This window comes from Xenopus laevis, chromosome 3S (genome assembly GCF_017654675.1).
Source record: "Xenopus laevis strain J_2021 chromosome 3S, Xenopus_laevis_v10.1, whole genome shotgun sequence".
NCBI classification, from domain to species: Eukaryota; Metazoa; Chordata; class Amphibia; order Anura; family Pipidae; genus Xenopus; species Xenopus laevis.
In genome coordinates, this window is record NC_054376.1 from 38,923,707 (window position 1) to 39,067,885 (window position 144,179).

The 144,179-nt window shown below is 39.9% G+C and overlaps 1 protein-coding gene across 10 annotated transcripts; it reads right to left on the reverse strand.

The window, feature by feature from the left end:
- Positions 1-529: 529 nt before the first annotated feature.
- On the reverse strand, positions 530-90,903 carry mef2a.S (myocyte enhancer factor 2A S homeolog). Of its 10 annotated transcripts, none has more exons than XM_018255280.2 (12): positions 90,402-90,903; positions 51,283-51,472; positions 45,221-45,424; positions 25,860-25,976; positions 25,655-25,792; positions 23,320-23,542; positions 20,471-20,530; positions 11,677-11,861; positions 10,779-10,802; positions 7,072-7,198; positions 4,582-4,708; positions 530-2,299 (listed from the first exon to the last, which is right to left on the reverse strand). In XM_018255280.2, exons 2-12 carry the CDS (start codon positions 51,334-51,336, stop codon positions 1,969-1,971), a joined length of 1,590 nt encoding a protein of 529 aa, XP_018110769.1. In that variant the 5' UTR covers positions 51,337-51,472; positions 90,402-90,903; the 3' UTR covers positions 530-1,968. The 10 variants fall into 10 exon arrangements, with proteins under 10 accessions (XP_018110769.1, XP_041444149.1, XP_018110773.1 ...); XM_041588215.1 differs by lacking the exon at positions 90,402-90,903 and adding an exon at positions 66,396-66,532; XM_018255284.2 differs by lacking the exon at positions 25,860-25,976.
- Between the last annotated feature and the right edge of the window lie 53,276 nt (positions 90,904-144,179).

Below are 144,179 nucleotides of genomic sequence, written 5' to 3' on the forward strand. Positions count from 1 at the left end.
AAGGCCGCTGGGGCTAAGCCTTATGCCCTGGCAACTGTGAATTTGATGGTGTTTTAATTTGGAGAATGACAGGGGTTTTTCTTATGGTGAAGGGGGGGGGGGGGGAAACATCTGTCTGAACATAATGCCTTCATACCATATTATTTGTAAGAAGCTAAATAAGTGGATAAAACAATAAATGGATATTGGAGGTTTTTCGTTCCCCAGCGGGAACCAAATCTGAATATGTGAACCATTCTAAAAAAAATGATGGATTTGTACATCCCTAATAACAAAGTAAGTCAGCCCTTAAGGGATACTGCACATTTCTATCCAGATTCCAGATCCAAATAGAATTAAGGATTCCTTTGCACACGGATGAATGGAAGAAAATACAGTAGACCGGTATGGAATCCAAATAAGCATGCAGAAATGATTTAAACAGAAAGATATGGGGGACAGAATTGCTTGGTTTCAGGACATTCCGGATAGTCGATTTCTGAAGAACACATACCTGGTTTTTTTCCCCCATAAAGTTATACTTAGTGGGTAACAGCAGATATATATTTATTTACGTTTTGCTTTTCAGGCTATTACAGATCACCTTGCGTCACTGTGTCCAGTTACATGTCCAAGAAGAGGAACTTGTAAAGAGATCAATATATTACTTTTTGCCACTTTTCTGTGTACAGAACATAACAACAGATTAAAACATGTTACTGTCATTACAGAACCCAAACAATTTCTATAGTTCGCCCAAAGGGGTAAAAAAAAAAGTAGTACAGCATATCTGACTGAATCGCACATATTACTCACACAATACTCTTCTACTCTTTAAGGACATCACCTTTAACATTTCAAGTCCTGGTGACTTATTTATGATGCTATGTACAGAAAGTTTGGCTCAAGGTTCAAATTACAGATACATCAGAATAAGCGTATCATGGCTTTTATCTTTCTGAAGTTGTTGCATTTGAGTTTTTTTTTGTACATTTTCTATTTATTTTACTCTCAAAGCAAGAAAAAAAAAACTATAAAAAAAAGAATAAATCTATAGTCTACAAAAAAGCTCAAACATACAACTTTGGTTTATATAAATAATTAATAGCAGAATGTGTTCAAAAGTATATAACTTTTTATATATATATATATATATATATATATTTATAGTCAATAAGGGCATTGTTTTCCCATAATATAAAATATACACAAGCTAAAATCAGTTCTCTGTCTTTAAGGTATGAAGGTAAAAAGAAACTTTAACATATCCCCAATTATAACTTAATATATTAATTTATATGCCTTTTGTCCAAGACTTATAGATCTTTTTTTTTTTTAAATTCTCCCTTCTAATAACACCCCCCCCAAACAACACCCTACGACTCCCTAGGTTCGAAACATAAAACTTTCTGACCTGATATCATTGATGGTTTGTGTCGCACGTGCAAAAATAGTTCTTGCAGCTTCAGCCCTTCACCTGCTCCCTTTTAAAGAGGGATCTGTAGGTATGATTATTTTGGATAAAACATTGTTTTACATATACAGTATTGCTTTCTTTGTTTCCTGCATTCATTGTCCTGTTTGTTCTATCAAGTGTGAAACCCATGTGCTTCCAGATGGGCTAATACAGTGCGCTGAATGCCCTTTTGTCAGCAAAGAGGTTAAAGCACTCTGAGGATATGGATGAGGGGGGATAGGACCCTCTTCCCAAGTGCAGAAAGGTCTTAATGCTCCAAATTTCCCTTTAAAAAGGGTCATTTACTTTGTAGTTTCTATGATAGGATTACACTGATGCCTAATGCATTGCTTCCCCCCAGAAAGTCCACATTAAGTGCCACATCACTGCAGAAAGTTGTAGGTCTTTCCAGTCATTGCAGCAGGTACCTGATGGATGTGTGTAGGACACAAATGCGCATACACAATAGATGTGACATATGGTTTTAGATATGCTCAAGGGCTCTTTGCCACAAAAGGTGTCCAGAGAAATATTTATGTCACCCAAGCATCCATCCTCATGCGTTTCATCGAGGGGCTGTCCCTGTCCTCGTTATTGGTGGGTCTCCCCAAGCCAATTTGTGAATGAAAGTCATTTCTGACATCTTCTCGGTCGCTGCCATCATAGGAACTGCTGGAGCTGCTCAGGCTGCCGACGGGCGACCGGCCCATTTCCGGGCGAGGTTGGTGTTGGTGGTGCTGATGGGGTTGAAATCCAGAAGGAGTCACCCGATCACGGGGAGGTGATATGGGCTCAGACTTTATATTGATGTGTTGGTTTGTGTTGATAGTCAGATTAGAACCCTGAGATAACTGTCCAGTAGCTCTGGGAAACCAAACAGAGCACATTATGTTATAACACAAAAGCCATTGGGGGTATGTAGCTCAACATGTTCACATCATTCAGCAAGTTATAAAAACAGAGCAGAGCATAAGGTATCCTTGCTCTTCCCTTTACAGGAACAGTACTATCAAAAAATAAGTGTTTTAAAGTAATAAAAAATATAATGCACTGTTACCCTGCACTGGTAAAACTGCTGTGTTTGCTTCAAAAACAATACTATTGTTTATATAAATAAGCTTCAGTTTTACCAGTGCAGGGCAACAGTACATGATATTTTCATTAATTTAAAACACACATTTTTTCGATGTTGCTGTTCCTTTAAGGACAGGGCTTAAAGGAGAACTAAACCCTAAAGTTAAAAAAACCCTACCCCCCTACCCTCCATAGACCCCTCTCCCTCCCCCCCCCAGCCTAGCTGCTACCCCGGGCAAATGCCCCTAAATTGCTGAAGCACCGATCTATTTCCGAAGATTACCGAAGCGGCTTAAGATGGCGCCGCTGAAGAAAGAAGAAGACGGAAGAAGATCGCTCTGTGGTGCTCACTGGTATAATCCCGAGCATTTGGCACCCCCAAATGCACCAAGCCTTTCCTTCTCCTTTAAGGACACTGCAAAAGACTGACCAAATTAACCAAAGTCTGACTATAGATTTGCCTCAAAAGGAGCAGATTTTTAATTGCCATCAAATGGACTCCAATCACATTGGTAGTTCCCCTGGGATAAAACAAGAGGTTTGCAGGTCCTTATACAAGGGAATAATTAGAGCCCCCACTATTCCATCAGAAAACAATATCACCCTGACATTAAGCCCTGAAGTCCTTTTTGGCCCCTGCACTACTTTATTGGTCATACAGTGGATATTTCTGAGTGGGCCAAGTAATGGAGAACTGAACTATTAAATCATTTGAGCAACTGAAACTAGAATATAATCTCCATGATCATTACCGGTTATGCTACCTACAATTGCACCACCTTCTGTCTACACAATAGTCCAATGGGTACCATTCCCTTAAATCCAGTCCCTACATTCTTTAAATCTAAAGGCCTGTTATCCAGGCTCTACAGTACTTTAAAGGACAAGCAAAGTTAAACTAAATAAGTAGACTAATAATGTTGTACATTATGTTTTGGGCTTCTGTACCAGCCCAAGGCAACTACAGTCCTTTAGCAGTAAAGATATGTGTCTCCAAAGATGACATTTTTAGCCCTATTAATTTTTAGGGTTTAGTTCTCCTTTAAGACCCAAGTCCATCACACATACTGAACACTCTAGGACAGCATGGCGGAACAATACTGGACAGACAGACCAGGATTAAGCCCTCAAATTCTCTAAACACACTTGCCCAAATGTAAGGGAACAAACCAATTACTGGGGTAGGTCCCCTTTAAGTTTACTATTAGTATATTATAGAATGGCCAATACTATGCAACTTTTTTGGTCTTCATTGTTTTTTTTATAGTTGCATTATTTGCCTTCCTCTTCTGACTCTTTCCAGCTTTCAAATGGGGGATCGGTGACCCCTTTCTAAAAACAAATGCTCTGTAAGGCTGCACATTTATTGTTATTGCAACTTTTTATTACCCCTGTTTCTATATACTCCCTCTCTTATTCATAATTCTAGTCTTTATTTAAATCAGTGCATGGTTTCTAGTATAATTTGGACCCTAGCAACCAGACTGCAGAAACCCGCAAACTGGAGCGCTCTTGAATAAAAAGCTAAATAATTCAAAATGCACAAATAATAAAAAATGAAAACCAGTTGCATTTTTTTTTTAGAATACCACTCTCCACTTTATATTAAAATTTAAAGGTGAACAACCCCTTCAAACCTATATCTTACAGCCTCACCTTTTTGACTCTTCACTAAAATGTGGAAGCTACCTGTCCAAGATGTCACTCTGAATGTCCTAGCTTATCATTTAATGTGGACTTGCCTGGTCCTTATCAACTACTGGGAACAAGTAACCAAATTAATACACTACACGATGGGCTCCCCAGTTCCACTGGACCCCAAGGTGTCCCGACTGGCAATTGTAGATGATCTGTACCCCAACACATACCTGCAAACAGGTTTTGGCATTGGGTGCCCAAACATTTGCATTCAGCTTTATGTCCTTATGTTTTTCTCTCTGATGTGACAAGGCACCAACTATAATAATATATTTCACTGTGTTTAAGAATGAAATGGAAGAAGAAGGGAAGCCTGACAAAGCGAGGGCACTGATGAGGAAAGATGCAATAATACTTAAGCAATTGATACTCACACAAGAGAGCTGAGGGTTGTTTGTCCCAAGTGATGCTGCTGCCAAGCTGAAACCTGTCCTAGAGGCAGCATTCCTGGGGAGTTAAACCCCTGCAGCACTGACAGATCTGCACTGGTCAAAGGATAGTCTGTGGAGCAACCAAAAGCAAACAGCATTGTTACTTACTAAACATTCAAGTTCCTTTAACAACTTTTAAGTATTTGCATGAAGAGACAAGACATGTCATAGTTACAAATCCACTTACAAGGAAGTATACCGTATATACTCGAGTATAAGCCGACCCGAGTATAAGCCGAGGTACCTAATTTTACCTACGAAAACTGGGAAAACTTATTGACTCTAGTATAAGCCTAGACACAGCTACAGCCCTGTCTCCCAGTAGCGCATATTCTGCCAAAGCGACCCCCCCCCAGCGATCAACCGGACTTCTTTGCAAAGTTGATGGTGACAGAGAATTGCCAAAAGGATTACTGTGTGCATTGTCCCACTGTCCCACTACCATGTGCAGAGGGTGCTGTTTGATATTGCCATCACTGTTAATCTTTCGTATAACCAATAGAGGGTGCTGTGTGATATTGCAGTCACTGTTATTCTTTCATACAACCAACAGATGGCGCTGTGTGATATTGCAGTCACTGTTATTCTTTCATACAACCAACAGATGGCGCTGTGTGATATTGCAGTCACTGTTATTCTTTCATACAACCAACAGATGGCGCTGTGTGATATTGCAGTCACTGTTAATCTTTCATATAACCAACAGAGGGCGCTGTGATATTGCAGTCACTGTTATTCTTTCATACAACCAACAGATGGCGCTGTGTGATATTGCAGTCACTGTTATTCTTTCATACAACCAACAGATGGTGCTGTGTGATATTGCAGTCACTGTTATTCTTTCATACAACCAACAGATGGCGCTGTGTGATATTGCAGTCACTGTTATTCTTTCATATAACCAACAGATGGCGCTGTGTGATATTGCAGTCACTGTTATTCTTTCATATAACCAACAGGTGGCGCTGTGTGATATTGCAGTCACTGTTATTCTTTCATATAACCAACAGATGGCGCTGTGTGATATTGCAGTCACTGTTATTCTTTCATATAACCAACAGGTGGCGCTGTGTGATATTGCAGTCACTGTTATTCTTTCATACAACCAACAGATGGCGCTGTGTGATATTGCAGTCACTGTTATTCTTTCATACAACCAACAGAGGGCGCACGGTTATTCTTTCATATAACCAACAGAGGGCATTGTGGGATATTGCAGTCTCTCCCCAAGTGTACTGTTGGTATAGGAATGATTAAAAGTGACTGCAATCTCAGCTACTCGGGTCCGAGGTAGACTTTTTCAGCACATTTTGGATGCTGAAAAACTCGGCTTATACTCGGGTATATACGGTACCTTACTAGAACCAATTCATACTGCCCAAAAGAGCTGAAATACCTGCTTGACCCTAGCCTGTGCCGCTACTTAGCCTTCCATTTCTAGCACAAATCACACATTCTCTATAAAAGTACAATGATTATCTAGGAACAAGTGTAGACGCGCTGTTTTCTGCAGCTGGAACAAAAACGCCCTGTGTGCTAGAAGGAAGCAAAGCAAAGCGTCTGCATTGAAGGCTTGTGTCCTTTAGCATGCTTCAAAGCACTGCTTTATTTTTTACCATGTAGCTAGTATAGCTATACATATTATGGATATAGTAAACCTATATACCCCTGTATTAGTCATACATCCGGATGATACATGTTGTGTGTGCATACCTGACTGTGTTTAATAGTTAATGCTATGATAAGGGTGTATCGTGAATTTCTTGTGGACTATGTTCTGTTCTTTTTTCTTTTCTTAATGCTACGTATAATAAATGTTGTCACTTTAATACATAAACCGCCATCTGTTAGAGTCCTGCAGCGGGTTACCCGCAAAAACCTGCGGTACCTTGCAGGTTGAGGGGAGAAGTTCTGGGTGCAGGTAAAGACGCCGGTCGGCGGTTCTGCGGGTTACGGGCCGGGCCTTCTCAGTAGCAATATTTACTCCTTTTTTCTGGTCACGGCTACTTTTGATGAGGTCACTCCTGGTTTACAATGACAGCACTTCCTAATTCTTGATGGTCAGCGGGTCGTGGGTCCGTGTTGCGGAGAAGGTACTTGCGGGTAGATGTCGGGTAGCGTTTCCAAGCGGGTAAGAATGCGGGTTGCGGATTGCAGGTTGCGGGTAAGGGTCCCAAAAAATTGACCCTTGCAGGACTCTACCAAATGTAATAAAAGGCACAGGAGCAGTAACCCATATCAACCAATAAGATGTTTGCTTTTAAACAGGTGACCAGTAAATGCTACCTGCTAATTGGTTGCTATGGGTTACTGCTCCTGGGCAAACTTAGTGCCCTTTTTTACATAAACCCCACAATGTGTTTTCTGGTTAGGTATAAGGGCCAGTGCTACCCTAACCAGCAATTACAATCATCAATTACAACCATCAATTACCTGTATTGTAGGCAGTAGGCATTGCAGAATAGATCAGCCCCTGAGGGGCCAAACTGGGAGTAGCTACTGAAACAACTGGGGTGGCAAGTGGCTGAGTAGCTTGGGAACTGGTTACTCTTTGGGCGTTCTGTAAAAAAAACACAGTGGCACAGTTATGGATCTCATATATGCAAAGGAAATAATTCTCACAAAACACTTATATTGTGAGTGTGTGTATATAGGCATTGTACAACACAGGTTAGGTATAAGAGGTCCTACACCTTTAACCTATTTTTTGTATATTGCAATTCCAGTCTAATTTTTAATATGTCCTTCTGATTGTTTATATTCTCTCCATTACTAGTGGCTGAATAACAGACCCGACCTGGAGGAGAAATTACTTATTACGTTGTTAATGAATCAGAACCTGAAAACAGTACGGAAAAATGCAAATTCAAAGGGCTAGATGTAATTTAATTTATGTCTTGGGTCAATAGAACCTTGAACACCAATTTACTTAAAGGAGAAATAATGATTAAATGTACACATGATTAAGCATTTGCTTTGAAGCAATCACTCCTGCTGACTCTTTCAAACTAAAACAACTGTTATTCTTTAGCCACATGGGGGCAGACTCGGTCTGTGTATTAATCAACTAAGTCAAGAGCAGGTAAAAGGGCTCATGTACGTCTGCATATGCAGTGAGCAAAGTGCAAGTTTGATAGCAATTGCAATTTTTTTTGCAGGTAAAGTATGCTGTACCGTGGTAGCCAGTAAAAATGTTACAGGGCAACCCTTTTGAAATAAAAAAAAATAACAAAGTGGTATAAAGGTGATACCTTTATTGGCTAACTAATATAATCATAGCAAGCTTTCAGAACATTTTAGTTCCCTTTTCAAGCGGATTACAATGAAGCTGTGGTGTTTTATATAAACAACATTCAGCTCATAGGTCAAATAACCAACATAAAGGAATATCAATCTATGTGTAAGATGTCAAGTCACTTACGAGGGGATCTGCAAGAGATAAGTAGATAAGGTACACAGGGCCGGAACTAGGGGTAGGCAGAGTAGGCTCGTGCCTAGGGCGCAAAGCTGGGGGGGCGCCAGGCACCTACCTGCTCTGTCGCCCACCCCATTGTCCGGCCCTGTCTCTCCCTGACTGCCGTGGATATTTTTTCTTAATTGCGCTTTTGCGCATACGTAGTTTTGTGCATGCGCACCATATTGCAGTTTCGCGCATGCGCGCCATAGCGCAGTTTCGCACATGCGCGCTATAGCGCCGTAACGCGCATGCGCAGCACGGACTCAGCACGCACTCAGCCGACACCATGGCCAGACAGGTTGCCTAGGGCGTCTGGCTGGGTTGGCCCGGCTCTGAAGGTACAAGATAATGTGGGTCAAAGAGGTCGAGTATAAATTAGGGCTGAATTATTGGAGTGTAGAATCAAAGGAATTCCATATGATCTCTTAGTCCATATCCAGACATGTTGGTATTTCTGACCCGGTGCAGTCCAAAAAATGTTTTTTTGCCGACAATGTGTTTTTTTTCCTGAATTCCTGCATCACTGCCCCCATGTTGTGGGTGATGTAAATTACCGCAACTGCACAAGCCTCGTGTCACAAATGAACTGTGGCAACTGATACCGGTTGCTGAGGGAACCCTGGAGCTGCACCAGATACATAGCTTTGGTTTGGGTGAAGGCAGACACAGCATATTTTGGCATAGAAACATGAGAGTTTGCATAAATCGACTGCATTTGCCTGCACCCAAGCCAAGGCAATGTATCCGGGTGCAGACACATCAAGCAGCAGAGTAGCAGCGGATTCTTGTCCTCAGTTTCTCTGCTACATTTTAAAATTTTAAAATACACTCTACTCCTCTTTGATGAGCAAAACACACATTAAAGGGATGGAATGAGAGGCTATAGTTACCAAACTTTAAGAGATAAGATAGGGATGCAGAAAAGTGACGTCACTAACTGAATCACCTGTAGTCTCAGTACTAAAATCATAGAACACATACATTTACCTCATTCCAACATATAAAGTGGCCCAGATATTGAGAAAGTAAAAACACTCACAGCACAACATGCAACACATCACACTAACTATGAAACTGAATGCCATGCTGCATGCACATTTAACCACCTTAGGGTGCTGTGCCAGGTTAATGCCTATAGTAAGGCTGGATTCTACTTTAGATTTAAAGCAAATTTTGTTATTGCTTATCTTTGAAACAAATGCATCAAACTACATACTTAAAGGGGAACTAGCGCTAAAATGAAAATGTAATATAATCTTTATCATATTGAAACAAGAAACTTTGTCAATACAATCAATTAAATACTTTGCATCGTTTCTGAAATTATCAAGTTTATGTTCACTATCCCTCTCTCACTATCCGTTTCTGTCTTCTTGCAGCAGTTGGGTGTCAGATAACCAATGACAGTTAGATCCAATACATCTTAAAGGGGAGGGGCTTCCTTTCCTAGCAGATGTATTAAAGCTCACTCAAGTAACTGATTCCAGTACAAACAAAATAACTGTATTTTGCACAAATTCTGCATGTAGAGAGAAAGGATTTCTGGTGAATTTAATAGAGTGAGCTCTAATACATCTTCTAGGCAAGAGGAGCCCCCCTATAAGATATATTGGATCTAACTGTCAATAAATATCTGACACCCAACTGCTGCATGAAGACAGAATGAAGAGAAATAGACACTGAGAGAGGGATAGTGAATATAAACTTGATTATTTCAGAAACCGTACATAACTTTAATTGATGGTATTTATAATTTTTTTTATTTCATGTGGAAGCTGATATTAAATTTTCATTTTTGCAATAGTTCCCCTTTAAATGAGGTACAGTGTAATTTATAGTTGACTTGTGAAGGCCTATAGAAAATAAGCAGAGACCTGTTCATAGGTATGCAGTGATCTTCCTATTAGGGGCAGGACTCCATGGACGATTCCACAGCGATCAGACGCGCAAAAACGCAGGTGTCATGTCGGATGCTATTGTCGGATCGTGTCGCATTGTTGATACGACACGACTGTAGGATGCAGTGTCTGCATCTGACAGTGGTGCCGCACCAACGCTGTGACACGGTCTGACAATAGAATTGCTTACCTTATTTCCGTTACATCCGACGTGACGCCTGCGTTTTTGTGCAGCTCGTTGGATCGAGGGAGAATTGTCCGTGGAGTCCGGCACTTAAAGGCACAAAAGAAGTCAGTGCTCTAGTAAAGCTACAGATGCTGTTGAAAATGAATAATGCAGTACAACAGGCAGTATATATATCTATATATGGGGCTTGGCACTGTGTGTGTGTGTGTAGTGCAGACGGGAGTTGTAGCTCTCCTGTGAAAGATGAGATGATCCCACTACTAGCAAGGAATGACCTCACCAGGGATGATGCAACTTCGATGGAGGAGGACACAATGCTCCAACTCTCATTGCTAAGCTACGGGGAATTCACCTGAGCGACAACAGCAGATGGTGGCACGGCTGTCTGACGGATTTGTATTGTTTCAAGAAAAGAGGAGCTGGCACCCCAATGCAAATGTTCCCTTTAAAAGCCACAAATACATAAACGACTTGTTTTACTTTTCTTTTTACTTTTACATTTTGGAATGGATTATTTGTAAGATTTAATTTTTAGGTTAATCTGCTTTAAAGGGAACATTCAGTCTATGTTGGTTGTAGCCATGCATACATAACTCACCAAATCTAATTCGTCTTCTTCCGTCTGTATGTAACAAAAAAACCACAATTATATAGACAATTGCATTGCAATCCATGTAAATGCTATGCTTGCATCTATTAGAACAGTTTTGCATCTGCTGCAAACCTCTGAACTGCTGAACCCTCGCCTGGACAGGACCACCATCAGAAATATACATGGCCCCCCGGAAGCCCAGCATAAATGCAAGTCTGCTCTGTGGAGGACCCTCCATTACCCCGAGTCAGATATACACAGGAACAAAAGGGGGTTGATACCCTGGCAAAGCAGTGGAAAGCAGGCCCATCGTTGAGGCCAGTGAAATTGAAGGTGTTCATAGATATCCCTAGCTAAAATGATAGTAACGCTCATGACAATGTGTTTATATATTGGAAATTTTGTTATCAACTACGGTAGGGCCTAAACAATTGTCATGCAAAGGGAGGTATGAACCCAAAAATTATGAAGACTTCTCCACAACAGTTAGTGGGGGTCATTTATAAACACTGGGCAAATTTGCACCCGGGCAGTAACCCATGGCAACTCATCAGATGATTGGTTTGAGTGCTCACCCTGCAGCTGACTTAAAGAAGCTATTGAATCATTGATTGGTTGCTACGGGTTACTGCCCAGGTGCAAATTTGCCCAGTGTTTATAAATGACCCCCATTATGTTCAAAGATGACCTTTTTGGGTAACTGTTCCCACCCATAATTTGTCTATGTTTTGAAATCAGAGACACGGAGATACCACGTATATGTTAGCCGACATCAGCTCTCACAGAAAGAAAGAATATGGCAGAAGAATCTAAAGTTTGTGGTCACGATCTCAAACATCACTATACAAAATGTCCATTAAAATGCAGCATCTCTATCAGACACGACTGCCAAATGACTACTTACCAAAGGAGGCATCATGCCTTTACTGGAAGGAGGAATAACCACACGTAGGTCAGGTTTTCGGCTATTCATAACAAGGTTCCCTCCAGGGGGTGGGGGAGATTTGGTAGGCATCACCTTCCCCAGCACGTTCCCTCCCATTGCTCCTAAGAGACTCGGAGAAGCACGAGGGTTTACAAAGCCATTACCTGTAGAAGGAAAAGACAGACATGAATGGCGGCTAACAGACTGACAGGTGAAAGGACTAAGCAAGCAGCAAAGATAAAGAATTCAGTTGTGTGTGGACATTTCAGTAGCTTTAAAGGAACAGCAACACAAAAAAATGAAAGTCTTTTAAAGTAATGAAAATATAATGTACTGTTGTGCTGCACAGTTAAAACTGGTGTATTTGCGTCAGAAACTCTACTATAGTTTATATAAACAAGCTGCTGTGTAGCCGTGGGGGCAGCCATTCACAGCTGAAAAAGAAGAAAGTCACAGGATAAACAGCAGATAACAGATAAGCTCTGTAGTATATAATGGGATTCTCCAGAACTTATCAGTTATCCATTGTATATCCTGCTCTTGAATGGCTGAATAGAAGCTTGTTTATACAAATGATAATTGTGTTTCTAAAGCAAACACACCATTTTTACCAGTGCATGGAAACATTAGATTGTAGTGTCATTCCTTTAAGACACTTTCAGCTTTCAGTATTAATGTTCCTTTAATTTTGTTATCCAAATTTCCTTCAGGATGTCAGTTTTGTCTGTGTAACAACATAGCATGTTCAACAAACACATCTATTATATTCACCATTGCATTTTCTCTCTACAATTTAAAGCTCATCCTTTTGTCCACACCCTTGACAGACATTTTCTGATAGTGTCAGCAGTGTGGTCACCAGCAAGGCACTTTCTATGCTCGTAAAGGAACAATAACACCAGAAAGTGTTTTAAAGGCGAAGGAAAGCTATGGAGGCATATCATTGCCAATAGATTAGCTGCAATAGTGCAAGCTAGAATGCTATATTTATTCTGTAGTATGTTTTACCATACCCCAGTAAAACGCTCTAGAAGCTCTCTGTTTGTTTAGGATAGCAGCTGCAGTATTAGCTTGGTGTGACATCACTTCCTGCTAGAGTCTCTCCCTGCTCACTCATAGCTCTGGGCTCAGATTACAGCACATCACAAATAAACATCATATTTAAATAACAACCCAAATATACATTACTGTTAAAAACAAGATATAAAGTAGTATTGTTTCAAAATTTGTTTCAATATACCCCTATTTACAATGTTACTAATTGCTACCATATCAATAGGCTTGAGCTGTATGTTAAAATTGCCCTGGTAATCACACCTTCACGGTCATTGTTTTAACCCAGTCATTAGATAATGCAGGCCATATTGGCTTTCTGTAATATCAATAGTAAACCCTATCAGTATGACAATCCAGCTGGTCCGTGTAATACCTCTGTCACTGATTGCACCGATGCTATGAGACCAACTAATTCCTTTATATGTTGTATCCTCTCTGTATATTGGATCATAATCACCAAAAAACTTAACACCTCAAAATATTTTCATTTGCATATCCCCTTCACTGTACTTTGATTCCCGTGGTATCTCTGTTGTGCTCTCCCCATAAAAATATTCTGCCAGGGTACCCTTGAGTTATTATTTCAATAACGAAATTATTACAACACCAGCGTGCTAGTGATGAAAGATTGATCAAAAACCCTAAGTGCCCCTTTCAATCTAGTGTACGGTCTTGTTATTAATAAGCCACGTGTCCGGATAAATTTAATAATACACAAACCCATCAGTGTGAAATCTTTAAACCCTCTGCGTGTTTATTCAACACGTTATTGCTGTTTTGATCCTTCTGGGGTTCAAATAAAATGAAAATTATAAATGTATCCTAATACCTCTCGTTATGTGCAAAGTGAAAAATAAAAATTTGCAAGGAAAGATAAAGAATAAATAAATACATATCAAAACCACAAAATTCAAAAACTTTTAAGATTTTCCACATATCAGTTAGTCCCAAGGTCCAATGGCTGATTGAAATCCAAATTTATTAAACTCCCCTTGATAAAGTTCCACTTGAGTATAACGTGCTCACCCACTATTCTAAACCATTACTCCTGGGTTGCTGTTGCTACGATATCTCCCCCTAGTTACAGCGTTCATACCACCCAGCAAAAGGAAGCAGATTTTTCGACATCAGGGTTAATTGTTCTGTGTGAAGGGAGTCATCGCGGATGTGTGGGAGGGGGAGGGGAGATGGAAGATCCAATTCAAATGAGTAAAAGAGTCACGGTTAAATGAGGTAAATATTTGATGGACCATAAAACAGATAGATTCACATGTGTCTTTGTTATAACTTGCCATATCGCGCATATTCCATCTTTTCATTCATATATATATATATATATATATATATATATATATATATATATATATATATATATATATATATAAAGAATGACTGGTCACTATAGTTAACTGCACTACAGCAAATCCTTAGGTTACTGTAAAGCTATAAGTATCCCACAAACACACAAACATTCTCAATAAAGAATTCTATAATATTACAGTTCACAAACGAAAAAATAATATTCCCGCGTGCTGTTCAGATGGCACAAGCCAAAGGGTTTGCCTGGAGACTGAGAATATTCAGCAAGAGAAGGACTGATCAGCTTGAGGAAAGAATTAGTGTCAGAAAATCTTTACAAAATAATGTATGTGTGTTTCATTGTCAGTATTTGACTGTACTAATTCAGCAAGTGCTTGTGATGGGGAGTGTTGAAAGAAAGCTGCACTGGATCCTTTCTAGAAACCACATTCCAAACTGACACAGGCACATATGAGGGATACAGTTTCGTGACCAATGAGACATACAGGATGACTCCTATACAGATTGAGTCACACAGTTCAACACAATCTTATAGGGGGTTAAAAATGTTGGCTATCATCCCACATAAATACACACACAATGTACATTATTATTTAGCTTTTGTTTTAGGATATGTAATATCTGGGCTAAAAGGTTGGGGCATTCTAAATGCTTGTTCACCTTTGAGAACTTTTAGTATGATGTAGAGTGTGATATTCTGAGACAATTTGCAATTTGTTTTCATTTTTTATTATTTGTGGATTTTGAGTTATTTCGCTTTTTATTCAGCAGCCCTTCAATCTGCATCTTAAGCAATCTGGTAACTAGGGTCCAAATTACCTTAGCAACCATGCATTGATTTGAATAAGAGACTGGAATATGAATAGGAGAGGGCCTCAATAGAAGGATCAGTAATAAAAAGTAACAATACATGTGTAGCCTTAAGGCCCCCATACACAGGCTGATAAAATCTGCCGACAGACCAAGTCGGCAGTTTATGTGTAGAGCCCCCCGATGGGCTTTCCCGATCGATATCTGGCCGTGCCAATCAGGCAGGGTAGAAAATCCCATTGAATCGCGGCCGCATCTTTTCGTTGATGCGGTCCCGTGATCTGACTGCCTGTTTGGCCTCCATTCTGATCCGATCATTAGGCCCTAGGGCCCACCATTGGATCAGCCCGATATCGCCCACTTCAATGTGGGCATATCGGTAAGAGAATTGCTCGTTTGGCGACATCGCCAAAGAAGTGGATCTCTACTACTATGGCAACCTTTACAGAGCATTTGTTTTTTTAGAGGGGAGTCAGCGACGTCCATTTGAAAGCTGCAAAGAGTCAGAAGAAAAAGGAAAATAACTATAAAACTATAAAAAATAAATAATGAAAACCAATTGAAAAGTTGCTTAGAACTGGCCGTTCCTTAAAGGTGAATCACCCCTTTGAACACTTGTCAGGTGTAAAGTAACGATCTTAAAGGGATACTGTCATGGGAAAAAATTTTTTTTTTTAAATGAATCAGTTAATAGTGCTGCTCCAGCAGAATTCTGTACTGAAATCCATTTCTCAAAAGAGCAAACAGATTTTTTTATATTCAATTTTGAAATCTGACATGGGGCTAGACATTTTGTCAGTTTCCCAGCTGCCCCCAGTCATGTGACTTGTGCCTGCACTTTAGGAGAGAAATGCTTTCTGGCAGGCTGCTGTTCCTGTTTTTCCAATGTAACTGAATGTGTCTCAGTGGGACATGGGTTTTTACTATTAAGTGTTGTTCTTAGATCTACCAGGCAGCTGTTATCTTGTGTTAAGGAGATGCTATCTGGTTACCTTCCCATTGTTCTTTTGTTAGGCTGCTGTGGGGGAAAAGGGAGGGGGGGTGATATCACTCCAACTTGCAGTACAGCAGTAAAGAGTGATTGAAGTTTATCAGAGCACAAGTCACATGACTTGGGGCAGCTGGGAAATATACAATATGTCTAGCCCCATGTCAGATTTCAAAATTGAATATAAAAAAATCTGTTTGCTCTTTTGAGAAATGGATTTCAGTGCAGAATTCTGCTGGAGCAGCACTATTAACTGATTCATTTTGAAAAAATTTTTTCCCCATGACAGTATCCCTTTAAGCTTGTCCTCACGTGAAAAACCTTTTACTGTATGGATTGGACCATTACATGTATTGCACATGTAGCAATCAGGGGGTAATATGCCTACAGCCAAAAATTGACCACAAGCAGAAGACCATAATTTATTGTTGTATCTATACATAAAATCTATATCTGCCCCATTTTACGCAGGTTCTGATTTTGCACATGTTATCAGTCTTCCACAGTCTTAGACTGGGCCTCCTAACATCCAGGGCCCACTCCTACAAGAATTAGATGCAGACAGTTCTAAATAGAATTTGGGTCTCTACAGACATATGGTGAGAATAAGAAAGGGTTGACGGGAACTGTCATTGGCTGGAGAGCCTCTGTTATTCTGGCAGGTCAGTCCGACCCAAGTCTTCCAGCTGTAATAAACATGTTCCTCTACTTATGGCTGCAGCAAGTTTCACTTATCTATGGGTAGGGTACATCTATAACGGTTATTAACACAACACCCGATGAAAAGTGCACACATGACCAGAAACACTATATTATTTTAGCATCTCAGACGGAATAAAATGTTGAAAGAAGGAAGGGTTTTAATCATATGCATCCTATAGGTTACATTAATCCCTTGTGGTACCAGATGGAGATACAAATCAATGTGGGTCATATTTCCTTCTAGCTATCAAGGCTTGCAGCATGACTGTTAGAAATGATGCTCCTGTTACAGCAAAAAGATTAATGCATCCTTATGCTATTAAATATTTAGCATGGTCATACTGCTGTAACAAATGGATGGAAAAGGCGTGCAAAGGCTACCCCTCTCAAAGAGATACTGCTTATAACACAATTTTATTCATATACTCTTCATATACTCGGCATCGACACTGTATTTATGTCACTTGAATGCACAGAATACATCTTTCTCTTGAGGTTCAGCTGCCTCCTAGCATTCTTTTTACAATGTGGATTAAAGCTGGCCATAGACGCAAAGATCCGATCGTACGAATCGTGGATTCGTACGATTTTCGGACCATGTGTGGAGAGTCCCGACATTTTTCGTCCGTCGGAGATCGGTCGTTTGGTCGATCAGACAGGTTAGAAAATTTCTGTCGCCTGCCGATAATATCTCTGCGTGTATTGCCGATCGTACGATTTTCAGAGGGAGACTGTCACTAGTGTTGTCAGACATAAGTATCGTACGATTGCTGTCAGGGGCAGAACATTGGGTGATCTGTTCTTATTTGATCGGAATGGTAAAGACTTTGATCTGAATGGTTAGTGGAGGGTCGGGAGATGGGAAAGTCCGATCGTACATTGATTCGTACGATCGGATCTTTGCGTCTATGGCCAGCTTTAGGCAAATCCCACTTTCCCAGAATACACTGTGCATTAGTTAATATTCTCAGGCGATGGGCATAATAAATAAGTGATATAAAAAGTGCACAAATTTCTTATCTGCCTTCTCTAAGAATTAATTGTTACAGTCTTGCAGTGAATCTACCTTATAGCATTTAAAATGCTGGTCTTGGGGGGGACTGATACACAGAAGCCTATTCCTTCCCTTTCCCACTTTGATTTTATTACGCTCCCCTTTCCCTTCTACTATTGAAACCCTTAAGCGGAGGACACATAGAGCATTGGCTCCGCTGCTCTCTGCCTCATTTCTTTCTTTTTTTTCGCGGGCTGAAAAAATCGGATCCTCAGCCCTTTTGACCTTATCTGAAAAGTACAGCTTCTGCTTGCTTGCTGGTACATAGATCGGAAGTCATGCCAAAAATATCAGCTTTTTCATTTTTAGGCCACCCTTTGCTCGATCGAGAGCAGCGGAGCCAGTGCTCCATGTGACTTAGACCTTGCCTTTCTTCACTGTTGCATTATAACTTGCATGCCTTAAATGCACCCAAAAACCTGCAGTTTAGTCTACCAAATTAATTATAGACGTTAAGTTATTTTAAAATAGACAAACATAGACTATAATTGTCCATAAAAACATGTTATGATCATTTTGCTTTTTGTTTCATTGGTAGCTTCTTCATATGCGTCTAAGCAGCTCTGGGCAATTTTTTTCTACTAGAAATATATCCTATTTTAAAACTAATGTGGAATAACTTTGTTTGCCTTGCTAAGCTTTCTAGTCTGCTGATAAGGTGTGTAAAATGATTTATACCAAAATAAGTGTAAAATATGATTCCAGAATCTCCCATTACAAAGAGTTAAACGTGTATTTATAAAGGTGCGTCTGTTTATTTTACACTACACCAATGAGTTACTTACTCTATTGATTTTATGACACTTCACTTCTGGTATAAACCATTCAAGTCAAAGTGACAGATTCAATTGGGAAGGGAAATTTAGTTTTAAAAAAAGTGGTATGGAAATCAACCTTTTACATGCTTTACCTTGGCGTTCTAGGACAGGTATGGGATTAGTTATCTGGAAATTTCTGAATTACAGAAAGGCCGTTTCCCATAGACTCCATTACAATCAGATAATACAAATTTTTTAAAATTATTTCCTTTTTCTCTGTAATAATAAAACAGTACCTTGTACTTGATCCAAACTAAGATATAATGAATCCTACTTGGAAGCAAAACCAGTCTATTGGGGTTATTTATTGTTTAAATGATTTTCCAGTAGACTTAAGGTATGAAGATCCAAATTAAGGAAAGATCCATTATCCAGAAACCCCCACTAAAGTCTGAGGGCTCTGTTAAGAGTATACTACCCATACATGGGCCCAAAAAGCAACCAACCCTGTAACTCCAAACTGAGACCAGAGTTATTAGCTCATATAGCAGATCCTGCTATACTATCATTGGCCTGGGGATCATCCCAATTCGGCTCATGGTGTTGGTAGTCAAATTGGAAGAGTGTGGGGAAATAAAAAGGGAGGGCAAGAAAGAAGGAAGGATAGTGAAATAAATGGAAGGAAGGGTAATAAAGGAAATAAGGAAGTAGGGAAGTACAGGAAATAAAGAAGGGAGGGAAAGATATAAAGAAGAAGGGAAATAAAGGATGTAAAGAAGGAAGGAAAGAAAATGAGGAAGGAAGTGCAGTAAAGGGAAGAAGAAGAAAAGGAAAGGGAAGCAAAGAAGTGTGTAGAGTGTACTATGTCAGTCATCTGCTATTATATAACATAGGGAGACACGTTTGATGTAATTTTGGCTTGCTGATGTTCCAGTGTAATCAAACATCAGAAAGGAGAAAGTATAACTAGAAGGGAATAGTTAAGAATGATCATATATACTTTGTTAATGTGACACATTTTTTTTTTTATGATTGAGACCAGTAGCACTTTCATAATATCAGAAATTGTACTAAATGTCATGTTATATGTTAAGGGTGCCTTTGCTGCACTATACCTAAACCATGTACTTCCAGGATGATCACAGGAGCAGCTTGTATCAGCTATAGAGTGTGCGTCATTCCCAAATTCCTCCCCGCTGTGCATTTCCTTTAGCCATCACCGTCTGCTAAGTGATGGATCGCATGCACACACAGTCATATGTAAGCAATAATAGTAAAAGGCAGGGGCACATGGAAAGGGTTCTATGGGGATGCAAGCAAGAAACACTGCTCTGGCTCACAGTTTAGTGACTTGCTATCAGTGTGTAAAAGCTGCACAGAAAGTCTCTCCACTTTTGAAGTTAATACCTTCAAAAGTGAAAGGCCATGAATAGTAATAATAATTTAACACACCTTTTACTGCATACATACACAGCACTTGGTTCTATTTCATCTCAAGGCCTGCAACCCCCCCCCCCCCCCCCAAAGCCTTGGGCTGCACAAAACCACACGATCACATCCTCCCAAAAGTATAACAAATCAACAATCTTTGGAGTTGGACAAATACAAAACACTTCACACTAGATTTGGACAAATACCAGAACCTAATTTGTATATTCAGATTTTAGTAAAATTTTAAAACTTTGTAACATTCATTCAACCAGAGGTTCACCCTTAAAATAACTTGAGTCAATGGGAACTGCGCTGATCTTTTTGGGCCGCTTTAAATCAAATGAGACTTTTAGAGGTTTTCTGATTTTTTTCACTAGGAATTGTCTGAAAAACTAAAATTTTTAGAGGTTTCCAAGGAATTCATATTTTTATCGCGTTGTTCGTTTTAAAACGGCACAAATTTGCCATTGATCGCTACGCCCACTTTGCAACTCTTCGCCAGGGCGTAAATTCGCCAGGACAATGCTAATTCCATAAAATGTAAAGAAGCATCTATTCTACAATTCAGGGGCTGCTAATCCGCAGCTAACAATAGGGCTACTGTAGACACTTATATTTTATCTAAAAATGTCAGAAAGCCACAGTATCACTCACCTACTGGACTGGAACTTGCTCCATTTGGCATGGAGAGATCAGTCGTACACAACATTACACCTGCCAACATAACAAGGAGCAGACATATGGACTCAAACCATTTATCAACTAGTGTTTCACGAGCAATATAAAAATAACCATAAAACGTAAAAAATTATTTTGTCTCATTTGTGCCTTGTTTTCTAAAATTCATGGTTTAATGGGGAAAGTTATTTTAACTGGCACATTTATCGAAGTCGTTTTTAAGCTTTGTCACAATTCATGCAGTTGCTTTTGCATTTAAATTCAATTCTATGGGGTGTGCAGCACCCCAAAATAAAGAAGAGCATTGGGGTAAGTTCCAGTTTTTTCACATTGCTACAAACGCAGAAACTTGTAAATCTTAAATGTTCCCTTACATTTTTCCAAGTGGTTAGTGACTATCCAACCACTTGGGAAAATGTAAGGGAACATTGCTAAAAATGATAATAAAATCCTCAGTTGCAGCACAGTGACATCAGGCCATGCCCACATTTTTGGTGGTGTTTCTAGCGCCAAAACAAACTCTTCAGTTTGACATATCAGCAGGCATTACTCTACAAGGCTGCTACAACTAAAGCTGTGGATTCAACCCCTTCTGACCAAGTCAGCACCTTTTATACTTGGACCCTGTCCAAAACTGCTCCCCAATAGAGGGCTAAGGGCCAGGCAATCTATTAGCCCAACATGGCCTAGCACATTCCAACTTATGTAACTCCCTGAGCTGCTACTGGGGAAGATACAGCAAAATAATCCAATTATAATAATAATAATAATAATAATAAAAAAAAGTCTATATTTTTCGAGTACCGTTTAAAAAAACAAAAAGGGTCCATTATGATTTATTATAATTTTTTCAAGCAATACCAATGCATACTTAATAATCATCATTTAAATAAATAAATTTTTTCTGTAAACTTAATAGGTGAAGGCAGGTTAAATAGTATAGTAGTACCACTCGTGAAAAGTTAACTTAAAATAATGAAAATATAATGTAATGTTGCTCTGATATGGAAAAACATGTGCGTTTTGCTTCAGAAACACTACTATAGTTTATATAAACAAGCAGGGGCAGCCATTCAAGCACAGGATACATAGTAGATAACAGATAAGATCTGAAGAATCCTGTTGTGCGCTGTAGAGGTTATCAGTTATCTGCTGTGTATCCTGTGCCTTTTCTCATTTTTCAGCTTTGAATGGCTGCCCCTATAGATAAGTTCAGTATATAAAATATGGCATTTTTAGCCATATAAAAGTCTTTTTAAATATTCCTTTAATTTTTGTGAAGATTAACAATCTTTCAATATTGTAGGGCAACAGTACATTATATTTTCATTACTTTAAAGCACGTTTAAAGTTCCTTTAAAGGAACAGTAACACCAAAAAACTTAAAGTGTTTTAAAATAATGAAAATATAATATACTTTTGTGCTGCACTGGTGCAACTGGTGCGTTTGTTTCAGAGGCTCTAATATAGTTTATATAAACAGGTTGCTGTGCAGTCATCAGGGCAGCAATTCAAAGCTGAAAAAGGAGAAAAGAAAGTACAAGTCTAAACATTAAATGGATCGTTAATCTTCACAAGAATTAAAGGAATAGTTAAAAAAAGAACTAAACCCTAAACATTAATATGCCTTATTTTATATACTGAACTTATTGCACCAGCCTAAAGTTTCAGCATCTCAATAGCAGCAGTGATACAAGACTTTAAACTTGTCACAGGGGGTCACCATCTTAGAAAGTGTCTGCGACACTCAGTGGGCTCTGAGCAGCTGTTGAGAAGCTAAACTTAGGGGTTGCTGCAAATTATCAAGCAGAATATGAGGTTGGCCTGTAATATAAACTGTTACAAGGTTTATTATTAAATTCTGATGCTAATTGCAATGGTTTCTGTGCTGTCATTTAGCAATATCTGTATTAATTACTTATCAACATTATACTTTTGACAATTTTGAGTTGGTCCCTAAACTCAGGACAGCAGCACAGAGCATATGCAGTGAATCAGCAGAAAAGAAGATGGGGAGCTACTGGGGCATCTTTGGAGACCAGATCTTTACTGCTAAAGGGCTGTGGTTGCCTTGGGCTAGTACAGAAGCCCAAAACCGTATGCACAACATTTCTGCCATAATTCTTTAGTTAAGCTTTAATTCTCCTTTAAAGGTACTTGCATCAGCATACGTTCATTGCACTTGTGTACAATTCCTGTTCTGAATTTCACATACTTACACCTATTGACACACAGGAACCCTGCAGCAACCACCACCTCTGAACTAGGCCATAGCTACAGGGTTCACACATCGGCCTGCGTCGGTTGTCACAGCAACTGCACTTGTGTAAATTTTGACCAAATGTGTTAGTTCGATAATAATTCAAATATAAACTTCACCCATCTATGTATAAAAACAAAGGTACTAGTGACTTTTTAATTTGGACTTTTCAACCAAACTTAATTATCAATGCCTCAAATACTAGGGTGACGTCACAATTTATCGTCCTTCTTGTATAAAGTGCCATGATGTCATACAGATTTGCATGATAATCTCACATATATTTGGAAAAAATAGTATACTCAAGAATTTAGAGGAAATAAATATGCCTTAATGGTAAACTATAAACCTCAGGCAACAGCTCCCCTGTCTAATGCGGGCGCTTAGCCAATCCAAAGTTTCTCCTAAAGCCATTTTCACCACTTCAGTTGTATATTCTCTTGTATATGACCTACTGCTGTTGCAGGTATTTTGTATATGCTCTACTCCTTTCCTGAAACCCAACAAAGAGGATATGTATGATTACATGCACTTATGTAGATTTAAAGCATATTAATGTGCTTACCAGCATTTCCTGTACTAGGAGGCTGCTGGGGTATCCCTGGGGAAACCACATTTCGATGCAGTGTTGACGGCGTTGTGGACAGCATGCTTGCATCTGTTAATGATGTGCTGGCAGCTAATGAAGCAGAGACCATTGTGTTCCCAGGAGAACTGTACGATAAAGTGTTTGGGTTGGACACCGGTACAGCGACAGACATCGGAAAGGGTTGCTGTGGCAATCCAGGCTAAACAATATGAAGGGGGACAGAATTACATTTCAAGAAAAAGCTTAATTGACAAAATATCAATTATACAAAGCCTTGGGTGCCTGTAATACAATACGAGATATTCCCTAACACACAAAGCAGATCATTCATCTTTCTTGCCATTACTCAAGAGCTCTGATGACTTTCATACGGCCTGCAAATCTATATAAAGATTCCCTTTGAAGAAGACTTCATGGGTATCTTCTCTAAAGAGATGAATGCCCACCTCAAGGTTACCCATTTTTTGTACAAAGAGGTGATTGTGTATGCTTAGCAGCTATTTTTCAGAAAAGGAATGAAAAGTGATAGTGAAGTTAGAGTTAAAATTTATGCATTAGGGTGAGACTTTGAGAATTGCACTTCGCAAGTTCATACTCAATTTTCAAAAGCCAACTATAGGAGTGCTTTCAAAAACAGATCTTTGAACAGGCATACATTGATATATATATATTAGGTTCTGGAAGCAAGCACAGCTCGTCACATGGTCGATTTTGCCTGCAAAAAGCCCAAGAGATATAGCAACGGATAAAGCTTGCACTCAAAGGTCTTAAAATTAATTTTCAAGTGTTTATTGGATCAAAAAACAACTAACGTTTTGGCTAGCACTCTTTCTTTCTCAAAAAGTATATATATATATATATATATATAAGTATATAGTATATATATATTATTCTTTGTGGTTTATGCACTTCCTGAGGACGGCTTAAGTTGCAAGCCAAAACGTTGAAATAAACAAAAATAGTTTTCACTACAAGAAGTCCTGCAAGTGCGGTTTGTTACTGTTTTTTGAGATTTATCCATACTTTAACCAGCACCCAGGCATTGAGCATTGTTATTTTGAGTGCACCGGCACATTGTGGTGAAGCTACCTGTACCTGCACACTTTAAGATGACCCGACATTCGGCTGCATCTCTCAGGTTTCTTGTCATAGAGTCTGTTGCCCCCCCCACGTCGGGGGGGGGGCAACAGACTCTTACAACTCCAGAAAAGAGAAAAATTTTGGATACATACATTACAGACTATGCACCCGAGAGGACTCACTAAAGAGCACGACCTGTATGCTTTCACTTAATATGAACTATATGGTCAGTTATGGTGGAATTTAGAGAGATAAGGGATTGGGACACAGTTATATGGACACACAACCTTGCATTCCTTGCAGATTGTTTGGGATTTTCACATGTCAATTGTATTTGGTTAGGCCTTTTAACCTGTAACTAATCTTTATGAGGCGATGCATGCTTAGATATATACGAAATACTGTTTAACATACTAAAGTGAATTGATCTGTAACACAAGGGAACTGATTTACATAATGATGAGAGGGGTGTGTACTATCTATGCTTTAAAATAGGTTGTGATGTCATAGCAATCATTAATGCTTGAGAAAGAAGCGGGAGCTTCGAAACGTCACATGTTTGCTGTTACCTGTTGGTAAAGAATTTTTTTATTTGCACAAAGTTGTCTTGACTTTTTTGTTGGTTATATAATTTGTCCACAACGTGGACTAAGTCATGGACTAAGGGTCAGCTCCACTCCATTTTGTACGGATATATATATATATATATATATATATATATATTTATTTATTTAGCACCCTTTTTCATAGGTACAAGCCTTTAGCAAGTCATACTGGGAGATGTAGTTTTCTAACAGTTGGAGAGTTACAGACTGGGTTATTTCTATAGTTTGTCAGCTTAGCTTGCAAGTGTCTGAAAATTAACCCACAAGTATAAATATGCAAATTCCAGTCTTTAGTAAAACATTTATAACTTAAAGGTGCTTCAACTGGAAAATAAAATTCATTTTCACAACAGTGCTAAAATAATTTACATTATGTCTGCTGCAAGTTGCCAGAGCAATTTCGGGCTGCCTTTCTAAATATGGCAGTGCACAACTAGAAATACCAGAACCAGATAAACCGTCACACCGTTGCCAGTATCACTAGATATTTTCTCTGTGATGATATTTCTCTTTTTCCTAAAAAACTCATAGGATTTTTTGGCTCCAAAAAAAAAAAATGACTGTACTTTAAAGTTAAATCAGTTACAAAAATGTCATGAACCCAAATACGTTGCGCTAGTACTCACTGAGATTTTATGACTGCGCATCATATTATCAAATTCCTCGTTAATTTTTTTGTACTTTTCCTCAGTGTGGGGGGTGAGTACGTAGGAGCCATCTGGGTCCGGGCTGTCACAGCCTCTGTTTTCCTTCTTGTTCAGTGCCTAGATGGTAAAGTTAATAAAGACGATCAACACATACAAGGAAAGAATTAAGGGGAAAAATACTTACAGGGTTTCGTTTGAAAACAAAATCACTATCTTCAATTAGTTTGCTGAATGTCTCCTCCTCAAAGTATCTCTGATCATCTGGGCTTTCACAACCATCTAAGCCTTTCTTTTTGAGAGTCTGAAACACAATTGAAAATTCATATGCAAACTGCACTAACTTATTTTGGGGCCTAAAATGGACAAGACTTAGCCACTGCAATATTTAAAAGGCTAGTGGCAGTGCCAAGTCACCCGGCTAAATGGTGGATGGATATTTTTGTGCCAGAGAGAGGTCTATGAACAAGCTTTTGTGCAATCAAAAAGTGCTTTTCCTTAAAGAGAACTCTAAACATAAGGTAGAACCTACTGTAAAATAACATTTTTATTAATGTAGCAATATATAAAATTAAATATCATGGAGAAATTATATAATAATATATAAAGATAATGTAGCCTCTATTATCAGGTCATGTCACTAGTTACCACATATAAGGATAAAGTAGACCGTTGTGTTCAGAATAATAGCAGCGTGTTTAAGAAAGTGAAAAAAATCGCAAAATCCCTATAATGGCTTTTATTTCCTTACAGGCAAATGCATTGGGAACACTGCACATTCTATTACAAATCAAACCATGAAGCAACATGTATCAAATTTGTGTTATTCCTTTACAGAAAGTTAAGAAAAGGGAATATTAGGCTGTTCCAAAATAATAGCAGTGTCTGCATTCTTCTTTATAAACATTCACTGTATAACCTGAAAAATGTTTCAAGATTTTCAAGATTTTGCTTGAAACATTTTTCAGTTTATACAGTGAATGTTTATAAAGAAGAATGCAGACACTGCTATTATTTTGGAACAGCCTAATATTCCCTTTTCTTCACTTTCTGTAAAGGAATAACACAAATTTGATACATTTTCCTGACTGAACTAATATTTAGTTGTATAATCAGTGTTTCTGAGAACTGCTGCACATCTGTGTTGTATGGAGTCCACCAACTTCTGGCACCTGTTACATTCCACAATTCTTCTGCATTTCTTGCTTTTGCCTCAGAAACAGCATTTTTGATGTCACCCCCATGAGTTTTCTATTGGATTAAGGTCCAGGGATTGGGCTGGCGAATCCATTGGTTTGAAATCAAGATGTTGCTCCTTTACTGGTGTGATTGGGGTTGTTGTCTTGTTGAAACACATTTCAAGGGAATTTCCTATTTGGCATAAGGCAACATGACCTTTTCAAGTATTTTGATGGGATTGCTGCCTCCCATAGACTCCATTTTACCCAAATAATCCACATTTTTTAAAATGATTCCTTTTCTCTGTAATTATAAACAGTACATCTTGGGGGACAGCACCCAGGCACCTGTGACTACGATGATCCAAATTAAGATATAATTAATCCATATTGTAAGCAGAACCAACCTATTTGGGTTATTCAATGTTTACATGATTTTCTAGTAGGCTTAAGCTAAAAAGGAAGCAAATTGCAGAACAATCCATTACCTGGAAAGCCCCAGGTCCCGAGGATTCTGGATAACAGGTCCCATACCTGTATTGAAACTGATCCATGATCATGGTATCCGTTAAATAGGCCTAAAACCATATTATGAGAAACATACAAACCATCTGCGGCCCCTAGACCCAAAAAGAACAATCTTGCTTTCATCAATCCACATAATGTTCTCTTTAGGTCAGTCAATGTGTTCTGTGGCAAGTTGTAACCTCTTTTACTTTTATTTATTTTTTTAAACAATGGGACTTTGCGAGGGCTTCTTGGCTTCACATAGGCGTCTTCTAATTGTAACAGTATCACAGTTAACTTCAGACCTTCTTTGCTCTTCCTGGAGCTGATCGTTGGCTGAGTCTTTGCCATTTTGGATATTCTTCTATCCATTTAAATGGTAGTTTTTTCGTTTTTCTTCCTCGTCTTTCAGGTTTTGGTTGCCATTTTAAAGCATTTGAGATCATTTTATTTGAGCAGCCGATCATTTATTGCCCTTCTTTATATGTTTTCACCTCTCCAATCAACTTTTTAATCAAATTACACTGTTCTTCTGAACAATGTCTCAAACAACCCATTTGACTCCAATTTTCAGAGGGCACTATAATCAGCTTGCACAACATTTGCTGCCTTCCTTCCTTAATTAAAGGCCGTAAATGACACCTGTTTCACAGAATGAACAACCTTACTAATTTAACTCCACACTGCTATTGTTTCTAACAAGCTATTATTATTTTGAACACTGCTATTATTTTGAACAAGCCTCAATTAATGATTCATGGTATTATACAGAATCAGCAGCATGCATGTCAGGTTAGTGACGTCAGACAGTCATTATTCTTCTGAACACAACTGTATATATATATATATATATATATATATATATATATATATATATATATATATATATATATATATATATATATATATATATATATAGATATATATATATATATATCTATATATATATATATATATATCTAGGGTCTTGAGAAAGGTCTTAGACAGAGACCGAAACGTCGACCAGTTCCTTTTAATGTAACTTATAATAAAGCTGAAGTTTTAACTGTTTTTCAAATCCCAGTGTGCACCTCTACTTTTTTTGGACTATTATATATATATCTATATACAGTTGTGTTCAGAAGAAAGAAATTTAAAGTTGCAAAGACGAAGCCGCACTCTCAGGTCTTAAAGGAACAGTTCAGTGTGAAAATAAAAACTGTGTAAGTAGAAAGGCTGTGCAAAATAAAAAATGTTTCTAATATAGTTAGTTAGCCAAAAATGTAATGTATAAAGACTGGAGAGAACAGATGTCTAATAAAACAGCCAGAATCCAACTTCCTGCTTTTCAGCTCTCTAACTCTGTGTTAGTCAGCGACTTGAAGGGGGGCCACATGGGACATTTCTGTTCAGTGAGTTTGCAATTGATTCTCAGCATTCAGCTCAGATTCAAAAGCAACAGATATGACCCATGTGCCCCCCCCTCAAGTCTCTGATTGGTTACTGCCTGGTAGCCAGGGTAACCAGTCAGTGTAAACCAAGAGAGCTGAAAAGCAGGAAGTAGTGTTCTGACTGACATGTTATACATCATTCACTCAGCCTTTATACATTACATTTTTGGCTAACTAACTATATTAGAAACATTTTTTATTTTGCACAGCCTATCTATTTACCAAGTTTTTATTTTTACACTGAACAATTCCTTTAAGAAGAAGAAATCAAATTTATTTGGCACAACTGACATTTCAGCTGATAAAGATTTCATTTGATAAAGATTATTCAGGACAAGGTATTTATATGCCTTCAATATATTTTATCCAAATGAAAACTTAATATGTAATAAAAATAAAGAGTATTTAGAGTATTTAAATTGGTTGATAAAAAATTATCATATGTTCTTCAAGACCACAAACTACATTGCAACACAGCCATAGGTGGATAGCAACTCTTGCAAGAAATGATCAACTTGGAAAAGCAACTTGGAAAGCATGAAGCAATTTAGGTTGCCATGCATCTCCAAGACCAAGGGGTTAAAATAAAAGATGGGCGAAGCCATGTTTAAGGATTGCATGACTTTCCCTGGTGTAAGAGTTATGAACAATACAACCCAAGCCTCTACTTCATGGCTCGCTCACAACAATGTCTTGGCTGAAAAACTAGGGCAATATCAACCCTGCAAAGTCTCCTGAGGTAACTAGCGTCTTCCCTTCCGTTAACCTGACCCAATTCTAGCACAGAGTTTGCCTTGTTGTTGCAGCACAGCACAATACAACTGCAAAACAATTCTGCTATGGAGCACATCAAATACAATCAGCTTTTCGGGTTATGTCAAAAAGGGCAAAAAATATGAAAAGCCAAAAGCAAAAAGCACATCTCAAGCAGACACAGCATGTGAGCCAGCAATGTGACTCGGATATTTGCTACTCGGCTTCTGAACAATGTATCTGGATGTCAAGGGGTTAAAAAAAAAAAAAAAAAAAAGAGGGCTTTGAAACTGTATACTCCAATAGGGCAATCTTTGTGAGGTGATAGGTCATCATTAGCTAAGATGTCCTGTAAGTCCCTCTCGCATTACTTGGCATGTGTTGTGTGTCGGCCAAACCTCAGTGGCTCAGCACATGGAGGAACAGGTGTAGTTGTAGCACCTGTCACTACTCTCAGCTCTGCCTGGCCAATTCGGTGGACAAGATCACGGACACGGCCATACAAGGAGCTGTTGTTTTAGTCTTTGAAGGTCGGATGTTGCTCTCCTCTGAAACCTTCTCCAACTGCCAGCTACCAGGCTGCCACTTTATCTACTTGCTATTGTTAACCCCATCAAGCAGCAAACACCAAGGCCAGTGTATAACATTTGTGAAATCACTACGACTGAATGTTTAATAATCCAGGAGGCCTAAACATGTGCAATATTTTGTAGATGATCTTACACCTGAATAAAATAGTCTGTGCTATACAAAGCGTACATAAACATGGTTTTTGTGTAGTTGTAAAGTGATGTTTAATGATCAGCAACAAGAACATATATCAAATTATACAATACTGTGAGCATGGGGGCTAGCGCAGACGAGTGCAATTAGAAGCAAGTGTATTTTCAATGGCACTTCCATGGGAGCAGGTTTGAGCCCATTCTACTGTCTAGCACCTAGTAATTATAAATCGCGTTTTCTTACTGCAGGAGTCCCCAACCTTTTTTACCCCTAATCAACATTCAGATGGAAAAAGAGTTTGGGGGCAACGCAAGCATGAACAGATAATTACCTGGGTGGTGCAAAATAAGTGCTGTGATGGCCATTTGGGAGCCTTATGCAGACTGGCAGCCTACAGGAGGCTGCATTTGGTAATATGCCTGGGTTAGTGATGTGCAGGTCTTGATTTCCCCGACCCTAACCCGCCCTCCCTTAGCCCGCCCTCCCTTAGACCCGTGACGACCCACCCCCCAATGACGTCACAAAAGGGACAGGACAAGCAGGCGCAGTGTCTATAAAAGACGAACCGGGAAGTCGAAAGCCGGCATTTGACGATGGCGGACGGGGAGAGCAGGAGAAGAGCTCAACCGGCACCCGTAGAAGCGTGTGAGGTCAGCCCGATCCCGCCCGAACCGTGGGTATCGGGCTGGCCTGCACATCACTAGCCTGGGTTTAACTCAAACAAAACCTCACTTCAAGCCTGTAATTCAAAAATAAGCACCTGCTTTGAGGCCACTGTGAGCAACATCCAAAGGGTTGGTGAGCAACATGTTGCTCACGAGCCACTGGTTGAGGATCACTGTCTTACTGGATGCAAAATTTTTTTGAAAAAGTACATCAGATTAGAACTGAAAAGGCATCAAAAGAGTTATGAGCTGGAATTTCAATGTATGATCAAATATCAGTCTTGTGTTCATGGAAGACATTTGTCAAATTGATTTTTTTTCCTTGAAATTCACCTGTCAACCATAGTTACCATTAAAAAAAGGTGCACAGCGGGGTTCAAACTCAAACTGGTCTTACACAGGGCCATGAAGAGTTCTGCTTTTTTGACAATGAAATAGAATGCAAATCACAATATATGTAATATACTTGTAAAGGGTGCTGTATACACAACAAAGAGTGTAAATGCTCCATTGTGTTGTTAGGAAGAAAACATTGGGGGGGGTCTGGCTTTTGGTCACACAAACTTTTCCCAAACAAATAAAATGCAACTTTCACTAAGAAAAGTGCATTACATTACCCTCTAATTGCAAATGTGCTAGTCCACAAATCAGTGCCTGCATGTGCCAGCGAGAGTTGTTCATAAATAATAGCTGGCCTTTTGTGTCTAGGTTTTAGGCCATTGCCAGACAAAGTAAAAGGAAACTAACTGTGCACCATAAGGGTACAATTTCATATAACAAGTGTTTTGCAGGGCCATAATTGTACAATTGGAACTATGAGCCATTCATTAAACATAAAGCACAATTTTCCAAGCTGTACATAGCACAGATGCTTGGCTAGAAACCATTTATTTTCTCCTGTCACTGTTATTAGGGTATATTTAAGGTTACACGTCCAGGTACTGGAAAACGATTCTTTCCAGATTGTTTTGTAGTGGCAGTACTTATAAAAGCCTTGCAGATACAAGCTTTGTGGAATGTTGAAATCTGTTAACAAGGACAGGCGAGGTCTGTGGGAGACAGGCAGTCCCTTATTTTCTCACAGGCGGGCGAATAGTAAGACAATCTCTCAAATTTCACAGAGAGGTCATGGCTGCTGTGGATTATCACTATAATGTGTAGATTAATAAAAGAAACAAACATTGACAGAGCAAGTCCCGTGCTATTAAAGCATGCAGAAAGATGAGGAATTATAGAAACTCCTTCCAAAGAAACCAATGCATGTACAGTATGGACTACAGGCCCCCCCCCCCCCTCCATACCTGATCATAAAAGGTGCAGCAGGGTTGGCTGATGCTGTCTGGATACTTCACTTTATGCTCCTTGCTTTGGACAGTGATCACTGACCAGAAGCACATGCAATTGTCAGGAGCAGCAGTTTCAGCTGCATTATCTTCTGGTCAGCAATTTCCACAACATAGTTAGGAACAGTGAAGCAGCCATCCAGCAGGGCATATAACAGTGTTTAAAGGACAACTAAAGAAGTAGGCTAGAAATGTTGTACATTATGTTTTGGGCTTCTGTACCAGCCCAAGGCAACCACAGCCCTTTAGCAGTAAAGATATGTGCCCTAGTAGCTCCCCATCTTCTTTTCTGCCGATTCCCTGCACATGCTCTGTGCTTCTGTCACTTACTGAGCTCAGGGACCCACTAAGGCTGATTAGTAATTAATACAGATCATTACTACATGGCAACACAGAAACCAGAGCAAATAGTAATAATCAGCCCTGTAGCATCAGCTTATATTACAGACAAACCTCATTTTCTGCTTGATAATTTGCAACGACCCCTAAGCTTAGCTTCTCAACAGCTGCTCGCAGCCCAATGAGCATGTGAGTGTCGCAGACACTTTCCAAGATGGTGACCCCCTGTGACAAGTTTGAAGTCCTGGATCATTGCTGCTATTGAGAAGCTGAAACTTTACACTGGTGCAAGTTCGTTATATAAAACATGGCATTTTTAGCCATATTCATTTTTACAGTTTAGTTTTCCTTTAAAGTGTTGGGGTGTCCTGCAGAGCCGGAACTAGGAGAAGGCAAAGGAGGCACCTGCCAAGGGTCCACCGCTAGTCCATGTTCGCTCTTCCCTCTCCACTGCTCTCCCCTCCACAGCTCACCCCTGTGTCATCATGGCCCCCCATGAGAGGTAATTTTGCACACACTGGTATTGGGCGAGCAAGGTGGCCAGCTGGGTTGCTAAGGGTACCTAGTCAGCTTGGCCAGGCCCTGGTGCCCTATGATGTATATATCAATCAATTTTCCTGTCCTTAAAAGGGTAACTATAGCCCAATCAATGTTCCCTTGTCTAAGTTGTGCCTTCTTGCATGTGCACACATATTTTGAGGCCAGTGCACACAACAAAGTGTGCACAAAAAGACCTTTGCATCAATTCTGCCCCAAGCACACCGTTTTTAAAAATGTACACAAAATATTTTTTTTGTGTACATAGCCAAGAAGGCATTAGAGGAAACATTGCCCTCCCAACATCACAGGTCTCTTGTTTCTGAGGTCTCATGTCTGATCAGGGCCCATATTTGCTTATTACAAGGCTACAGACATATTGTTGCATTAGCCATTGTTCTAAGAACATTTAGGACATCAAACAAATGTCCAACTCAACTATAACCTTAACCGACCTTTCAGCCTGGTCTCCAGGATTATGAAAAAGCAGGGAGGCATTCTTTCTAAATTTCAACCTAACTAGCATTCATGTTAGCATGCACCAAGTACTAATTCAGGACTCCCTGGGGAGGACCAGCCCCAATGTTTAGGAGCCACTAATCTATAGGCTGAAATCTGGCAGTTGAATGAGGTTGTTTTGCAAAAAGCTGCCGCTTCATCTCTATTCTGGAGAGCTTCCAATAACCTTTATCATTTAGCTTCTGAGAACTAAAGGCAGCTATCTAATTTCACTAGTTTCTACAATAACGGGAAGCTACAGTCAGGCCAGCAAAAGCTGGAGCTAAGAGAATGATTGATTATATATATATAATGAATGCACCTAAAACTAGAAGTGCCAAGGTCCACCAGGCAGGAGTCAAAATTAGGCTACTTACACTTCACTGTTTAGCTGAAAGTTAAGCAATCAAGGACAAGCAGTATAGTTGTTTCCAGATATTCCGTATGAGCACTCAAGAGGATGCAGTTTAATGGACTGCTCATTATTTATGTATACTGGCATTAAAAGTCCTAATTACAATGATCAAGGAAAGACTGTCCTGTTAAAGGAAAGCTACAGAAGCAGTTTATTGCCAATAGATTGGCCAAACTATACCTCTATATTTATTCTGCAGAATGCTTTACCATACCTGAGTAAACAGGTCTAGAAGCTGTTTGTTTAGGATAGCAGCTGCCATATTAGCTTGTGGTGACATCACTGCCTGAGTCTCTCCATGCTCACTTATGGCTCTGGGCTCATATTACAGAACAGAGGGGAGGAGGTAAGGGGGAAAAGGGAGGTGGAGAGGAGCAAACTGAGCATGCTCAAGCCCTAGACCTGGAGGTCTATGCTGAAAACGGGAAGTCTGATACAGAAGCCAATGTATACAGAATAGAAGGAAAGAAATGCTTTTGACAGAGGACTCAGAGCAACATTACTTTGAGAGTTTACTTGTGTATTTATATAAACCTTTCTGATAAAGCTTACTTCATTTTAGCCTTTCATTCTCCTTTAACACCTGTGGCTCTCCAGCTATGGCCGGTTGCACATAGATATATATCTTATAGGCTTTGGACCTCACTAGTGTATGGTCATCCTAACTTCCTGCTTCTTGCAAGGTAGTTAACTAGAGATTACCAGTCAGCACATAAACCCCTGCATATGTCTTCTGTTTAGAATAATGGTGCAAGGGGCTTTTTGATTTTAATTAAGAAAAATGTTTTTGCCTTGTTATTTCTTGAGCTAAACAGGTCACAGAGAAATTAAAACTATTCCAGGTTTTAAAGGTGACCATACACTGTCAATAAAAATTGATGACCCACACACAGTATAGCCTAATTGCTAAATGAACAGATTTGTGTTTAGATTTTCAGAGATGGATAAAAGCACTGAATATAATCATTGTCCTTCCAGAACAACATTTTCTGACTTGCAAGCAGAAATCCATTCAGATTTTTATGTGGAAGGTTTTTTTTTGTTTTTTTTAATGGCCTACCCACCAAAGGAAGACACTCCAACGGAAATTAAAATAATTAAACCGACCAACAATATATGGCCCTAAAAAAGTAACCGAGTTTAACTCTTGAACCACAACCTGCATCAAAACTTTTAAAATTGTTTTAAAGGAGAAGATTGGATCCAGTGGCAAAAAGGCTTGATTGTCATGTGGGTTTAACACGGGGGTCTGACCTCGTCAGTATACATTTACTTTTTGTAAAGTTTAGTTTTGTTTACAAAAACAAAATGCATCAAAACTTTGCAAAGTACAATTTTAACTGCAAGAATGTAAATTTGTAATAGGAGGTCTATCCAGTCTTCAATACAGAAACCAAGATGCAACTTACAGCTGATATATAGTAAAGTATATAACAGTAGTGCATGGTTCCATTCTTAGTCATAATGCGCCTGCACATAAATATTTTCCTTTACAGGGGAGGGTGTTTATGTAATGAGGAAAAAGGCCATCATGTGGTATAGTTTCTTCCTGTGAGTAAAAACAGGGCTCTAATGTATTAGTGGTCATTGCTAAAATGACAAAAGTATTCTAAAGAGAACGAAAAAAAACAAAACCAAGACTATTCTACCAAAAGAAAGGGCTTCCCTATTACATACACCAATATGTTGCTAGCAGCGCAATATTCCCTATATTCATTTAGATCTGTGAAGAACAACAGATTTCTCTGTTTTTGGTCAGATACCAGTTGTTATAATGTTACCTGCACTGGTGAGCATAATGAGAATAGGGCCCTGTGCTGGATTAGAAGTTTACTTCATTAGATTAATGCCAAAAATGATTTGGATAAATGAATTAAAAAAGTAAGATTAAAGTCAATAGAAGTTGCTAAGCATTGTTTAAACCTTACTTAATTGTTCATATAAGGCAGCTGACACCTCTACACCTAAGGACAGAGACACACTCAGATTCGGGAAGATTTAGTCGCCCGACGATAAATTGACTCATCTTCGGGGCGACTGATCTCCCCACTGCCTCCCGCCGGCTAGAATCAAAATCGCCGGCGGGATGGAAGTAGGAGCAATTCGTTTTCCAAAGTTTACTCGTGAGGCAACTTCGGACGACTTTGGAAAACGAAGCGCTCTGAGTGCCATCCCGCTGGCGATTTACATTCTAGCCAGAGGGAGGCAGTTCGGGAGATTAGTCGCCCCCAAAGAAGAGGAGATTTGTCGCTGGCCGACTAATCTCGCCGGATCTGAGCATGTGTCACTTCCCTAAAGGTGATATATGCATTACACCACACAGCTCTAAAAGATTTCTAATAATGAGCAAAAAATTTTTGCCAAGCGAAAATGACACCCATAGACTCTAATGGGTGCAGAGATAAGAAGAAACTGATAGGTGGCTTTTCATACTGTGATGATGATGACTAACTTGTGTCTAGTGTTGATGCTGAAATGAATAGCAGTGATCAGTTTTCAGTTGTGACAGTTATTAAAGTCTGATTTGAAAATGTTTTAATATATTAATTTTTTTTTTTCACTTGGTGTAAGAAATAATATATCTATATACTAACCACTGAAAACCACGTACCTGATAATGAATGCCTCGGTGTTACATAAAAGATTAGAGATGTCTCTAGACATCAGGGTTGATAGCAAACAAACCATAACAAAAATCTGCAGTTTAAGGTAGAAATTTTTCAGTGTGGTACTGTGGTTATACAAGACATCATGTTACCGCTTAATTGGGCTACCTAGCCATTCTGACTACTGACGTTTAAATAAGAAAGTTGTGTCTGAGAACACATCCACTTGAATGTCTGGTAGTGAACACAACGGACGTCAAAAGACCATTTATTTGGGGTAAGTGTTCCACTTCAAGCGGTTTCTAAGTAACAAGTGGGAAATTATTCAATGAGTGGAAAAAGAGTTATTCTTGCAGAGGTACAAAATGATACTGCTCGGTCTATGCACCTCATTAAAATAAAACCCAGAATTATCAAGATCAATATAAACAATGGCAGAAAGACTGACAAGCAGATCAAACTATTACAATATTACTTTCTTCAGTTATATACTGCCTGTTTTAATCAGGTACGATTTCTGATTAATTGTCACAGATAACAAAAGGCATGCCAGCAACGGTATGGTGACAAATTCTATGACAAAATCAATAGTCTAACAATCAGTAATTATACAAATATGTATACAGGTTAAGAAACATCACAATAAAAGTTGAATGGTTTATAGCAGCCTTAAAGCATGGTGCTTAACATTAAGAAAATATAAGCATGATTAGTCAATGCTAATCAAATCTGTGATTCCAGGAATATTCTGACACAGTTATAGCAATAAAGTGTTTAATTTTGGCATTAGCTGCAGATTTTAAGGTTTCCACTTTGTGGATAAGTTTAACAGCTGTGTTAAATCCTATATCCGTAGGCATTTCAATCCAGGGAGGTGATAATTTAAAAGTGATTCACTGGTTCCAATAAATGCCTTCCGTGCCCTCCAGCTCTGCCCTTGTCCAAAGAAAGGCGTCAATAATCAAGAAATATAAGTAGAGCCAGGCACTGTGCCTGGCTCTACTTATATTTCTTGAGGTGATAATTTAGGGGTTGGGTCCTCTCCCAACAGTCCTATATAGGCACTTATGATGACTTGGTTTTTGGTCCAGGGGCCAAATAATTGTAGGAGACCAATTTGATCACCCGCATGTTGGTCCAAATCAGTTTGTTTAGTGATGTTTATACAGTTTATCACATTCTGGAATGGGGTTTCGGGAGGTATATTAAAATACAAGAAAACAACAGCAGAGGATGTCTTAAATGCTCTCCATTTAGGTTAGGCATGTACTCTCAAAGGTGAAAATTCTTTATTTGCCCAGGGGTCTCAGTTTGAGGTCAAAAAAGGACTTGGTACAAGAAAGAACTTGCAGAAAAGATTGCAATTGAATTCGACAATGCCACATCTCCCTTTAAAACCAAAGTAATTGTGAACAGTAAGAGGGTGTGTGAGAATCAACACTACTGAGAAAGTGAGTTGCATGAAACATATGCGTGGCTATGAGTAGCACAATACATTACTGTAAACAGGGCATCTATAAAATAAGCATTTGGAAACTTTGTAACCAAGTCACCACAAATGTTGTTGTTAACACATGCTTAGAGTAAATTCTGTAACTTTGCTACAAATGAAATATATCTCACGTGCTGTACATTTTACAGTGGGGGGGGGGTAAGGATCTAGTACAGTGAAACCTCGATTTTAAGTACCCTGATTTTAAGTGTTCCTGCATTTTACATTTACAGCGATTTATAATGCATTTCAATGGGTGCATTTGCCTGATTTTAAGTACTGTTTTCCCGGATTTTACATCAAAGTTTTGTCCTGATGTACCCATAAATCGGTGTCTGTCCTCTGTGTGTAGTATAAGTGAAATAAAGAGATTTAAAATACTAACCAGATGTATATTTTGCCATGGTCCTACCTGTAAATAGTCAATTCCAATTAGTCTGCACCTCTAAAGGTGGCCATACACAGTGAGATCTGCTCATTTGGCGATGTCAACAAACGAGCGGATCTCTCCCCGATATGCCCACATTGACAGGCGGTTGGATCGTGGGACCGCATCAACGAAAAGATGCAGGCGCGATCCACTGGATTTTTTTTTTTAACCTGCTCGACTTTCGGCCAGATATCGATCGGGGATGCCCAAATCACTTATTGGTTTAGGTTGTGCATGTGACTGACAAAGGTCTTGCACATAACCCCCCCCATAATGTAAAACTAATGCTGCAATGTTCAACCCTTGTTATTAACCAGTAAATATTTTATTTCAATGGTAAAATGGAGGTTCTAGCTAGAGGTATGGGACCTGTTATCCAGAATGCTTGGGACCTGGGGCTTTTGAAAATTGGATCTTCATACTTTGAGTCTACTAGAAAATCATAAAAACATTAAATAAACCCAATAGGCTGGTTTTGCTTCCACTACAGATTAATTATATCTTAGTTTGGATCAAGTACAAGGTACTGTTTTATTATTATACAGAAAAAAAAATTCTGGATTAATTGGGATTATTTGGATACAATGGAGTCTATGGGAGACAGGCTTTCCGTAATTTGGTTCTTTCTGGATAAGGGGTTTCCGGATTACGGATCCCATACCTGTACTGTAGTTATATATTAAGAAACAATATGGTTGGACTGTGAGCCTTTTCTAAGAGTCAAATATAAGGGACAGATTCTGCACATCAGTAAACTTTGGGGCTGGGCCAGATCCTTGTCACAGTAAAACTTTCTACATGTGGCCTTTAAAACAGGGAAATTGATCTGCTGCAGGTAAAATAAAAGAGGATGTAACCCTCAGAAAATTGGATGTCATTATGCACAAGGTTCACTGGTAGATCTGTGTGGAACAATTTCCCACTTAGACAGAATTGGTGCTAAATGCCATTTGTATGACATTTCTCACCGAGCATGATGGAGTGATCCTCTTTCTGCTTCTTGTTTCTTAAAGGAATTGTTCAGTGTAAACATAAAAACTGGGTAAATAGATAGGCTGTGCAAAATAAAAAATGTTTCTAATATAGTTAGTCAGGCAAAAATGTAATGTATAAAGGCTGGAGTGACTGGATGTGAACAGAACAGTACTTCCTGCTTTGTAGCGCTCTTGGTTACCCTGGTTACCAGACAGTAACCAATCAGAGACTTGAGGGAAGGCCACATGGGTCATAACTGTTGCTTTTGAATATGAGCTGAATGCTAAGGATCACCTGCAAACTCACTGAACAGTTATGGCCCATGTGGCCCCCCTAAAAGTTGCTGTTAGAGAGCTGAAAAGCAGGAAGTTGGGTTCTGTTCTGTTAGACATCGGCTCACTCCAGCCTTTATAGATTACATTTTTGACTAACTAACTATATTAGAAACATTTTTTATTTTAACCCAGTTTTTATTTTTACACTGAACTGTCCTTTAACATGGGTGTGTGCATGTGAAGTAGAGTGAAAAGCTGAACTTTAACAAAAAGCTGACCTTTCCTCTTTACTGCACACGCATTGGCCCCAGCACTTTGAAGAAAGAAGAAATTGAAGAAGAGGATCGCTCCATGGTGGTCGCTGGCAGTTTTCTGCTAACAGGAGCACTAGCCCAGGTATCAGGTAAAGTCACGAGTGTGACCTTCCTTCTCCTTTAAGGTGGTCCTGGATGTCAGGTCGTCTCTGGTGGGCCCTGCAAAGCTCAGTCAGACACTTTCTGCACTGAAAAGGATGCATACTGTACTTATGTACACTATCGGATTAGCGTAGCTTTTAATCACTGCAAAAAGTCCACCTGTACGGACTGGTCAGATCATGATCCAAACAGGGCTGAACTGCAGCCATACTGATTAGGAAGAGAAAAGTTAAAAGGAGGCAAAGAGCCCCTCCCAAATACACTGAGAGCGTTTGGCTTCTTTTAGCCCTTCTCTTCCTAACCAGTATAGTTATAGTCCAACCTCTCCAGAAGTTAGTGTTATGTGTTCACCTTTACTTTAACTTTTAGTATATTATAGAATGGCAAGTTCTAAGCAACATTTCAATTTGCCTTAATTTTTTTCTTTTTTTTTCTTTTTTTAATTATTTGCATACTATATTTTTTTTTTACTCTTTCCAGCTTTTAAATTGGGGTCCCCAACATCTAAAAAATACAGTTTTATTTGTTAACTGCATTTTTTTTTATTACTCATGTTTTTATTCAGGCCCTCTCCTATCCATATTCTAGTCTCTCATTCCAATGAGAGACTAGTAAAAGCTAAATTACTAACTCGAAAACCACAAAAAAATAAATAAAACCAGTTGCAAATCCTCTCAGAATATCACTCTCTACATCCTACAGGTATGGGATTAGTAATCCAGAAACCCGGAAAGGCCATCTCCTTTTACTTGATCCAAACGAAGATATAATTAATCCTTATTGGAAGCTAAACCAGTCTGTTGGGTTTATTTAATGTTTACATGATTTACTAGTAGACTTAAGGTATGAAGAACCAAATTACAGAAAGATCAGTTATCCGGAATACCCCATGTCCCCAGCACTCTGGATAACAGGTCCCATACCTGTACTAAAAGTTAATTTACAACAACAGATAATAAATAGTATTAAAAACCATGGCAGTGCATTGGACACTGGGTGCCATTCATTAGAAAAAGGCAGTCAAGGTCTCTAACCAAGCAAAGCCGAAAAAACGTTCTGCAATTTGTCTTGCACTTAAATCCCCTGATCTTACTTCTGCTGGCACAGAATGCTCTTGCCAAAGCCCACTGAGTAAAGTATGTGATTGTCCGATTAGGCTGCCAAACTTATTGCTTTCTTATTTATTAAACACATGTGCAAATCGAATTAAGCTCTTTGAAACACGGATGCCTTACAGTTTGCCTTTACCACTTGAATAACATTGATCTCCGTTTTGAGATTAAATAAGAGCTGCCAGATACGGAACGTGTGGATTATATTTTATTTGGCTTCCAGAATTGCCATTTTTTATTGCAACGCATTTTTACAGAAGCTTGGACACATCTGTGAAAACACTTCACAAAGGCTAGAATTCAGAGGGAGCCACATGAAGAAGTCTCTGCCCAGGTTTTATTTGAACTCAGACATAAAATGCTCATTGTGTCAGCCCAGGAGCTGCAGCGTCTCTTGTTTTTGCTACTAGATGAATAGGGGATATTTTATAAATCTTAGCTTTTAAAACCTGTCATCAGGGTCTAAATTGAGAAAAGATATCAGTTGCCATTCCACTTAACCAACGCCTATGGCTTAAAGGAAAGCACACAACCTTTCTACTTTTTTTTGATCCTGCATGGATTCCACTTGATTTTATTTTTTCTAATTAAAAAAAAAGTCCAAAGTGCAATTGCCTCAGCGCCCCCCACCCCAAGGAATGTGCAGGTGTTTCCAGTCACATCCGTGGACCTGTCAGACACCAATTGGAAACCAAAACATAAAGAGACTTATGCTTATACTGAAAGTCTTTAGCTTCATTTTTGGCTTCCAGCTCACAAAAAAGAGAACATATGGACACTGACAAAAGACAGAAACGCCTGTATTTAGTACAACTTGTAGATTTCTACAATTCAGTAAAAAACACATTTCATATAAATGAAGATTTTAATTTCAGCTGTACTGTAAACAAATATGAACTCCCTCAATCTTCTTTTCTGCTGATTCATTGCACTGGGATTCTGTTACCTGGGATTAGGGATGGACTAACAATATACAGTACGTCAATTTCTTTCAATGTTTGCTGATTTCTAACAACTACTAAACGTAGCTTCTCAGCAGCTCACAATGAGCACGTGCAGTGCCTTCGACACCTAAAATACGACCTAACGGGTTGCTGTTGTCAATAACTTTGTTCATGAATATTTTGGAGCTTCTGAATTCTGGGCTGGTACAGTTTATTATACAACATTTAACTTTAGGCTTTAGTTCTACGCAGGGTCGGACTGGGGGGCCCGGGGCCCACCGGGACTGCTGGTCCAGGGCCCCCCGCCCCCCACTGCGCCGCACCGAGTTCGGCCGCTCAACCGCCGCCATGCGCATGCGCGGGCGGCGCTTCTCATGCGCATGCGCGGGCGGCGCTTCTCATGCGCATGCGCGAGTGGCGATGCGCATCGGCGAAAACTTTTTTTCCCCAAAATTTTTATATGTAGAGGGGGTCTGGCCCGGCGGGGGCCCACGAGGGTCGGGGCCCACCGGGTTTTTTCCCGGTGTCCCGCCGGGCCAGTCCGACACTGGTTCTACGTTAGGAATGGTGTCACAGGGGATAAAAAAAAAACATTTATTTCAAATCACCTTTCAATCCATAGGACTGCTTATTATGGTGGCCATTGTGTTAAAGGAAAACGATACCCCCGAACAATGTAGGTCTCTATAAAGAGATATTGCATAAAACAGCTCATGTGTAAAACCCTGCTTCATGTAAATAAACCATTTTCATAATAATATATGTTTCTAGTAGTATGTGCCATTGTGTAATCATAAATAGAAAATTGCCATTTTAAAAAAATATGGGCCGCCCCCTGGGATTGTAGGATTCACAGATCAGACAAACAAACCAAGCAAACCATACATATTAGGTCACATGAGCCAATTAACAGACAGAATTCTGTCTTTTGCTTCCTACACTTCTTCCTGTTACAGTTAGAGTTGTAGTATTTCTGGTCAGGTGATCTCTAAGGCAGCACACAGACCATCACAAAATGGTGGTTCAAGGCAAGAGATGTAAAAGGGCGATATTTACTTAAATATATATTCCAGTTTGGTAAGATTCTTTAATATGCCACTTAATATGATGTAAACTATCTGTTGCTTAAGTATTCATTTTGGGGGTATAGTTTTCCTTTAATCATTTAGTTATAGCTGCAGTGACTTGTAGCCGGCTAACATTAAAAAGGGCAGATTTTCCTCGAAACTTACATGAAGAGAATTTGAACACACAATCCTTAAAACCAATTCAGTCAATATATATTACATACATCAAAGCTCAATTAAAATGTTTCTTTTCCAGAACAATCTCAGTACAGGTATGGGACCTGTTATCCAGAATGCTCAGGACCTGGGGCTTTCCAGATAACCGATACTTCATACCGACGTACCTAATTTTACCTCCAAAAACTGGGAAAGCTTATTGACTCGAGTATAAGCCTAGGGTGAGAAATGCAGCAGCTTCTGGTAAGTTGCAATCAAAAAATTGAGGGTTTCAGCTCCCATTGGAGGTGCCGGCGTTTCTTTTTTTTGATGCCGGCGACTATTCTTGGATGCCGGCGACTATTCTTGGATGCCGGCGACTATTGTTAGACGCTGTCGAGCGTTTTGCGCTTCACCCGAGTATAAGCCGAGGTAGAGTTTTTCAGCATATTTTGGGGGCTGAAAAACTCGACTTATACTCGAGTATATACAGTAAGTATATCTTAGTTTGGATCAAGTACAAGGTACTGTTTTGTTATTACAAAGAAAAAGGAAATCATTTTTAAAAATGTGGATTCCTTCATTATAATGGAGTCTATGAGAGCCAGCCTTTCCATAATTCAGAGCTTTCTGGATAATGGATTTATGGATAACGGATCCCATACATGTATTCCATTCTTAAAATCATCTATAACTGTGATCATGTTATTTCCTTCATAGAATTATACATTTTTTTTTATTAAACTATTTTTTTTCCATTGTGAAAGGTGTGTAATACAGTATGATACACGCAGAAAGAAAAGAGCAGGTCTATCCTTCTGCTCACAACTGTCTGGTGACTCTTCTGAGATAAATTGACAACAACAAATAAACAAAACTGGCAATTATGGCATTTTAGGAAAAATAATGACATTCATCCATAACATATGAAGCTGCAATGATTCCCTTAAACATGGGCAGAGTACAGCAGCTGCAGGTTCAAATACTGTATAAGGACGTATTTATGGTCAAACATGGAGATCTGTGTATAGCAAGGATATTGAGAGCTAATTGAGATTTCCCTTGATTTATAAATGATTTGGTTTTTGTTTTTGTTTTTTGCTATTCCGATAATTTCAAATTCAAAATGATAAATTTGAAAATCTGAGGTTTCTCACCCCTCCTGCTCAGATTTACAGAGATAATATTGAAAGCAAAGGGAATTAATGGATATTTGATTTATTATGTCTCACAAACATGATATGACTAGTCAAAAAGCTGCATGGAATTCTGGGATTTGAGAAAAAAAAGTATACTTTCTTCAACTGAACTTTATCAATACTGTTTGTAATCTTTCTTAAATAAAGTCCATCTCGAGTAATCTCCCTTGTGTGAATTTCCTTGAATCTATGTCAGATAAACATGACAACACATACATGATAAATAAAATAACTAGTTTGAGGCATATGGAATACATTCAGTGTGGTTTTCTTGAGGTTTGTTTGTGCTTGTTAACCGCAGGAACTAAAACTTTTATAGAACTTACAAAGCCTCCTTCTGTTCAATATATTGTTTTAAAAAATGAAAGTAACAATAGGAAAGGCTATTTGAAGGTTGCTACTAAAAGATCTTGAAAGCTCCCTATATCACAAAATGTATATTTATTTACTATGTTAATGTAGGATACATAAATAACGAACATGGTTACCTCCACAATGTCAGAGTTGGTTCTGCTCTCATGGGGCTCGTTGTACTCCGTGTACTTGAGAAGAACTTTGTCCATGTCCGTGCTGGCATACTGAAACAGCTTGTTAGAGCCATTGAAAATAATCAGTGCAATTTCACAGTCACAGAGTACGCTCAGTTCGTAAGCCTTCTTCATCAACCCAAACTTTCTCTTGGTAAATGTTACCTGAAGGAAAAAAACATGAAATACTACGTATGTGATAAAGATCTGCACAGTCTGTTCCCAGACACTGTTTTTATTTGGAAAGCAAAATGCTCCCCCATCCTCATACTACCTTTAAAAAGAAAAAGAAATTAAATTGTAATACATTACCTTTAAATTCAAAGTGAAATATATGGCATATATTATATTTAAAGTAGGGATGCACCGAATCCACTATTTTGGATTCGGCCCAACTCCCGAATACTTCGCAAAAGATTTGTCCGAATACCGAACCGAATCCTAATTTGCATTTGCAAATTAGGGGTGCGAAGGGGAAAACATTTTTTACTTCCTTGTGTGATAAAAAGTCACGAGATTTCCCTCCCCGCCCTTAATTTGCATATTCAAATTAGGATTCGGTTCAGCCGGGCAGAAGGAAGGGAGCTGCGAAATTATTGAGTAATAGGACTGCACTATGTTTATAGTGTGTATATACACACCTATTCTTCTATAGACAGCCTGTGATCCATTTATATTTACAGCACCTTGAGTCCACCCTGTTATTGTAGACCTGATGTGCATATGGCCAGTGGCAGAACTACCGGGGGAGCAGGGGGTGCGAGCGGGCCAGTGCCCGCACCCCCTCAGGGCCCCCCGGCAGCCCACGCGGCACTAAAATGTGAGCTGTACGGAGGGGATGGGGGCCCAGCTGCGCTTGACGTACCAGGGCCCGCCCCCCTCTAGTTACGGTACTGCATATGGCTTCCACTCTCTAAACAGTCAATGGAATGCATGACATCACTAATGTACTACCGGCTACCTGATCTATCCATGAAACAGAAGTTATATCAGGTGTCCAGATCATAGATGTCTCAGTAAAGGAAGACAGAAGCATCAGTGAAATGTTGTTTGACACTCTCTGACATCACCAACCGACAAAGAGAAGGCTACATTTCCTGTAATTAAAGTTATTATATCCTTGTATGTGTTATGTTACACCCCTTCAGACTAGAAGAAAAGAACTTTCATTTGAAGCAGTGTAACTGGTTCTTCACAGTCAGGACAGTGAGGTTGTGGGATGCACTGCCGGGTGATGTTGTGATGGCTGATTCTGTTAATGCCTTTAAAGTAGAATTCAACCCGTAGTTTAAAAAAACCCTCCCCCCTACCCTAGGTAGACCCCCTCCTTCCTCCCCCCCCAGCCTACCTGCCTCCCAGGCAAATGCCCCTAATTTTTTACTCACCCCTCCATGCAGATTCTGGCCTCAGAGTTCACGGTTCTTTGGTCTTTTTCGTGACGTCAATGCACGAAGATTACCGGAGAAGAAGAAGATGGCTGCTGTGAACTCTGAGGCCCGAATATGCACGGAGGGGTGAGTAAAAAAAATAGGGGCTTTTGCCCGGGGGGCAGGTAGGCTGGGGGGGGAGGGGGTTTTTGAACTACGGGTTGAATTCTCCTTTAAGAGTGGCTTGGATGATTTCTTGGACAGACATAATATCAAAGGCTATTGTGATACTAAATTCTACATTTAGTATAGGTATGGGTATACAGTATATAATACACAAAAGCTATGAATATCTTGTAAATTATATCCTTATAAACGGTGAGTTCTGATGTCATCAGTTATAAACGGTGAGTTCTGATGTTATTTCTGTCACATGACTCACTGAAACTTGTGTATTATAATAAATAAAGTACCCCCAGTTGTGAAATATGAGGATATTAGAAGTTAGTTCGGAGTTTCATGACCTGTATAAAAACACTCGGCCTTCGGCCTCGTGTTTTTATATGGTCATGAAACTCCTCGGTAACTTATAATATCCTTATATTTTACAAGAGGGGGTACTTTATTCACTACATAATTTATGTGAGGGTATGGAGGGATGTGTGTATGGTTCCTGGGTTTCATTTGGAGGGGTTGAACTTGAATGGACTTTGTCTTTTTTCAACCCGATTTAACTACAGTATGTAACTACCGTATATACTCGAGTATAAACCGAGTTTTTCAGCTCCCAAAATATGCTTAAAAACTCTACCTCGGTTTATACTCGGGTGAATAGTCACCGGCGTCCAAGAATAGTCACCGGCGTCCAAGAATAGTCGCCAGCATCCAAGAATAGTCTCCAAGAATATTCGCAGGCCTCCAAGAATGGTCACCGGCATCCAAAAACGAGACGCCGGCACCTCCAATGGGAGCAGAAACCCTCAATTTTTTGATTGAAACTTAAGAAGGTGCTGCATTTCTCACCCTAGGCTTATACTCGAGTGAATAAGCTTTCCCAGTTTTTGGAGGTAAAATTAGGTACCTCGGCTTATACTCGGGACGGCTTATACTCGAGTATATACGGTATGTTGTGATGGGAGAGCGTGACAAATATAATTTCACTAATGCTGCTCTCCTGCCACACAGACATATATGCACTGTGACAGCTGAACTCACCTCTCATTTCATGGATAGACCAGTCAAGAACATGCATGATGTGCACAGTGATGTCAGACATGAGAGTTATTGGCTGATGTGATGATGAGTAGGGTGTTTAGGTTTAGTTTAGGTATGCTTCCTAGTTATACAGATAGCAAACTGCTCCAGCTAGTTACAGCTCTGACTTCTTTGACTTCTTATACACGTCTATGTGTATAAAAAATACAAAGATATTTAATTCATATATTTTGTGCACTAGATTATAATCACATGCACGCAAACACATACTTGAATAGTTTCTAAAATATAAATATCATATAATAATATAAAAACATCATAAATGTTTACAGCAGCAAACTAGCAAATTTTAAGGGCGTTGTAGTTCCAGGCTTAATCCTCATAATCCTATAGTGAAAATGCTTTCTACTTCTTTTCATAACATGCTAGTGCTAACCGGCTTTCTACCTACAGTACTTTAACACAGGGATGTTAGAAGACAAACTTCCAGTATTCCTCCCTTTTGTGCAATTTCATATCCTTTTGAGTGTGACATCATGCCAAGGCACCTAGTGGATCATAGTATTTTTTTCAGGATGGCATCTCTAATAGAATCTGGCAATTGTGGGAAAACTGGAGTGAAACTTTGCAAAAGTAACCCGAGCACTCTTAGGTAATTGAATATACCACTTTAAATGCAATTTGTTCAAAAACCAAATAGACAGAGTGAGATACCCTGCACGTTATGCTTAAAGCGGAAACAATAGCAGAAATTTAATTTTAATATAAGCTTCAAAATACTGAAATAAGAAACTTTGTAAATACAATCTATTGAATAATCTGCATTGTTTCTGATATAATCAAGTTTATATCCAATATTCCTCTTCCAGCACCTGTTTCTCTTCATTCTTTCTTCATTCAGCAGTTGGGTGTCAGATATTCATCGACAGTTAGATCCAATATATCTTATAGGGGGGCTCCTGTCCTAGCAGATGAATTAAGAGCTCACTCAAATAATTGATTCCAGTACAAACAAAATCTAACAAAATAACTGCCTTTTGCACACATCCTGCATGTAGAGAGACATGATGTCTGGTGATTTTAATAGAGTGAACTCTAATACATCTTCTATGTAAAAGGAGCCCCCCATATAAGATATATTGAATCCAACTGTCAATGATTATCTGATTCCTAACTCCTGCATGAAGAGAGAATGACGAGAAAGATGCTGAGGGAGGAATAGTGAAGATGAATTTGATTATTTCAGAAACAGTACAGAATTTTTAACTGATTGCATTTAGAAAATCTCTTATTTCAGTACGCTGAAGCTTATATTCAATTTTCATTTTCGCGATATTTCCCTTAGTGCTGGGCAGGGTTGCACTGGGCCAGGGGGAACCTGGGGGAAAAAACGTCCCAGCTGCCCTCCCTTTCCGGATCACAGCAAAAGTAAGCTATGGAGCACAAGCGGGGAGGGAGGAGCGGGTGGTGCATGGGCAGATGGACGGTAGGAGTCCCAGAGAGAGTGTGGGGGTCCCCGTGGTAGCAGTCCCGGTGGGCCTCACACCACCCAGTCTGAACCTGGTGGTGGTTTACAAAGGAGACACTTGATGATTAAGCAGTGATCCTTACCAATGCTTTTATCTCGCGGCTTGTCATCAATAACATTTTGCGAGAACTCTCACTATTACAGCAACCCAAGTTTTTCTCATCCAGAAGGCCATCTACACAGTAAATTGACAAAATAAACGTAACCGGTTCTCTCTTTCAAATCCTCATGACATCCTTATGACATCAATATCATGGTCATTCACTATATTGATCAGCAGACCGTTGATTACCCACCCATCCCTCCTCAACTGTAGCTTTTCAGTGAGGGGGCTTCCTAATGATGGAGACTGATGACAGGTAAATCTGTCTAAATGGACATCCAAAGTCTCCCAAACTTGTGGGTTTCCCTAAAAAAAAGACAATCTATGATGGCAGTATGACAGAGATTATTTCAGCATTTTAGATTATTCAGGTATATAATGGAGATGGACAATGGAATTCTGTAATCTACATTTCTGTCATATATAAGAATACCTGTGATATAACTGATAATTTGCTACTTTTCTGCTAGACACACATAGACCAAACACAGTATTTTAACCACAAGGAAAATTGAGCCAACTGAAAAAATATGAATATCAAAATATTCATAGGCTGATAGGTTAGACATACTAGAAGGAAGCTATATTATGGCAATTATACACACTGTACTATACACTTTCCTTCTGTAAATCTATAATCAAGCTTGGTAAACGGGCTGCAGGCATAGCACAGAAATGTTCTCATTCATAACTAGTGGGTATAATGCTGGTAACCCATATCACTGCATCATTCTGTTGACAGATCGAACAGTCAAAAGGGATACAGGGAGCCCCCATAGCCATTTTGGTTCTCAAGGCACAAGCAATGACTAGGATGTCCAAAGCTGTAAAGTGTAGTACACTCTAAGAGGGTTATTTATCAAAGTCCGAATTTATCTCAATATGTTCTGCTACAAACTCCAACTTGCTTGGGCTTTTTACACTTATTTATTATTACATTTTCCCAAAAATTTGCTTTACGGGAAAAAACTGATTTTTGAGGGTTTTTTTCCCCAATTTTCCACCCCAAAACTGGAAACATCAAAAAATCATTGGGAGTTCTCCCATTGACTTTTATGCAACCTCGACAGGTCTGAGATGCCGGATTTTCTGATTCTGACTTTTCCATCCTCGGGGTTTAATAAATTACGAAAAATTCATTATTTTTTTAAAAGTTCGAATTTATAAAAAAAAAAAATCACAAATTTTTCGTGATTTGTGCTTTTGTGGCTTAGTGAATAACCCCCTAAATCTTTGACATTACAAATAAACATTTTATTATTATTATTATTATCACCACCACCGTGTATTTTTAAGGTGCCAACATATTTCACAACAATGTAAAATAAACGTGTTTGTACAAAGAACATACAAAATAACGTACAAAACGAGCTTACAATCCAAAAGGGTAAAAAGTTGAGACACAAGGGGGTATATTTATCAAAGAGTGATGTCTGCAATTGCTCACAGTCCACTAGAGTGAAATACCGCCACTCTCCTTTCATTTATATGGGATTTCCAAAAAAATCCCATAGAAATGGATGGAAAGTGACGGTATTTAACTCACTATTGGACTGTGGTGATCTTAGACTTCACTCTTAGATAAATATACCCCAAGATGTGGGAGTGGGCAAGATCAGAAATAAGCAAGGTGAGAGGTGTAGCATATGGTATTGCATTGGTTGCTAAAAGGAATGAGGGTAGGCTTCTCTAAATAAAGTGTGTTCTAAGAGATCCTTTGTATTTGCATTACAAGACAGTTGACATTCAAAGTATTTAGGTTGGTGTGCAGGGGGCTTGAGAGAGAGAGAGAGAATTTTGCAATCTTTACCTGTTTGTTTCGGTCATCCATTATCCTCGTAATTTGTATTTTCCTCCTTCCCATTGTTGCGTTGTTCTCTCCCCTTGCCAGCTACTGCAAAAATTCCAGTCCTCACAAATAAAATGATCCAAAATATTATTGCATGGCCAGCTGTTTTGAAGTTTTGTGCGGCTCAGGGCTTTATTTCTTTAGATAAAACCTAGAAATGCAGAGGACAGCGTGTTAATATAGAAGATAATAATACAATGAAACTGGGGTGCTATACGATGGCTCAAAACTTACGCTGCAGTTAATGCACAGGGCATGTAAATAATATTGTGCTCAGAAATTGACAATTTATGTACAAGGAGGGATACATACATACTGATAAATATGAATTAATATACACGAGTACGATTCGGTTTTATAAAATGAATTCCCTGATATATAGGTGTGTTGGAGGCTTGCAAGTACTGAGAGAGAATGAAAAGTTCATTTGCTCACATGAAGGATGTAAAAGATACTGGCCTGCCAAGGACAAGCATGGCCGTAGCAAAATAAATTTGACTTTATTATGAACACAATTATTATGAACACAATCAGAACCCTAACTTATATATAAACGCAAGTATATGAGCAGTCAACAAAACAAATTATAAACTCTACGGATCAGGGACCTCTTTCCCACTGTGTCTCTTACCCCATAGCTCTGTGTCCTGGTATGAATTCTGTGTATATTATTTGTGTGATTTGTCTTCCCCGTGTATACTTTTATAATACACAAAAGCCATGAATATCTTGTAAATGATATCCTTATATAACTGTATGAAGGTTGCATTGTACTTGTGGCCTTGTGTACTTCTTAGATTTATATCTGAGTGCAGTTAGAACAAGTAACTGCAGATAATATTGAATCCAAGGTCTTATAGGGGCACTCAAATTCCAGCAATTGACTTGTACTGAAGCCAGATGCAATTACCGATAGTAAGATTGTGTGCTTTCTCTCTCAAGCTATTGAGAGCAATTCAAAAGCTTTGTGCAGTGATGTGAGGGGAAACATCATATTCCCACTCCCAATAGTCAGTGACTATTACCAAATTCAGTACAAGTCCGTAGAACAGAGGGCTCTATGAGGAACAAACAAAAAAAACACAGAATTTTTCAGATTTTTTAAATAAAAAAAGTCCGACCAAACTATAATCCATGATTTTATCTTATTTATTATTTAAAAAGCATCAATTAAATCGGTTTTGGGGAAAAACCTGAAAAAATCCCATGAAAAATCGTATTGTGTGATTTTTAAACCCAGCGCAGACTACCATAACTTCCAATTAGGATAGGGACCGCTCTCATTGACATATACAACATATACAACCTCGGCAGGTTTGAGACTGTGGATTTTCGGATTCAGACTTTTTGCAGCCTCAGGGTATAATAAATCTAGAAAAAAAAAATTTCCACTAAAAATTCGGGTTTTATAGTTAATAAAAAAAAAACGTTTTTAGCATTCCGACTGTAATAAATAACGGCCAAAATTTTGTACAAGGATTTGGCTTGGTGTGAAGAAGATTACAGATGCTGTAAGATACACATGTGAACTGAAGGCCTTTTATTCTATGATGTATTTTTTAATATATATTTCTTCGTACACCCTCTTGATCTTGAGAAAATCGAAGCATCTTTGCTGCCAGATGCCTAAAGCTTCATTCTGTGTTACAGTAGGTTAAATGTAAAAGAATAAGCCGGAAGTGAGAAGTGGCATGCTCCATCAGTTCATTTGCATGCTGCTGCTGTCTAGAATTATTTATCATGCAAAGTGTGTGATGTTTAACAGACTGGAAGCAGATGTAAAAGCTGTGGGAGGCATGTGGACAGTTTCTGGTGAGAATTTATTCGGTGCAGCTTCTTTCTCTTAACCCTAGTTTGTTTCAAAGGGATACACAGGAAAGACAAGTATCCGCTCATCTCTAAGAAGGTAGTTCCAACATGAGCGATTACCATAAGCCTTTAATAGCGAAACAGCAACCCATGACTGCACAACATCATACCCACCAACATGTTCCATGCGACATGTTTGACCACACCCATTTTGTGGCCACACCCCTTATTACCATGTTCATTTTACAAAATTTTGCAGGTTATTTGAACACATTTCTGTGGTTTTTATGTGTTGTTACAGTTTCGCTAATGAAGGTGAATTGCCCTTTAAGCTGCAAATCAGTTTCCCCAAAAGACCTGCTTACCTTAAAGGAGAAGGAGAGGTTAAAACTAGGTAAGCCTGATCAGAAAGGTCCACCTAAATATACGAGTAAACCCTCAAAGTAGTGCTGCTCTGGGTCTTCTGTCAAAAGAAACACTGCATTTCTTTCCTTCTATTTTGTAGACATTGACTTCTGTATCAGACTTCCTGCCTTCAGCTAAACCTCCTTGCCCCGGGCATGAGCATGCTCAGTTTGCTCCTCCCCCCTCCTTCTCTGCTGTAATGTGAGTCCAGAGCTATGAGTGAGCAGGGAGAGACTCAGACAATGATGTCACACCAAGCTAATACTGTAGCTGCTATCCTAAACAAACAGGGAGCTTCCAGAACTTTTTACTCAGATATGGTAAAACATTCTACAGAATAAATATTGCATTCTAGTTTGCAATATTGCAGCTAATCTATTGGCAATAAAATGCCTCTGTAGCTTTCCTTCTCCTTTATATTGTTACAATTGCTTCTTTGCTTATCTGAAATTGTTACAAATGTATCTAAGTGCACCTGGCACATATGCTGGGCTCTCCGCCAAAAGCCCATACATTTAGAAACTTTGTATCTTTTTCTGGCTGTTCAGTGAAGGAGATCAAAGAGAAAGTAGGGACATTTCAGTGACAATCCAGGACTGCAGGTTGAGCTGTTAAAGTCGGGACAGTCCAGAAAAAACGGGACAGTTGGGAGGTATGCAACATTCAGACTTTTAGTTTGTACATAGAAAAGTAAGGATTTACTGGCTTACTGGGCTGGGCACATGGGAAAGTTTTTAGAATAAGACTGGAAGCTCTATGGGGCAGGGTCCTCCTCCCTACTGTGTCCCATACCACATGGCACTTAATCTCTATGCATTTATACTCATTTATTATGATACTTGTCCTCTCTACCATGTGGCACTTTCCTTCTGCCTCTAAGACAAACAGCAAAGTGCTTGACAATCACATACAACTAATAATTGCCAGTGTCAGACTGGGCCTCCAGAGAACCTGGAATTGAGGACCCATGCACAACAATTAGATGAGAACAGTGCTAAATGTAAGATTTCATATAAGACTATGTGGGAGTAAGAAAGGGTTGATGGGAACGGTCCTTGGCAGGGGCCCACTGTAAACTCCTCTGGTACAATAGCATGAAGCCAGTGCAACCCTGATTATTTCCCCAAAATGTGGACATATGTATTTTGATGTGTTCACTACAGCTATGCCTTTAGATGTGCATGTATAGTAACTGTGGAAAACATCATTCACTTTTCTCAGCAAAGCGTATTCACTGTGTTTTCAGGCTTTTCTCACCTAGGTTACAAGCAAAAAGATCTAAAGATGAACCTGGGCATTTGTAGCAGTGGTTGGACTTTGTAAACGTGTTATGAGCTAAGTGGGAGTTCTCCAAGGGGGTCCTGAAACAAATATACAGACAAATATTGCTTTATCTGCCATAGTTCCAAAAACGCATTGCAGAACAAATCTTTCCAAATATCATACTAAATTGACGTTCTAGCTAGGCTTTCATGCGTATCTCCTATTGTTGCTGTTCTGGTCCAAGGGTTGCCACCTGTCCGGATTTGACCCAGACAGCCTGGTTTTCAGAAGGGCTGCCCGGGTCAAGACTGTCTGCCCAGTCCAAATAAGGATCTTCCTTTATTGACATGGCGATCAGCCAATCGCTGAGTGCCACGTCATAGCCCCACCCCATGACTGCTCTTGCTCCACCTGCAACATCACTGGCCCGCCCCTCTGATGGCAGTTCTGGCCGATTTCCACAGTGTTTAAACATCAAACACATTAGTCCCTGCCCCAGTGGAGCTTACAGTCTAAGGTCCCTATTACATTCATACATTTGCTATGGGCAATTTTATTAGACACAATTAACCAGCTTGTATGGTTTTAGACTGTGGGAAGAGAACATTAAACTCCTTGCAGATAGTGGCCTGGCTGGAATCCAACTCAGAACCCCAGTGCTGCAAGAAAGCAGTGCTACCCACTGAGCCACCGTACTTACTGTAAATATGGCAAGCCACCGTTATTTTCAACAGGTGCCAGGCTCATTATTATATAAAAGAATAAAAAAACAGCCTAGAAAATAAAGTGAATCAGTCCGACTTGCAGACGGCAATATCTGCATCAATTCACAAGTATTAATTTCTTGACAAATTCCAAAGCTTCACCGAGAAATTGTCAAGCTTTTTACTCATACTCTTGTCAGTTTTCGCACATACACTAACAAACCAATTAACGCTTCCACACTTTTGCTGCTGACAAGAATTCTGTCTTCCAAGCAAAGAAGTATTTTTGCATGAGCCTGATAAGGTACACAAAGTATCTCACCTTGTTATGAAGTCATATAAAAGTAGAATAAGGTGAGTACAAAAGTTAACAGACAACACAGTACACTTGCAGACTTCATGTCTGAATCAGCGAGTCTGCAGGAATTTGTTTATATTTGCACTGGCCCAGCCTATGTCTACTTACTGTATGTGCGTTTCAGTTGGGTGTACAAGTCATAGCTGCAACAAAGAATAATCTATACTGGACCTCAATGTTCTTCATACCCTTTATAAAATGCCTGGATTCATTAAGGGGCAGATTTGTCAAAGGTCAAAGTGAAAATTCAGATTGAAAAAAAATTTGAATTTCAAGCTATTTTCTGTGTACTTCGACTAGGGAATAGTCCAAATTCGATTTGAAAAAAATGCAAAAATTTGAAATTTATAATGTACTGTCGAATCGACCATTCACCATCTAATACCTACCGAATTGCTGTTTTAGCATATGGGGGACCTCCTAGAACCTATTTGGAGTCAATTAGTGGACTCTGAAAAAAAAATGTTTTTAATAACTTCGAATCGAATTTGATCGAATGCGCTGTTAGTTCGATTCGTAAGATTCTCATTCGATCTAAAACAGACCTATTGCCACAAAAAAAATTATATTTTTTCTTTTTTTGATTGGTCATTTTTAATTAGTAAAAAACAAAAACATGGAGGCTGATAACCTGGCTACTGATGAATCTGATCCTAGTGTGTTACAGTATGTGTGGACCTTGGAACGTAAGCTCCACTGGGGAAGGAATGTGAATGATGAAAAATATCTGTAATGAGAGCAAACTATACAGAAAAAAAAAATGTAAAGTTTAAATGTTCCTGTCGACTAGTGTTTCAGTTGGGCAGCTCAGTAATCCAGGTGAAGAATCTGATTGCAATTTGCTACAATCCGTGACATATTAGCAACTATTATATCAATTATTACGAGCTGAAGTTTAAAGAGTCAATGACCCCCCCCCCCCCCCCGTGTGGCTTTAGAAAGACAAAAAAGTAGTGAACCCGTAGGTCACGGGGAAAAATTAAACTCTAACCTTCAACATCAAGATTCTATTCAATAATATGTCCACAAACAGAAAGTCAATTGAAAACTGAAGATCTGAAAACTCAACTGGTGGAAGGCTTTGAAAAGCCCCTTTAAGTAGCCTTCAATACAGGTGATCTTTGTTTGTATACCTGAAATAATGATTCCATAAAAAGATGATCCTTAGTTCAAAGTTTAAGGAGTTTATAAACTTCCTCTATGTTAAAGCAAATCAAAAAGACACTGATTTTTCAAGATGAACCAGCTCTGCAACAAATCAGTGCAAAGTTAGGAGAACATCATGGACTATTTGTCACCCTGAGAATCATTCACCAAGGCCCTGACATTCTGCTGAGGAGACCTAGAATTTTAAACTCCTGGCTTTGTAAGGAATGAGAAGTCAGAAGCAATATCCAGTGCAACAGTACTGTATCTTCAACAGCAGGATGTAATAAAATAAATAGAAAATCTCAGTGTGAGTGTAAATGTATTATTTATGTAGACATGTTTATGGGAGTGTGTTTAACCTGTGTTTATGCATCTGGAACTAGTGTGTATACTCTCAATGTGTTATGCAAAGTATGACTGTATGTACATTTTTTTTAATTGGTCAGACCACACATGTGTTAATTTAAAGGGATACTGTCATGGGAAAAAAATGAATCAGTTCAAAATGAATCAGTTAATAGTGCTGATCCAGCAGAATTCTGCACTGAAATCCATTTCTCAAAAGAGCAAACAGATTTTTTTATATTCAATTTTGAAATCTGACCTGGGGCTAGACATATTGTCAATTTCCCAGCTGCCCCAAGTCATGTGACTTGTGCTCTGATAAACTTCAATCACTCTTTACTGCAAGTTAGAGTGATATCACCCCCCTCCCTTTTTCCCCCAGCAGCCAAACAAAAGAACAATGGGAAGGTAACCAGAAAGCAGCTCTCTAACACAAGATAACAGCTGCCTGGTAGATCTAAGAACAATACTCAATAGTAAAAACACATGTCCCACTGAGACACATTCAGTTACATTGAGAAGGAAAAACAGCAGCCTGCCAGAAAATATTTCTCTCCTAAAGTGCAAGCACAAGTCACATGACTGGGGGCAGCTGGGAAATTGACAAAATGTCTAGCCCCATGTCCGATTTCAAAATTGAATATAAAAAAATCTGTTTGCTCTTTTGAGAAATGGATTTCAGTGCAAAATTATGCTGGAGTAGCACTATTAACTGAAGCGTTTTGAAAAAAACATGTTTTCCGATGACAGTATCCCTTTAAATAAATAGAAAACAACTTGTACTGAGGGTGCTTCTGCTGTCAAGCAGATATAAGATGGGAATGCAGACTTGGTATGGTTATTAACCGACAAATAACCCATCTCCTGTTTAAGGTATTAAATTGCCGTTGCTAACATAGAGTGTATCAAAACACAGAGTGGATAACAAGACAAAAGAAAGAAGACATACTGCATTAATTAATTTCCAGTTAAAGGAGTAAGAACACCATTTTACACTTGGGGGTGCCAAAAGTTAGGCACCCTCAAGTGATTAATTTTACTTGGACCCTAGGCCGATGCTCCTATCAGCAGAAAACCGCACCGGCCTAAGGTTCTTCCAGCCAGCACCACAGAGCGATCTTTGCTTCTTTGTGTCTTCTCCCGGCTGCATATGCGCAGTAGAGCGAGAAGATGAACTTTAATGAAAAAGCCGGCTATTTCATTCCACTGCGTATGCGTCTGCCCTGGGAAATTTGAAACTCAAAGAAGCAGAGAGATCGCTCCGTGGTGCTCGCTAGAAGAATCATGGGCCGGTGCGGTTTTCTGCTGATAGGAGCACTGGCCCGGGGGGTCAGGTAAGTCAAAGTAAGTAAGCTGTTCCACCACTAAAATAACTATGTGCCTAATAAAGTGTCCCATTTCCCTTAAAACGCATTATCGAACAAGTGACAGTGGTTAGCCTGAAAGTGTGGGAATGAGCCCAAGTTAAAAGTGGCAAATCTGTGTAAATATGGCTAAACGCTGGACGACAGTCTGAAAAGTCAGATATATTGATTGATATGGCCATACACAGGGATGGCTACTTCCTATTCTTCCATTCATTCAGTTTGACAAGCAGACCTATTGGATCTGACAGAAAGTTAAGGGATTCTGTCATGATTTTTATGGTGTCATTTTTATTTCTAAATTACACAGTTTACTCTGCAAAAAATTCACTCTACCAAGTAAAATTGAATTCCTAACCCAACAAGTGTTGTTGACCAGGTAATTTTGTCTGGTCATGCTCTTTCCGAAAGAGCCAGCACTTCTACTTCTATTGTTTCTCCTATTCATTGTAACTGAAGGTGTCTCATTAGGACATGGATTCTTACTATTTAGTGCTGTTTTTAATATCTACTAAGGAGCGGTTATCTTCCATTGTTCTGCTGATGGGCTGCTGGGGGGGGAGTGAAATCAATCCAACTTCAGCTGGCCATAGATGTAAAGATTTTTAAAAGATCGGATCGTCATCATGAGACCACGATTATCTCGAAACGATCGTACGAATTGTCCATCAACTAAAAAGACCATTTCAGGTGATATTGCCAGGAAAACATAGGGGAGCTGCCTGCTTGTCCCTGCAGACATAGATAAATTGCACTGGGACTGATAAAGATTTTTTAACCTGGCCGATCAATTTTCGGACAGATGTCGGTCGAAAAACTAACCGCACAATAATTTCGAAGGATTGGTCGGACTTCGCTAAAATCGGTCATTCGGCAAGAGAAATCTTTGTGTCTATGGGGACCTTTACAGTGCTGCAGTAAAGAGTGACTGAAGTTTATCAGAACACAAGTCACATGACTGGGGCTCCTGGGAAACTTAAAATATGTCTAGCCTCATGTCAGATTTCAAAATTAAATAAAAATCTGTTTGCACTTTTGAAAAATGGATTCCAGTGCAGAAGTCTGCTAGAGCAGCACTATTAACTGATGCATTTTGAAATAAAAAACAAGTTTTCCCATGACGGTATCCTTTAATACTCCAGCAGTGTATACCTAGCATGTCTGAAATTAAAGCGTTGCCAAAAGTCTGATTCCTACAATGTATTACTGACCTTTATATGTGATAAGGATGGTGCAACCTCTACCTCGCTAGCTGTTGTTGAGATGCAGGATAAGTCCCAGCAACACCAGTGAACCATGGGCAAAAACAGCTCAGCAACAGCTTGGGAGTTATAGGTTGTAGACCCTTGTAATCTGTATTTTAAACTAAGCCCGGTGCTTTTCAAGTCCACAATCTTTAGTAATCAACTGTTCAGAACAATTATTCTGTTGCCCAAAATGATGGTCAGCCAGATTCAGAACAACCTACCTAAATGTGCAGTCGCCATCACATGGGTTCTGGCATGAGACCAGATAGGAGACTTTTGGGGGTGATCTAAAAGAGTCTGCAATCTTAACTTATAGCTTTGGCTACATGTGCAAGTATCAGTTAAGGGGGCTATATTCATAGCTAAGTACATTGGAGAGGGTTCAGTATGCTCTTGTAAAAAAAATTAAATTACAAAGAAAACACTGTCAAATCCAAAACTTGCCTCCTGATTCTGGCCTATAGAAAACCAAAGATGGCAAATAAGCACTTGACTCTGAATATACTATCAGCTTTACACATGGGTATATATGTATATTTTGTTTATCTTACAGGGAAAACCGTTTAAGCTCTCAAATCGGTTGCATAATTGTCTGTAAGATCTGTCACAGATTAATAAGGATAAGTAAGTAGGGATGCACCAAATCCACTATTTTGGATTCAGCCGAATACCGAACCAAATTAGGGACGGGAAGGGGAAAACATTTACTTCCTTGTTTTGTGACAAAAAGTCAAGCGATATCACTCCCCGCCCCAATTTGTATATGTAAATTAGGATTTGGATTCAGTTCGGCCGAGAAGAAGGATTTGGCCGAATCCTGCTGAAAAAGGCCGAATCATGGCCAAATCCTGGATTCAGTGCATCTCTAGTTGTTGTGATGGGCGAATTTCTCCCGTTTCGCTTCACCAAACAGTTTGCAAATGTTGACACCTGCGTCAATTCGTGTTAATTTTGACCACAGCATTAAAGTCAATGGGCGTCGGAATAGTTTTTACGCCGGCAAATTTTCACAACGAAACTTGGAAATTCGCTACGAAATTTGCGCCTGCTGAATTTCTTTGCCCATCACTAGTAGTTAGCTTTAAGTCTAATTATTTATTATTATTGGTTATTTTTATTCCTAAAGTCATTTTGTAATACATCTGTTACTTATTTTTGTGCTAAAGGATGCTCTAACCAAATCACGGAGAACAAAGATGTGTCTATTATTCTGAACTCAATGAGACTAAAGACCAGTGTTGAATTTGTTGAAGAGAATTTGGCATTCAAACTAATTCATAAAACATACAGCATGGCAGCTCTGGAATAAAATGGGAAAAGCTATTGTCCCCACTACATTTATGTTTACATAATACACAAATGCAGAATTGTCCTAGATGGATGGCATAACTGGTTATACCAATATTAGCAGGCATAGTCATTTTAATCTCTTATGAGTGTTGTACCTTATGTGATTGTGATGTATTGTCCAGGTATGGAATCCTTTATCAAGAAACCATTTATCCAGAAAGTTACGAATTACAGAAAGGCCGCCTCCCGTAGACTCCATTATAATAAATGAATCTAAAATTTTTAAAAATGATTTCCTTTTTCTCTTTAGTAATAAAACAGTACCTTCTACTTGATCCAAATCAAGATATAATTAATCCTTATTGGAAGCAAAACCAGCCTGTTGGGTTTATTTAATGTTTACGTGATTTTATAGTAGATTTAGGGGGTTATTTATCAAGGTCCGAATATTCAAACCTCAAATAAATTTTTCGTGATTTAATAAAGTCCGGTAGTCAAAAAACTCTAAATCCGAAATCCCGGCATCTAAAAGCTCTCAAGGTCCTGTATAAGTCAATGGGGAAGGTCCCAATACCTGCGCTGATGTCCGTACCGATATACAATGAATTTGTGGTTTCTGCAGAAAAACCACAAACAATTCGGAGTTTTCGAGGAAAGCTCCGAATTTTGCCAGACCCTATTTTTTCTAGCTTTTTTCTTCATAAATAATCTCCATTCAGGCACAGTTTCTCAGATTTCTAACTTAGAAATACTCAGATAAATTCAGACCTTGATAAATAACCCCTTTAAGGTATGAAGATCCAAACTACAGAAATATCAGTTATCCGGAAAACCCCACGTACTGAGCATTCAGGATAACAGGTCCCATACTTAATAGAGCTATAGAGGGGCAAGAACGACAAATGACTAGTGGATCTCATAATCAGTCGATGCCTCTTTCCCAAAATAGTATAAGTTTCAGGGCCTGTATATTCACTGCAGTTTTTTGGGAAATCACATTGATCCTGGCAACTGCAAGAGGCTTACAAGGAAAATACTTCCCATCAAAGGTTGTTTATGTTTCCAATTCATATCCAGACCAGACTGGCTGGCGAAAACATGTAACGATATGAAAATCAACAGCGGTGCCCAGATAAGCAAATACATGAATAGTTTTTTATTTTTAAGTTAAAGAGGATGCTTCTGCTCCGAAGGTGTTCTTTGGTGAGCACTGCTGACAAGCATATAGTAACTGCCCCCACCCTTCTGTACTGTACAGTGAATTCAGCAATGTGATGGAAACTTAAGGTTATGGAACATTTTCCCAATGCATTTGTTAATGTTCCATCAGGCCCTTTGCTGGAATGAAGATAGGATGCAATACAGCAAGGCTGCTGAAGAGAGATTTGCTTGTGAAGAGGGACAGACTCCCAGAGAAGGCTTTTCTACACTAAACACTAAAGTCTTTAATCTCTGTAAAACTGCTTGAGGAGATTTGACTACATGACACTTGGAGAGAACATCACATTGTTCAGATCCCTTCCAAGGACAGCTGGGTGCCTCCTGTGTAGATAAAACACCCTAAGGTTTTGTCATGACAGAGCATGTGGAGTGGGAGCAATAGGAGCACTGTTCTTCAAACTGGAAAAACTAAAACACCAACATATATGTCTGCATATATATTTTATTTACTGTATATACTGCTGTTTGTGTACCCAGTGCTGTACAGTAGTACAACACAATAATAGAACAAAGAGGGGTCAACAGTAATAAACAAGATAAAATCTAACTAAATTCATAATTACACAGGCTACAAAACTTATTTAACAAAATAGGCTGGCCTCAAATAAAATAACTGCAATTCTAAGCAACTTTTTAACATGCATTGCCTATATATATATATCTATATGTGTCACAACTATGCCTCAAGCTAGAGTCCTGCAGCGGATCAGGTACCTCAAAAAAATTGGGCACCCTGCGGAATAAGGGGAGGATTTTCAGGTGCGGGTATAGATGCAGGTTGCCGGACCCATCTAAATTTCTTATGTAATATTGTCTATATTTTACGCCCTTTAAAGTTTTACAAAACATGTTTTTGTCCCCGCCCACTTTTGATGAAATCACTTCCGGTTTGCAGCAACATCCCTTCCTGTTTGATGGTGGTCGGCGGGTCGGGTTGCAGATAAGGCAGTTGCGGGTCCGGGTCGGGTGGCGGATCAAAGTGGGTAAATACTACATTTATAGAATTACATTTTAACAAATAACTTTCAAAACATTGAAAAGTTTTAATTTACGAATACTGGAAAGTTTGCTTCGAATGATATTTTCTTTCATTATGTAAATAACAGTTTTTAGGTGGATTTTACCTTTCATACTGATGTTTCCACATCACATAGTATTCCCTCTGCTAAGCTCAGGGGTACTATGACCCAGGAACATCAGTATATTAATACGGAGAAGTACGGAGTGCCACAGAGTTTCTCAAAATCCAAAAGAATTTGAATTATCCAAGTTACTACTGCTTCTTTAGAACAAGGCTACATAAGAACAATGACTCTCTTAAAGGGATACTGTCATGGTTAAAAAAAATAATTTCAAAATGAATCAGTTAATAGTGCTGCTCCAGCAGAATTCTGCACTGAAATCCATTTCTCACAAGAGCAAACAGATTTTTTTATATTCAATTTTGAAATCTGACATGGGGCTAGACATATTGTCAATTTCCCAGCTGCCCCAAGTCATGTGACTTGTGCTCTGATAAACTTCAATCACTCTTTACTGCAAGTTGATATCACCCCCTCCCTTTCCCCACCCCAGCAGCCAAACAAAAGAACAATGGGAAGGTAACCAGATAACAGCTCCCTAACACAAGATAACAACTGCCTGGTAGATCTAAGAACAGCACTCAATAGTAAAAACCCATGTCCCCCCATTCAGTTACATTGAGAAGGAAAAACAGCAGCCTGCCAGAAAGCATTTCTCTCCTTAAGTGCAGGCACAAGTCACATGACCAGGGGTAGCTGGGAAATCGACAAAATGTCTAGCCTCATGTCAAATTTCAAAATTAAGTATAAAAAAAATCTGTTTGCTCTTTTGAGAAATGGATTTCAGTGTAGAATTCTGCTTGAGTAGCACTATTAACTGATGCGGTTTGAAAAAAAACATGTTTTCCGATGACAGGATCCCTTTAAGTGAGAACCACTGACCCAAAACAATAACCTTCCCTGTTTCATTTCACCTGTCTGCAAGCTACTAAACAGCACAGGCCTGTGTGATTAGGGTTGCCACCTTTTAGTTCTGGCACTACCGGTCAGTGACGTAGAGGGTGGTGGTGGCGGGCCAGAGAGTGGCATAGTTGTGATGTTTTGGGGCGGGGTTGTGACATTTCACGGGGCGGGGTCACCAAGTTTTGATGCCGGTTTGGCCAGGGAGGGACTGCAGTGCTTGGATTAGGCGAGATGGGGAGCTCAGAGGGGCGGATCTGAGTTTTAACTAAAGCCTTAGCTTTAGCATACCTACCAACTATCCCGTTTTCAGAGGGACAGTCCCTCTTTTGACAGCTCAACCCGCAATCCCTCGTTTGTACTGGAATATCCAGATTTTCTCTGCACTGAACAGCCAGAAAAAGAAAATGTTTCTAATTTAATTGGCTTTTGGCAGAGCCCAGCACAGCCACTGCAACAGAGAATATACTTTTGTAACAATTTTGAGATAAGCAAATAAAGTAATTGTACCAATATAAAAGAACAGGTCCCTTGGGAGAAGTTAGACTCACAGCTTTATGGGCAATTAACCTTCATTAGCAAAACTGTAATAACTGAATAAAACCAGAATTCTACTGAAAAAGGCAGATCCTGAATTCGTTGCATCCCTAGTTAAAAGTCAGTTTTGGTTAAAAGCATTTAGAAATCTTGCTGATTTTTTGAACCAACTATTACTACTGGTAAAGTCAATGATAATGAATAGCCAATACTTTATAATGTATTATCTGTATCAATAAATTAATTACAGGTACTGTATAAGATCTGGAATTAGGGATGTACCGAATCCACTTTTTTGCATCCGGCCGAACCCCCAAATCCTTTGCGAAAGATTTGGCCGAATACAATCCTAATTTGCATTTACAAATTAGGGGTTGGAAGGGGAAAACATTTTTTACTTCCTTGTTTTGTGACAAAAGTCACCGATTCAGAGTCGGTTTGGCCGGGCAGAAGGATTCGGCCCAATCCAAATCTGGCCGAATCCCGAACCGAATCCTGGATTCGGTGCATCCCTATCTGGAATACTTAGGACGTGAGGTTTTCCAGATAAGGGATCACTCTGTAGTTTACTCTCCATACCATAAGTTTGTTAAAAACATTTTTTATTAAGAGATGGGTGATACCTGAGCCTGGTCCCTGTAGAGTTGGAGGGTTTTAGGAGCCTGCACTTCCTACCTCAGCCTCCCACCATGTACCCCAGCATAGTTAGTTTAATAAGAGACAATGTTTAGTTAACAAAAGATATGCAATGCTGTATTTGGGGGGGTTAGGTAAACCTCCATTAGTCATCACAACACCTGTAGCAGAATTTAAATCTCCCTTTAGAATACAATGTTGTGTGGCTGATACTGTATTTCTCACAAATACAATTAGACATTACAAGAAGAAACAGTGCACCAGCTGTACTGCCACCTGCTTTAGAGAAATATGCTACTCCAATATATTAAGATCCAACATGCAAACCTCAAAAACACAAAATAAACCCTTCAAAAAGAAAAATATTTGTCAAAGAGGACAGGCACCAGCTCTCGTATTATGGCTGTTTAACCATTTGCCGTTCCATCAATCAGCTTAAGAAATCATTTGCCTGGAGGCACAGTTCACAGCAGAATAAAACAGCTCAGAACAACATTGCACCCATTCATTTATCTTGCCGCTATAGTTAAATAAATTATTATTATTATTATTATTAATAATAATTAAAAAATGATATGAATGTATCAATTAACAGTTTAGAACAGAGCTATAAACACACAAATATTTTCTCACTGGTCTCATCCCAGTCCAAGTGCTATGTTCCGAGTACAAAGCTGGATTATACTGACACGCACTAGGACACCTCAATAGAAGTAACATGTTCCAGTTTTAAATATGATCGGAAGGAGTAAAAGTATACATACAGATTTTTCAACTTCACCCCAAGGTTTACACAAACCAGTCTTCCGCAAAAGGTTCTACTGGGAGATGTTTAGTAACTGAAGGGACTCGGGCCAGCAGCAAGGTCCAACTGTTGGCAACTTGTCACAAAGCCTGTTGAGAAACGAGAGATTGTTCCATGCTCAGAGCTCTGCCATCCCTATCTGGAACTCCAATTCCATTTGAAAAGCAAAGGCAGCTGAAGCAATGAATATTGATGGTTGGCTTGCAACAGCTGAGATAGCACACACACATCTTTTATTTCATTGACATCAGCAAAGACACTGCCTGGAAGTAGGAAGTGTAGGGCCACCTTGAACATTTTGTGCCTCTTTGATTTTATTAATTTAATTGCATGAAGCTCAAAAAACGACTACCAGAAATATAGTCTGTTTAGAAAAAAAAAAACTGAATGGTTGCCCAGAATAAGAGTTCATATTTGAATCCCCCAAAAGTCTAATAAGCTGGAAAAATGAATATCTATTTACAGAACATTTCACCAGAAACCGATGCCAATACTCGGAGAATAAGCAATCATCATCATCATTTATTTATATAGAGCGACAAGATACGCAGTGCTTTACCTTGGTTATAACAAATGGAATAAATGGTGGATAACAAACAAAGGTTTACAGAGTACAATAGGGTTAGAGGGCCCTACAAATTAGAGTTCACAAAGTAAAGGTTAGGGTACAATTGAGACATTAGGATTTTAGAAGCAATTGTGATTTTTGATACAGCAATGATTGATTAATTAGGGTACATTGAATAAGCTTCTTTAAACAGGTGGGTCTTTAAGGAGTGTTTGAAAGTTTGGAAAGATGGAGAGTCTGGAAGAAGGAGAAAGCAATGGCATGAAACTATTACATACAGTAGCAAGATACAGGTATGGGACCTGTTATCCAGAATGCATGGGACCTGGAGTTTGCCGGATAATGGATCTTTCTGTAATTTGGGCGTCATACCTCAACTTATACCTATACTATAAAATCATTTAAACATGAAATGTAAACATGAAATAAACCCAATATGCTGGTTTTGCTTCAAATAAGGATTAATTATATCTTAGTTTGGATCAAGTACAAGCTACTGTTTTATTTTTGCAGAGAAAAAGGAAATAATTTTTAAAAAGGTGGATTATTTGGATAAAATGGAGTCTATGGGAGATGGCCTTTCTGTAATTCGGAAAATTCGGGATAACAGGTTTCCGGCATAACAGATCCCATAGCTGTACATCTCTGCAATCTAATGTCAGAAATTCTGAATTTATTATAGTTTTAATGCCTTACAAATAGGGATGGGCGATTTTTTTCACATTGTTTCGCCACGGAAATGACCCCCATAGACTTGAATGGCGTTGTGCGTCAAAGAAATTTTGCTGGCGGCAAATTTTTGGCAAAACGAAACGGATCAAATTCGCCCATCCCTACTTACAAATCTACCCCAACATAAAATAAGTTTCCAAACAACAATGTACTACTGTATATAGTACACTGGCTGATTTATAGGTTATCGGTGAAAGCCACCATTTCGGTGCTTAGGTTTTCTGGGTGAAAAAATGTTGTTAATCCCTATATCCCTAAAGTAGTTTCCCCTCTGCAATGCAGCTACTTCTTTAAATTCATTTAAGCCTTATCTACACAGCTGATGTTTAGTCACCCATTGCGCTAAGTGACACTTGGGTGTCAGGAACACATGGAGAAAGTGACATGCTCAAGGTTAGAGGGTTAGCTACTTCAGACACTGCAGCTGGTGTTTTATGCATGGTAACCTAACCCAAACAGCTCCAAAGAAATGGGGATGTGAGTAATGGCAAATAGTTTGCTCATTCTGTAAATTGTTCTCAATACCTACGTAAAGTCTTAAACGCTACAAATGAATTAGACCAACTGGACAAACAATTCCATTTGCACATTCATTGGTCACCAAGCTGTGTGTGTCCCTATGGAATATATGGCTTTATTACCATTTACAAAGCTCTGCCTCACTTTCTTCCTGGACAAAAGAAAGAAGTTTTTTGTATGTCTGGAATCCTGTCAAATTAGTTCTAAGTAGGATGACACGGATGCAAGATGCGTGGTCAAGATGTTAAACAATGAATGTGCCAATTATTAAAACATAAGAATTAATGGTTATCTTGACATGTTGAGGTCGGCAAAGTAAAGCTGGCCATAGAGTTGTATGATTTTCGAATCCCAACACTTTTTCTACCATGGGGATAGGTCATCCAGTTGATTGGAAGGGTTAAAGGAGAACTAAACCCTGACTAAAAATGTCATTTTATATACGGAACTTATTGCACCAGCCTAAAGTCTCAGCTTGTCAATAGCAGCAATGATCACCATCTTGGAAAGTGTCTGACACTCACATGCTCAGTGGGCTCTGAGCAGCTGTTGAAAAGCTAAGCTTAGGGGTCGTCACTAATAATAAAGCAGAAAATGAGGTTTGTCTATGATATAAGCGGATCAGGACTGATTATTAAATTCTGATGCTGGTTGCACTGGTTTCTGTGCTGCCATGTAGTAATTATCTGTATTAATTACTAATCAACCTTATACTGTGACATTTCTATTCTATATGTACTGTATATGGTGAGTGGGTCCCTAAGCTAAGCACAGAGCATGTGCAGTGAATCAGCAGAAAAGAAGATGGGGAGCTTCTGGGGCATCTTTGGAGACACAGATCTTCACTGCTAAAGGGCTGTGGTTCCCTTGGGCTGGTACAGAAGCCCAAAACATAATGTACAACATTTTCTTTAGTTGAGCTTTAGTTCTCCTTGAAAAGATTTATGCCGCTACCAATAAGATCTCTGACAATATCAGTGGGTGACTGTCACTACTATTTGTCGGACATAACTTTAGTACGATTTCAGTCTGTCATTTAATGGGCAGAACATCATCTGATATGTTGTTTTTCCTACTAATCGGAATGGTTAGTTGTAGATCTGCAGATAGACATGAAGATCGTTCATCGATCAATAATTAAATCTGTACGTCTATGGCCAGCTTAAAGCTATTCTCTGGGCAAATATACAGAAATATTCGCAATCCTGGATCTTCAACTCTCCATACTTTAAACCCGTTTGCCTTTGTCGTTTAGGTTAATTGCAGGAATAGCTTTTAAGGAAATAATGAGATGTGCACTGCTGATATGACACACGAGATAATCGTTATCATCCATTCAAAGAGGATCTATCGTAAACATATATATTTTATTATCACAAACATTTATATATAATTCAATGTATTTTGATGTAGGAAGTACATTTACACAAGTAACTCAATACTTTCCTTGTATCTATGTATAAAGAACGTATCCGATGTTAATTCACCTTTGGCACAAAGAAGCCTGAGCTTAATGCATAATGACTACTATTGAAGCAAGTCTATTTAGCTTTTAGCAACACGCTACAACTCCATGGAGCTTGTACCAAGCTTATATGAGTTCTACATGGGGGGAACTAAGTGAATCATAAACGGCACAAATATTGTAGAAGCCAAATTTGTATGAAAAGGCAATCTAGCTTATAAATGGTTTAGGTTGGTTAAACATGAAGATAGGGGAATTTTTGTGAGAATTTGTGTGGCACTACATAATTTAAAGGGATCCTGTCATTGGAAAACATCAAACGCATCAGTTAATAGTGCTACTCCAGCAGAATTCTGCACTGAAATCAATTTCTCAAACAAGCAAACAGATTTTTTTTATATTCAATTTTGAAATCTGACATGGGGCTAGACATTTTGTCAATTTCCCAGCTGCCCCTGGTCATGTGACTTGTGCCTGCACTTCAGGAGAGAAATGCTTTCTGGCAAGCTGCTGTTTTTCCTTCTCAATGTAACTGAATGTGTCTCAGTGAGACATGGGTTTTTACTATTAAATGTTGTTCGTAGATCTACCAGGCAGCTGTTATCTTCTGTAAAGCTGGCCACAGATGGGAAAGTCCGATCGTACGATGATTCGTACGATCGGATCTTTGCATCTATGGCCAGCTTTAGGGAGCTGCTATCTGTTACCTTCCCATTGTTCTTTTGTTTGGCTGCTGGGGGGGGGGGGGGGTGATATCACTCCAACTTGCAGTACAGCAGTAAAGAGTGATTGAAGTTTATCAGAGCACAAGTCACATGACTTGGGGCAGCTGGGAAATTGACAATATGTCTAGCCCCATGTCAGATTTCAAAATTGAATATAAAAAAAATCTGTTTGCTCTTTTGAGAAATAGATTTCAGTGCAGAATTCTGCTGATCACAATGAACTAAATGTAACGTAATATTGGGCTATAGTGTATATTGGTAAAACCATTTAACCCCAGCTTGCTACAAGGGATCTACAGCACTATTCACTTATTTAATATTTTAAAGGCATATTCATTAACCAGAATAATATCTCCACGTCCAGTTACTCAATATAAAAAACCAACAAGAAAAAAAAAAAAAAAAAAGGTTTAACAGGTTAAAAAAAAGTACACATCAGTGGTAGGGCCAAGACTGTAAATGTGTGAAATTCCTACAGAGTTATCAGCACAGAAACCTTTAGGGTTGGGGTAGATGGGCAGATTCGGGGAGATATAGTTGCCCGGCGACTAATGGGGGGCAACAATCTCCCCGAACTGCCTTCTGTCTGCTTGAATAAAGAATCGCATGCACTAATGCACTCGTGGCGCTTCATTTTCCGAAGTTGCCCGAAGTTGCCTCCCAAGGAAACTTCGGGCGACTTCGGAAAACGAAGTGCCGCGAGTGCATTAGAGCAGGCGATTCTTCATTCAAGCAGATGGAAGGCACTAAATAAGCATCTCTTGAGTTTAGTCTTGAATGAATGTGTGTATGTATGTATGTGTGTATGTATGTATGTATGTATGTGTGTATGTATGTATGTATGTGTGTGTGTGTATGTGTGTATGTATGTGTGTATGTATGTATATATATATATATATACATAAACACACACACACACACACACTCATTGAATATATATATGTAATATACATACACAATGTATATATGGACAAAGAAGTGTATGTTTTATGGTTGTAGGAGTGTGTAACCCTATAATTTTATAGTAAGTCAGTATCAAATGCAATGTAGGTTGTTTTAAAAAAAAAAAAAAAAAACACACACAAAGGGTAAAATATACATGCAGACAAATAAGTTTTATTAATTAGAATGTTTGGAGTAACAAATTTAGCATATTATCAACAGCAATACAGTGTATCTCTAAATAGATAATGAATTTTTTTTAGATCTTTTACAATATAAACACATGCAGACAAAAAGCGGAAAAGAAAAAAGTTTTGCACACAAATCCACTATATGTATGCATACAGGCTTATAGAGTGCAATGAACATAACACAGAGTGGATGGTTGTTTATCTGCTCAAATCAGCTGTTTCTCCGCCCGAGTTTCTACTGTAATATTAGCCTAAAGGTGGGAATATAAGGGCCAATAAAATAAGCACTAAAACCGAGTCAGCAGCTTAATGCCCATAATGGGTCTAACAACAGACTTGCCTGACTAGTCAGCTATCGATCGAGCAGGTTTAACAATCCTATCAGGGCAGACTGCATCGGTTCAATGATATGGTCCTCACCCTGGCTTCAACAAACAAGTGGATCTTTACATGTATGATCAGTTTTAGAACCTGCGGCTCTAGAGCTCCTGCTGCTAAACCCCAATAAAAGCAGACAGTATCAGCTGAAATGTCAAAGGCAATATATTTAAGCATTTATTTAAAACCAGAGAGAGTGTTGCACCTCTATTATGAAGCATCAAATAGTGAGAATAGTGCATACGTACTTTCGTCAGACTCACATTTGTAATTCATGCACATCTATCTAGCTTTATATTGGTTGTGAAGATCATCCTCAAGATTCCTCAAGAGCACTGTCCAATGATGTGACATGTTGGTGCATTTCTAAAGCTGGCCATACACAGGGAGATCCACTCGTTTGGTTAAGTCGCCCACATTGAGGTGGGCGGTATCAGGCTGATCCGTTCGTTGGGTCCTAGGATCACAATGAAGTCCATACGGGAGGTCGCAGGACCACATCAATGGACAGATAAGGCCACGATCAGATGGGATTTTTTACCCTGCCCGATCGAGATCATTCAGCCAGATATCGAACGGGGAAGCCCGTTGGAGGGCCCCACACACATGCCAATAAGCTGCCGACTCGGTCTGTCTGCAACTTTCATCGGCCCGTGTATGGGGGCCTTAAAGGAATTGTTCAGTGTAAAAATAAAAACTGGGTAAATAGATAGGCTGTGCAAAATAAAAACTGTTTCTAATATAGTTAGTTAGCCAAAAGATGTTATGTATAAAGGCTGGAGTGATTTCATGTATAACAAGTCAGTCAGAACACTACTTCCTGCTTTTCAGCTCTCTTGGTTTACACTGACTGGTTACCCTGGTTACCAGGCAGTAACCAATCAGAGACTTGAAGGGGGGGCACATGGGTCATATCTGTTGCTTTTGAATTTGAGCTGAATGCTGAGGATCAATTACAAACTCACTGAACAGAAATGTACCATGTGGCCCCCCTTCAAGTCGCTGACTAGCTCAGAGTTATAGAGCTGAAAAGCAGGAAGTAGTGTTCTGGTTGTTTTATTAGACGTCTGTTCACTCCAGCCTTTATACATTACATTTTTGGCTAACTATATTAGAAACATATTTTATTTTGCACAGCCTATTTACCCAGTTTTTATTTTCACACTGAACTGTTCCTTTAAGTGAATACACCCCAGCTTATACATTTTAAGGTGAAAAAAGTAACATAATATTTAGTATAATTACTTGGCTCCCTCACAAATCACTACATTTGGTAGAATTAAGCAGAAAAAGTGGTCACATTTGCCCTGAGCAACACTTTAGGACAGATTTATGAGCAGTGATACAAGGTATTTTCCTATATGAACATTTTTATGTTAGTAATAAAATAGATTTCGAACACTGTTTCTTGTTCTTGCCAGCACTATTAATTTGGCATTTAGCAGCATAGTGGATGTGCTCAATTAGGGAGGAAGAAGAACATCGTGGTAATCTCCAGTGACCGGTGCAGGCAGGCATATTTGTTGACATAATTGAGCTGTAGGGTTGCCACCTATCCAGATTTCACCCGGACAGCCCGATATTTGGAAGGACTGTTCAGGTGAACATAATGGCATGACGATCAGCTGATCGCCACATCATCAGTCCAGCCCCCAACGTCACCATCACCTCCGGTCACCAGTCCCGCCCCACCCCCTTACCGTTTTCAAGCCCCAGAAAAGGTGGCAACCCTAGTGAGCTGGGACTATAAAAATGATTCATATGGGTGAAGTCCCAACATGATCACCTGCACCAGAAAGTAAAGACAGCACAGCGCTCACTACAGGCATTTTATGAATGCAAGCTCTATGAGCCTGCACCTCCAGTATGATTATTTATGAATATTCTAAGTACCAAACGTGAGTTGGTTGCTATGTATGAATTATTAGACATGCTGTTAAGTGGAAACTGATGGTGTGGACAGCAGACAGGTGCGGATCTGGGTCGGTGGGGCCCATCGGATTTTTAACCGGTGTCCCACCAGCCCAGTCCGACCCTGGGTTGGGATACTACCAAACTGGAGATACCATTACTATGAAACATCAGAGCAGATTAGGCATATCCAACCAGTACCTCTCGGTCCAGTACAGTCTGACAAGCATGAGGATTAATGGGTCAAAAATGGTTTTAAGCAACAGGATAGACATATAGATAGATGAGTTTGGCATGAACAAAGATACATATTTAAAGACACAACATCTCAACTATCATGCTGCAATGTGCTACCTGTATAAGTAAAAATGTTGAACAGGAGAATCACATTACAGGGGTTATTTATCAAGCTCTGAATATCCAAACCTCTAATAACTTTTTTCGGAGCAAAAAAAACCCTGAGTTTTTTGATTTATTAAAGTCCGATGGTCTAAAAACTCTGAAACCCCGGCATCTAAAAGCTCTCGAGGTCCTGTATAAGTCAATGGGAAAGGTCCCAGTATCTGCGCTGACCCCCTACGTCTCTGTAATTTTCATAAATCAACAGGGAGTAATATCCAAAGAATAACTCACAAAAGATCAGCGAGCCCATCCTAAGGGAAAAGACTGCAGTTTGTGTCAAGCCACCTTGTGATGTGAACTTCTCAAGGTTAATAAAATCACTTTACAATAAGGACTGCCACCATTAAAGTAAAAAAAAAAAAACAGCTCAAATACCTAAAACAAAAAAATCATACAACTGTGTAGATAAAAAAAAAAAAAAAGAGGTGATTAAACAACACAGAGCAAAAATAAAACAGATTTTATCGTCATAAAACTCTAGTACTTATAAGATACACCATTCAGTCACCTTGTAGCTTAATCTGCAACTAATGCATATAGGCAATAAGTTCAGAAAAAGATTATATATATATATATATATATATATTTATATATATATATAGACAAATACAAGATTCCTCTGCACTCAACCCATTATCAATATATTTAAGACAGAGACATTTTGTGCATACTGCTACTAAAAAATGCCTTACCCTTTATATATATATGCCTTACCCTTTATATATATATATATATATATATTCTGAACTTATTGCCTATATGCCTGTATTATAGACATTCAAATTAAATTTTCAATATTTATCATACTATGGCCCTTTAAGAATTCAAATTAGACACCTGAAACCTGCCAAATGCTGTTTGAGTCAATGGGAGGGGTCCAGGGATCAATTTGGAGTTGTTTGCAGCCTTCCTGACATTCAAGTTTTTTTCAGAGAAAAAAGTTTAATTGAGTTTTTTCAAATTCGAATCAAATTAGATTATGAAATTAAATTAGAATTTATGGGAGCTTAGAGGAGTTTTTAAAAACTCACATGAATTCAAAATTCGACCTTTGATAAATGTTCCTCACACACACAACCTCAGACAAATATCAGCTTTATTGTGTTAAAACATTATTGTACATTGTTTTGGATACGGGTATCCACTTTTAAGATGAATAAAAAAAAAATGTAACATACAAGACTAACATTAACTCAAGTTTCTCATGAAAACCAGTAAAAAGTCTCTATGGTTTCTCTCATTTTACTGGAAAGCAAATCTTTGAAAGATTTAAAAAACAATTCTGGTAAAGATAAGAAAAGGAATTAACAAGTAAAAACCACACGGCGGTGAGTAGTAGTAACGTGCCCCGTTGCAGGTGCAATAGCATGCATGGCAAGCAGCTGAGAATCTAATAACTTAACTGGACTAATATGTACTAAGGCAGGTGGCCTATAGTAAATAAGGTGCAGGTGTGGGCTACATGCAGCAGTTTCAGTTTTCATGCTAGCCACATCATGATTCATTTATATAGAGCCAGCAAGTTACACAGTGCTTTACAAGACTTTGTAACAAACGGAGGTTATTGACAGTAATTTTACAGGACAAATAATATCAGAGAGTCCTGCACACAAAAACTAGTTACCAATTAGGAAAGTCCTGTGTTTTTAGATTGCTGCAATAACAAACATTTAGGTCTTTACATAGACCAAAACCTCCAGAAGTAGTACATTAAAAAATGTAAAAAGTGCACCTCTACAAAAAAACCATACTTTAGGCAGTAAAGCAAAAAAGTCACTGACAGTAAGTTTACCCCAGAAGACAATATATTTTTGGTAAATATGTATTTCTACAATAAACAGGATACAACAACATACTAATTAGAAGTAATCAAATAAAGAAAAACAACCTTCCTGGAAAAAAAGCTTAGTAATTTAAAGATTCACAATTTCAAAAAATTGCTTATCATAAGGGCAACAGTGCACATGCATTTTGTAATCAGGTTTCTTTCGTGATTTTTGCTTTTCAACTTGTTTATTAATGACCTGGAGGTGGGCATTGAAGTTACTGTTTCTATTTTTGCAGATTATACTAAATTGTGCAGAACTATAGGTTCCATGCAGGATGCTGCCACTTTGCAGAGTGTTTTGTCTAAACAGGAAAACTGGGCAGCAAACTGGAAAATGAGGTTCAATGTTGATAAATGCAAAGTTATGCACTTTGGCAAAAATAATATACTGTAAATGCAAGTTATACACTAAATGGCAGTTTGTTGGGAGTTTCCTTAATTGAGAAGGATCTAGGGTTTTTTGTAGATAACAATTGTCTAATTTTCTGTGTCATTCTGTGGCTAATAAAAGATAAAGTTCTGTTTTGCATAAAAAAGGGCATTAACTCAAGGGATGAAAACATAACTATGCCTCTTTATAGGTCCCTGGTAAGGCCTCATCTGGAGTATGCAGTGCAGTTTTGGACTCCAGTCCTTAAGAGGGATATAAATGAGCTGGAGAGAGTGCAGAGACGTGCAACTAAATTGGTTAGGGTGATGGAAGACTTAAATTATGAGGGTAGACTGTCAAGGTTGGGGTTGTTTTCTCTGGAAAAAAGGCTCTTGCGAGGGGACATTATTACACTTTACATAGAGGACATTATAGACAAATAGCAGGGGACTGTTTTACCCATAGAGAGGATCACCGTACCAGAGGCCACCCCTTTAGACTAGAATAAAAGAACTTTCATTTGAAGCAGTGTAGGTGGTTCTTCACAGTCAGGACAGTGAGGTTGTGAGATTTAACTATTGTGAGCTCCCGGTAACAAAACCCAAGGCCCCAGCACAGATTTCAGCACAGAAACGGAGACTGACCACCTTAAAGGAGAAGGAAACCCCCAGGGCGCTAAACCCCTCCCCCCCTCCCCTGTGCTGCCCCCCCTCCCTCCTCCCCCCTGGCCTACCTGTCCCCCTGGGCAAATGCCCCTAACTTTTTACTCACCCCTCTGCGCAGGTCCTGTCCACGGAGTACGCAGTCACCATCTTCTCCCACGCGCGTCTTCTTCCTGCTCTGATCGGCGTTTTCTGGCGCATGCGCAGTAGGAACAGGTACCGGTACGGCTCTACTGCGCATGCGCCGAATGTCACGAAGTGAAATCGGAAAACTTCGTGACATTCGGCGCATGCGCAGTAGAGCCGTACCGGTACCTGTTCCTACTGCGCATGCGCCAGAAAACGCCGATCAGAGCAGGAAGAAGACGCGCGTGGGAGAAGATGGCGACTGCGTACTCCGTGGACAGGACCTGCGCATTGGGGTGAGTAAAAAGTTAGGGGCATTTGCCCAGGGGGACAGGGGAGGGGTTTAGCGCCCTGGGGGTTTCCTTCTCCTTTAAAGAGTTCAAACTGCAGCCCACTAGCTGGTCAGCGGACCACAAATCCCAGTATCCTCTCTGGGCACAGACACTCTTGTCTCCTGGGAGGGATTTCTCTTTATCTCTCTCCAGTCCTTTGGAGCTCTCTCCAACTCAGGGGAATAACTCTCTGGTTACCTGGTGCTCACCAGCACTCCTTCCATGGCCCCTCACTCTCCTCCACTCCAGGAGGTCTCTATGAGGAAGCAACAGCAGCCCTGAGGTGTTGCTCCACACCTTCTTTTAACTACCACATACCTGTAGTTAATTACCTCTTACTGCCTATAGATTGGCAGCTGCAAACCCCTTACATGGAGCAAGGGATGTAAGCCCACCCTGCTCTCTTCCATCCACTCCAGGGACCCATAATCCAGCTTTTACTAAGCTGGTTTACCAACAGCTTTCCTAGCAGCAGCACTACACATTTCCCTGGAGTTTTTTATTTCACCTTTTGACACACATATCTTACACTATGTAACTCGAAACCATCACCAGGAAGCACAGGGGATAAATCCACAAGTCCATTCATTTGTCTTGATCAATAACAGAGATGTGTGAGGCAGTACTATACCAAGCAACAAAAGATTGCTACCATCACCTTCATAAATTATACTAAGAAGGTTATCTGTTAGTAAAGTATAAGTTCAGACCCAGCATGAGAGGAATATTGTATCGGAAAATTGAAAATGGATAATTCAATAAATTTGAAAGATGTGCCATTGGAAAAGGAAAAAAAAAAGTTAATAAAAGCAATCTTCAAAAAAATGCACACTCAAGCACAACCCCTATTTGTTTTGCTTCTGTGAAATATGTGTTCAAAGTACTTCATAACTCTGCCCCTCCCTACATCTCTGAACTCATCTCTATATACTCACCCAACCGCTTACTACGCTCTTCTACTGACCTGCTACTCAACTCTTCTCTCATTACCTCCTCACATGCTCGCATTCAAGACTTTGCAAGGGCTGCACCCCTCCTCTGGAACTCTCTCCCACGGTCTGTCCGACTTTCTCCCAACCTTTCTGCTTTCAAGAAGTCGCTGAAAACGCACTTCTTTCGAGAAGCCTACCCTCACTCTGCTTAACTACCAAACGCAACACCACATACAGTACCGCATTTCTCACCCACTTAATTTGATCTTGCCCACTCCCACACCTTGTGTATTACTCCTTCCCTTTAGTGTGTATGTTCTTTCTGCATAGGGCCTTCCTCACCTTTTATACCAGAATTGATTGTAATGTATGTAACTCCATATGTTCTATGTATATAATTCATGTGATTCAGTTGTATAATCACATTTACTTTACAGCGCTACACAAAATGTTGGCGCTATATAAATACATGTTAATAATAAAAAAAAAATATGCGTATAATGCCTGTTTAAAGTAGACCTGTCACCTACACATAAAAAGTTGTATAACAAAAGTCATTTGCAAATTAAACATGGAACCCACATTTTTTTTTTCATTAAAGCTTCCATACCTATTATAAAGGTGTTTAAATATCTGAGCTGTCAATCAAGTATTACCTGCCCCGCCTCTATGCCTGAGGCATAGAGGTGGAGCAGTCAGTTACTTTCTAGATGTCACTGCTCTCCCCACATTCCCCCTCCCTCCTCACACTCTATAATTGTGTAGGGCAATGTGTATGGCATTAGCTCCCCCATTTAGGTGCATACAAAAGATTTTGGGGTGATAAACTGTCTTAATAACAGTGTCCACAAAATGACTCCTGCCTGCGTGCTGTGATTGTGTAATTCCAAGACTGAAGGAAACATAATTTAAATAATAAATGTAGTGTAAGAAAGTTTCATTTTGCTCAACTAACATGATAAAAAATAATTTGGAATAATTTCTTAGGGGGACAGGTCCCCTTTAAAGAATACTGTGCAGTTTTCAAAACATGACATATTTTGAGGACTCATAATATATTCCATTGCCCTTACTTCACTCTCTTATCCAATTGGTTTTCTTATTTACAATAAATCTGTCAAAGGCAATGTCCAACCGAGGCTTATTACAAATGCAATCCTCTATATGACAGCTGCAATACAGTCACAACTGCCAGTACACCCCAGCATGGGCAAATATGGCCAAAGGATTTATTATTATGAAAGTAGGTTGTTGTAAAAAGAAGCGGCATGTTTGTGAAGATTCCCATTTCAATATTTGAGTCCTGACTGCAAAGTAACGCAGGGAATACGACAGAAATAATCGTGGTGAGCAAATCTGTTTGGGTGCTTATTTTAACTTGCTTCTATTTTTCACTCATTCATTAGATACTGTATCTGCTGCTAAAGTTAAAACTATTAAAAGCACGCAGTTAAAATAAAATAAAAAATAGGTGGCATGTAGCAGACATTCTTATTTAGGTAGAAACCTGGAAGCAAGGTATATTTACCAGATACGCGTCATAAATAAATACTGCAGCCTCCCACAAATCAGCAATTTTCCCTAATATTTAAATATAAATACAATTATGATTATATATACAATATTCAAATGTCTGTATTGTTTTGCACTATATAAGTCATATTTTGACATAAACCAAGCCTTAAAGGGGTTGTTCACCTTCCACTTTTTTCAGTTAAGTTGTTTTCAGATTGTTCCCCAGAAATAAAGACTTTTTTTTCAGTTACTTTCCATTATTTATTTTTTACTGTTTTTTTCCAAAATCTAAGTTTAAAGTTGAATAGTCTCTGGTGTTTCAACCTGGCAGCTCAGTAATTCAGGTGCAGACTCTAAACTGTTACAATTTTGAAACATTTAGTTGATCCATTTCTCAGCACTTCTCTGGAGTATTCGCAACTATTGTATCAATTCTAACAGCTGCCTGTAATGAAACCCAGAGATTCTGCTCAGCAGGGACAAAGATAAGAAATGTTTTAACTAAATGTATCAATTTAGAACAGTTTACAGGGTCGGCGACCCCCCCCCCCGAGCTGCTTTAGAAGGTGAAAAATTACACTTTACACTTAAATATTAGAAAAACGGTAACCCATAGAAAATATAAAGTAATTGGAAAAAGTGATTATTTCTGGTGATCTATCTGAAAACAACTAGTTGTTTGAAGGTGAACAACCCCTTTAAAAATCCTTTTAGTCTTACATTCTTAACCCTGCCATATACAGGTAGTGGATCCGTTATCTGGAAACCATTATCCAGAAAGCTCCGAAAGGACGCCTCCCATATACTAAATTTTATCCAAATAATCCACATTTTTAAAAATGATTTCCTTTTTCTCTGGAATAATAAAACAGTACCTTGTACTTGATCTAATTAAACCTTATGGAAACAGAACCAGCCTATTGGGTTTATTCAATGTTTCCATGATTTTCCAGTAGACTTAAGGTATGAAGATCTAAATTACGGAAAGATCCATTATCTGGAAAGCCCCAGGTCCCGAACATTCTGTATAACAGGTTCCATACTGGTATTAAAATGATATATTTACATCTGGCTTCTAGCTATTAAGGGAACTATTAAACATAATGAACTATTTCGTTATCATCCAGTTTGGGCAGAGATCAGCACTGGCTATACTAGTGGGCCTCTCGTTCTTGCTTAGGAAGACATAATATTGCTTTAGGTCTCTTTACAGGTTCCAAGTACTAAACATTCACAAAAAAGCCCTGTACTTCATTGACTCATGAGCTATAAAAGTGAGTAACTGTCAGCTATGTTCCCTAGAAGATTTTCCCCAGAATTGCTGAACAGACATGAGGTCCTTGTCTAAATACACATTGCAAACATTAGGCCTGCTAACCAACATAAAGAGATGTGACAGGACACCACTTAATGGTAAAATAGAAAACTCTGGAAATATCTAAATAGTATTTAGAAATTTCTACACTTATACACTTGTTGATAGATTCCAGTGCTGATCATAATGAAGCTCTCACAATAAGTTGTATTATAAAATACAATTTAAAGGGCTGATTTGCAATGTAATTAAAATTTTAATTAATTACTTAATAGTAAATTCAGCAGCAGAAGATTGGATTAGTAATTGGTCTTGTAGTATCAGCTTTAAAGGGGTTGTCACCTTCCAAACACTTTTTTCAATTCAGTTGTTTTTAGATTGTTCCCCCAGAAATAAAGACTTTTTTAAATTACTTTCCATTATTTATTTTTTACGTTTTTTCCAAAATCTAAGTTTAAAGTTGAATGTCCCCGTCTCTGATGTTTGAGTCTGGCAGCTCATTAATTCAGATGCAGACTCTCAAACTGTTACAATTTTGCAACATTAAGTTGATACATTTCTCAGAAGCATCTCTGGAGTATTAGCAACAATTGTATCAATTCTAACAGCTGCCTGTAATGAAACCCAAAGATTTGGCTAAGCAGGGACAAAGATAAGAGATGTATCAACTAAATGTATCAATTTAGAACAGTTGACAGGATCGGCGAAATGACACTTTACACTTCAATATTAGAAAAACCGTCACACATAGAAAATAAAAAGTCATTGGAAAAAGTTGTTATTTCTAGTGATCTATCTGAAACCAACTAGTTGTTTGAAGGTGAACAACCCCTTTAATGACAGATTACCTTGCTTTCTAACAAACTTCTCGGCAGCACCCAAAGCACACTGAGCATGTGCAGTGTCACTGCCTCACAACATGAGCTAACAAGATCAAAAAAAAGGGGAACTGCTGTGGACAACTTTAAAAGGCCTGGATCTGGTATAGCAAGTTCAGTATAGAAAATACAACACATTTTAAAGGTTGTTCACCTTTAAATTAACCTTTAGTGTGCTGTAGAGAATGATCTTGTTACGTATGGGACCCCAAAACCCAGAATAAACCCCAAGGTCCAGGTCTCAGCTCACGCTTCTGCCTCTTACAACCACCTTTCGCTTCGGGAGGAGCCCTCCACTACTCGGATGCCACCAGGTCTTAAAGGAGAATTCAACCCGTAATAATAAAAAAAACCCTACCCTGGGTAGACCCCCCCTCCCTCCTACCCCCCAGCCTACATGCCCCCCCCTTAATTTTTTACACACCCCTCCGTGCAGATTCTGGCCTCAGAGTTCACAGCAGCCATCTTGTTCAGTAATGTTCGTGTCTTGACGACATTTTCGTCGCATGAATGTACTGAACCACTGCGCATGCGGCAAAAGTCACGAAAATTACCGAAATTTTCGGTGCATGCGCAGTGGTTCAGGACCGGAAATTCACTCCAACTGCGCATGGGCTGAAACTTCTGAAAAAGACAGAAGAAAGAAGATGGCGCCCGTGAACTTGAGGCCACAATCTGCACGGAGGGGTGAGTAAAAAATTAGGGTAAATTGCGCGGGGGGGGGTGCATCTACCCAGGGTAGGGGGGGGGGGAGATTTTTTTTTTATTATGGGTTGAATTCTCCTTTAAAGTGAGAGGACCAAAGGGGAAGTTCTGGCCAGGCAAGGGAACCGCAACATATACAGGAAGAACAAGGAACAGAGAGTGAAGTTGTGGAACAGGCAGGGACAGTACTAATCAAACAGGGCAGTACAGAATCAGGAAACAGGAGCATAGTCAAGATTAACATGCCGGATCAGTACCAATCAGACAGTGCAGTACAGAATCAGGAGCCATGAGCGTAGTCAGGATTAACAGGCCGGATCAGTACCAGTCAGACAGTGCAGTACAGAATCAGGAACCAGGAGTGTAGCCAGGATTACCAAGAGTCAAAACCAGTAATCAGTAACACAGTTCCAAGTCAGGATACAGAAGAGTGGTCAAAAAGGCAAGGGCTGGTTCAGGCAGAGATACAGCAAGGTCGAAAACTGTCAAAACTCAAGAACAAAAAAAATCACACCCAGGAACTATTGAACCTAGACCTACGGTGGGCAATTAGTCAGCGCAGATCAGGGGTTTTTATAGGCAGCCTAATGGCTTACACTGATCACTTGTGGCCAGATTGTCTGGTGACATAGAGCAGCAGTACACCAGGTGCCTGGTTCAACTCCAGGCAGGATATTACAGATATACTGAGACAGTTTGCAACTGGTTTTCATTTTTGATTTCTTTTGCAGGTTTTGAGTTATTTAGCTTTTTATTCAGCAGCTCTCCAGTTTGCCATTTCCACAATCTGGTAGCTAGGGTCAAAATTACCAAAGCAACCCATGCATTCATTTGAATAAGTGACTGGAAAATGTACAGGAGAGGGCCTGGATAGAGATATGTGTAATAGCAAGTACCGATAATAATATATTTGCAGCCTGATTTGAATTTTAAATGGGATCAGTGATCCCCCATTTGAAATCTGGAAAGATAGAAGAGGTCAAATTCTAAAAGAAAAACTAAAGACCAATTGAAAGTTGTTTAGAATTAGCCATTTTACAACATACTTAAAGTTACCACCCCTTTAAGGTGTTAGTTCTCCTTTGGGATAACAATCATTTGAGTTAGGGGGGTGCATGTAATAATATGTTATGATGCTTGAAGCGTCAGGCTAAAGATGCAGCACACCAAAACTGGTATTCAGTGGTGTGCCCTAGAACATTAGGTGTGATTTTAATCTTAAATAGTTGGATCAGGGTTTAATCCATTGGATGCCATGTGCATAGAAACGCCTTAAGAGCATTTGTTCCTCCATCCACCCTCTGTCAAGTTTTCCCATCTGTTGCATGAGCAGCATGCAGATAACAGATTTGTACAAAATAACACAATAACCCTCTGCCACCTCTAGTTGTTCAATAGTATGCCACTCTGAAAACCAATAAACCATTGTGGTTCCTCAACATTTCTATGTCAACAAGACAGATAAATAAATGGTTAAAGGGCATCGAGGTGTACAAGGGCCAACAGCTAACTTCCAAATATGCATGTAGCCTTATCATGAATAATGATAGGAGATAGGAGACTACGACATAAAATATTCAAAAAATGTCCAAGTGTAGTAAGTATACCCTGATCCAACATATCCAATATACAGTAACTTTTGTGTACACTTCAAGCAACAGTCTTTATTTTATCATATAAACACTGTTTTTGAATAATGAAAGAAAATGTAGTTCCAGCCAACTTTCCAATATACATTAATTAGAAAGGATCAATAGTAGGGAAGTTATTTGTAAATGCATTTGTGACTCAAAGCAGTATCTGTCTGGCTGTTAATATTCTCTGCTCTGCTCTAGAGTCCTGCGCGGGTCCATTTTTTGGGAACCGAACCCAACCCGTACCAGCAACTTGCAATCCGCAACCCGGACCCGCATTCTTACCCGCTTGGACCCGCTACCCGACCCTACCCGCAAGTACCTTATGCGCAACCCGGACCCGCTGACCATCAAGAATCAGGAAGTGCTGCCATTGGAAACCGGAAGTGACATCATCGGAAGTAGGCGTGACCAGAAACAAGGAGTGAATATCGATATTGAGAAGACCCGCAAACCTGCAGAACCGCTGACCCGCGGGTATACCTGCACCTGGAACTTCTAAACGCAACCCGCAGAGTACCACAGGTTTTTGCGGGTAACCCGCGGGTACCCAACCCGCTGCAGGACTCTACTCTGCTGGGTCTGAGAACAATGTGGTAGGAGCCAGCTGGTTTAACAGTCCTGGAGGAGAAATATCCACTGAAGGTCCCTATGTTGACAAAATCTCAGCTTATTTTATTTTTTAAATAATAGAAGGTACACAATTTCAGTCTGGGCTAAAACAAATTGCTACCTTTTAAAGTGATGTATAAATAAGTTACTCATATATCCTTTTGGTCCCTGTCTGTTACTTTTCATTTTTTACAGTGCCAACATATTGTGCAATGCTTTACAAATATGCATCATGCACATCAGTTCCTGCCCAAGTGCAGTTAGAAGTGAAATCTAAAATTTTCTTTGAGGTCATGACTAAACCCCCTCCTTTATACCAACCTGCCAGATAGGTTAGATTTCTGTAATCCATTTTAACATTTGTTGCGTTCACATTTTGTTGTGCTTGATATAAACAAATATATATGTTGTACTAGGCCAAAAAGATTGCAGAGAGCTATCTGCACCGCCCAGGAATTAAACAAGAAGGCAAGCATTTATTTCAAGAAAATTAAAATGTTAATATTTGGTGAGATAATTTATACATATTACAGGGAAACTCATGTATTGCTCTTCATTTATAGCTTTCGAATTAATTCATATAACGCCTACCTTCATAGTGCCCCAAAGATGATGAAATTGATTAAAGTAATAAAAGTACAGAGACCTTTACTCAAGCTTTAATACAATGCTGCTAATTTGATCAAGGGACTGTAATGAAAGTTTCTAATACAGGTACAGGACCTGTTATCCATAATGTTCAAGACCTGGGGTTTTCTGGATAACGTATCTTTCCATAATTTAGATCTTTATACCTTATGTCTTATGCTACCCGACCCACAAGTACCTTAGTCGCAACCCGATCCGCAACCCACTGACCATCAAGGAAGTGCTGTCGTAAAGTGACATCATTAGAAGTTGACGTGATCATAAAAAAAGGAGTAAAACAAGTGCTGTCGTTGTAAAATAGAAGTAACATCATTGGAAATAGTTGTGATCAGAAAAAAGGAGTAAAACTCGCTATTGAGAAGACCCGCGACCCGGACAACCGCCGTCCCGCGTCTATACCCGCTCCTGAAACTTCTACCTGCGACTCGCAGGGTACCACAGGTTTTTGCAGGTAACCCAACCCGCTGCAGGACTCTAACATAAGTAGCTGAGTATAACATTACCTCTCACTGACTTCCATGAATTATACCAGGACTGAGATAGTATAACTCAACTGCAGATAGTTAACTTTTTAAAGGAGAAAGAAAGGCTAAAATTAAGTAAGCTTTATCAGAAAGGTCTATATAAATAGACCAGTAATATCTCAAAGTAATGTTGCTCTGAGTCCTCTGTCAAAAGAAACACAGCATTTCTTTCCTTCTATTGTGTACACATGGACTTCTGTATCAGACTTCCTTCTCTCATCTTAAACCTCCAGGGCTAGGGTTTGAGCATGCTCAGTTTGTTCCTCTCTCCCTCCCTCCTCCCTGCTGTAATCTGAGCAGGGAGAGACTCAAGCAGGAAGTGATGTCACACCAAGCTATTATGGCAGCTGCTATCCTAAACAAACAGAGAGAGCTTCTAGAGTTCTTTACTCAGGTACGGTAAAGCATTCTGCAGAATAAATATAGTGTTATAGCTTGTACTATTGTGGCAAATCTATTGGTGATAAACTGCTTTGGTAGCTTTCCTTCTCTTTTAACAAATGCTTTTTACAAATGGTATACACAGCATACAATGCAGAGTATTGTGCCAAATTGATGTGAACTTAACAACAAAATATATAGAAATATTGGTATCAGATTTATTGCATTGCAAAAAAAAAAATTCCATTAAGCTACAATTTTCTAATCTTACATTTGAAGGTAGGGGAGATTATTTTATTGTTGTCCAGTGCAATATTACCCTGTAACATCCACATATTTGTAATAAAGTGCAGCATCCCAACAGAGAATCACTATTGTATGGGTGTTACCACTGTTACCTTTCTTATTTGTACCCTGTCATTAGATTTGTTTTTCACAAGTGTTTACGCATCAGTGTCCCAAAAGACACAATGCTAGTGGATGGCAACAAGGTGAACATCTGTTTTTATATTAAACAAGGTAACAAAGATACTGTATTCCTCCAATTAAATAGTGTAAGTCATTATTATTTTCGCCAGAGCACTCACAATTATATGATTAATGATTAAATCAATCAAATGCACATGTTCAGGTACAATTTGGTGAGAACAGTTCCTATGGTAATGGGAACATGCTAAAGTTCAGTACAGGTATGGGATCTGTTATCTTGAAACCTGTTATCCAGAAAGCCCTGAATTATGGAAAGGCCATCTCCCATTGATTCCATTTTATCAAAATAATTGAAATTTTTAAACTTTTTCACTGTAATAATAAAACAGTACCTTGTACTTGATCCCAACTAAGATATAATTCATCCTTATTGGAGGCAAAGCAAGTATGTTGGGTTAATTTAATGTTTACATGATTTTCTAGTAGACTTCATGTATGGAGATCCAAATTACAGAAAGATCCGCTATCTGGAAAACCCCAGCCCCCGAGCATTCTGGATAACAGGTCCCATACCTGTAGTAGTGAGAACAAGTTAGCATCACCTATAAATACAATTACAGGAACATACAATAAGGTGAGACAACACAGCAACTGAAGGAATCATTATGAGAACACAGCGAGCAGAGAGACCGGAGCTGAATCCCATAATAATTTTCAGTCATGCAGCCAGTATACTAACCAGTCCAACTCAGTATCATCATATTCACATTAAGTTCAATTCATTTTTACATGAATTGAACTTAAAGGGATACGGTCATGGGAAAAAAAAAATTTTTCAAAATGAATCAGTTAATAGTGCTGCACCAGCATAATTCTGCACTGAAATCCATTTCTCAAAAGAGCAAACAGATTTTTTTATATTCAATTTTGAAATCTGACATAGGGCTAGACATTTTGTCAGTTTCCCAGCTGCCCCAAGTCATGTAACTTGTGCTCTGATAAACTTCAATCACTCTTTACTGCTGTACTGCAGTTTGGAGTGATATCACCCCCCTCCCTTCCCCCCCCCCAGCAGCCAAACAAAAGAACAATGGGAAGGTAACCAGATAACAGCTCTCTAACACAAGATAACAGCTGCCTGGTAGATCTAAGAACAGCACTCAATAGTAAAAACCCATGTCCCACTGAGACACATTCAGTTACATTGAGAAGGAAAACAGCAGCCTGCCAGAAAGCATTTCTCTCCTAAAGTGCAGGCACAAGTCACATGACAAGGGGCAGCTGGGAAATTGACAATATGTCTAGCCCCATGTCAGATTTCAAAATTGAATATAAAAAAATCTGTTTGCTCTTTTGAGAAATGGATTTCAGTGCAGAATTCTGCTGGAGTAGCACTATTAACTGATCCGTTTTGAAAAAAACATGTTTTCTGATGACAGGATCCCTTTAATGTGAATATGATGATACTGAGTTGGACTGGTAGAGCGATTCCCTTATCAGGATACCGGATATACAGAAAGCTTTGAAATACAGGAAGGTCAACATAGTGTCCTTTTTAAGCCATTCTAATTTTTAAAGCATGTTTTTTTTTCTCTCTCTCTCTGTAATAATCAAAACATACCTTTTTGCACTTGATCCTAACAATATAAGCATTAATCTATAATGTTGCCAAAATAATTCTATTCGGTTTAGAAAATGTTTAAATGATTTTCAGCAGACAAAGTCACTGAAAAAATCACTTATCAGGAAAACCCCATGTCCCAAGCATTCTACATAACAGATCCCCTGATCATAAAGAAAACTATGCCATACCCTATATATCTCCGTTACCCTGATTTTTCTATTTACTATGCAAAAAAAAAAAAGAAGGCCTAATTAATGTAATGCCCATTATCATTAACAGCAAACATTTCCAGGCCATAATTGATCAAGCAGAATGTGTTGGTGGGATGAGTGAGGGCTATATTGGAATATATTTATGTGGGTTTGCTTGCTTGTCTTCCCCATAGATTCAATTTGTTTAGGTCAGAACTTCCTACACATACAGTCATGCTTCTCCCTTAGCGAATATGTAAGGCGACAGGCACATGAAATATATCTTCCCTAGACAGTGGGACGAGGACCCAATCATTGCCTCCTTCATTTTTTTGTCAAAAATATTTACATGAATGCCACTGCCAACGCTCTAATAGTAAAAAGGATCATGTACAACATTTAATCAGACTGCCTTCTTCTGCTAAGCGTCAGGGATTTGAAAAGTATGGTCCTATAACTGTCACTTGAGGAGGCCGACGATTAGCGATGCTGAAAGTTATAGTTTAACAAAAGCTGCAGGCCACAGGACGGACGCAATGGTTTCTACACAGCAAATGGTGCTGAAACCATTATCGAAACCATCAAACATTCACTTTGTGCATGATACAAACGGCAATAGCTATACTGTGTCCCTCCAGCTGTTGCACCGCAACTGTCAGCAGCCTAAACAAGGAATCAGCTCAGAAAGACAACAGTTCACATGTACAGCCTTCCCTTTGCACAGCTGCCTTCATGCCAACCAGTGAGTCTCACTGAGTGAGAACTGACAGTGCAAGCTACAAGATATGTGTATGTGTGTGTGTGTAGGGTTGGGGACACACTTATTGGCCCTCCATCTATTCGTCCTGGCTATTCCATGAACACTCCATAGTGTGAGTGCACAGATCTTAGTGAGAACTGACAGTGCAGGCTACAAAGTGTGTGTGTGTGTGTGTATTCCATGAACACTCAGTGTGAGTACACAGATCTTAGTGAGAACTGACAGTGCAGGCTACAAAGTGTGTGTGTGTATGTGTGTGTGTGTGTGTGTGTATTCCATGAACACTCCATAGTGTGAGTGCACAGATCTTAGTGAGAACTGACAGTGCAGGCTACAAGTGCAGTGTGTTTGTAGGCATGGATATGATAACAATGACACGTGAGGCAGCACTCACACTAGAGAAAGGGGAGGGATCGTACCATCTTATCTGAGTGGGGGGGTACCTAACTGGAAAAAAAGAAAAGCCACCCCCCCCCCATATATTCCACTTAACTCCATTAACACTAAAGGGAAATGGCACGGAGCTGACTGAAGGTGTCCCTACTGAACGGGTCAATGTTCAGCTGTCCATGTGTAAGTGAACTACTCCCAGGGTGGGAGGGAAGGGGTGCAGGGAGTTGTAAGTTATGACACAGAACAAGCTCGGGTCATTGTGCGTATACTCACCACTTGTGCTGAGAATCCTAGTGTTTTTCTTCCTTAGCAAAAGCTACACTGTGTGTCCGTGGGATCCTTACTCCGTTCTTGGCAACACACACTCCAGTCCAGTTACTCCTTGCTGCTTCCGCTCTGCTTCACGTCACGATTCCACTCACAGACCCAAGGACTTGTTATTGCTTATTCTGTACCCCCTTTCTGCAAACGTAACATTTAGTGCTCCTCCGCCACAACCGCTTCACCTTCTAAAGCCGAGGAAGGAGGGGGGCTGTCGAGGGCGGATCACTCCGCAGTGGAAAAAAAAGGACCCGGCTGGTGACGTCAGCGACGGCTACAGAAGCCAAAAGCTCGGTGGGCGAAGTATTTTGGAAAGCCACTCCCAGGACCGGCAGTATATGATATCGGTTAACGGGAGGTGATATGCTGCGTGCCGACTTATGAGCCTCCTATGAAAGCGGAGGGAAAGAATAGGAGGGGACCTTGACAGCGCGCCCTGAGCGGATCTTGACAACCGATGACGTCATCCATCCAAGCTCTCCCTTGGTGATTGGCCCAAAGAGTGACAGGCGAAAGGCGAGGTGGAGCTGGAAAGGGCGTGAGCGACACGCCCCTCTACCAATCCGATGATCAAATAGGCGTGGTCACCTTTTGACGGCTGGTGGAAAACTGTGTTTGTGTTTTGCTTAGTTGTTCTCTATCAGCTGTTTGCAAGGTGCGTGCAGCCTCCTGGCCCAGTACATAGAGCCGCCGCACGTGTGGACATTGCCTCCTGCATCTGCTTCTTATTCTTCCTAAAGCTCCTAAAGTGTCAATTGTTCCTCATTTTTTTTCGTGTTTATATTTTCTTTGTTGAGCATCTTAGAATTAAAACTGGTATGTGGTTTCTAGGGTTTACTTCCCTAGCAACATACAGGAGGAACTGAAATAGAAGCAATGACATTTAAAGGGATACTGTCATGGGAAATTTTTTTTTTTCAAAATGACTCAGTTAATAGTGCTGCTCCAGCAGAATTCTGCACTGAAATCCATTTCTCAAAAGTCATTTTGAAAAAAAGTTTTTTCCCATGACAGTATCCCTTTAAGAATAATTCTCTTTTTTTTGGTTATCATGTTCGGGGCTTTTTTTGTGTATTTGATGTGCATTTGAGATACAGGTTTGAGCCAGGGACGTAACTACAGTAACTACAGCAGACCCTGCCGAGGAGGTATACGGTAGGGGCCCCACAAGGACATACTTAATGAGCAATTTCAGTATATATTGGTAAAACCTGACAACCTCTTGATATTTTGGGGGCCCTAAAATAAATTTGCTGTCGGGCAGGGGTATAGTTATATAAAGGCACCCGAGGGCCTGTGCCTAGGGCAGCAGGTTTTGGGGGTGGCCCTTAGGTGCCTATAAATGTATTTTTTAAATAAAAAAATCACCCAGCCTCTTCCACGGATTTCCATAGGAAATCCGGTGAAAGAGCCGGGGGGTGAGGGGTATGGCACTGGGCTGGTTGGAGGAAGTGACGTCACGCGCACACATCGTGTGACGTCACTTCCGCCAACCAGCGACGTCCGTGAGTGTGACATCACACGCACAACGTGCTGCCGTCACACGCGTCACATAGGGGGTGTGTTTAAGTCCAGTGCCTAGGGCAGCATCGGACCTAAATACAGTCCTGCTGTGGGATCCACTAATATCTAGTTATGCCACTGGTTTGAACGCACCTTAAAGGACCAGTAACATCAAAAAAAATTTTTAAGATGGATGCGTGGAACTTCGCTGGAAGAATCTGTGGCGAGGGTTAAGTATGTAGTATCTCCCCGGGGGGGTAGTTAGCCTGGGGGGAGGAGGGGGTCTACCTGGGCTGGGGGGGTACGGGTTTTTTTCAGGACAGGTTGAATTCTCCTTTAAGGAAGCTACAATAATATCAAACTTGACTGTCCTTACATACTGCATTTTACTAGAAATCTGAACACATTCCCAAGTGCTGCACCTTAAAGGACTTGAAACTTTGTTGCATGTTTAGGCACCAGTGGTGGTTAGGACTGGCCAAGGTCAAAGTTGTTCTGTACAAGTAAAGCAGGGTTTCTTTTTTGAATGAGACCTGCGATTTTTTTATAAAATTAATTATCTGCATTCTTAAAATTATTGTTGCCTATTTTAGGAGGCCATTTCAGTGTATTTTAAGGAGAAAGAAAGGTAAAATCAGTGATTCCAAAAAGTAATTCTAATAACTTACATGTGACCCAGGGCTAGTGTTGCTCTCCTCCATAACATACACCAGCCCTGGGACCTGTTTGCTGAGTGCTGAACTTCTTTCTACCAGAAGTCCCCCTACCTGTTCTAAGATGGAGCATGCAACATACCAAAATCTCAGAATAATTTCTGTACCACGAATACACTCACCCAAGCTTGATGGGAATTCCCGGAGTACTGAAAGAAGATGGTAGTATCAGTAGTGTAACTATAGAGGAGGACCCCTAGGTTGCTGAAGAGAATAATCCCTCCCCAGCCAGTGTCGGACTGGGACACCAGGGGCCCACCCAAAAACCTTTGACCAGGGGCCAACCGATTAATCTTAGGCCAAGGGCCCACTCTTAGTCTTATTTTTCTTTCTCTTCTCATTCAACCTCTATTCTCCTACTATACTCAATTTCCATCTATTTAGCCTCTTTGTTCTCATAGAAATAGGGAATGATCATGAAATAGGCCAAATGTTTAGAAGCAGGAGTGCCCACTGACACCTGGGCCCACTGGGACTTTTCCTGGTATCCCGGTGGGCCTGTTCAACACTGTCCCCAGCTGCTCTTTTACCTGCGAGCAGAAAAGGGGGACGTAGATGGGGGGAAGACTCTGGCACTGGGTGGGTAGGGATAGGGAACGTCATGTGCTGGGCCCCTCTGGAGATCTTTTTACAAGAGAGCCTGGCGCTGGGTAGTATGGCACTCAGCAAACAGTACACCAGGCTTGTACATTGGCACACTTCAAACAAAGTGCTGTTAGTGGTCAAATTGCCCTAAATGAACTTTAAGGGCTCTTACTCACTGGCGTTTTGACCTGCGCTCCCCTGCGTTCCGTTTTTTGGTGTTCAGCCGCAGGGGAGCGCAGGAATAGACGCAAGTCATTATTTCAAATGGGGCTGTACTCACTCAGGCACGTGTAGGCGCCAAACGCAGGAAAAATGCAGCATGTTGCGTCTGAACCTGCGTTCCAGATCTTCCAGATCTGTTCCTAGGGCAGCACAGACCCAAAATATAGCCCTGTCCTGCAATGCATTTATAAAATAGGCAAAAGGCCAGTACTGGTACTAAAATACATTTTAAGATATATAAAAAAAAAGGTTTATTAACTTGTGACCACTGAAAATTTTTGTGTCTGGTCTAGCCTTTGTGGGCATTCAAAAATGACCAGTAAGAATCTATACGGTGCCTTCTTAGATTTGGTGGAATCCTACTAACCCTATATAACACACTGCAGCGCCTATGCTGCGCCACTGCAGTGTATGCTCAATTTCACTGGCTGTGCATAAGTAACACCTAGGTTATGCTATATAATTAAGGGGGGGTGAGAATCCACTGTCTTTATTACAGCTCTCCTTGTATAAACATATATTTATAATTTTACCCAGGTATTGAACCCATTTCTCACCCTAAAATGTTTGCACCCTATACTTTCCCCTAGTTCTGGCCCTGGACAATACCGTGTGCCACAGCCCTAAATGTATGTAGGTATGTATGTATGTATATTTTTATTTGTATAGCGCTCCTTGAGGGCAAAGCACTGTACAGCAAAACAATAAATTAATATTGAAAAACAAGGGGTCATTGAAGTAAAAAGTTACAATAGATGCATTATTAGAAATACAATTCACATAAATATAAAATATAATTACAATACAGACTGAGTGCTCATTGTCAAGGAAACAAAAGGCTAGAGGACCCTACCCCGTAGGGCTTACAGTCTAAATCACAAAATAACTTCTGCTCTGTAAGAGAAAGGATGGATACACTGGTAAACTTTTAGTATATAACATTTACTAAATGTACATAAATCAACCTTTTTAAAAACTACTCCCATAACTAAAGAATACACGAGTTTCAGGCACAAATTCAGAACTTTATTTCTTGTTGCCGGTGTCTCCTTTAACACCAAGTGAGATTCTTTTTTTTACAGCAAGTAGTTTGTTAGGAACTATTGTACTTTTCTCAAAACGGAAACAAAACCTCCTTCAGCTGCTTCCACTAATTATTACACTCAACTTCTCCAGTCTGAAATGTTTGCTTTTTTTTTTTTTTTGGCTGGCCCATGCTTTCCCCACAAGTGGGAATATTTCAGATCCATTCTAAAGCCACAAAGTCTGAAATGTCCTCGTTGTTTATATTAGAAAACCCTGGAATGCAACTTCCCTTCCTTCTCATAAGGGCTCCTAAAACAGAGCCTTTCTCCATTCATTACACCAACATCTGATCATTTCATATTCCTTCCTTCACATAACATAGCTCACATTCTTTTGGTGACTACGGTCACTAACCATGTTCTTTTTTTTTTTTTTTTAGGATTTCCTTTTGAACAGGAAAGTTACCGATCTCAGCTGTTGGTTGTATCTGAATCTCCCAGAATTCTTAGCTGTAGTTTATAAATGTTGGAGGGCCCAACTATTGAGTCAATGTTTGCTGCTTTTTACTATTTTGACCTCAGAGATCCTCAAAATATTATACAGGTATGTGATCCATTATTCAGAAACCTGTAATCCAGAAAACTCCGAATTACCGAATGGCCTTCTCCCATAAACTCCATTTTATCCAAATATTCCATATTTTTAAAAATGATTTCCTTTTTCTCTGTAATAATAAAACAGTGCCTTTTACTTGATCCAAACTAAAATAAAATCAATCCTTATTGGAAGCAGCACCAGTCTATTGGGTTTATTTAATGTTTACATGATTTTCTAGTAAACTTAAGGTATGAAGATCTGTTATGTGGAAAACTCCAGGTCCCGAGTATTCTGGAAAACAGATCCTATACCTGTAGTAGGTACATAAGGTATTACAGATACTTTCAGTGCTTGCAGTTCAAGCATACTAAAGTTAAGTTAAAAAAAATAATTACACAAGAAATAGTGTAAAATATAAATATATACTCAGTAAGGAGTCCCTTTACCAAGTAAAGGAGTGAGAGACCAAGAACAGAGTTGGGAGAAAATGATTTTAAAGACATAAATCATGTGACGTTGCTAACCATTTATAAGTTATGACATCAATTAACTACAATTAAAGAACATCATCTGTTGCATTTTGTACTTTAGTGTTAATTGTCAATGTACATTGTATGTCATTAATGAAACCACATCAGAAAATCATATTGTAAATTAGCAAAGCAACATGGCCATCAGACTGGCCTACCAGGGAATCTTCCTGTGGGACCAAGCCTAAAAGAATTCCCACCAGCTTATCTTTATTTCTAACATTGACCTGTATAAAAACCCTATGGTTGGCCCAGGGTGTCATGTGACTCTAGAATGCCTTGTGTGACACTGATAATGTCTACCATGTTGTTAAAGAGGCTGAATAATTAGTTCATGTTTACAGGAATATTAGTTATGAAAACTGCAGAATTATTTAATGTATCTACCTATCTATTTCATTGTAATTGGGAATAATTATCTGTCCAAAGTGGTTTATAATTGCTCCAAAACATATTAAAAATAGTAACCTTTTGCGTAGGCAGCAGGAATATTGATCACTCACGGTAGGATTGAATATTCTATGGGCATTAAAAGTTTTATCCTATACAAACCAATGTTTCCTTAACTGTTAGGCTTGCGTTTAATTCTAAACTCATTAAAGCCCCTCTAGTTCCTCTACAAACCCGAGACGCAAACTGATGGCCAAGATTATTTTAGGGGAGAGGGGCAGTGTCAGACTGGCCCACCGGGATACCAAGAAAACTCCCGGTGGGCCCAGGTGTCAGTGGGCCCTTGTGTTGCTAAACATTTGGTCTATTTCATGGTCATTTCCTATTTCTATGAGAACAAAGAGACTAAATAGATGGAATAATTGATTATAGTATGTAAAGAAAAGAGACTAGGAGAATGAGGTTGAGTGAGTAGAGGAAGAATAATAGTACTGAGAGTGGTCCCCTGGTCTAAGGTTTTGTGGTGGGCCCTTGGTCTAAGGTTTTTGGGTGGGCCCCTGGTGTCCCAGTCCAACACTGAAGAGGGGTGTATAATTGTGTCACAATTTATTGCAAAAATGTACTGAATATGGTCAAAGAGGGTCTGGTCAAAATTTTACAAATGATGACAAATCTCTGAGCTCTAACATTATCTCTTTATGTCAGTGCAATGGTAGAGGTAAACCCACAGAACCAATCAAAACAGTGAACCTTCCATGAGAGCTGGCAGCTGTATAGGGCAAATGTTAATAATTCTGTACCCCCTAGTGAAGTTCACAGATACCTTCTCATTAAAGCTTGCCATGCTCAGATTCGCCCATTAAAATGTAATTAGCGGTTAACATATACTCTTTTTCTTCAGCATTAGCATTTCAGTGCTTAATGAGGGACATTCTAGTGAAAGGGAAAATGAGGGATGTACTTCAATTATTTATTTCCATTCTCTTCAGTTGTTGGGGGGGGGGTTAAGCCAGATAATGGAACAAGTGACATTTTAAATAGGAAATTATAATACTTATCACACATTGACTGTTGTAAGAACGTTTAACAAAATACAGCCTTCTCCCTGTCCTTATGATTCTGTCTTTTTCCAATAAATTTCATTATATAAAAGTTATTAAAAGACCACGAAATACTTACCCTGAGCCGCTGAGAGAAGAATGGGGTAAATGCTATATGAAGTCCCACCCATAAACCAGTAAGCCAAACAATGATCACATGATCATGTATGTAGTCTTTGGTCGAGAACACTGCATGGAGGTACCATAAATTAACCCAGTTATGTCTACATCAGAAGCCTGTAATGAAGTGAGAATAATGGCAGGTTATTAAGTGTGGGCTGTAGTAAGAGATGAATTGTTATAGTAATGAAATATCTCGATTGCACCAATGAGGTTTAAATAAAATATGAGACTGCAAGCTCTCACACCTCCAAACTCCACTATTCATAGTCATTTATTGTTTTATAGTCTGTTGTTCGGCTTCTTTCTTCCCACCATAAACAATCTAGACCTAGAAAAGCAGAGAGTGAGTCTTGGAAGATAATACAAAGTAAGTGGAGTTTATTTATAAGGTAATGCTAAGAGATAATCTGTGTAGAGCATTTCAGATTGAAGACTTGCCATTAAATTCTTGTAAGGAATTCTGCCACTTTGCCTCTTGGCCTTTATCAAACGCAGCTATAATTAAGGAAAGGGATGCAGTGTACCTGTGCCTCGCTCACTCATTGTCTGAGATGATTAATGAGCAGCATATGTGAACAGTTCTTGTGCCAAGACTCCTCTTTTACACTTAATACATTTGCATCTCATAAATCATATCAGGTGGAAAATTAAAAAGGAAAGACACAAGGCCAGTGACAGGAATCCTGTACAGAAGATTTTTTCTTCCCTTAACCCCACCCCCAGCTTTTTTACATATCATTGCCTGTCCCTTAATCCAGTTCCAAAGGGTAGAGGGGAATCAGATATTCAAGTCTGAGTTATCACAGAAAAAGACAATGACCAGAAACAAATTCATAAATGTGGGATAGAATGTTTCTCTATCTTAGAAAATCATCCTAAACCAAATTCAATGTCTTTGCTCTGATTTTAGATTTTTTACACTACCGTATGTGACAATTATTTTATTGTTGGAATCACATAATAAATTCAAACTTTACTCCATCTTTTTGTATTTCACATTTTTATGGCCAGTAAAATTACATTTCACTTTAACTGGGAATCGTACCAAAATGTCATGTTAAAAAAAACGGGATGAGCCTTTGGTGAATTTTAAAGACAATATAATTCATTTTAACATTATTACTGAAGTTTTACTTTATTCCACTTTTGTGAATTTCCCTCATGGACTCAATAAGGCTATAGTTACACCAGGCTATATACATACCTGTACCCTTATTGTATAAAATATAAGATAATAAATTGGGCATGATTCCACTAGATTGATTTAGCGATTGCCCATTCACTGATCGGCACGTCATCAACCCGCCACACTCGGCAATTGCCCCGTCTCACCACCATTACTCCGCCCCTGCGGCCTCACAGACATGCCATGTGATATCAGCTCCTGTTCCCTGTCCAGAAAGGCGGAAATCGTGGCAATCCTACTCCGAGGTGACTTCTAATATTCTCATATTTTACAACAGGGGGTACATTATTGATTATAATACAGATGTTTCAACGAGTCATCTGACAGAAATGACATCACTAACTACAGATTATATTGTATTATATATCTAATGTTATGGTTTACTCCAAATTCTGCCACTGCAATCTCATTTATATGCTGCACATATAGGTTCCTCTTGAATACTCAAGTCACCATCAAATTACAATTTCCATAATTTAAGAAGTGTCCCTGTTTTTTAAGTGATGAGGAGGTTGCCTGTTGTCCTGCTGGAAGTGTGATGTGTACGCTAGCACCCTGAATGTAATTGATCGTTTGGAGCATCACTGGGTGGCACAGGCAACTCCCTTTTAATGTTCTGTTTTTCTAACCCACACACCTGGCCAGAGGACATCTTTGTTCAAGAAAACTCTTTGTATCATAAGTGGTATTGTGCCCTTTATTCCAAAGATATATATAGAAGTCCTAGGAGACTTAAAGTATAATATCTTTATATATAACAGTAGGGTTCCATTACCTTTTTTATATGACAATCCTTTTATAAAGCATTACCTATTTCATACTTTATTTTCACAGCATTATTTCACCTTGTAGAGCTTGTGTTCTAACATATGGCAAAATGATATGCCCAAGATCACGGTGAGTTGGCAAGAGAAAGAAATGTGTCTCCCAGTGTGAGCTATCAGTTTATATTCAGTAGTGTAGCTGACAGATCCTTCCTCCTTTGTTTCATTGAGCTTAAATACCTCAATATGTTGAGGTACTCTTGTTCTTTATATTGAGTACCAAGTATAGAAAGGTGTACTGCAGGTAGCTTTGTCAGGGATAGGGTTAATAGACATCTGGATTCATTAGAGGAGTCTCAGCACTGCAGACTCCCTAGAAATACCAACAACCCTGCAGAGACCAATTTCTTTTTCCATCACCTGTGACTCTCCAGGAGCAGCAAGATCAGTTGGCAGCTGTTGAGGGCTTTAAGCCACATTCATTGGTATTAAAACACAAAATAATGACTTGGAACTGGAGTTGTAGGGCTCAGAAAAAAAAGAACATTGCAAGAGCTTTCTTTTCTAATTATCATATATTTTGCATATTAATAAAGAAAACATACTATATAAATAATAAAATGGCATTATAATAATTATTAAAGGAATCATAAATCTTGGTAGGACAACATCTTGCCGGTGAATTAGCCAAAACTGGTCTTCCTGGACCAAGGATCTGTTAGTGAGGGCAAATTCTCAAATATAGGTGTAATAACCTACACCCACTGGGTTATTAAGTAAACCATTGTGCCCTTATGTGAATATGGTCGGGGCAGAGATTTTATTTTTAAGCCTTTATAGGCCTTTTCACAGTTGTGGAGTTAAGTTGACTTGAATTGTCAAAGACCCAGATAGTTGTTACAGATGCAATGTGAAAGGAAAACATTTCAGTCCTAGTTGGGGATAAACTGTATTCTCAAGCCAACAAATTAGAGAACTGTTTTATCTGTAGTTCATAGGTCTCGGTATCATTATATTTGTTGATTTTTTTGGGAACGGCACTCAATCTCCATTATCCAATGTGCCTGAAGCCTCTGAATATGATTAGCATTTAAGACACTATAAAGTCTGCGATGTCTCATTTAGATCTTTTCATGTTGGAGGTTCTGTTTCATCACGAGATACTGGGCTGCTTATTTGAGCGGTTGTAGCTGGTTGTTCAGACTTAGACCACAGCACAGTAAATAAATACAGTGGTTATGCAAGGATAACTTGAAAGGTGCTACGGTAAATTCTTCTGTGGGTAAGTGTGACAAAAATCAGCTTTAGCCCAAACATGCCAACCTACACCACACACCAAAAACATGTTGTTATTTATCTCAGGGGCTTCTAGCTGCAGCTTCATCTTGTTTGCTCCATGGCTTTAAACTGTGCAAACTTGTATTTCTGTGCCTATCGTGGCGCTCAAGAGTAGTAAATGAAAGCCCTGGATGTTACCTCCGAGCTTAGTTTCAAAGCACAGACCCACAATTGCCCCATGAATACAGCATTGCGTTTGCTCAACACTGCCACATTCTTTATGTGCAGCAGAGACCTCCTCTTCCCATAGGGTTGCCACCTTTTTCTAATTTTGTTACTGGCTGGTGGGGGGCGGGAACAAAAAGGGGCGGGTGTGACGGCAAAAGGGGCGGATCTATGATGTAAAAAGAGTCGGTGCGGAGCTGTGTGACGCCAAAGGGGCGTGGCTATGACTTAAAAAGGGACGGGCTGCGGCGCGGAGTTGTGAAGACAGGACAAAAGCTAAGTTTTACAGGGGAATTGGGGGGGGCGAGGGGTCTCTTTAAGGGTATTACAAATTTACCGGCAGCTACATTGCCGGTAAATTTGTAATACCGGCTCCCGTCTTGGCAGGTGTTTTACTGGCTAGGCCGGTAAAATACCGGCCGGGTGGCAACCCTATCTTCCCACCACCTACCTGTCCCTTAACTTGTTCATCATTCAGACAGCAGAAATACATTTTAGTAATATTTTAAACTGTTATTTATGTGCATTAATAAGAAAAACTTTCAGAAATTTTGCTTACCAGACAACCTGCATTTGTATCACCCAAGCAGTTAACTGCTCTTCATAGTGGGGGAATGTTCATTTAACCCCTTGCAGTGTAATACTGGCAACACACCCATTCCTCCCCATCTCAGTTACTGAAGCAGCTGACACATCTTTTTTATTGCGGTAAGGAGTCTGCCTGTCCCTAATAAAAGTAGGGTACCCCTTACAGGAGGGTGCAAGCAAATTTGTTTGTGAGTTTTACTGCATTTATTTACACAATCATTTTTATACTTGTTCACCATTTTAGTCTTTCTGATCCTCCATATATATCCTGTTTAATAGAATATTACATGATGGGGCAGATTTATTAAGGGTCGAGTTGAAAATTTGAATTTTCCAATTTTTTATGGTCAAAACTGTCAAATTTGACTAGGGAGTTTAAAAATTCGAATTCGATTTTCGAGATTTATCATGCTCTGGCTCTTTTTAGAACTCGAATTTGACTATTCACCACCTAAAACCTGCCGAATTGCTGTGTAAGTCAATGGGAGAGGTTCAGGGAGTTGTTTGTAGCCTTCCTGGAATTCTAGTCTTTTTGAATCGAGTTTTTAAAATTCTAATCAAACTCAATTCGAGTCGATTCCATTCATCCTAGATTGAAAAATTTGATTAATACATTCTAATTTGTTGAATTTCGAATTTATGGGAGTCTAGGGGAGTTTTTAAAAACTCACATGAATTCCAAATTCGACCTTTGATAAATGTGCCTCCCCGTGTTATTCATAAAATAATATTTTCTATAAATCCAATATTTTATTAGCTGCTTCATCTCAACCTTCAAAATCCAGTCATTCTCAAGCACATACTAACTCCCTTGCTTTCACTAGTGGGTTTATATGGGATTGCATGTCATTGTAACCAAACCAAAAACATCTCCATAGCTACACTCAATAGACCTGCTGTTCCACTTCAGGAAAGAATAACCTTGGTTTGCATATCTAATATATATCAGTGCAGTCCAGCATATGATTATGCATTTTTACAATGCTTGCTCTGGTTCATCTTACATGTTCCCTTTGCTCTATATAGGTATGGGATCCGTTATCCAGAAAGCCATTATCCAGAAAGATATAAATTACGGAAAGTTCATGTCCTATCAACTTGATTATAATCAAATAATCCACATTTTCAAAAATGTTTTCCTTTTTCTCTGTAATAATAAAACAGTACCTTGTACTTGATCCAAACTAAGATATATTACATCCTTATTGGAAGCAAAACCAGCCTATTGGGTTTATTAATGTTTACATGATTTTTTAGTATGAAGATCCAAATTACAGAAAGATCCGCTATCTGGAAAACCCCAGGTCCTGAGCATTCTGGTTAATAGGTCCCCTACCTCTACTAGGAGCAAATAGGACTTTTGCCATCTCTGTTTCACTTTAAGACCCTTTTATGCCCAGGACCCAATAATATACTGGAGATTTAGATAAACAAATAGTAATAAAAATAATTACTGAGAACATCCATTGCTGTCAGGCATAGATATCTGCACAGTGCAAGTCAGTACTTAGCTGCCATGTGACACAGGTCTGACTGAAGGTCAGTTTGTCCTTGGCAGTGAACACTGGGCTTGTGAGAATGACAGCAGCGCTGAGAGGCATGACAGCTGGATCCAGGGTGAGCTCTTAAAGGGGAAATGAGCTCATACCACTATATATGAGCATGGACCTGGGTCTGTTTAGACCTGTATAAAACAAGTTCTTTGGGGAGCATACACTAGAAAACTTACTGCTAATAGGGAAAAGAATAAGCAGCCCTGAAACAGAAGATAATAGAGAACTTGCACTGAGCATTTCAATAGTAGTATAATGGAGACACTACCCTTGACTAGGGCAAACAGGCACTGTATTGAGATTAAAGAGATCCTGTCATCGGAAAACATGTTTTTTTCAAAACGCATCAGTTAATAGTGCTACTCCAGCAGAATTCTGCACTGAAATCCATTTCTCAAAAGAGCACACATAATTTTTTATATTCAATTTTGAAATCTGACATGGGGCTAGATATTTTGTCAATTTCCCAGCTGCCCCTGGTCATGTGACTTGTGCCTGCACTTTAGGAGAGAAATTCTTTCTGGCAGGCTGCTGTTTTTCCTTCTCAATGTAACTGAAGGAGTCTCAGTGGGATTTTACTATTGAGTGTTGTTCTTAGATCTACCAGGCAGCTGTTATCTTGTGTAAAGCTGGCCATAGACGCAAAGATCCGATCGTACAAATCAACGTATGATCGGACTTTCCCATCTCCCGACTCACCACTAACCATTCAGATCAAAGTCTTACCATTCAGATGAAATAAAGTAGTTAAGAACAGATCAGCCAATGTTCTGCCCCTGACAGCAATCGTACGATAGTTATGTCTGACAAAGCTGGTGACAGTCTCCCACTGAAAATCGTACGATCGGCAATACACGCAGAGATATTATCGGCAGCCGACAGAAATTTTCGAACCAAACGACCGATCTCCACTGGACGAAAACTGTGGGACTCTCCACATACGGTCCGAAAATCATACGAATCCACGATTCGTACGATCTGATCATAGCGTCTATGGCCATCTTTAAGGAGCTGCTATCTGGTTACCTTCCCATTGTTTTTTTGTTTGGCTGCTGGGGTGAAAAGGGAGGGGGGTGATATCACTCCAACTTGCAGTACAGCAGTAAAGAGTGATTGAAGTTTATCAGAGCACAAGTCACATGACTTGGGGCAGCTGGGAAATTGACAATATATCTAGCCCCATGTCAGATTTCAAAATTGAATATAAAAAACATAAGTTTGTTCTTTTGAGAAATGGATTTCAGTGCAGAATTCTGCTGGAGCAGCACTGTTTAATGATTATTTTTTTAAAAAAAAATTCCCATGACAGTATCCCTTTAACAAATACAAATTACAACTTGTGCATGTTTATAGACTCTGGCACACAGGAATCAATAAGGTGATACAGGGAAACCTGAATTTTACAAACCCTGGTTTTCCCCCCACATTTTTGTGGTCCCACCGATATATCCAATCATCAGCGGGATGGCATTCAGATCACTTTGTTTTCCTAAGTTGACCACTTTGCTGACTTCTGAAAACCAAAGCAATCTGTATGTCATCCTGCCAGCGATAATCTCTCTGAATCTGCACATGTGCCATCACCCTATGGGTAAGGTCACACTGGGCGTTTTGGGGAGATTTAGTCGCCTGGCGACTAATTGCCTCGTCTTTGCAGTGACCAATCTCCCCAAACGCCTTCCCTCACTCTGCACTGGCTATGAAAAATGAAAAATCGCTGGTGCTAATCACACGCAACGATTTGTTTTCCGAAGTCGCCCAAAGTTTTCTTGTGAGGCAACTTCGGGCGACTTCAGAAGGCGACTAAATCTCCCCAAACCGCCCAGTGTGACCTTAACCTAAATGATCCTAAATGACCAGTATGTGTTTGCTCAGTGTGTGTATCTGCAGCTGAAATGACTTCATCTGCTTTAATGAGGGAATGAAGCAAAAATGATTGTTTTCTAATTTTCATGAAATTTTTTGAAGAGGTTGTTCACCTTCCAAACTTCTTTCAGTACAGTTGTTTTCAGATTGTTGACCAGAAATACTTTAATTGCTTTCCATCTTTTATTTTTTACAGTTTTGGCAAAATGTAATGCTCCTGTCTCTGGTGTTTCAGTCTGGCTCAGCAGTATCTGTGGAATATTAACAACTATTGTATTGCGAAACCCATGGATTCAGCTCAGCAGGGAAAAGATAAGAAATGTATCCACTAAATGTATCAATTTTAGTACAGTTACAGGGTCAGTGACCCCCCACCTGCTTCATAAAGACATACTGTAAGGTGAAAAATTTAACTTTAAAATTCAATATAGGGAAAACGGCCACAAACAGAAAGTAGTTGGAAAAGGTTTTATTTCTGGTGAACTATCTAAACCAAATAAACTGGAAAAAGTGTTGGAAGACGAATAACCCCTTTAAGTTGGCTCAAGGGATCAAAAACTGACTTATTCGACCCAAAAAAACCTTTGACTTAATTTCGGTTGTTCGTATTTCGAACTTTTTTCAATTGGTAATTCGACCCTTGATAAACATGCCCCTAGCAGTCTGTGGCATCTTACAGTAGCCCCTTTGGCATTGGCCACTCACAGATTGCCAGTCCAGCTTGACTGCATGTCACAGTCGTATATATATATATCTTTTTTTTTTAATTGTGCATGAAGGGTTATATGTTTAAAATGGGTGGAGACTGCTCTTTCTGCTTTGAAGTTAGTCAGGCTACCACAGCCTATACGCTTTCACAGATAGGAGGATGCACCTGCCACTACTCTGTAGTAAACTGCCATATCTATTGAGAGCTCTAATGGATTTTTGTACACTAACTTTCCTTTTGTCAGATATTCATGATGTATTACTTAATATTACAGAGAACAGAATAATTGAAACTGACCCGTCACCCCAAAAAAATATTCCAAATCCTATTTTATGACATTAGTCAAGCTAAATGAACTCTAATTACACTGTATATATTATTTAAATCATTTTTCCATTAGTATGGGAATTAATAATTTAAAGCAAGCAGGCAGGAGCCATTTTGTGGACAGTGTTATTAAGGCAAGCCTTGCATCATCTCAGAATCTTGTTTGTGCACCAGAATGGGGGACCTGATGTCTATCCCCATGCCCTGGCTACAGGGGACTGTGGGTAGAGCAGTGACATCTAGGAAGTGCTGAATGGAAAGTGAAAGTAACTGTCTGCTCCACCTCTATGTCTAGGCATAGAGGAGGGGCAGCCAATATTTGATTGACAGCTGATATACTTAAATGAGTTTACAACAGCTATCAACACTTTAATAAAAAAAAGAATTTGGATTTCATGTTTAATTTGAAAAGCACTTTTATTATACAGCTGTTTACGTATGGGTGACAGGTCCACTTTAACACAACCGTCTTCACCAAACTCCTCAGGGTGGTTAATATCAAAGACAAAGGGCATCGTTATCAAGATTCGAGTTTGAGAAAAAGAAATTTGACCACAGAAAAGAAGAACGCCGTAGAACACCAGTGACTTTTCACAATTTTTCCTCAAACCCTAGCTTATTAAAGGGGATCCGTCAACCAGAAAAATTATTCATAATCCTATTTTATTACATCAGTCAAGCAAAATTAACTTTAATCACGCTATATACATTATTTGAATCTTGTTTCCTTCAGTCTGGGAATTCATAATTATAACAAGCAGGCAGCAGCCATTTTGTGGACAGTGTTATTAAGACAAGCCTTGCATCATCTCAGGATCTTGTTTGTGCATCAGAATAGGGGACTCGATGTCCATCCCCATGCCCTGGCTACACAATTGAATGGTGAAGAGAACGGGGGAATGTGTGGAGAGCAGCAATTACTAGGAAGTGCTGAATGGAAAGTGAAAGTAATTCTCTGCCCCGCCTCTATGCCCCGGGGAATGTAACAGGTGCCAGAAGTTGGTGGACTCCATACAACACTGATGTGCAGCAGTTCTCAGAAACACTGATTATACAACTAAATATTTGTTCAGTGATTCAAAGGAAAGCAAACTCTTGAAACATTTTTCAATTCATACAGTGAATGTCTGAGTTTGTAAAGAAGAATGCAGACACAGCTATTTTTTGGAACAGTCTTTCACTTTCTGTAAAGGAATAACACAATTTTGCTTTTCTTCATGTTTTGATTTGGAATATAATGTGCAGTGTTCCCAATGCATTTGCATGTATGGAAATAACAGCTATTATTTAAGGATTGTGAGATTTATTCACTTTTTTAAACGCACTGCTGTTATTCTGAACATATAATGCCTTTAGAGACAATTCTCATTGACTTCTATAGAACCTTGGCAGCTTTTACTATTTTATGGTAAATGTTTTCTGTCGTTTTTCTTAAATATTAGAGGTTTCAAACAATGCTAGTGCCAGGAATATATTTAGATTTAGTGCCACCCTAGGCCCCCCAAAAGCTGCTGCCCTAGACAAAGGTTCTTCGGTTGCCTAGCAATAAATCCGTCCCTGGCTAGCACGTATACAATTTTTCTACATTTTTACTTTAAGAAAGAAAAACCCGAGAAACTTGATTTTTGCTAAATAACTCTCAGATTTAAGTCTATGCCCATAAACATAATCCAAACCATGGAATTCTTATTAAGTAGTCCTGCCGTCCATAAACTCATTGGATGCTGGACCTACTCTGGTTTCACAAAGAGTTAGGGCCTTTTCAAGAATGGGGGCCCTGATTACCCAAACAGGCTGGTAGCATTCGTCAATAACACCAGCACTCTATGGGGTCCTCTGGGATCTCATGGGTAAGATTTACACAGCTATTAACTCATGCAAACATGTAAAACAATAATGGTACAATGGTATGGTCCTCCAAACAACCCTAGTTTATTAACGTTGCATTTAAAGGGGAAGGAAACCTAGTTGGCGCAAAAACCCTCCCCCCTCCAGTGTGTTGCCCACCCTCCCTCCTCCCCCCTGGCCTACCCGTCCTGCTGGCCAAATGCCCCAAACTTGTTACTTACCCTTCTGCGCAGGTCCAGTCCAGGGAGTTCACAGACGACATCTTCTTCCACGTGATCTTCTTCCTGCTTTGAACGGCGTTTTGGCACATGCGCAGTAGGAGCATTTCGCCGGTACGGATCTACTGCGCATACGCCAAAAGTCACGATGTACTTTTGGCGCATGCGCAGTAGATCGTACCGGCGAAATGCTCCTCATGCGCATGCACCGGTCAAAGCAGGAAGAAGATCGTGTGGAAGAAGATGTCGTCTGTGAACTCCCTGGACTGGACCTGCGCAGAAGGGTAAGTAACAAGTTAGGGGCATTTGCCCAGCGGGACGGATAGGCCAGGGCGGAGGAGGGAGGGTGGGCAACACACTGGAGGGGGGGAGGGTTTTTGCGCCAACTAGGTTTCCTTCCCCTTTAAACAGGATTATTCTGCACACTTTGACCTATATGCCAATGTAAACGAGGCATCCGGGCAAAAGATCGTAACTATATCCAGTTATAATGGAATAGTCATTGAGCACTGTGGGCTGACCATTTCCTGGGAGGTCTTGGATGTGAATGTTCAGACCATATGCTTTCCAGATTAAATGAAAGGAACACATGTGGCCTGGAAATGAGCTGGGAAAATGTGAATTCCTGGCATTCAGATCATACTGTAGCCATGCGCAAGAGATCTGCCTATAAAGCTCCAGGTAAATTAAGGGGCAGGTTTATCAAGGGTCAAATTTCGAGTTTATGGGAGTTTCTAAAAACTCCCATAAACTTGAAATCGGGAAAAAAAACGATCAAATTTATTAAAAAAAACTCACATTTTTTAAATTTGGTGAATAGGATAGTCCCCATAGGCTAAAACACCAATCCGGCAGGTTTTAGATGGCGAATAGTCGAATTCGAATTCTTAAAGGAACAGTACATGATAAATTTAAAAATTTGAATTTCGTTTTCTTCAAGTCGAATTTAATTTGGACTATTCTCTAGTCGAATTATACTAAAATAAACTCAAAATTTGAATTAGAAAATTCGAATTTTCAATTCAATCCTTGATAAATATGCCCTTAAGTCTCAGCTCAGTAAAGTCTCTCCCTGCTCTGATACATAGGGGCAGATTTAGCAAAAGTCGAATTTCGAATTGAAAAAACTTCGAAATTCGAATTCAAAAAGACTAACTGAAATTAAGTCTGTTTTTTTTGGGGTCGAATAGGTCAGTTTTCGATCGAACAGGTCCGTATTCGGCCGAATTAGAATCGTTCGAATCGAAGGAAAAGCACATTCGATTGAATTCTATTTTAAGTTTTTCCCCAAAAAAGCTTTGATTTTTCAAAGTCCACCAATTGCCTTCAAATAGGTTCTAGGAGGTCCCCTATAGGCTAAAACAGCAATTTGGCAGGTTTTAGATGGCGAATGGTTGAAGACCAATTTTTAAAGAGACAGTACATGATGAATTTCGATATTGGAATTTTCAAATTCAAATCGAATTTGGATTAGTCGAAGTACACAAAAAATAGCTCGAAATATGAATTTTTTGAATTCGAAAATTCACCTCGACCTTTGATAAATCTGCCCCATAGGATCTGTCAGCTATTAATGAGTAGGAACACTTTGCTGTAATAGCCAGAGGTAATGTACTGACATTCTGTGCTGGAATCAGGGCTGCCATCAGGGGGGCAAAGGGGGTACATTTGTACTGGGCCTAAAGGGGGGCCCAGTTGTGCTGCACTTTTCAAATTAGCCGGGCCCCCCTTGACAGCGCCGAACCGCTGAAGTACTAAAGATCCAAAGTCACGAAGATCCGAAGTCCTGAATAGCAGAAGTCCCAAGGACCCAAAGTGCTGAAGACACGAAGCTGCGAACAGAGCTGAAGCCATGAAAAGATCCGAAGACCCGAAGCCGCGAACGGAGCCGAAGCCATGAAAAGACCTGAAGCCACATAAAGACACGAAGTTGAAGTCCTGAAGCTGTGAAAAGTCCAGAAGCCATGAAAGGAGCCAAAGATGAAGCCCCGAAGCTGCTAAAAGACCCAAAACCACGAAAAGAGCCTCAGGTAAGTTCCACTGAACACCAATGTGTTTTTTTTATTTAAACCCCTGGCCACAACTGTAATATTTTAATACTATATACAGTAGGTCCCTGGCCTCCAGTGTTTTTTTTTTAAATATTCTATGGGGCCAATGTTTTTGTTGTATGCGGCCCTGTAATTTTTGATGGTGGTCCTGGCTGGAATAGACTGCATTTATCTGCTGTAATACACTGGAGTGCTTGGGAGCTCTGTGCTGTAATATCAAGAACTTGATATTATATGTCATACAAGAGCACTACCTGCTGTATCTCCCAACTGAGCCTTGCTTTGTAAGATACAAAAAAAAAGCCAGGTGTCTGAATTGACATGTCCATTTTCTTGTGCCATACATACCTATTCACCACTCTCACTCACCAGTCTCAATTCACATTATGGGGCAGATTTATCAAGGGTCAAAATTAATTTTCAAATTTTCAATTCAAATTTTCTAAAATTTTTATGGTCAAAACTGTCAAATTCGACTAGGGAGTTATTCAAATTGGATTTGAGTTTTTTAAAAAAATTCAAATGATAGATTTTCCATATTTATCTCTCTCTCTCTGGCCCTTTAAGAACGCGAATAAGACTATCTGCCACCTAAAGCTGGCCATAGACAAACAGATCCTATCGTACGAATAGAGGATTTGTACGATTTCCAGATTGTGTGTGGAAAGTGCTGACAGCTTTCGTCCGCCGGAGCCCATTGCACATCGTAATCGGATCAGATTACCCCCGATATAGCCATGCTCGTTAATGGCATATCGGGGAAACATCAGCTCGTTTGGCGGTGTCGCCAAACGAGCAGATCTTTGCGTCTATGGCCACCTTAAAACCTGGCAAATTGCTGTTTAAGTCAATGGGAAGGGTCCAAGGATCAATTTTGAGTTGTTTGCAACCTTCCTGATTCAAATTCAATTAAAGTTTTCAGGTCGATTCCATTCATCAGAGTTTAAAAAATGTAATTTTTTAAAAAAAAATGCGCTCATCTTTAGAAACTGGGACAGGGCGACGATCCATTGTGTAGCGTTCGATTTTCTTCTCTCTGCCTTCTATAGCCAGGGAGGAGAAATCGAGCGCCGCACGATGGATTGTCGCCCTGTTGCCGTTTCTGAAGAGGAGCACATGCAGAGAATCGGTAAGTCATTTCTTAATAAAAGCTTTGTGATTTAATAGTTAAAACTGTCTTGGTGTTTTTTTTCGTTACAAAGAAACACATTTTTTTTAAAAAAATAATAAATTATGTTACTGGTCCTTTAATACACTGTCTCTGAAATCACAGGTGCAGAGTGCCGACCCTGAGGAAGGACCCCGGGGAGGGGGAGCGTCTCCCTGCGGAGTAATCAGCAGCTCAGTCATCCCGACAGATGTATTTGTGCTAATGACAGAGTCACCTGTGCTCTTCCAGCTCCAGTAACTGCCACTGTTGGGGGTCTTGCAAACTGACAGTTGGCGCTTCACTAGGAGTGTATCATTCCATCATTTACCAGAGTAAGTCCCCTTGAAGTTTGAGATGAGCCAGACTGGCACACTATATTAGCAGCTTAGAGGAGGGAACAGGGAGTCTTAAAATGTAATAGCTCATAATCAGTGCTGCTGTGGAGCATGGGAAAATGTACAGTTCATTCACACACTGTGTTGTGTCAGATAAATGTGGGGTTTCATTCTCCTTTTAAAATTTTTGGTCTCTTGCTGCCCTGCAAATCCCACATCCCCAATTGCCAGTTGCTGCAAATACAGGTAAATGTAGGCAGGGTCGCTGCTGCCATGAGATAAGTTGAGAAGTTGATTTAGCCAACATTCAGATTGCACTCTCCACAATAGAGATGTGGCCCCCTACATGTGCACTGGTACTGGAAATGGTATGCACCAGGTACGAGAGGGAGGGTGGTATCAGAAAGACCAGCACAGAGAGGCAAGGATCCCCAAAATGCCCCTGAATGTAGGTAAGGAGAAATTGGAGAGAAATGCAGTAGCCAAGCATGCACTCATAATAGTGTTATCATAACCCAAGTTAGACAGGAAGGAGCCTACAGCTTTAGGTAGGATGCAAAGAGTTAGAGTTCAACCACATCTAGAGGGCCACAGGTTGGACATCCCTTATGCAAATACTTTAAGTTATTCTCTACATACAACATTTTGTAAGTTTGCCCAGGTGCAGTTATCCCTAGCAATCAATATGATGCTTATAAGCAGGTTGTGAGTAAAGGCTAGCTACTGACTGCCAGAGCTGATTAGATTTGTAGCAAAATAGGGACTTAAAGGAGAATAAAAAGGCATTGTACACTTGGGTGTGCCAAATATTAGGCACCTCAAGTGATTGTATTGACTTACCTGAAACCCCGAGGTTATACCAGTGAGCACCACGGAGCGATCCTCTTCCGGTTTTTTCTCTTTCCTTGTGCTGTGCATGCGGAGTAGAACGAAAAGCCGAACTTTAACTAAAAAGTAGGCTATTTCGTTCTACTGTGCATGTGTTTGCCCCGGGAAATTTGAAGAAAGAAGAAGCCGAAAAAGGATGAATCTGTGGTGCCCACTGGTATAACCTTGGGCCGGTGCAGTTTTCCCAAGTGCACCAAGCCTTTCCTTCTCCATTAAGATTAGGGGTTATGTAGGGAGTGATGTGAATGATGCATAATCTCTTTAAAGTGCTGAGTAAAGATGTGAGCACTTTACTCCAGTTTACTATCACCTGACAAGCAGTTAAGACAAGCAATTTTCAGGCTTTTTTTTAAAAAGAGCATATAGAGCCTAGCGACCTGCAGATTTCATCATCATATCCGACGAATGATCGTGTGTGTCAATCTTCCGACCTGCAACTAACCATTCAGATTAAATAAAATAGTAAAAAGAACAAATCAGACGATGTTCTGCCCATTAATTGACAGGAAGCAATCATACGAAGGTTATATCTGACAAATAGTAGTGACAGTCACCTACTGATATTGTCAGATAAGCAATACATGCAGAGATATTATCGTTAACCAACAGAAATGTTCTAACCTTTCCGATTGACTGATCGCCATGGTATAAAAAACGTTGGGACAATCCACGAATGGTCCAGAAATCGTTTGAACCTTTGTTTCGTACGATATTATCTTTGCATCTATGGCCAGCTTTAGACATCTGGTACTGAAAAAAGATTTTAAATTTGATGTGTTTTTTTTAGAACCAGTGTCATAACAGGAAGATACTGGGTGCCCTAGCAGAGTCTCCCAAAACTCTAGGAAGGTGACTTCTTTTCCACATTCACATTTAAATTGCGCAACCTGAGCTCCACTGGGCACTCTGCATCCCTGGACTCCATTGGCCACAGGATCTGCTTTCCCGACCACATCAACTTTTTCAGTTCAACGGATAGTTTGATTGATGACCAGATTTCCTCTCATCTCATAACCAAATTACAGACATATGAAAACACTATAGTTTTGTTAGTGTCAACAATATCTTGGAAACAAATAGTTGTCCCACCACCAGACCCGAAGAATACAGAGGAGCCGAAAGATGGTGCCCATGAGCTCCACTGCGCTTACTCTGCACCTAAATGTGAGTAATGAATTAGGGGCACTTTCAGGGGTAATCACCTATGTGGGGGGAGGGGTTATGTAGGTAGTGTGTAGGGGTTTTTATTATTGAGGGGGTGGTTTAGTTCTCCTTTAACTAGCTTTCAGCCTAGGACTCCTAGGGACAACAGCCACTCATTTCTTTTGTTACTCATCTGAATACAACAGATTATAGTTCTCATTTAATTCCCCCATGTGCAGGTTTATGAATATGAAGATAGGGGCCTGCTGACCCTGCAAGTTTCACTCTCTGTATAAAGACTCCTATAGAAAATGCTCCTTGTGTTTTTCAGAATTCCAGTCAATTAAATCCCCCATTTCTTTCTTTTTTTTTTATGAGCTTTCAGCTTTTCATAATTAATGAGCTATTCATAGCAGACTGTGTATATTCTGACAGTACCACCCTAGTGCCGTATCTCCAAGTCCAGCTGACGTCTCTCTCCCCAGCTGAATTAGTCAGGAAACGGCAGTATCCGGTGTTTCTTTCAGTTAAACACAATGATCTGGATCAGCAGCCATTTCACCAAAAATAAACATCCCCCTTTTGAGGGCCAAATCCATCAGTGTAAACTGAAAAAACTCTACAGGATGAGTTCATCTCAGGTATGGACTGGGAGTCAATATAGGCCCTGGCATTCCAAGCACACGAGGCCCAAACAGCCCCCACCAGCCCACTAAATAATGATTTTCTATCTTACAGCAGCCCCTTTGGCACTTTCCAGAGCCCACAAATTGCCAGTCTGAGCCTGGTTAATCCTGTATAATTCTTTGCTGCATAGAGGTTTTTTTTGCCATGTAATAGGGCCATTACATATAAGGGGTAATGTCAGTGCATGCAGTCACGTACTTGCAGGGCCGGGCCAGATCAGTCGGGCGCCCCAGGCAACCCGTCTGGTTGCGTCGCCCCCTTTACTATGCGTGCGCTGTGCACGCTGACAGGTCTTGACACTGCACACTCCACCCACCCCTCATGTAGGGGCGCTTGTATGCATGCCTATCGCAGAATTCTTCAGGCTGAACTAGGTTAGGCAGCAGTTAAAGGTACGTGCCGGGCGCTCTCCAAGCTTTGCACCCTAGGCACATGCCTACTCTGCCTACCCCTAGTTCCGGCCCTTCCTACTTGGTCAAAATTCTGCTCCTTGTATTTCCTTATATTTGCACTCAACACCACTCAGTCCTTCCTTTCTTTTTTGTCTGTCTATTCCAAATCAAGCACTGCTGAGCAGGGCTGCCATTAGAAATCACGGGCCCCGTTCAACAACATTTTCTGGGCCCCACCCAGCCCACCCCAAATCCTGCCCTCCCCAAATCCTGCCCACCCTACACCACAGTTAAAAGACCACACAGACATCTGCACTAAAAACGGTAAAACCGCCCCCACAGACGTTATAAAAATCCATTCATGGTGAGGGCCCCCTTATAAGTTAAATTAAAAAAAAAACTGTGGCGCCAGGGCCCCCCCATAAAAGTTTAAAAAGAAAACATTGGCACCAGGCCCCCCCCCTTACAAGTTAAAAAGAAACATTGGGGCCCCAGAGAAATCTTTTTAAAATAAACATTGGTGGCATGGGCCTATAGAGTATTAAAATAATACATTGGTGCCCGGGGAGTTAATAAAATAAAACTCATTGGTGTTTAGTAGAACTGAACTTATGGCTTCAGGACTTTTTGCCGCTTCGGCTCTTTGGCACTTCGGCTCTTTGGGACTTCGGCTCTTCGGGACTTTGGCTCTTCGCGACTTCTGCTCTTTGGGACTTCGGCTCTTCGGCTCTATGGGACTTCGGCTCTTCAGGACTTCGACTCTTTGGCTCTTTGGGACTTTGGCTCTTTGGGACTTCGGCTCTTCGGGACTTCGGCTCTTCGGGACTTCGGCTCTTCGGGACTTCAACTTCGCTCCTTTTGTGACTTCGGCTCTTCAGGACTTCGACTCATCTGGACTTCGGCTTTTCGGGACTTCGGCAGATGAGGCACGGCTTTGGCGTTGTCAATGGGGTCCTGGCTATTTCGAAAAGTGCAGCACAGCCGGGCCCCCCTTTAGGCCTGGGCCCGGTACAGCAGTACCCCCTGTGCCCTCCTGATGGCGGCCCTGCTGCTGAGCTTGACACAGGGAAAATCAGGAGCTTCCCCACCACGATTCTGTTTGTGCCCTGTGTCAAAAGATGCAGCACACCTGCACCTAAAGAAACTGGACAAAATCACTTGCAGGCTAAACATTGGAAATTATGCCAGGTGGACTACCACGCGGATCCAATTTGTAATGTAATGCATGTACAGTTGAGTTAATTGCTGGGAGAAACTGGAGAGAAATGCAGTAGCCAAGTATGCACTCTTAATAGTATTATAATAACCCAAGTTAGACAGGTAGGAGCCTACATCTATAGGTAGCATGCAAAGAGTTGCAGTTCAACCACAGCTAGAGGGCTATACAAAATTTTATACGTTTGCCCAGGTGCAGTAATACATGCCAATCTACAGTATATGATGCTTGCTTATAAGCCGGAAACCTGTTTCAGTCATATAGCAAAATATAACTGCTAAATGTTCAGTCCCAGCATTCTTAACTCCAACAATACATAGCACATATCAATTTAAATCATTTACTAAATAATGCACATTATTAACAAATTCACGACGTTCCCCTTTAAGAATATGTAATTATGGGTGTAAACATGCAGATAAACTACCACATTGTTTATATCTTTAAAGACCGGGCTCTTGACCAGCTATAATAGGAGCATTATATCATATAAACCTTTATTTCAGCATCAGCAAAATAAATAGAACATTATTAAATACATTCTGCCTTTTATTATAATTAACTGCACATTTTCTGTTTTTTTATTATACATTTGTAGCAGAGAATTGTTTGCTCTCCTATGATGATTTAGTTAAAATAGAGATTTCATTGCATTTTATATTCACTAAAATGATTGAACCAATGTTGGATTGCCCCTTTAAGTAACACTAACTATTCCAGTAGTTTTTTTTGACAAGGAAGAGAGAACCTACTTCCTTACCCAGCCCCCCGTATAGCTTTATAATAAAGATTAATTTCTTCCAATGACCATTTCCTCTAGCTCAGACAATACACCCACTTGGTTTATAATAGATTTTAGGCTAAAATTATAACTGCTGTGATCCATCAGACCCACACAATGACTGACCTGAGGCCACCGGATTTACACGTCCAAAGCAAAGCAGCGTGGGATGAGGTGTTTCCAAGTCCTGTGACTGCCAGATTCTGTCTGTCTGCTCTAGAAACACAAAATTAACAAAATAAACAAAATTTTCCTCTGTGAACATGAACAGGGATCTTTTCTACCAAAGAGTGACAGAACGGATGCAATAGTAGGGTTGGTTTTAAAACAATAAAACTATAACAATGGAATTTCCTTTTGTGTATTTCATAGTTCAGCTTCATTCATTTACATGGAGATGTTTTTGCTGACTAAATAAAAATGCCAACTCGAATTCATATGAATAGAAGTAATTTACTGTATATGTGAAAAACAACAGTAACAGCAGTTACTCCCTTGTAATAAATGTAATAACGGATCTTTCCTCTATTTGGATCTTCATGCCTTAAGTTTACTAGAAAACTATGTAAACATTTAGAGGCAGCTTTATCAAGGGTCGAATTTCGAAGTCATGGCAGTTTTTTTTGAACTCCCATAACTTCGAAATCCGAATTAAAAAAAGACTAACCGAAATGTATTTTAAAAAAAAAGTCGCTTTTCTGCAGGTGGATAGGCTGTATTCGATCGTTCGAATCGAAGTAAGATCGCATTCGATTGAATAAGATTTCAAGTATTAAAAAAAAACAACTTCGAATCTAATTTGGCCTATTCCCTAGTCGAAGTACACAAAAATAGCTCGAAATTCAAAGTTTTTTCTTCGAATTTTCAGTTCGACCCTTGATAAATCTGCCCATAAATAAACCAAATAGGCTGGTTTTGCTTCTAATAAGGGTTAATAAGATCTTAGTTTGGGTCAAGTACAAGCTACTGCTTTATTGCTACAGAGAAAAAGGAAATCATTTTTAAAAATTTTCATTATTTGGATAATATGGAGTCTATGGGGCAGATTTAAGTGCGAAGTGGCCATCGCTAGCGAAAATTTCACCAAAACAGCAATTCGCAGGGAAATCTCGTATTTACTCAAAAGGCTTAGAGGACAATTCGCTAGCGAAAGTGCTCAGAGCTAACGAAGTTTTGCGTCCTTCCACCAGGAATTTTCGCTTAGGCGAACGATCGTTACTAATTTAAAAATTCATCAAAGTGCGAACTTTTCCAGGTTATACCTGGCGAATTGATAAGATGAAGCTACAACCTCAACCACCTTATATCAGTGACATCATGTATGCCGAAAAGTCATAGAAAAAAAACAATGGCGTTTTTTTCTATTTTAATGTGGGATTATGTGTAAAAGTTGTAACTGTAAAATGTAAGTTTTTATAAAAATGTTTTTAACAATTTGAGGGGCATGACACATTTGTTTTAGGGTGGGCTCATGTCTAGGGCATTAGAGGATCTCTTTTGTCTTTATTTTGCTTTCTTGGACATTTTTATTAATATAGTATTCGGCCGAATTTGAATCGTACGAATCGAAGGAATAGCTCATTCGATCGAGTTCGATTCTAAGTTTTTTAAAAAAAAAACCTTAGATTTTTTAGTCCACCAATTGACTCCAAATAGTTTCTAGGAGGTCATCCATAGGCTAAAACAGCAATTCAGCAGGTTTTAGATGGTGAATTTTTAAAGAGATAGTACAGGATAAATTTGCACTATTCCCTAGTCAAAGTACACAAAAAATAGCTTGATATTCGATTTTTTTCATTCAAAAATTCACCTCGACCTTTGATAAATCTGCCCCTAAGTGTGTTAACAAAGTTTTGCTAGGAAGAAAGTAACTCTAGCGAAAGTTCGCTTAGAAATGCCTGTGCTTACGAAGTTTTGCTGGTGAAACTTCACCAGCGTTCGTCTGCCAAGATGTAACTTCATGTTTTGATAAATAAACGTATTCGCTGCGAATGAACGCCATCGAAATAGCGCAATGTGTGACGGAGCCTTCCGAGGTGAAAATTAGTTCTTTCGTAATTTGCTCTTATTGGAGACAGCCTTTGCGTAATTCAGAGCTTTCTGGATAACAGGTTTTCGGATAATTGATCCCATACCTGTACAAGTACGGGATTGCTTATTTGTAAACCTATTATTCGGAAAATTCCGAATTATGTAAAGGCTGTCTCCATTTTGATCAAATAATTAAAATGTATAAAAATGATTTCCTTCTTCTCTGTAATAATAAAACAGTACATTTTACTTGATTCCAGCTATGAGATAATTAAGCCTTATTGGAGGTTTAACATTCCTGTTGGGTATATTCCATGATTAAATCATTTTTTAGCATACTTAGGGTATGGAGATCCAAATTATAGAAAGACCCCTTATCCAGAAAACCCCAGGTCCAGAGAATTCTGAATAACAGGTTGCATACCTGTAATACAAAGCTCTTAAAAGTGGCTTCAAATAAGTGGGAAAGAGGCCATTTATACCAAAATGGAGCAACCCTTCCTAAACAGAGTAGGGGTCTGTGACAGCTCTAGTCAGCAACACATGCCACTTTTTGACCACACCAATTTTGTGCCACACCCCCTATTTACCATGTTAATCTGTCGTTTTAATGTGTTATTACAGTTTTGCTAATAATGGTGAATTGCCCTTTAAGCCACAGTTTCCCCAAGAGACCTGCTTATCTTAAATTGTTACAATTGTTTCTTTGCTTCTCTTCTCTTATCTACAAAAGTATCACCTGCCACTTATTCTGGGCTCTCTGCCAAAGCCAATTAAGTTTTAGAAACTTTGTATCTTTTTTTGGCTGCTCAGTGCAGGAGATCAAAGAGAAAGTTGGGACATTTCAGTAACAATCCGTTGAGCTGTCAAAATCGGGACTTATAATTATCTGCTGAGATACAAAACACGTAAGGCCATGCCTTAATGGAACCTAAGGTGGAGGAATGGTCCTTTGAGTGCCTTCTCAACTATATTATTGTTAATTAAAGGCCTAGGCCTCGGGTTCTTGTAAAACTTAGGAGTATATCTATGTCTATTTTCAGCTACGGTATATGTTTCAATTCAAACACCAAACAGAAAAATAGCGTAGGAAATTGCTGTCGCTATGACTCACGACTGGTCTCATTCCATATGTTTTCACAAGAAAAAGGAACTGTTTTTTCTTAATTTCTAAAAAAGTCCATTAATATATCTAACCGGTACTGAGCTGCCTTCAGCAATTTGATGTTTCTAGCTAAAGAGAAGCCATTGACAAGGGAATTTCTTATCCCACTTTTCTGCTAAATATATCAGTGTACACACCAGTGTATTAGTATAATTTGAAAATAGTTGCCTTTGTCCTGTTGCTATATATATACATTTTTGGTGAGCAATAGTGACATTCCGCTCCTTAGTCTCAGCTAGGGTTGCCATCCGGCTGGTATTTTAACAACCTTGCCAGTAAAACACCTGCCAAGGCTGGGGCCAGTATTACTACCAATGTAGTTGCCAGTAAATTTGTAATACCCTTTAAAAAAGCACTTGGCCAGCCCTTCTGGCCATCGCGAGATGTGGCTCCGCCCCTTCTGCATCACAGTATGTGGCTCCACCCCTTTAACATCACAGAACGCCCCTTTTGTTCCCACCGGCCGGTAAAAACTTTGAGAAAGGATGGCAACCCTAGTTTCAGCCATTTTGCTGCCAGGGAGAGGTGAAGCTCTGTGAAAGCACTAGTAATTAGGGATGCACCAAATCCACTATTTTGGATTTGGCCGAATCCTTCACGAATCCTTCACGAATACCGTACGGAATCCGAATCCTAATTTGCATATGCAAATTAGGGATTGGAAGGAAAACCATTTTTTACTTCCTTGTTTTGGGACAAAAAGTCACTCGATTTCCCTCTCCGCCCCTAATTTGCATATATAAATTAGGATCCAGATTCGGTTCGGCTGGACAGAAGGATTCGTCCGAATCTGAATTCTGCTGAAAAGGCCGAATCCTGGCCAAATCCCGAACCTGGATTCGGTGCATCCCTACTAGTAATACCTTATGGTGAAAGCTAACAACTGGATATCCAAGTTCTTTATGCTCTCTCTCAGACCTTAGAACCACTACACCTCAGCATTATGAATCTGACAGTCGGCAGCAACCCAAAACATATCAAAATGCAACTAATCTGTTTTTCAGGTACAAATTAAGTGTTTTTAGGATGTTGTCAGTTCAATGGATGGACTTGGGTTTGAGTTGTGCTTCTTGCAGGCTTCTTAGACAGATGCTCAGCGACTCTTTCCCTCATTCTTTGTAACGCAGGGACTTGTCTGCACTTCCAAACATACATAAAGCTTGCAGCCAAGAAGGTTGATGGCAAGTTGGAGTGGAAGGTGGGAGGAGATGTTCATAAACCATTCATTGTTTGTTTTTTATTTATCTTAGCTGAGTCTCATATGAATGTTACAGTTCTGCTGTTGGATGATTGTCAGCCGCTGATTCATACGGAAGTTATAGTGGACAGGCTGTGGGCTCTGCTTCCTGCTGTGAGGTTTAGCTTATTCTGTGTGGGGGGTGGTACAGCCCTTCAGTGGTATTAACACCTCAGCTCTCAAATTTAGTTCAGCAAAGTCTTGCCATTTCTCAGTGAATAACTAGTCGGCTAAGTGACAGATTCCTTTCACTATATTAATTTGTCTGCTTAAGATCTAAATACATGTGATTTATGAAAATAGGAGATGATGAGTTTACCAGCCGTTATGTGCGTAGAGTCCCTCACATAATGTTTTTGTGTAAACCTGCCTACCCCTCCTACTCAGGGAGTGTCTGACCAATTTCTGGCTGAAAATTGGCCAGATATCTAATGGATAGCATAGGTTTGATCTTCCCATCAGGGTAAGGACTGCATCAGTGAAGTTATATTAACCACAGCATGCATTGGTGGCACTTATCCGATTTTTAGCTTGAGGGCCAAACAATCTAATCAGCCCAATAGGTATGTATAACATTATTTATAAAATGCTACTTGGGTACACAGTGCCCTACAATTTTATGTAGAAAATTACACAAAGACAACATGATAATAAATGATAGTAAAAATATTAATATACAGCTATTAAAGGGAAACTAAAGTCTAAAATAGAATAATGCTAGAAATGCTGTATTTTGTATACTAAACATAAACACGAACTTACTGCACCAGAAACCCAATTAAACAAATGATTTATGTTTTCAAAGTTGGCCGCAGGGGGCTGTCATCTTGTATCTTTAAACATCTTTGAAAGACCAAGACCACGCACATGCTCAGTGTGGTCTGGGCTTCTGTTGGGAAGTTAAGCTTAGGGATGGTCATATATTAACAGCACAAGTCAAATAATATCTGCCATAGAAGCCAATACAGCAAGACTGATTAATAATCAGAATATACAGACTGCACTGGATCTGTGGATACAAATCTCTACACGGCCGCTGGATGCTTTATAGGGAAACAAACAAAGCTGCTCGAGGTAAGGGAAGTAAGGTGGGGGGATCCTCCATGCCATTTGAAAGTATGTTTCCCTGCAGAGCAGTTAGGGATCATCTGAAGTTTTCTATCTGCAGCTGTCAGAATCAGTTTTTTTATAAAAACAGTACACATTTTTTAATTAAAATATATTGGAGATATTTCTTTTTGATTAAAGAAAGTTAAAATGGGATTTTATTTTTTTGCCTTTACATCCCATTTTAAGTGACACATTGGGAAGAAATCCCTGCCCCGTAGAGCTTACAGTCTCAGTGGGTGGATAACTTATAGGCACAAAAAGGAGGACAAAGGGCACAAAAGTTTAGGCAATGACCTTTAAGTTCCAGGACTGGGCAGGTAGTGTTATAATGCTCCAGATGGTAGGACCTGAGTTTGTTCTTGAAGGAGTTCAGTGAATATTCCTTACCGAGAAATTCAGGGCAGGCAATATATGATTGACAGCTCAGATTTGTAATATGATGTCGGTGACATGTCCCCTTTAAGGAACGTGTTTATACCATACACCATAGGAGATTTACAGGTTGGTATACTAGGAGGCAAAGCTAAATGAACATAAATTTCCCCTGACGGACCATGCAGAATTAGAGGTGTAAAAAAAGACTTCACTAATTTATAACCTTCAGACCTGTCATGAATCCTTCAAGTGAGCAGGGTGGTTGCAGGAGGGCCCATACCATGGAGACGGCTTCCTATATAGCATGAGAATCCCAAGCCGCTTTCTCTTTAAATATACACATGGTCACACAAGTGAGAGTTGGGAGAGGAGCAGGTGGTGGATGGGAAAACCTTGAGGGGCTCGACCCCTTTGAAGATTTCTTGTTTTTTCCAGGGTGGGGGGCAGCGCCTGCTTGTTCACTGCATGTAAACACAGGCATCATTCTCCTTGCTGACAAAAGACTGCCCTACTCTAAGGCTAGGGGCACACGGCGCGATTTCGCCGCGATTCTGCGCTGGGCGAGTTGTCGCTGCGTTTTTTAAGCTGAAATAGCTTTGCTAACTTTGGCGCTGGCGTCAATGCAAATCGCGGCGAAATCGCTGCGCTAATTCACACGCGGCGATTCTTTTTCTACTGTCGCCCGGAAACGCCCAGCGAGGCAACTTCGGACGACAATAGAAAACGAATCGCCGCGTGTGAATTAGCGCAGCGATTTCGCCGCGATTTGCATTGACGCCAGCGCCAAAGTTAGCAAAGCTATTTCGGCTTAAAAAACGCAGCGACAACTCGCTTAGCGCAGAATCGCGGCGAAATCGCGCCGTGTGCCCCTACCCTAAGAATTGTCACAATTAAACCTCAGTAAACATTTTCTGCTATTGTGTCCACCCTTCCTTTTGCTTAGATGGTGGTGGCGAGCAGGTGTCTCTGGACCTTACTCCTAGTTGAGGCACTGACTACCGAACAGAAAACGTATTGAAGCAGAAACAGACATGACCTTGGCCCTGCAAGCTGATTAAGAGGCCAACAGAGAAGTAATCTTTGTATCTGGAATGTGGTGGGGCCCCAGGAGCATTCCAGAAACAAAGATTACTTCTCTGTTGGCCTCTTGACTATGAGCCTCTTCCCAAACAGCAGTGACCATTTCAGGTAAGACAGGATCCCCTGGCCAAAGCACTAGTGCAATGCAAAAGCCTCACTACTCTTGTAGTACACTGGATGCACGGATGCAATTTTTCAACATTAAACAAACTATCCTACAGGACACATTGATATTATTGATGGAATTGTCAAGATAAAAATGTGCAATGTAAAGGATAGAGATGTTTTAAGTTTTAGTTAAGAAATTGGAGTTTTTATTCATTCATTACACCATTTTTCTTTAGGTATTCACTCAAATTTAGAAAAAATTCAACTCTCTTGTCAGAAACTTTAAAAAGCGTTTTGGCTAAGTTTTTATAAAATTACTTTCTCGTGGCCATTCATGATTTCTGGCCATCATTTCATCTATATCAGATAATCCAAAACGCTTATGAAGAATATCCATGTCTAGAGTACTTGTCATGAATTTTAGGGCTCTTACACCGTCTTTGAGAGGCAGGTTTGACAACACTTACGCACATTAACAAATTGCTTCCATTATATTGTACATGGTTGTACCACCGTCATTCAGTTTTATCACAATCATGGTCCATTGCATTTTGTAACTCAAAATGCTGGCATTTTATGCGCTCAAAGCACATTTAATATGTGTTTAAAGACAGTGAAAGATCTTGAACTATGAAAAATTCATGTACTTACATTTAAAAAAATCCAACGAAAAACAGTTTTTACCTGTTTAAATACACCCACACTTCTGCATGTAAGAGCCCTTAGAGATTTAGAAACTAGAGAGCAGTAATATTTTATTCCATTATAAAGCTGTTGTTTTCTTCCCTACTTGTTTCTGTGGTGTACCTTAATGTATTTATCAGAGCATTAGTGCGCATGGCACACATACATTGTATATCTGGGAAGGCACCATTAATACTGAACCATACATACAGGTTTTGGAGCAACATTTGCCATCCAGACCACATATTATTCAGAGAAAGCCTTGCTTATTTCAGTAAGACAATGCCAAACTGAATTCTGCAGGTACAGGTATAGGATCCCTTATCTGGAAAACCGATATCCAGAAAGCTTCGAATTACGGAATGGCTGTCTCCCATAGACTCCATTTTATCCAAATAATCCAAATTTTTAAAAATGATTTCCTTTCCTAAGATATAATGAATCCTTATTGGAAGCAAAACCAGCCTATTGGGTTTATTTAATGTTTAAATGAATTTCTAGTAGACTTAAGGCATGAAGACCCGCTTTCAGGCACTTCACTGATTTACTAAAGGGCGCAGGTGTAACTTCGCTAGCGAAAGAGACAGACGCTAGCGGTCATTCTCACTCTATCGCCAGGCGAATTTTCACTCTGGTGAGTGGATGTTAATTCGCAAATTCACTAAGATGCGGATTTTACTGAACATTACCTCTTTTGCCAGCTCAGAACAGGCGAAGTGCATTGGAGTGCATAGATCTTCCTCAATCTTCTTTTACTTACATCATATTTTTAGTGGAAAAAGTTTCTAAGTCCCAAAAATGCTGGCGTCTTTTCCTTTTTTCAGAGTGATAGCCTGCAAAAGTACCTACATTTTTTTTGGGTAACCGGGTTCCCCCCCAAACATTTTCTAAAATACTGAACATTAACTATACAGTGGGCTCGTGTAGGGCATTATAACAACTCTATTTTCTTTATTATGGTTCCCTGGTCTTGTGTAGTGTAATGTATTTGCTGCAACATATACGTCCATTAAGCTTTATAATTTCCTGCCGTATGCAAATTAGCCTGAGCGAAGACTTCTAATGAAGTTGCACTAGGCATAATTGAACGCTAGCGCATCTTCGATTTGATTGTCGAAGTAACGCTACTGAAAATTCGCCACCGTTTGGCGCCCTGGACGCAACTTCGTATTTTAGTAAATTAGCATTGTCTGAGCAAATTTTCGCTTGGCGAAGTGTTGCAATGGCTGCGAAGCAGTCGCTGACGAATTTTCGCCTCGTAGTAAATTTACCCCTATTTATTGTTGCCCCCACAAACATACAAATATTCTCTGGGTGTCACATTAACATTTTCGGTTGCATTAAAATTTTCTGAAAAGATTAAACACTCTTTAATCTTTAGATCTTTGAACTTGTAATATAGCAATGTTACTTCACATAATGGCTTTATAGAAATGCCACAATGTTGTGTGAAGTTATATTATTGAATAACAAAGCAGCTCTTTTTCCTCTGATGTTTTTTTTCTAAAACAGAAATCGTATCATTCCACCTACAACACCCATATCTGACTCATTTTCAGAATTTACTTTCTTTTCTTCTCGAACCCTCCAATTTTTTCATCCAAGTGTATTCTTTTAACACACCTTGCTCAAAAGCTCTCTCTCACTCTTTCCAAATTTCCATCTCACTTTCCATAATTCAGAACTTCTGTTACCTTTTCATTTTAAAGGGGAACTCAAAAACATAACAACTTAGGATTTTTGAAAAGTACACATAATTTCAAGCAAATTTGCAATATACATCAATTAAAAAATATACAGACTTTTCATGATTTTTAATGGTTTCTGACAGTTCCCTAAGCCTAGCCCCCTGCTCTCCTGCTGATCTCTCTGACTACTTTGCTGAGCTGGCTGACTACTGTTACTTTGTATCCTCAGCCTGCATCCTCCAAACCCCACAATTCCCTGCCCACGTGATTTCAATAAGGAAAGGAACATCATAGTGCAATGCATTGTGGGTTATGTAGTTCCTGTATGCTGTCTGTATGCTGTGGAGAAGTTGTTACAATTTGTAACATCAGTGTTTAGTCCCTCCTTCCCTGCCAGGATTTCAAATGATGCAAAAAGAGAAGAACTGTTAAACACAGTGGCGGAACTACCCGGGGAGCAGGGGTGCGAGCGAGCCAGGGCCCGCACCCCTTCAGGGCCCCCCGGCAGTCCGTTTGCTGCTGAAAATGCCGCCAAATGCGGCCGTACGGAGGGGGGTGGGGCCCGGCTGCGCGTCACGCACCAGGGCCCGCCCCCCTCTACGATCACTACTGGTTAAACAGCTGGATTGCAGTATAGAAAATGGCATTTATTCATACTTTTTGAAGAAACAGGTAACTGTGATGGGTATATTAGGGGTTTCTGTGTTATGTGGGCCTTTTTATCAAATTTTGGTTTGGAAGCCGGAGTTCCCCTTTAACCTGTATGTCTTTTGTAAGGTTCGGTATTTGCTTGCATTACTGTATATTTATTTTATTACAGAAGAGTGTAAAATATAAGGACTGAAATACACAACTTGTTCTTTGAAAAAGAAAAAGCATACTGTTAATTTGGAGAGTAAACTCTCAGTAAACCCTCTTTTGCAGCACAGAGGCTTGAGATAATTTTCCAGCCTGATCCCTTAGCAAGCTGACAGTATTTTACACACACACACACACACACACACACACACACACACACACACACACACACACACACACACACACAATGTGACACAAGGGGGTTTGGTTAAGTGCCAAGGTAATTAGGAGAACTACACTAACTGTAATTAGCAGAGTGGTAAAATAATGAGCATCATACAAATGTCTATTAACCTGCTCACTGCCCAACAGTGTAGTACCCTGTAATAAAATACAGGTAATCGCAACCTAAACAGAAACAGTTTTTTGAATTGCTGCAGATTCAAAATAGATTCAAAATACATTTCCATGCATATTGTCTTGTTGCATTTGGCAGTAATTTAATCATCTATATACTAAGAAACATGGAGTGAAAACTCTTGTTATAAAGGGGAACTCCACAAAAACATAATTTAAGTTTTTTGAAAAGTAAACATAATTTCAAGCAACTTTGCAATATACATTAGTTAAAAAATATGCAGATAGATCCCCAAGCCTAGCCCCCCTGCTCTTCTGCTGATCTTTCTGACTACTTTGCTGAGCTGGCTGACTACTGTTTTGTATCAGCAGCCATCTGTCCTCAGCCTGCATCCTCCAAACCCCAGAATTCCCTGCATATGGGATTTCAATAAGGAAGGGAACATCACAGTGCAATGCATTGTGGGTTATGTAGTTCCTGCATGCTGTCTGTGAGCTGTGGAGAAGTTGTTACAATTTGTAACATCAGTGTTTAGTCCCTCCTTCCCTGCCATGATTTAAATGATGCAGAAAGAGACGAACTGTTAAACAATGGCATTTATTCATACGTTTTGAAGAAACAGGTAACTGTGATGGGTATATTAGGGGTTTCTGTGTTATGTGGACCTCTTTATCAAATTTTGGTTTGGAAGCCGGAGTTCTCCTTTAACTTCATTGTTTTAATTACAGTTTGCTCATCACTGATGCCCACACCAACAGGGCTAGGACTGAGAACAAACTAAACAGGGCCCTAATATATATATATATTATATATAAGTAGGTTATGGCCCCAAGCTTGAGGGAATAAAATAGATTAACAATGTTCAACTTGTTGCTCTATGGCTGTTAATGAACTATACCTTCCAGTTCTCCCCGACAGCCTCAGGCAGTGGAACACAGAGGGGCAAATTTACTAAAGGGTGAAGTGTCTAACACGGGTGAAAATTCGCCAGCGTGACGTCATTTTGGTACTTTGCCAATTTACTAACGGTTGCTGGCGTAACTTCACTATCAAAGGAGATAGACTCTTGCGGTACTTCGCTCCCTAACGCCTGGCGAATTTGCGCTCTGGCGAATGGACATAACTAGGCAAATTCACTAAGATGCAGATTTTACTGAACGTTACCTCTTGCACCAGACTTGCCTTCGCCACCTCAGACCAGTTCCTCAAAAAAGGCTGATAGGATGAAAAATAGCGTAATTTTTTTTGGGGGGTAACCCGCTTCCCCCCTACATTTACTAACATATTGCACATAAACTATACACTGGGCTCATGTGTTGGGCAATATAACAACTCTATTTTATTTATTAAGGTTTCCCGGGCTTGTGTAGTGTAATATATTTGCTGCAACATATACGTCCATTGTACTTTCCCACTGTATGCAAATTAGCCAACACTAGCACAACTTCGCTTCACGTTATTAACGCTAGCGAATCTACGCCTGCCGAAGTGTTGCAATGTGATCGAAGCCAATACACTGACAGTCAAGGTTTTTGAGGCTAACTAGAAGCAAACTAGAATTGGGTGTTCCAGTCAATGAGATGAGATTGAAGATGGGAAAGGAGCTTAGAAATATGAGATGAATAAATAAGAATAAGGCTACAAATACAATTCTAAGGGCACGAGTGCCCATCAACCTACAGGAAAAAAAACGGACTAAAAATGAAGGAAATTTGGTTGCTACTTTCCCTGGGTGGAGTGGGAAATGCATCCTGCATAAATTGCATCAAGATTGCAGCATGCAGTGCTCCAGTAGATAATGAATAGATAACAAAGGCCTGCAAAAAACTTCTAGCCTCAGTTTGTGTGTCTATTATAAGAAAAACACTAATGGGCAATGGTGACACCATAGTGGAAGTCACTGTTCTCCTGAAATAAATTCTGTAAATTGGTAAAGGATGTTCCACAATGCTTCCGGGACAATGTTTTGTGTGACAAAAATTAAGCAAGAAATTAGCTCCATATGCTCAAAACTGTAACACGTGGTGATGGCAGCATCAAGGTTTGGGAATGCTTTCTGGAGGGCTTCTTCATGGAGGGCACAGTGAATTCTAAATGTCAATACATTTGGCAAGACCTCAAGAGCCGCTATCCCAGGAATTCTTGCAACATCAGTGAACTTACTAACTGTTTTGTAAAGAGGAAAGGTCTGTAATGTCTCCTAACCCCACGATAACCCTCAGCAGTTACAGGAAATGTTTGCTAGAGGTTATTGCTGCTAAAGGAGGTTCTACCAGTAAATACAAGGCTCACACCTTTTTTTCAGCCTTGGCTGGGAATGTCTAAACAATGCATTCAATATTAACAAGAAGTACAATTGCTTTTGTGTTACTAGCCTAAGCAAATTGTATTTGTATAGTTGAAGATCAGATCACGTTTATGACTAATTCATGCAGAACCCCAGGTGAAAGCAAATAATTATAATATTTGTCTTGCAATTGGCTGTTTAATTCTTGTAGATATTGATACATCTTCACCAAAGTACTGGGAAATATCTAGCTTGCCAAATAATGCAGGCAAAATATATATTCTGATATGGGCAATATCTAGCTTGCCAAATAATACAAGCAAAACATATGTTCTGATACCAGGGGAGACCTTAAATCACAAGTTATACCAACCTGAGCCAATACAGCAGGTAGAGAAGTGGAGAAGCAGTCTAAAGCATTGTATTGTATGCAATTGGTCCTTTATCAATATGTGATATTAATTATTACTCTCCACCAAAAGTTATGTAGGAGATCTAGGGTTGACTACACCTATGATTATGTGTTATGAGACATATATATATGCATATGTACTTTGTTTTAACTGCTTATTAAAGCCTGTTGATGGGCACACTCCTAAGGTCAGATGTAAAGCTGAGCAAAATATGGAAAACACAAGCAAAAAAGTTAGATGAAGTCTCCCTTTCAAGGACAGTGTGCGCCTGAACTCATAATATCCTTGCAATAGTTCAAGAGGGCTGCAATTGTCTCGTGGTGCTCTATCTTGAAACATCAATCGGTTCCAATATTCCATGCAAAATCAGAAATAAGATGGCACACACTTCAGAAATGTGCTAATTCTTTACTGATTTATTGAGATCTCCACACTACGTTTCGGAGGTACAACCTCCTTTATCAAGTGCTCATGAGTTTCTAAACCTGACTGTTTTGCCAACCTAACTGTCTCAGTCTGTCAGTTAAAGTTTCTAATACGAACGGACTCCTGCTGCACAAATATGGCAGCCCCCTCATAGAGGAACACAGGAAGTAAGATAAGTAGTGAAACAGCATTGGACAAATACTTTATGGCAAAATTATAAGTAGCATGCAAAGTAAATTTTATGGTAGATGTAAAAAAAAGGGTTACATTTCTGGTGTCAGTATCTCTTTAAAGTGTGAACAGCCCCCCTGTCCCCTGGTCACTATTTCTCTCCCAGCATTACCTCCCCAAACTTCGCAGCAACAAAGGTTGTTGTGCTTTCAAGCATATAAGCAATTAAACAAGCAACCTCATCCTCTTTAAAAGGAATTGTAAAATGAAAATGTTCCCTGGGAAGACAGAAATTGCCGGCATTTCCTACTTTACTATAGATCAGTGATCCCCAACCAGTGGCTCATGAGCAACATGTTGCTCCCCGACCCCTTGAATGTTGCCCCCAGTGGCCTTAATGCAGGTGCTTATTTTTGAATTCCAGGCTTGAAGGCAAGCTTTAGTGGCATAAAAACCAAGTGTACTGCCAAACAGAGATTCATGTAGGCTGCAAGTCCACATTGGGGCTACCAATTGCCAATACCATTCCATATTTTGCACCTGTAGGAGCTTCTGGCATGATTATGTTTCTCTCCAACTTCTTTTACAATTAAATGTGGCTCACAGGTAGAAAAGGTTGGGGATCCCTGCTATAGATATACCCACGAGAGTAATGAGCAGTCCTCTATAGCCTTCCTCATTATGGACTAATAGTGCATTCCTATGAACAGCTAAAGAGCAGAGCAAGCAAATTGCTCAGAGGATGAATATTTCACAATCCTAAAATGAAAGACATTGAACACTGGACTAACATACTTGCTTATTCGCATGGCAAAGGACAATCCTTTTTGTTAATTAGTGTCCTGCCTCCCTTTCAGCTTGCATGGAATCCAACAGCTGTGAAGTCACAGAGTTACTGACCCCAAAGCAGCTGATAAAGGGATAGGACACGTCTGTGGTGACAGGGCATTAAACAGCTTGAAGGGCACAGCAGTTCTGACTCATGTTAACCCTGTAAGCTGCTTAGCATTCTCTGACCTGCAGGATTCAATAGCATTAACCTACAAAGAGCTTACAGACACTGTAACCTGTGTGTACCATACTGGCCATTGAACCTGTAACGCTTTCAGTACAATAAGTTCATTATCCATATTCCACTACTACTTCCCAGTTGTCTAAGGTAATGGGCCATTATGGATACTAGTTTTGCTAAGTGCTTATGTCCCCTACCCCCCTATCCATATCAAGTATCACACTTGAGCCCAGTTGGTTTCTCTGATGATCTGTGAGATCAACTAACTGCTGATCTGCTTGTAAAAGCGTGTCCAGGAAAATTACATTGTCGGCTTGGTTATCCAGTAGTTCTGAAATTCCAACACAAATTCATCCAGATGACAGAAGAATTAGAACACATTCCATAACAAATTTTAAAATAAAAGTTTTACATCAAATTTTATTTATCAATGGGATGGGAGGAATGGAGTCTAATTGGGCTGTGCCATGTCCAATAGCGTTCGTATTCTACATTTCTAGATACTCAAATGACAACAGTCATGTACATGTTATAGTCTGTTGTGACTATAAAGATTTGGATAATCATGGCTGAGATATTGAGCCATAACTGGAGGGTCTCAGACGGGCCGATTGTGCTTTACAGGTTATTTCGAGGATCTAAATACCTACAGTTTTCCATCTCTAAAATACCCTGCCTCTAACACAATGCATCCACTATATACCATTCGCATGCAATGTGCAGATGGTTTTTGTCCCATTCGTTGAAGTGTAACACTGGGAATTATTCTAAGAAGTCCTTATAGAATACTTTAAATGGGATGCTCAGCTAAAAGCTACCTATTTATTAAGCTATATAAAGTGACAAACAGTGAAAAAAGTGGGGCCATGAACACATATTGCTCTATAATAATAATAGTAATAATGTACACTAACCAAACACTGCACTATGACATTACTTTATACCATCTTAGACCTTGCAGCAGTCTAGTTTTTATTCCTGGCACTCTAGGATGTGTAGTGCCAAAGCTTCATAGTATGATATAGCAAAAACAAGGCTTTGCCATGGTGCTTTCTTATTTAGAAACAATACTGTCAATACTTGTATCTAATGTAGGCATTCACAATCCAAAATGTGTACATAATGCAATTATATATAAAATAACACATCTCTGCAAAACATTATTTTGTTACTGCTCACTTATTCAATAAAGCCAAATAATAGCTGCAGAAATATTTAGAGTTCTGCTGAAATATCCCCTCCACATTCAAGTCTCCGTCTCCCCTTGACAGAAACATGAGCAGAGATGTTTAATCAAAGCTTAATGGATCAGCATATGGAAGAATGCTCATTGTTGTTTTATTTGGTAAGAGAACATAAACTGGAGATATACAAACATGAAGCTTGTATGGATAATTTACAGTTTCAAAAGCCAGTGTACCTTACTTCCTAGGGATCTGCTAAACATAATCCTGTGTCAGCAGCTACCAGGCTTGTGTGGTTCTACATTTAAGTGGATTCCCCAACCTTATGACTCTATTATACAATACTGCAGCACTCCCTCACTATATCATTTATCTGCCTTTATTACAGAACTTGCATGATTACAGCACCCTTCCAAATTTCATAAATCCTTTTTCAAACTGGCATGCTTTGGGCTTTCAAAGTCCTTTCTCAAGCTAGCATAGTAACCATTTACATTATAAGGACTCTTTAAATTCTTTCTCAAGCTAGCATAGTAACCATTTACTTTATAAGGACTCTATAAGTTCTTTCTCAAGCTGGCATGATCACAGCAATGTTTTGAACTTCATACGTCCTTCCTAAAACTGTCATGAACATAGCAACATTTCAGACTTCATAAGTCCTTCATTGAGTGGCATGATCACAGCAATGTTTTGGAGATCATAATCTCTTACTTGTGTGGCCTGATCACAGTGATGTTTCAGACTTCATAAGTCCTTAAGCTGTCATGATCAGAGCAACAGCTTGAGAAGGGACTTATGACATTATGGTGATCATGACAGTTCTTTGCTAAAGGCAGTTCTATAACCTGTGGCACATTCGAATTTCAGGTGCTTGTTGGTGAACACATCTGGCTGCATGCAGCCCAGTAATATAACTATATACATAAGAAGAGTACTGGAGTTGTTCATGTATTGGATTAATACAAGATTCCTCTGCACTCAACCCATTATCAATATATTTAAGACAGAGACATTTTGTGCATACTGCTACTGAAAAATGCCTTACCCTTTAAACAAAACAGGGATTGTTTGTCCATATATTGCAATATATTTAAGCTGGCCAACTACGTCAAAGTCATCCCATATCTGGCCAGTCCTATGCTCAATTTTCATCTGATTCATTAAGAATTCTATGGTTTAATTATACATTTTATAAAAGGGACGAATACGTTTTACCTGCAACTTACTAGCTGCTTTCAAAGTAAAACTCCCAAACTTGGCTGCCCTTTTATTAGACACCAGTGGGATCACCTGACTATAGTTGGAGGGGGTGGGAGCTACAACATGGAGCTGGTCACTGCTCTTGTAGAACTATAACAAACAAGGGAAATATGGGATGACTTTGACGTAGTTGGCCAGCTTAAATATATTGCAATATATGGACAAACAATCCCTGTTTTGTTTATAGGGTAAGGCATTTTTCAGTAGCAGTATGCACAAAATGTCTCTGTCTTAAATATATTGATAATGGGTTGAGTGCAGAGGAATCTTGTATTTGTCTATATGTATTTTGTGGTCACACCCTCATTGCACCCCCGCCTAATGTTTTTAAAATCTAGTGGTGAGCACAACTTTCCCTTGTTTGTTATAGTTCTACAAGAGCAGTGACCAGCTCCATGTTGTAGCTCCCACCCCCTCCAACTATAGTCAGGTGATCCCACTGGTGTCTAATAAAAGGGCAGCCAAGTTTGGGAGTTTTACTTTGAAAGCAGCTAGTAAGTTGCAGGTAAAACGTATTCGTCCCTTTTATAAAATGTATAATTAAACCATAGAATTCTTAATGAATCAGATGAAAATTGAGCATAGGACTGGCCAGATATGGGATGACTTTGACGTAGTTGGCCAGCTTAAATATATTGCAATATATGGACAAACAATCCCTGTTTTGTTTAAAGGGTAAGGCATTTTTCAGTAGCAGTATGCACAAAATGTCTCTGTCTTAAATATATTGATAATGGGTTGAGTGCAGAGGAATCTTGTATTTGTCTATATGTATTTTGTGGTCACACCCTCATTGCACCCCCGCCTAATGTTTTTAAAATCTAGTGGTGAGCACAACTTTCCCTTGCATGTATTGGATTATCCAACCTTGCTAGCATAATAATTGGATAAAGCTGCATATATAGTTAATGTCAGCCAATATGACCCATTTTAACTAACTCAATATTTGTGTCTTTAAAGGAATTGCTCAGTGTAAAAGTAAAAACAGGGTAAATAGATTGTATGTGCAAAATAAAAAATGTTTCTAATATAGTTAGTTAGCCAAAAATGTAATGTATAAAGGCTGGAGTGACTGGATGTGTAACATAATAGCCAGAACACTACTTCCTGCTTTGCAGCTCTCTTGGTTTCCACTGATTGGTTACCAGGTAGTAACCAATCAGAGACTTGAGGGGGGGGGCACATGGGTCATATCTGTTGCTTTTGAATCTGAACTGAATGCTGAGGATCAATTGCAAACTCACTAAACAGTTATGTCCCATGTGGCCCCCCTTCAAGTCGCTGACTAACTCAGAGTTAGAGAGTTGAAAAGCAGGAAGTAGTGTTCTATTCTGTTATGTTACACATCCAGTCACTCCCACCTTTACACATTAGATTTTTGGCTATATTAGCTATATTAGCTATATTCTAACTATATTAGAAACATTTTTTATTTTGCACAGCCTATTTACCTAGTTTTTATTTTTACACTAAACTGTTCCTTTAAATGAACATCGGTGTAACTACATTGGAGCAAATTCAAATTATCTTAAGCTGTTTTTTTTTATTTTTGGTAGTTTGGTCATTAAAGTAGGGATGCACCGAATCCAGGATTCGGTTCGGAATTCGGTTCAGGATTCGGGTAGGATTTGGCTTTTTTCAGCAGAATTCGAATTTGGTTAAATTGGGAGGGAAACATGACTTTTTGTCACAAAACAAGGAACTAAAAATGTTTCCCCTTCCCACCCCTAATTTGCATATGCAAATTCGGATTCAGTTCAGCTGAATCTTTTGCTAAGGATTCGGGGGTTCGGCCGAATCCAAAATAGTGGATTCAGTGCATCCCTACATTAAAGTACTCAATGGAATGACAGTTTAATACCAAAGCAAGTAAAACTGTCCTATTGAAATGGTAGTAATGCTTTTGTGAATTCAAAAATCCATAAACCTTTTTGTTGCTGGAACAGAGCATATGTGCTTTTTTGTGGGGGGTTTTAAATTCAGGACTTAAAAGGCACTCAGACAAGTGAGGCAAATAAACCAGTATGGGGGTTATACTGTATATATTTAAAAATGCATTGTCACTGGGGCATCTTAATCTATTGTGATTCCGAGATTTATTTTTATATTTTGCCTTGTTCAGGGTAAATATTCTTTCCCCAGCAGGAAGAAATCAATAGCTGCTTTTTCTTGATTGATAATGCCCTTGTATTTGTTACATTAACCTTCAAGCACTTTACTTTCTCACATGGGTGTCTGGATGCCTATGGAGCTCAAGGATTTTCAGTTTACAAATTCTTCAAGATGAAATGTAAAAAAAAAAACAAACAAAAAACTTCAAATGAGCGAAAACATAGGATTTCAATCCATTTTTTGCACTTTGCACACTGCAATCCTAATATTATATTACTCCACAGAAGATGAATATATTTCAACATTATTCCAGGGGGGTAAATAACAATTAAAAAATAATGGGCGGGGGCGTGACCAAGATGGCGCAGTGAGCAGACGTGCTTGCCTAGAGCTCCGCGCACCGCTCCTTTAAACCCGGCTATCTACCCGACTGACAGTCTCCCAAGAGAGGTAAAACTGCCCGCACGTACCCGCACCACGATGCGGAGGAATACTCCGAAGCCAAAACCGGAGGCGGCGTCACGATTGGAGCGATTTGCCCGCGATCCGGTTCAGCCACCGTCCCCCAAGCCGCCTAGTCCGCCATCTTCCCCTCTAGGCCCTGAGCCCGACCAGCAGGCTGCGCCCACTGAACCCACGCTGGGAGAGGTACTGGCCGCCATTATGGAGAGCCGTGCATCCAGCACGGCGCAGTTTGAGGAGCTCAGGGTTGACATCTCCCTGCTGCGCCAGGACTTGCAGAAGGTGAGAGACCGCACCAAGGCCTTGGAAGATAGGGTCTCTGCCATAGATGACGCCCTGCCTCCTCTCCACACTGATGTGCAGGCCATGAAGCTGCAACTTAAGGCTGCTTTAGAAAAATCTGATGACCTAGAAAATAGGTCGAGACGCAGCAATGTCAGGATAGTTGGGCTGCCTGAAAGGGTGGAGGGCACTAACCCTACGGTCTTCATAGAGGGCTGGCTCCAAGAAACTTTGGGGCCTAATACCTTTTCCAAAGTTTTTATTGTTGAAAGAGCCCACAGAGTCCCTGCGAGGCCTCCCCCTCCAGGAGCCCCCCCACGTCCCTTTCTCCTCAAGCTACTTAACTACCGGGACAGGGATGCTGCCCTTACAGCTGCCAGAGAAAAGGGCCCAATTCAATACCAGGGGGCTACTGTGTCTTTGTATCCGGATTTCTCTCCTGTCATCCAGAAGCAACGGGCTGAATTTACAGGTATCAAAAGGCGCCTAAGAGAAGCACAGCTAAAGTACAGTATGCAATATCCTGCGCGCTTGCGCATCCAGGATGGTGACCATGTGCTCTTCTTCTCCAAACCTGGGGAGGTCGATGACTGGCTTAACAGAAGGGGCCCTCGCCGATCCCCAAGCAGGAATGATTGACTGCAGCAAGCCTCGCCTCCAGGTCCTTCTGAGCTGCCTTGAACCGCAGGAAGCCTCTAGAATTTCACCCCATTCACACCTGGGTGACAACCTTTTTGGCAATGCTTTTTTTTTTTTTTTTTTTTTCTTTTTTTTTCTCTTCTCGGTGGATTTCATATTGAGGATAGTCCTTTCCACACCTGATCCCTATTACTGGTTCCCCAACTAAGCTAATGGGCCACTACCTCGCCCCAGGGTTGGAATGTGACCTCTTGACTATACTCTGCCATTTCGACTGCACCGCCTTATACTATGGAACTTCCTTCCCACTTTCTGCCATAGGTGTGACATGGCCCTTTGGTTAAGCACTGACGTCCGGCCCCCGGTTGAGGGTGTTTTCTCTTTTTTTTTTTTTTTTTCCCTCCATATATTTTCCTCTCTTGGGTTAATATCTCTGCCCCCATGATGGGGGCCACGCTTGTATTCTGTCACAGGGTAACTGTTCAGCACACCAGTGCGGGCCTCAGCCTTAGGCAATCGTTAGGACTTGTTGCCACCCTAGATCCCGCAGGAGGGACTGTTTTTTAGCAGATATCTAGGGACTGAGCCCTGTTTAGGTTCTTAAGTGTTATGGGTACTAGACTCGCTCAAGTTTGGGGGGTGAGTAGGGTGGGTTGGGTATATGTTATTGTTGGGTTTATGTTTCAATATGTTTTGCAGACTACTCAATGTGTGTTGACTGATGTAATATGTGTACAAAATGTGCTCGCTATGTTTTTCCATTGGCTTTGTGTTACGGGATGGACACTTCGTTTGGCCTGGCATATACCTATTTCTGTGAGTTATGGCTAGTTTCTCAATCCTTTCGTGGAATGTGCGAGGCCTCAATTCTAAATTTAAGAGGAGCCTTATGTTCAACTATCTGAAAAAATACCCCCCGTCCATCCTTCTTCTCCAGGAGACGCACCTTACTGGGCAAAAAATTTTGGCATTAAAAAAGCCATGGGTGGGTTGGCATTTCCACTCTACATTCTCCTCGCACTCGAGGGGGGTCTCTATCTTAATCAGGAAAAGTTTACCTTTTGAGCTCTTGAAGCTCCACCTAGACCACTATGGCAGATTCCTAATACTCCATGGCCTTATTGCCAACAAACCCATCCTCTTAGTTAACATATATGTGCCGCCGCCATTCGCAGTGTCGATCCTGGACTTAATGGTGACTAAGCTTTCTGCATTCCCCCCCAGCCCTCTCTGTATCCTTGGGGATTTTAATTGCTGTTTAAATCCTTCTTTGGACAAACTAGGCCCCGACCCCCGCTCTATGACTAATCTCACCTCCTGGGCAGAGGCCCTGCACCTAACTGACCCCTGGAGATGGAAACACCCCTCTCAAAGAGAATTCTCTTGTCACTCCCCAACCCACAAGACCTTTTCGAGAATTGATCTGGCCCTTGTCTCTATGGAACTCTTGCCCGTTATTGACCAAGTCAAGTATTTACCTCAGGCCCTCTCAGACCACTCCCCGTTACAACTCACCCTACGGTGGAACCCTGCGGCCACTGATAGGCTGTGGCGGCTGAGCCCTCTTTGGCTCAAACACAATACTGTGGCCGATGCTAATGCTCGAGCTTATGGGGATTATTGGACCTGTAATGCGGGTTCTGCCTCCCAGCAAACATTATGGGATGCTTCCAAAGCAGTTATGCGTGGTGCTCTCACGGGGGCCATATCACAAGCTAGAAATGCTACCCTAGAACGAGTCTCTGCTGCGGAATATGATCTCCAGCAAGCTCTCTCTATACACACCCAGGACCCTACCCCTGCTAATTACACTGATCTGTTGAAGGCTCAAAATACCCTTTCTCAGGCCTCTATTTCCCTCACCAGGAAAGCCCTTCTCTATCAGAATCAACGCATTTTTGACCAAAGCGACAAAAATAGTAAACTCCTGGCGTTTCTGGCCAAGCAACACTCTGCACCCTCGGCGGTCTCACGCATCGTACTAGACGATGGCTCAGTGGTCACGGAACCTAGGCTTATAACACAAGAATTCGCTACCTTTTACCAAAATCTCTACACCACCACGGCACTGTATTCCAAAGCCCAACTCCAGCATTTCTTGGATTCCATCCCCATACCATCGCTCTCCCCTAACGATCAAGCTTTTCTAGATGCACCTATTACTCCCCAAGAGGTTAGGGAGGCCATTGCCTCACTACCCCCTAATAAGACGCCAGGACCGGATGGCCTCCCTCCCGCCTGGTACAAGGCCCTCTCCGATCAAATAGTTCCCAAATACCTTGACACTCTCCAGTCGGCTTTTGATAGTAACTCATTGCCCCCCTCATTCAATGAAGCCCTCATAGTAGTTATCCCCAAACCAGGTAAGGACACTACCCGATGCTCTTCCTACCGCCCTATTTCCCTGCTCAATACAGATGCCAAAATCTTAGCTAAAATACTTTCCTCCCGCCTTCAACGGGTGGTCCCAGACCTGATCCACCCTGACCAATCTGGCTTTATGCCAGGGCGCTCCACCAACATTAACCTTCGCAGACTGTTTACCAACTTACAAATCACTCATGTGGAGACAGGCACCAGAGTTGTAGCCTCCTTAGACTCTGCTAAGGCTTTTGATTCGGTGGAGTGGGACTTCTTGTGGGAGGTTTTGGCCCGATTTGGGTTCGGCCCCCGATGTTTAACTTGGATTAAGCTCCTTTACAGGAATCCCACGGCGCGAGTTAGAGTCAATGGCCTTATATCGCCCCCTTTTACATTGACGAGAGGTACGAGACAGGGTTGCCCCCTTTCCCCAGCCCTATTTGCCCTTGCGATTGAACCTCTGGCGATATTGATCAGACAGTCCCCTCGGATAAAAGGCTTAACCTTCGGCACTATACAAGAAAAAATCTCTCTATTTGCTGATGATCTTCTCATTTACCTGGCCGACCCTAATGACTCCCTTACCGCCCTTTTAGACCTGGTCAACCGATTTGGCTCTTTCTCTGGTTTGCGGGTGAATTGGGATAAGTCTGTTCTATTCCCCATTGACCCTGACCAGCCTCGACCTTTGACAGCCAGGACCCCCCTAGAGTGGGCCACTCAGTTCAAATACCTTGGCGTGACAATCCAGGCAGATGTTTCCAAGTATGTCTCCCTCAACTTGGACCCCCTCCTTACTAATCTGACCACCACGCTGAACCGTTGGACGAAGTTACCTTTATCTCTGTGGGGTAGAGTCAATCTTATTAAAATGATTTATCTTCCCAAAATCCTCTATTTGCTCCATAATGCGCCCATATATCTCCCTAAACACTACTTCAAGCGCCTTAACCAGATCATGATCCCCTTCCTTTGGAATAATAAAACACCCAGAATTGCTTGGACCCGGTTATGTGCCCCGTGTGAGGAGGGGGGGCCTGGCTCTCCCCAATTTCTATCTATATTATCTGGCTTCACAACTTTATTACCTACACTGGTGCTTTCACCCAGACCCGTACAACCCAAACTCGCAGTTACAGGCTCTCCTTGTAGCCTCATGGGAAGGTCTCCGACATTTTCCATACCGTTCTCTTAGGGATTACAGTCCCCTGCCCACTACTTTGACCACCCCTCACAAAGCTTGGCAGGTAGCCCTTAAAACTTTGGGCCATGCTCCTCCGCTGCTGTCCCCACACTTACCTTTGTGGGGTAACTCATACTTACCTCACTTCAGGTACCTCCCGGATTTCATATTTTGGCCTAGCAGGGACATAAAGTGCTTAAATGATCTTCTTGATCCCCAGGTGTTTCCCACATATTGTGCTCTTCAGCGTAAGACCCACCCGACGCCACTTTTGTTATTTCAATACCTTCAGCTTCGACATGCTTTTTACTCCCAATTTGGTACCCTTGCCCCCCGACAGTCCTCCCTGGCCATAGAAGAAACCCTCCATGACCCTAGCCCTTCCAAATTGGTGTCCCGGCTATACCACCGGCTACTACTAGCTGGACCTAAACCCTTCCTGATTACTCAAGAATGGTGGACTAATAAAATTACTGGTCTTACACAGGAGGACTGGGAGGAGGCAATAGATAATGTGTACACCGGCCTTGTCTCTCTTAAAGATAAGTTGATTCAGTATAAAATTTTACACCATGTGTATATAACCCCAGTACGTCTTAAGCAAATGGGCCGAATCCCCCTTGACATTTGTCCGAGGTGTCAGCAACCAGGTGCGGACTTCTTCCACCTATTATGGGAATGTCGACTGATTTTAAGCTTCTGGACGCGAGTGGTTAACTTTCTAGCCGATAACCTTGACTTCCCGAGGGTTATCACCCCGTCCGTTTGTCTGTTGGGGGTCTTAGAAGAACTGGTCCCGGCCAAATACCCCAGACTTGCCTTTCGTATCCTCCTTTTCTACGCAAAGAAAACAGTTGCAATGCACTGGATGGGCAACCTACCACCTTCTCTTAGAGCGTGGGTGCAACTAGTTAATAATGTCTTACCCCTTTACAAACTCACCTATGAATCCAGGGGCTCGCCTACGAAATTTGACAAAATATGGGGCTCGTGGGCTGACATAGATCCAAACCTTCCTGACTGAACGGTAGCTGTGCTGACCGTCTGGGTCGTACTAGTGGTGGTTCCGCCCATCCTGTATTCCCTGTAAGGTCTTTTGGGTGTTCGATTATCCCAGAAGTCCATTATTGTCTCATAGCGATGTTTATTTTATTGTGCTTGTAGTCAACTTGCATGTCCAGCCATTTTTTGTACCTATGTATAATCTATATGAAGCGGTCTGCTTGACTGTCTGTTCTGTGTGTCTGTTTTGTGTTCAAAACGCAATAAAACTTACCTTTTAAAAAAAAAAAAAAAATAATGGGCATTGGTATAAGAGGTAAATTGTTAAAATAGCATGTAAATGAATTGCTAATTAGATACACTAACCAGGATATCATGTGCGTCCTGTAGCAAGGTAACAGAGCCTTTGGTTACTATTAACCACACATCAGCTTTTCAAATAAATCAGTCAATCGTAGACATGTATTAAGCCTTCTAAATATTTGGAGTTACCCAATAGGATAACAGACAATATGGTCATCAGATAACAGAAGTGATAAGTACAGTAGCTTCAATCTGCTTCCTATGCATTCAGCTTGCTACCCACACTATTTGGTTACCTAAAGGTGGCCATACACAGGGAGATCCGCTTTCCAAATGAGCGGATATCTCCCCGATATGCCCACATTAAGGTCGGCGATATCGGGCTGATCTGACCGTGGGCCCTAGGGCCCAAAGATCTGATCAGAATGGAGGCAATACGGCAATGAGGGACTGCACCAACGAACAGATGTGGCTGCGATCCGACGGGATTTGTTACCCTGCGAGCAGATGTAGATCGGGGAAGCCCATCGGAGGGCCCCACACACGGGCCAATAAGCTGCCGACTTGTTCTGGCGGCAGCTTTTATCGGCCCGTGTATGGGGGCTTTAAAAATTAGGCTGTGTGTGGTCATGAGAGCCACAGAGTTTGTGATTTTAATCTCCAGGAATTATTGCAATAAATTATTCTTAGGACTCCTCTTAACAGAAATAATGCAAGGCCCCCTAGTGATTGAACCATTTAGCAGAGGAATTATTCAGTGCAGCGGGTGGCACCTGTGACATTCACCCGGTTAGCGCTCCTTTATATTAGGACACCACACTGGTTTAATTAAATATTCTCACAAGATATTTTCAGGGTGATCAGATAACAGTGCTAATCAGACATTATTATGAAATCCACTATAGAAACAGATTATGTGACCGCATTTCTCATAGGACACACTTGGGGTCATTTATCAACCCTGGGCAAATTTGCCCATGGGCAGTTACCTATAGCAACCAATCACTGATTAGCTTTTTGAAGCCAGCTGCAAGTAGAACAATGAATGCTGTGATTTGATTGGTTGCCATGGGTAACTGCCCATGGGCAAATTTGCCCAGTGTTGATAAATGACCCCCACAGTCAGAATCGGGGAGTTTAGTTCCCCGGCGACAAATCTCCTCGTCTTCAGGGGGGGGGCTAAATCTCCCCAAACTGCTTTTCCTGCCGTCAAGAATGTAAATCGCCGACGCGATGGCACTCGAGAAATTTGTTTTCCGAAGTCCTCCAAAGTTTCCTTGTGAGACAACTTCGGAAAAGGAAAAGCTCCAAGTGCCACCCTGCCAGCGATTTCCGTTCTAGTCTTTTCAGGAAGGCAGTTCGGGGAGATTAGTTGCTCCAAAGAAGAGGAGATTTGTTGCCCTTAAAATAAAAACAATTGCATAATCACAGCTTTTATAATGTGTATTTCCTGCACATAGAACTTATTAAGGGGTATATTTATCAAAGAATGATGTTAGAGGTCGCCACAGTCCTCTACATTGAAATCCTTGCACTCTCCATTAATTTCTATGGGATTTTCAAAGGCGTATTTATCAAAGGAATGAACTTTCACCCATTGATAAATACTCTTTTAAAAATCCCATAGAAATCAATGAAAAGTGGTGGAATTTCACTCTAGAGGACTGTGGCAACCTCTAACTAAACTTTTTGATAAATATACCCCTAAGTGTCATGAAACCCTTTTTAAATCTATAAAGGGTCACTTACAGGGAGGCACATTTATCAAGGGTTGGATTTTACATTTTTATCTATATAAAAATCTTGCTCACGGCCGTGGTCTATAAGTTAAAATTAGGGACCTCTGTTTCTCTGTTCCCTGTTGTGTGTAGTTTCATATCACGCCCATCCTGTGTCACCACGCTTAATCTTCCATCGGGACTCGGGGGAAAGCAAAATTCTACATGTTTAGCTCATTTCTTGAGAAACTTAACATGCTGATAATATTTATGAATATCTAAAT

What these genes read in the sequence shown, in the direction of transcription:
- mef2a.S (XM_018255280.2), bottom strand. Translation starts at nt 51,336, where the DNA reads ATGGGAAGGAGGAAAATACAAATTACGAGGATAATGGATGACCGAAAC. An exon ending in TTGTTTTCAAACGAAACCCT is followed by an intron (nt 25,793 to 25,859) that starts GTAAGTATTTTT and finishes TTTACCATCTAG; the next exon opens with GCACTGAACAAGAAGGAAAA. An exon ending in AAGAAGACGAATTAGATTTG is followed by an intron (nt 7,199 to 10,778) that starts GTGAGTTATGTA and finishes TTTTTTTTACAG; the next exon opens with AACGCCCAAAGAGTAACCAG.